Below are 144,179 nucleotides of genomic sequence, written 5' to 3'. Positions count from 1 at the left end.
TTTCAAAATTCATAACAATTACAATTTTATTTCACAAGATCAGAGTGTCCCATAAAAACGCCTGAGAGAGAGTGCACGCCGCGCCATCAAGCCTTGCCCTTGCCCCTAGGCTCGGATGTACCTGAAAAAAATTCACAAACTGTAAGCTAATGCTTAGTGAGTTCACCAGAGCATACCCCACACACACACTCCATATAACACATATCATATTAGCTATAAAAGCTACATATATCACATAAGCCATGCATACAAACATATAAGGATGCGATGGGCTCCCCCGCATGGTCTTATACCAAGGTGCTATGGGCTCCCCCATGGTCTTTATCCGACAAGCCATGGGCTCCCCACATGGTCTTTCATTCGACTGCCATGGGCTCCCCCCATGGTCTTTAACTATCAAGCCATGGGCTCCCCCACATGGTCTTATCCAAGTGTCATGGGCTCCCCATGGTCTTCCCTGCAAGTACCATATAATCACTAGTATACCACTTAGCATAAAGGTAACTATCATACCATATATCTCTACTACAATTAGTGTACCACATATCACAAAATGGGCCGACCTTGGTGCCTTAGACCCATTGGTATGGCGAGGAGACTCACCTCTCGAATGCTGAACTGACAAGCTAAGATCAGATATATCCCACGCACTGCTCGAACTCAACTGCCTATAATCAACATGTGATTAACTTGTCACAATCCCGAAATACCATAAATAACCTCAAAGTCAACCCTGGTCAACCCTTGTCGAAGTCAAGGTCAACAGTCCATGTTGACCTCAACTCGTCGAGTGCATCCTAGCAACTCGTTGAGTTCCTCTCGATTCCATTCCACTGAATCCCATGTCAACTCGCCGAGTCACCTAAGTGACTCGTCGAGTTCATCAAATGTCCAGAAAACTAAAAGTTCATGCTGTCCCAAAACCCCAATCCTTCACTGCACTCATTCATAATCTCGGAAACGGGTAAACCCTACCCGACTCGTCGAGTCGACTAAGGGACTCGACGAGTTCCTTCAGTCCTTTTTGTGTTCAGTCCTTTCTAGTGGGATCTAAGATCCCAAACTTCAGATCCAAACTCCCCTAGTGTAGTTACCACGTAAAGTTGCAAACTTTACGTGCATGCAAGGCCTCACAAGGCTAAAACATCAAAACTAAGCTTCCCTTCAAGGTTTTAGTGCATGGAAAGGCCTAAGTTGGATAAAGTGAGCAACTTTCTAACTCTAAGGACTTAGAGGAGTCCAGGTCTGAAGTTGCAGCTCCAGATCTTACCCCACACCCCAAAAGGCTTCACCAATATACTTGAAATGGCCCTAAAACCCAAGAAAAGGGGATCTAATGCTAGAAAGATCAAGGTAACAACTTGTTACCTTCAAATGGATGTCCAAACGTTGTAGATGCTGGATCTACAGTCTCCTTCTCGCTCCAACCTTCTCAATCTTCAAACTCCTTCAAATAAGTGCACCAAAAACTCTCTCTTAATCTCTCAATCTCAAGGAAGCTGCAAAGAACGGCTAGAATTTCTTTTCTGGGTAATGAAGTGGTAAAGGAGGCCACAAGAGGCGGATTAAGTCCATTAAATAGGGTGCAAACCTTAAAAATTAGGGTTTTCCTTTACAACGCCTATTCGTCGAGTCGAGGCCTTCTGACTCGTCGAGTAGGATTTAAAATCCGCGTCCTCATAAAGATCTCTACTCGATGAGTTGGAGCTCCCCAACTCTCCGAGTCCATGCACAAAACCCTAAAAAAATAAATAAAATTAAATTATACCTGAAACAGGTGTTACAAAGTCGCTGAATTAACAGGGGACCAGGGGTAAGGCCCCTAAGAGCGGGGTCTAAGGGGAGGCAGCCCCTGGCGAGGCCCAAGGTTGTTGGTTGAGAAAACTGTATATTGTTTTTAGGAGATTTGGAATTAAAGAGCAGTTTATGAGTAGACTAGATATGCCACTAAAAAAAACAGTTTTTGTCAGTTTGCAAACAATGGTTAATACTCATTTTTGTTCTAAAAATCTGGTACATTCTCAACAACATAACTTCATATTCTCTTTGTTCGAAATCTCATAATTTATCTAATTGAATGTTCGATCTATACCATTGAAATACTACAATTTGATAGTGTTTTCACGGCTTTATGAGAATCCAAGCAAACCTTTACCCCTGATTTCTCTCTCTCTCTCTCTCTCTCTCTCTCTCTCTCTCTCTCCCTCTCTTTCTCATAGCATTATGATCATTCTTATTTTAATTCATTTTTTTATAAATACTACCTTAAATATTCATATTTACCACACCTCAAAATATTTATTCTATCTTTCTACAATACTACTTCCATCTCTATAGAATACAAAAACATATCTTCTTCAAACACTCTCACCATTAATTTTTATTGATTTTTTTTAGAATAATAATTTTTTTTCGGGAACAAACTATTCTGGATTTTGGAGTGAAATATCAATTTTTTATGTTTTTCAATTGTGAATTTAACGTGGTAAATCCAATCTTAATGGCATTGGAGTATATAATTTTATTGTTTTTTTAGTTTATATATATATATATATATATATATATATATATATATATATATATATATATATATATATATATATATATATATATAAGTGTGTATGTGTGTGTGCGTGAGAGAGGGAAGGTTTAAATGAGAACAATTATGAAATCAGGAACGCGAGAACAAATCTAGGTCACATATTTCAAATATGCCGCTTAAGCACTCCAATGTACCGGGACGACGGAACCGATAGTATTCATATATAAATAAATATATTAATATATGAATATAGACAAAATTGTAAAAATGGTCCCTGTGTTTGGCAAAATTATGTGGTTTTGTTCCAAAAAGTTTTGGTGGTGCACCAATGGTCCAAAATTGAATCTTTCTATTGGTTTTGGTCCTTATACACTTAAAAAGACGGTTATACCCCTCACATTTGTTTTTTTATTTTTTTATTCATTTTAATAATTTTAAGTAATTAAAAATGTCTCTCTCTCTCTCTCTCTCTCTCTCTCTCTCTCTCTCTCTCTTCACTTTTAACCTGCAATCAAATGAAAAAAGAAAACCCATATCATACATGATCATTGTCTTCCCCTGTTAATCAAATAAACACATCGACAAAATTTTATCGATTAGTATAAAGAAAGTATGTTGAGTCAAAATTATGGTTTATACTTTGCTTTTCTAGGCAACTGTATTTTCTGTAATGTTTTATGAGTTTATGGTCAGGTTTACGGCCAGGGAGGTGTTTACGGCCGTAAACAGGTTTACGGCCGTAAACCCATTTATGGCCCATATTCCCCAAGTATATATATATAGGTGTTAGGTGGTTGAGGAGGAATTGATGAACACAAAAGAAGTGTACGGAATAGAGAGAAGAGAGGAGTTTTAGTGTGTGTAAGTGTGTGAATCTTGTGCAAGGGAACTTCATTCTAATCAATACATTCAAGATTCATCATCTTCTTCTTCTTCTCCTTCTCTTCTATTTGATCTGACATCATCCAATTGATTGGGATTCCGCACCATCAATTGGATCTGATTGATACACAAGTTTTTGATTTGACTTCATTCTAATCAAAACGAGTTTTTGATCGAGTTTTGGAGCAAAAAGAGGTGAAAAATGCTGTTTTCCACGTAATCTGCGAAGCGTTTACGGTCAGCCGGAGTTTACGGTCAGGGTTTACGGTCGGCGGCGGCGACGACGTTTACGGCTAGGGTTTCCCGGAGTTTACGGCCGACCGGAGTTTACAGCCGGTGTTTGCGGCCCGGCGGTTTACGGCCGGAGTTTACGGTCCTCGGTTTGCGGCCAGCGCCTCGCACTTCACACGCCTTCTCGTTCAGCAGCCTTGGTCTCGCGCCTCGCACCTCGCCCTCGCACGTTCAGCAAGCTTCACAGCAGGAATCCTCGCATCGCACATCAAAAGTAAGAAACGAATTGGGGGTGCCGAGGATCGAACCCGGGTCTCCTCCCAACTCAAGCAGCGACTCTTCCAACTCATCTAGGCTGCTAGTTGATACTCCAATTCCGATTTTAATTAAAAAACACACCTTTTCGAACCCAGTTTCGCAACATTGTCATTTTTAGCCCAAAATTCAATTTCTTTCATTTTTAAATTACATTTTCAACCAAAAAATTTAGTTTTTAAATTTTGACTTTTTTACTTAAAATTTTGACTTTGACTTTAAACTTTGACTTTTTCGTTTAACCTTCAAATTTTCAAATTTAGCTTTTCGGTTTGACTTTTAAGTTTGACTCTTTAAATTTGACTTTTAAGGTTGACTTTTGAGTTTTTAGTCAAAGCATTTAAAAAAAAAAACAAAAACAAAAAAATTAGTTCCGAATCCATTCCGGTAAATGAAGTTTCATGTACTCCAGCTTGTGAAACTACGATTAAATTTCTTCAGGAACAAATTGATTTATTAAAAAGAGAAGTTGAGGACCGGAGATATGAAGGATATCAACTTAGAAAAGGACAAAAACCCCTAAAGGCCCAGTTAGAAACAAAAATAAAGGACTTTAGGAAACTTCAGGAAGACTACAGTATCAAATGTGTACATTATGATTATATCAAGAGACAGAATGCTGAGTTAATTACTGAGCTTGATACATTAAAAAGGCAATTTGAAACTGAAAATTTTGATTTTAAAAAGTTTGATGTATCAAGCGAGGTAGTTGCCAACATGATTGACCATTGCCTGCAGTTTAAACATAACCAGCAAAAGGGTTTAGGATACGATAAAGTGCCTCCTCCTTTCAATCATAATTATCAGTATCACCCTGTGTCTAAAGAGGAGATTGCCAACGAACCATTCATGGTTTATGGCAAACCAGCTGGTTTTGTTTCAGGAGGCATTATTAATGTTGAAAATACTAATGTTTCTACTTCCCATGCAGATCAATCCTTAAATCAATCAAAGCAAGAAGCTGTAGGATATGTTTCTGAAAATAAAAATGTTTCTGAACCTGCTGTTTCTGTTTCAAATGATAACTCTTTTGTTTCCGATGTTAAAATCAATGATACATCTTGTGATGCTTCTGCTCCGGATCATGTTGAGTTAAATTTTTTTGACATATTTGATGATTTGTTTGAAAATACTGATGTTCCTGTTTCTAGCACATCTACTTCATGTGCAGGTAAAGTAGCAGAGGATGAGAACAAGGAGAACATCATTGAACAAACCAACATCTCCTTGAATTCTGAATCTGTTGCTTCGAACTCAGCTGCTTCTGATCAACCTGCTGTTGAGAAATACAGGCCACCAAAACAAGCAAAACAGAGTGCCTGTTGCAAGTGTGCTTGTGGGAACAATCAGCGACAAGGCAAAGATACGCCACCAGGGGCAGGAAGAAACAACTTCACAGTGAAGAAAAAGACATGTTTTCACTGTGGAACACTTGGACACATTTCCAGAAATTGTCCTAATCGCGCATATGTTCCCTACTATGCACAAGGCTGGCAGAACGCGCCAAGAGGGAGATACTCCAAAAGAAACCCCTCAAGGTCACGTTCAGACAATGGTGACTGGAACGCGCAGAAGGCCAAGAATCAAACCCACAAGGCCAAGAATCCGAATCCCAAGGGCAAGAAGGGAATACCGGCCAAGAAGCCAAATCCAAGAGATGCTCCCGTGAAGCCAAAATCAAAGTCATCTCAACGGGCGACATCAAGATCAAAAGCAAGTACTGAGCCACCCATCAGATCGAAAAAGAAATGGGTTAAACCCAACTACAAATGGGTTCGAAAGGCTCACTCTCCCAAATCTTCTAACGATTCTAATATTTCTTCATCTTCTGTTTGTGATAAACAGGATATGTCATGGGAGAGAGTACCGTGCAAGGATGAAAAAGGTCAACCCAGTTTCAAAATGGACTGTGTTCCACAGACCAACTAATCCCGCTCCGTGTCGGAGCAGCTATGGAGGCATATCATCAGACTTCCGTTTGTTGGTAGTGGCTGTTCCAAGCACATGATAGGGGACATCTCTCAACTGTACAACATTCATAATTTTGTTTGGGAGTATGTGTCCTTTGCGGGAAGGAAAGAAAGGAAGGGATCACTCATGGGGTTAGTGCTTAACGATGTGAATAATTTTTGGATCTGTTATGAGATTACGCGTACTGTTCTTAGACCTTCTGGATGCAAATTCAATCGGTGAATTACGGTTTTCGTTTTGCTCTCTATACCCCTGAGTTTATCTTAAACTGATTCTTTTCAAAGACAATTTTTCATTTACTTATAGTTTTTCGTTAGTAGGCATTATTTGGGAAGTGATATAATCATGTGATAACAGGCAATCTGAATCTGCGTAACGGACTGAATCTGAATTGTCTAGGCTCTGTGTTCGATGCGCTGGTAGGCACGAGAGATTAAAATGGACTTGACTAGGCATTAATGAACTTAAGGAATCTAGAGACTTGAAAAATCTTGACCTAGATAGATCCATTTAGCCTGACAATACGACACTCAGATAGGTTGAGCAGGGAGATATACATGATAATCCACCGGTCACATTAAAGTAATCCGTATCTAGAACTGTGGTTTAACTCTCCCTCGATGTACGGACTTTGTCCTTAATTCCGGTATTGATGGGACGACTGGGGAATTCCGATAAAGTAGGTCTGTAGGAAATTATTTTCTTGGTTTCTTTCTGTTAGTCATATGTTGCCTCCTCTGCGTGATTGAAATACATCCGACCTGGACTGCAACATATGCAACTCTATTTCTATGCATCTTCTATCTATGCAATTCTTCCTGCCTGTTAGCCATTTGCTGTCTCCTTTGCGTGATTAACCATCCGACATGGTACACAGCATATGCACCATTCTACTTCTCAATCCCTCTAAATCTGGTTAGTCATATGTTTCACCCTCTGCGAGATTGGAAGAGATCCGACCTGGGTGTATAGCATATGCATTCTAAATCTGACTTCTCTCATAATAATTGTTTGCTCACCTAAAGTAGGGAGTACTTTGGAAGTTCCTGATTATTGGGGTATGTCAGGAAGCGGGAAACATGTTCTAGTACATTTAAAATTGAACAATCACTAGGTTGTCTGTAGATCTCGCTGCTCAATTTAGGTGGACAACAATATCTTTGGTCGTCGTCAGTTGAATGGTCCTTAAGGAATATTATCTCGGAATATAGGATCACATTGTCTTGTCACTTATAGTATGTCCTAATTTTGTCACAATCTTTCGTGTTTAAGTGGACCACAATACCGGCGATTGACCAGATCTATTCATGAAGGTGAAGGTACTGATAAACAAGTTCAGGCTGTCTCACAACTTTGATCCCAAATATTTTTTGTTTTTGTTAAATTTGTTCATAGTTTTCCTCTATGCACAAATTTAGGGGGAGAATTAAAAAACAAATTTTAAAAAAAATTAAAATTAAAAAAAAAATTCAAAAATCAAACAAAAATCAGAAAATTCAAAATCCAAAAATATTGTTATTTCTGTCTTATTTTTTTCAGAAAATATGAAAAACCCAAAAATATTGTGTGCTAAATTTTCTTTTAGTTTTGTTTTGTCTTGAAAAGTGAATTCAGGTGAAGATGAAACTCATGGAGTTTGTGTCGAAGATTTTCTGAGCCAAGGCTTCATCCGTGATCATCGAAGAATTCTCATTCGAAGGAGCAAGAAATGAAGATTATTCTTTCGAAATTCAATCTTTCAACCCCAGAAGCAAGGTGAAGCTGAAATTGAAGATTATTTGACGGATTTTATTGAAGCCTCCTCAATCAGTCTGCTGCTATCTATGAACCTGCTGAAGTGATCTAGAAGATTTGTTCTCTCTGATGTTCTCTCTGAAGATTCTCAAGCTGAAAGTGCTATCTTTCAAGAATCAGTACAAGATGCCTCCTCACCCAATGTGCGTTCAATGTTAAATTCTGCAGAAAATCCCAACTGCTCAAGATGAAGCCATTCATTGAAGATTCATCAAGTTCATCTTGAAGTCGTGAAGAATTTGAAGATTAATGCTGAAGCCAAGCTCTCGATGAAGATTAACAAGAAAAGCCAACTACTTTTTAGGGGGAGATTGTTGGGTCAATTAAGAAAAGAAAGCTATAAACCAAGGGGGAGATTGTTCGGTCAAAATTATGGTTTATACTTTGCTTTTCTAGGCAACTGTATTTTCTGTAATGTTTTATGAGTTTTTGGTCAGGTTTACGGCCAGGGAGGTGTTTACGGCCGTAAACCCATTTATGGCCCATATTCCCCAAGTATATATATAGGTGTTAGGTGGTTGAGGAGGAATTGATGAACACAAAAGAAGTGTACGGAATAGAGAGAATAGAGGAGTTTTAGTGTGTGTAAGTGTGTGAATCTTGTGTAAGGGAACTTCATTCTAATCAATACATTCAAGATTCATCATCTTCTTCTTCTCCTTCTCTTCTATTTGATCTGACATCATCCAATTGATTGGGATTCCGCACCATCAATTGGATCTGATTGATACACAAGCAGATTAGGGACTTACACCTTCAGGTACCTTACACACATCCAATACCTTAGAAAAAAACCTAGATCAAAGAACAAAAAAAAAATCCAAATCAGAGAAGATCATCTTCTGGATTTACGATTTGCACCAAGAGGGGTAAGATCATATACATCTGGGAAAAATCGTCTGAACCTCATCAAGGAGCATAAGTTCTAGAGTTCAGATGTAAAGAAAACTATGAAATCGGACTTGTATATCACCAAAACCCAGAATCTGACAGAAACCAGTTAGTGTTTTTCTTTCTAAAACTCTCGCAGTTGACAAGCCTTTAAAGATCTTATATGAGGTTTGATTTCTGCTCTATCTAGTTGGCTGGAAAATTATTCATATCTCTGTACTTTTGATGAAACATTTCAGGTTCTTTTCAACTCCTTCTAAATCGATTACCCCTATCCTATCAAGCATGTATCAAACAAAACAAGATATGCCCTCGCAAAGAAAAACATGTATGATATTGAAATCTGATTCACACTTCGTGTGGTGGGATAACTAATGTGGTTTTTCAAACCCTACCTCCGATGGAGGCTTCGACATACGACAACGACGATGATGATAGAGGACAGCAATGGTGAGTGGTGTAGTAGTGGTTTGTCGTGTAACATAGTAGATCGGAGCAAACGTGTAAGGGATATGAAGGTTTTGTGTTCATTCCTAGAATTAAATAAAAGACAAATGGAAAGGGAGAAAAGAAAGAAGACGAAGAAAAATAGACGAGGACAATCATAGGGGCAATTTCTGGGTTCTTGATTTTTGTTACATTTATCTTCTTAATTTTGTATGTATGTGTGTGTTAAAAAAGACGAAGTTATAGAACCCGAATGAAGATTTAGTCAAGATGTGTGTGTGTGTGTGTGAGGGAGAGAGAGAGAGAGAGAGAGAAATTTGTGGATTTTGTTTTTGATTTTTTAAGTAAAAGAACAATTAAAAAAACTAAAAAAGAATTACATAAGGGCATATTCGTCATTTCAGGTTGGGTATGGAACAAAACCACACAAAAATGACACCCATGGGGATCAAAACCTCACAAGGTATCCGAAATTGGACAATCAATGCACCACCAAAAATTTTGGACCAAAACCACATTATTTTTTCAACCACAGGGACCATTTTTGAAACCTTGTCATGAATATATATATATATATATATATATATATATATATATATATATATATATATATATATGTCTGTGGCTATTCACCAGTGATTATACATATATGGCAGAGGAGGTTGATGGCGAAGGTGGCGGTGGCGTTGGTGGTAGTCATGGCGGTGGTGGTGTCAGTGTGTGGCAGAGATGTTGGTGACGATGATGTGTATTCACATATTAATAAGTATGTATATATATATATATATATATATATATATATATATATATATATATATATATATATATATATATATATATATATATATATAGTTAAAGGTTCAAATGAGAACCACTAAAAATTAATAACCGTAAGAACCCCATTTTATAAACAGATCTACACACACTACATACATTCTTACATGGTTATTTTCTCTCTCATCTCAAATTTGAAGAACAAACAAACATTACCACTAGTTAGCCACCAACCACCACCCTTGACTGCAACTGCCTCCTACCGCCGGCGAACCACCGTCATCAGATCCACAAGTTCCGGTTGGTTACAGATCTACAATTTCAGCTTCAGATCTACGATTTTCCTCTTCAGATTTACAATTTCAGCTTGAGATCTATGATTTCTCTCTTCAGATCTACAATTTTCGTCTTCGGATCTACTATTTTCAACTTCATATCTTCGATTTTCTGCTCCGGATTATGAGCTCCGGCGAGCGATGATAACCACCACCTTCCTCCATCACTGTCGATCGCCATTTGGCTTCAGATCTGAAGTCAAGAAGTTGTTTCCTCTTCACTTTCTCTCTCTAAAACACAAAACATATCAGATCTGGTGCAATTTGGTTAGATCTGATAGTCGACCTTATCACTACCGACCACCACCTAACATCAACTATTGTGCTTCGTTGGAACACCAAAATACGTCACACTCTGCTCTGAAGTCTAGATCTAGTTCGTCTCCAGATCTTCGACATCCAGATCTGATGGAATACAAGAAAACTTCTCTGATTTGCTTCGCCAGAATAATAGATCTGATGGAAATCACCGCCAACAGATCTGACATCCAGATCTGATGTTACCATCGTCATGTGACTTCACCTCTACAACAACCGACATCGCACCACCATTGTTGCTGCCTACCATCAGTGATCATGGATCTGAAGCAAGGGAACAATCTCAAATCTGGATATAAGATGCATTGAAGGTGTTTGATGAAATGCTTCACCAAAAACAAGGTATGTTTTTAAACATTGAATAATATGAATAAGTTTCTGAACTAGTTTCTTAAGCTGTGAATAAGCGTTTTTTTATAATTATTAAGTTGTTAATGCATGGATTTTAAACATATCTGATTGTTTCAGTTAGAAAAAAGTTTAAGGTATGAATGCATGATTTTTTATAAGTATTAAGTTGTGAATACATGATTTTTTGTAAACATTAATTTGTGAATGTATGATTTTTTTTCATAAGTTTTAGTTGTGATTAAATGAATTTTTATAAGTTTTAAGCAATATATGTATGAATTTTTAAAAGTTTTAATGTGAATTTAAACATGTTTTTATTATGTTAGTATTTTCTCAAATAATGTGAATTTAGGTTGTGAATTGTGATGAGTGTGTGAACTATAATCTAATATAACCTCCAAGCTCCAAACATCATCAGGTGTAATTTTTAACATGTGAATATATTTTATTAAACTGTGAATTTGTGTATTAAATTGTGAATTAAATGTATTAAGTTGTAAAGTGAGTATATTAAGCTGTTAATTTTTTACAGATTTTACTTTTGCTTCTAAAATATAAGATAAAAGAAGCATTATATATAGATTTTATTTTCTCTAATTTTGAAAACATGTAAAATATAAATTGTGAATATTATATAAATTAAATTTTGAAAGAAAAACTAGCCCACATATCTGAAGGTATAAATATAACAACTAAGTACAAAATATGGATGTGAATATATAGTTTTTGTGTATTAAACTGTGAATTTAATATATTAAGTTGTAATTTTGTGTATTGACTGTATTAATGGGGTGTTTGTGATTGATTTTCAAGGTGAAAAGTTCTTTTTGCAAAAGAACTTTTTGATTTTAACTTTTAAGGGAGTAAAAGTAAAAAATCAGTTTTAAAAAGTGTTTGCCAAATATTTTTTTGACTTTTGAAAGTAATTTACCTTGTAAGAAGGCAAAAGTCACAAAAAGTCATGTTTTCTTGTCTTTTGGGAAACCAGCAATTCCTTCTTGCCAAAAAGTTATTTCCAAAAGTTCTTTTGCAAATACCAAACATCTTTTAGAAATTTTGATTTTTTGGAAAAGCCAATAGTCAAAAAGTCACCTTTTAAGCAATCCCAAACACCCCTCAATCTGTGAATTGATTGTATTAAATCGTGATTTTTTTTATGAATTTTATGTTAAAATATAAATATTTGTATTAATTTTCTTGGGAGTATTTTTTGTGAAGTAAATATGTAAGAATGTATTAGTTTTTTATAATTGTTGCATTAAACTCTAAATTAGTGAATTAATATGTTTATTAAACTGTGAATGTAGTATTAAGCTAACAATGTATGATTTTATATACAGTTTTGGTTTGAAAGGAATGATGGTTACGACGTTGACATAGATGGATGGTGCTGATATGTGGTAGTTGGTGGTGGTGGTAGAATTTGGGTTTGACTTTCCTAAATTAGTGATATTATGATTGTATTAAATTGTGAATTTTGTATACTAAAATATGAATGGATTGTATTAAATTTTGTATTTTGTATAATTTTTGTGTTAAAATATGAATCGATGTATGAATTAAAATATTAGACTGCAAAAATTACAATTTTGCCCTTTTCGTACCAAACATACAAAAAAAATCCGGATTTTAACATGTTTAATAAGTATTGTGTACATATTTACTTATAAAATGGGGTTTGTAACAATGTAAATTTTCAAAACCAATTTTTCATTTTTAAATCATATTTTCAATCATCAAAACAATATCAAACAACTGTGTCCAATGTTATCATAACAAACAAATCCCAGAATCTCAAAACATAATCTCTATGAGTGTGTACGGATCATGCCGGCGCCTTCCCGCGATCCTCGCTAGTACCTGAAACACATAACACAGCAACTGTAAGAATAAATGCTTAGTGAGTTCTCCAAAATACCATATACAACACATACGCCTTTCTAGGTCATAACTCTGTAGGATATTCCGATCCAAGTGTCTCAGGGGACTTCCGTCCCGAATTCCGGTATATGTAACGCCCGGGTTTCGGGGCTAAGCATTTTTAGACGATGTAATAGTCTAGGTCAACTATTGTAACTCTTTTGATGTAATAAAAATGAAATATTTGAGTATTTTGTGAATTTATGTGCTTATTATTTAATTATAAATGTATAATTAATAAAGAATAAAAATAAGCGTCAAAATTAAAATATGAGATAAGCCCGATATCTTTACATAAAGTTGTAGTGGTCAAAACAAGGATTCCGGAGATATAAAGAACGCCGAAATCCGAGTTATAACGAAGAAGTTATGACCCGACGAAGTTTCACGACGGAACCGGCACGATACCGGGAAGCGTGAATAGTGAATTTATGATAAAGCGAGTTTTTAGCCGACACGACCTAAACGAAAATCGAAGAGCTCTTTAATTGTGGCGTAACAATAAAAAGACAGACGAAAACGGACGTCGGATGAAGAAGTTATGAATTTTTAACGGACCAATCATGTTCCGGCCTGTTAAAAATATAACTTTTAAAATAAATTCAAAATTAGCCAACGAAGTCTAAACGAAAGTTGTAGATTACGTTCCCGCCTTCGCGTGGATATAAATAACGTCAAAAATGGAGCTCGTATGCGAGAGTTATGATTTTTCTAAGTCGGGAGGCCGATACGCGATATTAGGTGACGTGGCACCACCAGAAATTGGACATGTGGCACCACCAGAAATTGGACACATGGCACCACAGAAATTGGACATGTGACACCACCAGAATTTGGACAAGTGGCACCACCAGAAGGCCACCACATGCCCCAACTCACTATAAATAGAAGTGCCGGGTTCTCTCATTTCTTACACCTTTCCTCTTCCACTTTCTCTCTCTAAACTCTCTCTCTAAGCTCCCTTGAGCCCCTAAAGTCTAGGTAAACCCCATAGCACCCAAAGGAAGTCCCGAGGCTCCCGGAGTCCCGAGAAAAGAACCTTTCGGCTCGGAAACGCTGCTCCAGCGAAGCCCGGTTTTGAGAAAAAAAAATCCGCTGTAAGTAAGGTACGCCTACGAAATTTTTAATATAACTTTTAAATAATTATAGTAATGTTATTAGGTCCTTAAAATAATTATTTGGGCTATTATTATTTATATATTGAGTGTTATTTAACGCTTGTATAATAATAATAATAGCCAGACTATTAATTAGTCGCGGTTAACGTTAAAACTAAACGCTAGTGGTATTAATACTAGGTTTTGATCAAGGAAAAATTGTTTTGAGATAACGGAGTGCTGTTCGAGTACCGAGTCACCACCTAATCAGGTGAGTGCATAGTTACTTTCATCTTACACATAGATATGAAGTATTTTATATTAATTACGTGTTATGTGTGCATATTATCTGAATACTTGCTGCCTATAGTGATGAAAGATTTTTATACATGTTTTAAATAATTTAAACTGTATATGTATTTTATATCTACAAAAAAAAATGTTGGGGTAAAACATGGGTAGATGTAATAAGACGATGTGTGATAAAATGATGAGAGGCCTCGATGTTGTTGTTGTTGATTCTGTCATCTAGCGGAGTATGGATGACGACCACAGACTCTTCTAGACAGTCCAGTGGAAAGCTAGCAGGCTCGCAACCTGTAGGTGTTTGTGAACGATGTGTTCACCGGTGTACTCCATCCCCCTCATGGTTGCCTTTAGGACATTTATTGCTGAGGAAACCCCTTGGCAGTAGTGTCCATCCCGATGTTGATCCTTAGGCTAGGTCCCTTATGATAGGTGTTTTAGGGACGTAATGTGAGGATAACGGGAACGGGTAATCGGGTTATTGTTGATTGATGAAATTAATAAACTTATTTATTGTGGGTTGAAAACTCTATGTGCTCACCAGGCTCCCAAGCCTGACCTACTCAGTTTCTTGTATTACAGGTAGTGGCGCACGAGCATAGATATGATGTTTGGGATGAGAGATTATGAATAAATGTAGTAAGGCTATATTGTACTGTTTATGCTTTTGATCTGTATCGAACATGACATCCCGATGTTTTTAATGAAATACATTTCTACGGAAATGCTTTGATAAGTCTTTATCATAATTTTATTTTGGGAACAAATTCCGCAACACTTTTATTTAAAATGTTACTCTGATTTTTAAACAAAGCATAAACAAAATCGGTCTTTTCTGGCCGTGAAAATGGGGATGTCACAGTTGGTATCAGAGCATTAGTTTAAGCGAACTAGGAATTTGTAGGATTTCTATACTTAAACTTAGAATTCTAAGCAATGATTGTGAGGTGTGAGCACTAGCTTATTTTAGGAATTGTGCCTAAAATGCTTTTATGTGCTAAATGATTTATGCCTTATATGCTGTTATTTGTTCGGATCTATGGTCTGTTGCCGACCGGATCTGGAAACCTTATGTGTTTAGGATTCTAAACGTACAACTACGATATTAGAACTAACATGTAAACGTTTCGGAGAGATAAGGATGATTTAAACGTCTATCCTGAATAAAGATCTAAATTCACCTTATTCGGTGTATAGATCAAAATGGCAAGAACCCGCAGTGGAGCTGGAAACGCAAACGAAAACAGGAATCGACCACCTGTAATTGAGCAAATACCTGTTGTAGCTGCAGCACCTGAGCCAGTAACGATGGCTGGTGTACAATTGATGATTCAGGCGATGTTGGATAATCAGATGGAAGAAACTAGACGTCTGCTTCAACAAAATCGTGAAGAACTTTCAATCCAAGTTGAAGAGCCCGAAGTGAATGGAGGGCCATCGGAAGGTGGAAACTTCAGTGGTACCGTTGGTCAAGACAACCCACAAATTGTTAGACAAGGCAATCGTAATGGAGGAAATGATGGAAGAGGATGTAAATACAAGGATTTTATGGCTTCTAAGCCACCGTGTCTATCCGGAAGCCCGACGCCGGTGCAAATTATGGATTGGATCTCCGAAATGGAGACAATGTTTGAAAGTTGCGAATGCAGCAACAGGCAGAAGACCGCTCTTGCGATCCCGTTGTTGAAATCTGGCGTGTTGAGTTGGTGGAAGCTGTTAGCTGATTCTATGCCCAAGGGAGAAGCGAGTAAAATGTCTTGGAAAGATTTTGTGGAACAACTGAAACTGCAATACTGCTCAGAGCAGGACCTACTGGAAATCAATAACGAGTTTCAGAATTTGAAGAAGGGAAAGATGAGCGTTGCTGAATACGCTGCAAGTTTCACGGAGAAAATGAAGCTTATCCCATACCTAGTTCCAACAGAACTCTCAAAGGTCAATAAGTTTGCCCTTGGACTACCAGCGGACTATGGTCCAATGGTTAAGCAAGCAACCACGTTGAAAGCCGCCATCTGGGCTGCCAGAAATGTTGAGACCCAGATCAGGGAGAAAGGTCTGGAAAGGTCAGAGGTTGGTGAGAAGAGGAAGTTTGACGGACCCTCTGGGTCCAGCAAAAAGGGTAAATTCTCAAAGTCTAGTTCGAAAGGAGGTGGAGGAGGCGAAGTGAAGTGGTGTGACAAGTGCAAGAAGAAGCACTCTGGGAAGTGCGACGGAGGGGTCACTTGTTTCAAATGTGGGAAGCCTGGGCACTATGCCAATGAATGCACATTCACTAAGAAGGTCTGTTATGAGTGCAACGAGGAAGGGCACATTTCGAGGGACTGCCCGAAGAAGAAGGAAGCAGGAAGACCCAACATTCCACCAAAGCCGAAGGCTAGAGCCTTCCAGATGACACTGGAAGCTGCTAAGGAAGAAGCTGATGTCGCTTCAGGTACCTTTCTCATAAACAAATTGCATGCCCAAATTTTATTTGATTCTGGAGCCAACTACTCCTTTATTTCGCATGAATTTGGTAGAAAGCTAGCTTTGCCTGTCGATAGACTAGATAATGCCTTATTAGTCGAAGTTGCTAGTGGCAAGTTTGTACCTGTTAGCCATCGTATGAAAAACATCTTAATTGATTTGAACGGGAATAAGTTTCACGAGGAATTATTGCCTATCGAACTTAACGGTTTCGACATCGTGTTGGGAATGGATTGGCTTAGCACCAATGATGCGGAAATACTGTGCAAAAAGAAGATCGTAAAAGTAAACCCGCCTGGGAAAGAGTCGTTTATGGTGTATGGGGACAAACGCAGGGTAAATTCTGGAATCATTTCTCTAATGAAAGCCAGAAAATGTTTGACCAAGGGATGTACATCATATTTATCATTCGTGATCGATGCTAAGAAGGAAAAGAAGGTGATACAGAGCATTCCTGTCGTGTGTGATTATCCGGAAGTATTTCCCGAAGATCTTCCCGGATTACCGCCTGATCGACAAGTAGAATTCCGTATTGACTTGTTACCAGGAACGACACCAATAGAAAAAGCACCTTACCGATTAGCACCGACGGAGATGAAGGAGCTGATGATGCAACTTCAGGAGTTATTGGACAAAGGTTTCATTAGACCTAGTTCATCACCCTGGGGAGCTCCGGTGTTATTCGTGAAAAAGAAAGATGGAAGTATGAGAATGTGTATTGATTACAGAGAGCTGAACAAGGCAACAAAAAAGAATAGATATCCGTTGCCAAGGATTGATGACCTGTTCGATCAACTGCAAGGTTCAATTTATTTTTCAAAGATCGACCTAAGGTCAGGATATCATCAGCTGAAGGTAAGAGAGCAAGATATAGAGAAGACTGCATTCAGAACACGATATGGACACTACGAGTTTTTGGTTATGTCGTTTGGACTAACCAATGCTCCAGCAGCATTCATGGATTTAATGAACAGGGTTTGTAATCCGTTTCTTGATAAATATGTGATAGTGTTCATAGATGACATTCTGATTTACTCAAAAAGCCAAGAAGAGCATGGTAGACACTTGCGGGAAGTGTTAGAAGTCTTGAAGAAGGAGAAGCTGTATGCTAAATTCTCCAAATGTGATTTTTGGATTCGAGAAGTCCAATTCTTGGGTCACGTGGTCAACCAAGAAGGGATAATGGTCGATCCAGCAAAGATTGAAGCGGTAATGAAGTGGGAACAACCAAAAAGTCCCACGGAGATCCGAAGCTTTTTGGGATTAGCCGGATATTACCGAAGGTTTATCCAAGGATTTTCTTCAATCGCTAGTCCATTAACAGCGTTAACCCACAAAGGAGTTACCTATGCTTGGAGTGATAAGCATAAAGAAGCATTCGAGAAGCTAAAGAAGAAACTATGCGAGGCACCGATACTTTCTCTACCCAATGGAGTTGAAGACTTCGCTGTTTCTAGCGATGCGTCTGGTGTTGGGTTGGGTTGTGTTTTGACCCAAAGAGAAAAGGTGATCGCATATGCGTCTCGACAGTTGAAGGAACATGAAAAGAACTACCCGACTCATGACTTGGAGTTGGCGGCGGTAGTTTTCGCTCTAAAAATATGGAGGAATTACCTCTATGGCACGAAGTGCAAACTTTTCACCGATCATAAGAGTCTCCAATATCTCTTTAATCAGAAAGAATTGAACATGAGGCAACGACGCTGGCTAGAATTACTCAAGGACTATGATTGTGAGATACTTTACCACCCCGGTAAAGCAAACGTTGTCGCTGATGCTCTCAGTCGAAAAGTCAACCTTGAAAGAAAAAGGCCAAGAGCGTTGAGAATAGAAGTTGTCTCGACCATTGTGGAAAGTATCAGGGAAGCTCAAGAAGAAGCTTCAGAGAAGAGTGACCGAAAAGAAGAACGTTTGGGAAAAACATTAGTGTTCGGTACAAACAGTCAAGGACTAAAGGTATTCCAAGATCGGATTTGGGTACCTAAGACTGGAGGAATAAGAGATCTTCTGATGGAAGAAGCTCACAAGACCATGTACTCGATTCATCCCGGTAGCACTAAAATGTATAGGGACCTAAAACCCTACTACTGGTGGCCGACGATGAAGCTCGACGTTGCGAAATATGTGATCGAGTGTGTAACTTGTGCAAGAGTTAAGGCACAACATCAGAAACCATATGGGAGTTTAGAACCCTTACCTGTACCCATGGGTAAATGGGAAGACATCACCATGGATTTTGTGACTAAACTACCCAGGACGAAGAACGGTCACGACATGATTTGGGTGGTCGTGGATCGTTTCACAAAGAGTGCACACTTCATAGCTGCCAAGGAAAGGTGGTCTATGGATAAGCTTGCAAATGCTTACGTGAAGGAAATTGTGAGACTTCACGGTGTTCCTCTAACAATTATATCGGATCGTGATAGTCGTTTCACGTCAAGGTTTTGGAGAAGTCTACAAGAGGAATTGGGTACGAAGTTATGTCTGAGTACAGCTTACCATCCGCAGACTGATGGTCAGAGTGAAAGAACGATTCAAACGCTTGAAGATATGTTGAGAGCATGTACCCTTGAGTTCCAAGGTAACTGGGATGAGCACTTACCTTTGGTAGAATTTTCCTACAACAACAATTTCCACTCGAGCATCAAGATGGCACCTTATCAAGCTTTGTACGGACAAAAGTGTCGTACGCCTTCTTGTTGGCTTGAGGCTGGAGAAAAGCAGTTTATGGGCCCCGAGATAATCCATGAGACTGCTGAGAAACTGAAGGTGATAAAGGAAAGGATGTTAGCAGCTCAGGATCGTCAGAAGAGCTATGCTGACAAGAAAAGACGACCTATGACCTTCGAAGTTGGGGATTCCGTTTTGCTTAAAGTCTCACCGTGGAAAGGACTTATACGATTCGGGAAACGAGGAAAGCTGAGTCCAAGGTTTATTGGACCGTTCAAAGTTCTTCAGAAGATTGGGAACCAAGCTTACAAGCTGGAATTGCCCGAAGAACTCGATGGTATTCATAACACCTTCCATGTATGTTATCTGAGGAAATTCACGGGAGAAGTTCCCAACATAATTCCGATCTCAGAGTTAAGAATGGATGAGAATAAGAGGCTAATCGAAGAGCCCGAGGCAATTGTTGACCGTAAGACTAAGAAGTTACGACGCAAGATGGTCGACTTAGTGCTAGTCCGATGGAAACATTCGAATGGGCCGAATCTCACTTGGGAAACAGAGGATGACATGATGAGTCGCTATCCGCATCTGTTTGCTGACGCATGATTCCGGGACGGAATCATCCTAAGAGGGAGAGAATTGTAACGCCCGGGTTTCGGGGCTAAGCATTTTTAGACGATGTAATAGTCTAGGTCAACTATTGTAACTCTTTTGATGTAATAAAAATGAAATATTTGAGTATTTTGAGAATTTATGTGCTTATTATTTAATTATAAATGTATGATTAATAAAGAATAAAAATAAGCATCAAAATTAAAATATGAGATAAGCCCGATATCTTTACATAAAGTTTTAGTGGTCAAAACAAGGATTCCGGAGATATAAAGAACGCCGAAATCCGAGTTATAACGAAGAAGTTATGACCCGACGAAGTTTCACGACGGAACCGGCACGATACCGGGAAGCGTGAATAGTGAATTTATGATAAAGCGAGTTTTTAGCCAACACGACCTAAACGAGAATCGAAGAGCTCTTTAATTGTGGCGTAACAATAAAAAGACAGACGAAAACGGACGTCGGATGAAGAAGTTATGAATTTTTAACGGACCAATCCTGTCCCGGCCTGTTAAAAATATAACTTTTAAAATAAATTCAAAATTAGCCAACGGAGTCTAAACGAAAGTTGTAGATTACGTTCCCGCCTTCGCGTGGATATAAATAACGTCAAAAACGGAGCTCGTATGCGAGAGTTATGATTTTTCTAAGTCGGGAGGCCGATACGCGATATTAGGTGATGTGGCACCACCAGAAATTGGACATGTGGCACCACCAGAAATTGGACACATGGCACCACCAGAAATTGGACATGTGACACCACCAGAATTTGTACAAGTGGCACCACCAGAAGGCCACCACATGCCCCAACTCACTATAAATAGAAGTGCCGGGTTCTCTCATTTCTTACACCTTTCCTCTTCCACTTTCTCTCTCTAAACTCTCTCTCTAAGCTCTCTTGAGCCCCTAAAGTCTAGGTAAACCCCATAGCACCCAAAGGAAGTCCCGAGGCTCCCGGAGTCCCGAGAAAAGAACCTTTCGGCTCGGAAACGCTGCTCCAGCGAAACCCGATTTTGAGAAAAAAAAATCCGCTGTAAGTAAGGTACGCCTACGAAATTTTTAATATAACTTTTAAATAATTATAGTAATGTTATTAGGTCCTTAAAATAATTATTTGGGCTATTATTATTTATATATTGAGTGTTATTTAACGCTTGTATAATAATAATAATAGCCAGACTATTAATTAGTCGCGGTTAACGTTAAAACTAAACGCTAGTGGTATTAATACTAGGTTTTGATCAAGGAAAAATTGTTTTGAGATAACGGAGTGCTGTTCGAGTACCGAGTCACCACCTAATCAGGTGAGTGCATAGTTACTTTCATCTTACACATAGATATGAAGTATTTTATATTAATTACGTGCTATGTGTGCATATTATCTGAATACTTGCTGCCTATACTGATGAAAGATTTTTATACATGTTTTAAATAATTTAAACTGTATATGTATTTTATATCTACAAAAAAAAATGTTGGGGTAAAACATGGGTAGATGTAATAAGACGATGTGTGATAAAATGATGAGAGGCCTCGATGTTGTTGTTGTTGATTCTGTCATCTAGCGGAGTATGGATGACGACCACAGACTCTTCTAGACAGTCCAGTGGAACGCTAGCAGGCTCGCAACCTGTAGGTGTTTGTGAACGATGTGTTCACCGGTGTACTCCATCCCCCTCATGGTTGCCTTTAGGACATTTATTGCTGAGGAAACCCCTTGGCAGTAGTGTCCATCCCGATGTTGATCCTTAGGCTAGGTCCCTTATGATAGGTGTTTTAGGGACGTAATGTGAGGATACCGGGAACGGGTAATCGGGTTATTGTTGATTGATGAAATTAATAAACTTATTTATTGTGGGTTGAAAACCATATGTGCTCACCAGGCTCCCAAGCCTGACCCACTTAGTTTCTTGTATTACAGGTAGTGGCGCACGAGCATAGATATGATGTTTGGGATGAGAGATTATGAATAAATGTAGTAAGGCTATATTGTACTGTTTATGCTTTTGATCTGTATCGAACATGACATCCCGATGTTTTTAATGAAATACATTTCTACGGAACTGCTTTGATAAGTCTTTATCATAATTTTATTTTGGGAACAAATTCCGCAACACTTTTATTTAAAATGTTACTCTGATTTTTAAACAAAGCATAAACAAAATCGGTCTTTTCTGGCCGTGAAAATGAGGATGTCACAGTAGACCTTCCGGTCCTACCCGTATCGACCTTCCGGTCCGTAACCTCCTGACCTTCCGGTCCATGTCATACATAACATACATAACACATACATATCACATAACAGCATATAGCACATACATCTCATAGCATACAAGACCTTCCGGTCACACATAGGTACCACTCTAGGTACAGTATAGTGAGAAGACTCACCTCGACTATCTCGGATAATCTCGCACACGTATACTGATCTAGCCTCCGCCTAAACACATAAACAATTATCTCGAATCAATAACGGCTTTACATGCTAGACTAGTCTCTTCCATATCCTCTAAGAAGGCTAAAAGACCATTTTACCCTTCAATGGTCCACAAGTCCAATTGTTGACCAAACCCTAAGAGTCAACAAAAGTCAACGGTCAAACTTTGACCAGACTCGCCGAGTGCACTCGTGTGACTCGGCGAGTCCATGCATGTCCTCTTCGCCCCTGGTCCTCACTCGACTCGCTGAGTCAACCCTACACTCAACGGGTCAATACCGGTCGCGAATCACAGGGCAACCCGACTCGACTCGTCGAGTCCCTTATGGGCTCGGCGAGTTCCTCCCATGACAACACTCATCTGACCTCTTGAGGTCAGATCTGCTTCTCTAATCTATAGATCTGACTTCCCCATGACCAATAAACACGTAAAGGTTGAATCTTGCTACACATATAATGCTCCCAAGGCTTATTTCGGTGAAATCCCTTCTAACATGGCAACCTATGTCCATTTCCTCCATAGAACCACAAAAAGCAGCATGGTTCAGGCTCTCTGGACCTCAAAAGGTCCAGATCTAGAGTTTAGCACTCAATGGGACACTATACACAACTAAAAAAGCCATAAAAGGGTATAGAAAACCCTAAATTGAATGCCCTTAAGCAAAACAGAAGGATGGGATCAAATAGCTACCTCAAGCTTGAAGATCCAAGCCGAAAACCCACTGAAATGCAATCCTCTTGACCTCCCCTTGCTGGAAACACTTTCTCCTTTGCAAAATCACACCAAAAATGATCAAAAGGCTCAAACTCTCTCACAACTCGCTCACAATTGCTAGGGTATCTCTCTCTGGACTGGTAGCCGCAAATGGACGCCATAAAGGCCTTTAAATAGGGCTCAGGCCCTGAGATTTAGGGTTTCACTTTACAGCGCGGACTCGCCGAGTCCACGCATCGACTCGTCGAGTCCCTTATTAATCCAGACAAGAATTCGCGATCCTACTCGGGGAGTCTGAGAGCCTACTCGCCGAGTCCCTCCTTGAAACTCAAGATAAATACTTAAAATAAGATACCTGGGAATCCGGATGTTACAATTCTCCCCCACTAGAATCAGACTTTACCCCCGAAGTCTCTTTCTACAAACAGCTCTGGATGAAGCTTCCGCATCTCCGCCTCCGGCTCCCAAGTCAGCTCGGACCCCTTTCGATGCTGCCACTGAACCAGGACCAGTGGCACTTCCTTGTTTCTCAAAACCTTGATCTTCCGATCCACCACCGCGACTGGCCTCTCAACATAATTCAGGCTCGCATCCACCTGAATATCCTCCACTGGTACCACCGCCGACTCGTCGGCTATAAACTTTCTCAACTGGGACACGTGGAAGGTATCATGTATCTGACTCAACTCCGCACGTAGCTCCAACCGGTATGCTACCCTGCCCACCCTCGCAGTCACCCTGAACGGCCCAATATACCGGGGCCCCAGCTTGCCCCACTTCCTAAATCGAATTACTCCTTTCCAAGGAGACACTTTCAGGAGCACGAAGTCTCCGACCTGAAACTCGAGCTCGGATCGTCGCCTATCCGCGTAACTCTTCTGGCGACTCTGAGCTGTTAACAACCTCTGCCTGACCTGCTGTATCTGCTCTGACGTCTGAAGCACTATCTCAGTGTTGCCCATCACTCGCTGTCCTACCACTCCCCAACAGATGGGAGTCCGACACCTCCTCCCACACAACAACTCGAAGGGAGGCATACCAATGCTCGAATGGTGACTGTTGTTATAGGAAAATTCAGCCAACGGCAAATACGTGTCCCAACTTTCTCCGAAGTCCAACACACATGCCCGAAGCATGTCCTCGAGCGTCTGAATCATCCGCTCGCTCTGTCCGTCCATCTGTGGGTGGTATGCGGTACTGAAATGCAGCTTCGTACCCAACTCCTCATGGAATTTCTTCCAGAACCTGGAAGTGAAACGCACATCTCGATCCGACACGATCGAGATCGGCACTCCATGCCACGATACCACCTCCCTCACATACAACTCTGCCAGCCTCTCAGCAGAAGAGCTCTCACTGATAGCAAGAAAATGCGCGCTCTTCGTTAGCCGGTCGACGATCACCCAAATTGCATCGACACCCCTCGCGGTCCTCGGCAATTTGGTGATGAAATCCATAGACGCCGGTGCTCGGAAATTTGGTGATGAAATCCAAATTGCATCGACACCCCTCTCTGTTCCCACTTTCATTGGGGAACCTCAAGTGGCTGCAACTTGCCATGCGGACGCTGGTGCTCGGCCTTAACCCTGCGACAGGTCAAGCACCTCTCAACAAACCATGCTACATCCCTTTTCATACAAGGCCACCAATAATCTTTCTTCAGGTCCAAATACATCTTAGTGGCCCCGGGATGGATCGAGAATCTCGATCTATGCGCCTCCTCCATCAAGGTGGTGCGCACCCCGCCTGCATACGACACCCAAATCCGACCCTGAAAGGTCATAAGCCCGCGGGTATCGGTAACGAATTCAGGTACCTGCCCAATCACCCGCTCTCTCTTGCGGTTCTCCGGTCTCACAGCCTCTGCGTAGGCCTCCCGAATGGTGTCCAACATCGGAGTCATCACTGTCAACCGCATACAAATGTCTCGAATCGGGGCACTCTCCACCCTACGGCTCAGGGCATCAGCTACAACATTAGCTTTGCCCGGGTGGTACAGGATCTCACAATCGTAATCCTTTACCACGTCCAACCATCTCCTCTGGCGCATATTCAGATTGGGCTGATCCATCAAATACTTCAAGCTCTTGTGGTCCTTGTATATGGTACACCGAACCCCATACAAATAGTGACGCCAGATCTTGAGGGCGAACACCACTGCCCCCAGCTCCAGATCGTGGGTGGGATACCTCGTCTCATGAGGCTTCAGCTGCCTCGATGCATATGCTATCACATGCCCCCTCTGCATAAGTACTGCACCCAACCCTGATATCGATGCGTCACAATATACCACAAAATCCTCCATCCCTTCCGGGAGGGCTAACACAGGGGCTTCGTATAATCTCTGCCGAAGTGTCTCAAACGAGGTCTGCAGCTCCGGACCCCATGAAAAAGCAACACCCTTCCGGGTCAACCTGGTGAGAGGCACGACGATCTTGGAGAAATCCCTGATAAATCTCCGATAATAGCCGGCCAATCCTAGAAAACTCCTGATCTCGGTGGGTGATCTCGGCACCTCCCATCTCATAACTGCCTCAATCTTGGCCGGATCGACCAATATCCCATTCTGGTTAACGAGGTGCCCCAAGAACTGGACCTCTCGTAACCAGAAATCACACTTGGAGAATTTGGCGAAAAGCCTCTCCGACCTCAATACCCCGAGAATCTCTCTCAGATGCTCCTCGTGCTGCTCTCTAGATCTCGAATACACCAAAATATCATCAATGAACATGATCACCGACCGATCCAGCAACGGTCTGCACACCCTGTTCATGAGATCCATGAACGCTGCCGGTGCATTGGTGAGTCCAAAAGGCATCACCACGAACTCGTAATGCCCATAACGAGTTCTGAATGCCGTCTTGTGGATATATTCATCCCGCACTCTCATCTGATGATATCCCGACCTCAAGTCTATCTTGGAGAACCAAGACGCTCCCTGCAACTGATCGAACATGTCATCGATCCTTGGTAAAGGATAACGGTTCTTGACCGTCAACTTGTTCAACTCCCGGTAATCAATACACATCCGGTGTGAACCATCCTTTTTCTTGACAAAAAGGATCGGCGCTCCCCAAGGGGAACTACTCGGTCTAATAAACCCCTTCCCCAGCAGCTCCTGAAGCTGCAAGGATAATTCCTGCATCTCCGGCGGCGCAAGGCGATAAGGCGCCCTGGCGATAGGCGCTGGCCCCGGAACGAAATCGATACGGAACTCTACCTGCCTCTCGGGAGGCACACCCGGCAGCTCCTCGGGAAAAACATCCGGGAACTCACGCACTATCAGCACATCATCAACAGAACTAGGCCTCTCCGCTGCTACTCGTGTGTCCATCACGTAGGCCACAAACCCACTACAGCCCTGCTGTAGACTCTGCCTCGCTCTAGCAGCCGAACAGAATGCTGACCCTGAACGGGTACCCTCGCCGTACACCGTAAGAACTCCCCCACTAGGTTCTCGTATCGTCACCAACTGTCGCTCGCAGTCTATAACAGCCCCAAAACGGCTTAACCAATCCATGCCCACTATGACACACACATCCCCCATCGCAATTGGGACCAGATCTATCGGGAACTCAACACCGAAGATCTCGAGTGCACAACCTCGAATCACATCCGTAGCATACAAAGCTCGTTCGTCAGCTATGGAAACCCGTAGCGGTCGACTTAATGCCTCCCGCTGGATACTGATGTGCTGACTAAACGCTAAAGACACAAATGACCGACTCACACCCGAGTCGAATAACACCAAAGCAGGTACATAACTTACAAGAAAAGTACCTACACATATCATAATATAAGCACAAGATCTCATAACTCAACATAAATAAATGAAAGAATACATACCATCCACGACATCGGGCGCTGCGCGGACCTCCTCCGCTGTCAACTGGAAGGCTCTCCCGCGAGCCTTCGGTGCCTCGGCCTTCATCGGCCGAACCTCAGTAGCTCGCACGGCGGCAGGGGCCGATCCCTGCTGTGCTCCTTGTGCTGTCCCCCGCAGCTGCGGACACTCGGCCTTCCGGTGGCCCGTCTGGTTGCAATGAAAGCAAACCATGAATCCCTTGGGGCAATCCTTGGCTATATGCCCCTCCTTGCCACATTTGTAGCAAGCACCCGATCGACAAACCCCATCATGTCCCTTGCCGCACTTCCCACAAAGTGCGGCCCTTCAGACCTCCAGATCTCGAATCGGCGGGCTTTGCCCGCTTGGCTGCCGGCTGAGACTGCGCCGACCGTCGATCCATCCCCTGAGACTCGGCCTCCTCCCTGGCTTGAGTCTCCAACTCAATCTCCCTCTTCCGAGAATTTTCCTGAAGCTCATCAAATTTCCGGTAAGTCGAGTTCGATACGAACTCCCGAATATCCCTCCTCAAAATGCCCAAATACCGGCTCATGCGTGCCTGCTCGGTAGACACCTGCTCGGGGCAGAACATCGCCCTCTCATGAAACTTCCTAGTAACCACAGTAACAGAATCAGTACCCTGCTTGAGGGTCAAGAACTCCTGAACCAACCGTTCCCTCTCCACTGGGGGAACATACTCGTCTCTGAACATGGTGGTGAACCTCTCCCAGGCCACCTCTGAAATCTCTGCAAGAGTGAAGCTCGCCGTCACGAACTTCCACCAGTCCTTCGCTCCCAAGCGAAGCTGGTTCAACGCGAACCGTACCCTCAGATGCTCCGGACATGAACACGTGTAGAAGCATCCCTCGATATCAGAAATCCATCTCATCGCAGCGATTGGATCCTGCGTCCCATCAAACTCTGGTGGCTTCGTGTTGCTGAACTCCCGAAACAACAACGAGTCACCTCCCTGTGGCCTGGCAGCAGCCACAGCTATAGTAGCTGCAGCAGCCGCAGCCTCAGTCACTGCTGCGTACCGCTCATCAAAAGTCTCAATCAATGTGGTCTTGATAGACCCAAACATCTCCGGAATCACGGCTCGAATCGCTGCTGCCACCTCATCGTGGATCATCTGACGAAGCTCCTCGTCACTCCCGCCGCTCAGCCCAGGTCTGTGACGTGTCCTAACCATGATGTCTCTAAAATACAACATAATAATATCAGAGACTCGCTCGAGCATACTCGCACTCGATAACTCGACCCTACTTGTTCCTTAGTACCCAAAGGATTCTTACTTAGAGTGCGCACTGCTCCGGTGTCTTCAGTAGTACGGGCCCTATACTACCGTCCACACCGCATCAGTATTCACCCTAAGTCCTCCTCCCTGGATCCCAGATCACAAGCACCCTACATCTCGCTGGCATAGGCTACCCTTCGGTAGACCTCTCATAAGCTCCTCACTGCTACCTACTCACTCTCAAGCATCACATAGCAACATAAATCTTCCTAGGCTAAGGCATCACAAATCAGGCCATTCTAGTCCTAATATGAATACTTAGCCTACTCTAGCATGCATATCATAACATATCTCATAACACATAATATAAGGGTATTTTGGGAAATCACCGTTCGGGCGCTGGCTGATCGTACACACTGCTCCTTTCTACTTTTCTCAAAATCTTTTACTCTGTCAGAAAAATTGTTCCTTTTTATGAAAAACTTTCTGAAATCCTCAGTTTGAGTTCAGATACGACCGAAGGTGCATCCGAATCCCTCAAACCAAGGCTCTGATACCAACTTGTAACAACGTAAATTTTCAAAACCAATTTTTCATTTTTAAATCATATTTTCAATCATCAAAACAATATCAAACAACTGTGTCTAATGTTATCATAACAAACAAATCCCAGAATCTCAAAACATAATCTCTATGAGTGTGTACGGATCATGCCGGCGCCTTCCCGCGATCCTCGCTAGTACCTGAAACACATAACACAGCAACTGTAAGCATAAATGCTTAGTGAGTTCCCCAAAATACCATATACAACACATACGCCTTTCCAGGTCATAACTCTGTAGGATCTTCCGATCCAAGTGTCTCAGGGGACTTCCGTCCCGAATTCTGGTAGACCTTCCGGTCCTACCTGTATCGACCTTCCGGTCCGTAACCTCCTGACCTTCCAGTCCATGTCATACATAACATACATAACACATACATATCACATAACAGCATATAGCACATACATCTCATAACATACAAGACCTTCCGGTCACACATAGGTACCACTCTAGGTACAGTATAGTGAGAAGACTCACCTCGACTATCTCGGATAATCTCGCACACGTATACTGATCTAGCCTCCGCCTAAACACATAAACAATTATCTCGAATCAATAACGGCTTTACATGCTAGACTAGTGTCTTCCATATCCTCTAAGAAGGCTAAAAGACCATTTTACCCTTCAATGGTCCACAAGTCCAATTGTTGACCAAACCCTAAGAGTCAACAAAAGTCAACGGTCAAACTTTGACCAGACTCGCCGAGTGCACTCGTGTGACTCGGCGAGTCCATGCATGTCCTCTTCGCCCCTGGTCCTCACTCGACTCGCTGAGTCAACCCTACACTCAACGGGTCATCACCGGTCGCGAATCACGGGGCAACCCGACTCGACTCGTCGAGTCCCTTATGGGCTCGGCGAGTTCCTCCCATGACAACACTCATCTGACCTCTTGAGGTCAGATCTGCTTCTCTAATCTATAGATCTGACTTCCCCATGACCAATAAACACGTAAAGGTCGAATCTTGCTACACATACAATGCTCCCAAGGCTTATTTCAGTGAAATCCCTTCTAACATGGCAACCTATGTCCATTTCCTCCATAGAACCACAAAAAGCAGCATGGTTCAGGCTCTCTGGACCTCAAAAGGTCCAGATCTAGAGTTTAGCACTCAATGGGACACTATACACAACTAAACAAGCCATAAAAGGGTATAGAAAACCCTAAATTCAATGCCCTTAAGCAAAACAGAAGGATAGGATCAAATAGCTACCTCAAGCTTGAAGATCCAAGCCGAAAACCCACTGAAATGCAATCCTCTTGACCTCCCCTTGCTGGAAACACTTTCTGCTTTGCAAAATCACACCAAAAATGATCAAAAGGCTCAAACTCTCTCACAACTCGCTCACAATCGCTAGGGTATCTCTCTCTGGACTGGTAGCCGCAAATGGAGGCCATAAAGGCCTTTAAATAGGGCGCAGGCCCTGAGATTTAGGGTTTCACTTTACAGCGCGGACTCGCCGAGTCCACGCATCGACTCGTCGAGTCCCTCATTAATCCAGACAAGAATTCACGATCCTACTCGGCGCGTCTGAGCGCCTACTCGCCCAGTCCCTCCTTGAAACTCAAGATAAATACTTAAAATAAGATACCTGAGAATCCGGATGTTACAGGGTTCTTACGTTTCTTCATTTGAACCACTCCATATATATATATATATATATATATATATATATATATATATATATAGAGAGAGAGAGAGAGAGAGAGGACAGTTCAAGTGAGGACACAGTTTAAAGTGAGAACATGAGGACAAATTTCAGCCATTAGATTTTTTTATTTAAGGGTCAAGATTAATTAACTGTGTCTAATATGTATTCTAGCATTATTTTGGTATGGAAACATATTCAACAGTACTTTATACGTGTATCATTGTAATTATATAACAACAATTAATAATAAAAAGGTAAGTCTATCAATATCAAACGATTAACGATAAACCCTCATGGAATAATCTCCCCAAATCGTTTCCATTCCGGTTCAAACAACCGTCACAGAATCTTCAACAAAAATTCCAAGAAATTAGGTTAAGCGTTTGATATTATAAATTTGAAGCAAAACGAGGTGGACGATATCACATAGCTTACGAAAGAGTCCAAGAATGATTGAATCAGGTAGGAAATCAAAGTTTACTAACACGGCTGACAATGTTATCGATCTTGATGAAGTCGACGTGTTGTACATTAACTCAAGTAACATAAAGATTTCATTTTTTTATGTACATTTGTATTTAGAGTTTTTTCAATCAGGGTTTTTAAGAAATTAGGGTTTGTTTGTTATTTGTTGGTAAATCTGAAGTTGTTGATTGACAAGTATTTGAGAGTGAATGCAAGAGTATATTCGATTCTATGTACGAAGGTGTGGTATATTTTTCAATTTTTTATTGTAAAGTGAAAAGTTCTTGACTATGAATGAATTTGTGCGTATTAAGGTCTAGTATATGAGTCAAAAATTTTGTGTGGAACGGCAACATATTCAGAAATGACTTAATAAGTATGTGCTAGAGTTGTTAAGTAACATCTATTTTGATTGTCTAATGCAAGAGAATAAGAAGGATGTGAACACTTGAGTATTGTAACATTGAAATTGTTGATATTTCTTATGCAATAAAGAATATGTATTTATCTCTGATTTTATAAAATCATTTGTATGATAAATCGTCAACATAGAATACGTAAATGAGTACACGATTGATGATTGATCATTTCATAAATGTTTGTTAATAGTGACATTAACTGTACCATAATTATAGGAGGTTACCATTGAAAGAGTCATTAAATTTGATTAACCAATCCAAAAATGTCATTATTAATGTAAAATCATATAATTTTTTTATTTAATTAATTATATGTATATTGGTTGGCTGAAATTTGTCCTCATGTTCTCACTTTAAAAAAAGTTTTCACATAACTTAATTCTCTCTCTCTCTCTCTCTCTCTCTATATATATATATATATATATATATATATATATATATATATATATATATGAATAAGTATGTGTCTATTTTCAAGTGATTAATTTTTTTTGAAACTGCAAACGATTTAGCGGAAGCCTCACCACAATATTTCAAGTGAATATTCATATATGAATACGGCGGTTGGTGGTGGCAGGGGTAGCGGTGGTTGTGGCAGTGGTGGCGAGAGTGGTAAACGTGAGAATATACTTACCTTATATATATATATATATATATATATATATATATATATATATATATATATATATATATATGAATACGTATATGGCTATTCTCAAGTGATTGTTCATATATGAATATGGCGGTTGGAGGCGAAGGTGCTGACGGTGGCAAGGGTAGAGGTGGTTGTGGTTGTGGTGGTGGTGGTGGTGGGGGGGGGGGGGAGTAAATGCGAAAATATGTTTACTTTTATATTCACATATGAATATTACATTCATTCTTTGCACTTGTACGCGGGAGGGTTTTTCGTCAAAGTGAAATATGTGACACTGATTTGTTCTCACATTCTCAATTTCATAGTTGTTCTCATTTGAACCTAAGTCTCTCTCTCTCTCTCTCTCTCTCTCTCTCTCTCTCTCTCTCTCTCTCTCTCTCTCTCTCTCTCTCTCTCTCTCTCTCTCTCTCTATATATATATATATATATATATATATATATATATATATATATATATATATATATATATATATATATATATATATATATATATATATATATATATATATATATCAGGAACCATTTTAAATCATGAAACCAAAGTATCAATCTTAGATATTAGAAGAAAATGATCAAATGCCAAAGAAGAAAAGATGCACCTTAAGAGGTTGGACGCATATGCACCAGATCATAGCAAAAAAAACCCATTTTTTTATAACTCCTCTTTTATCGAAAACCAACCGAATGTACCAAAATTCATATTTTTTTATCTTCTTTTCGTAGACATCTATATTGATATACAAAAAATTAATTTTTTTTCCAAAAACACTCATTTCGGTTTGTTAGTTTTTTTATAATATTTAGGCGATTTTTTATCGAAAAAAATGAAATAAATAGACTAAAATTCATAATTTTTGATACTCTTTAAATATACATTCATATATATATATATATATATATATATATATATATATATATATATATATATATATATATATATATATATTGCTGGTCAGATTCACACTGTGAATCTAAACTATGTATAATTTTATTATTAGCATTCACAATATGAATTGAGTTACTATTTCAATACTTTGATCATTCATAAATTAATTTAATGAAATTTACATGTGAATCAAAGTATATTTCCTTGTAACTTGATAATATTTTAACATTTTGATTACTCGTAAATTGGTTTTGTAAAATTCATTAGTGAATTCATTCACATTGTGAATATGAACTCTCTATATATAATTCAATTTTCATGATTTATAATGTAAATCTGACTTAATATTATTTACACCGTGAATCTAAACTTAATATAATTTATTTTTTTGCAATTGCAACGTTAATCTGAGCTAAATTTTAAAAAAAGAAAAAAGATTTTTATGCATCAACGTGAATATCTATTTAATGATTACACAAAATTATGATTTTTGATATATGTATTTTGTTTTTCCGATAAAAATAAATATAAATATTAGAAAAATAACAAAACTAAGTGAGTTTTTTTTTTTTTTTTTGAAAAGTAGTTTTGTAAAATTTGCAAGTGAATTTATTCACACTAGGAATCTGAACTATATATGTAATTCAGTTTTTAGCATTTATAATGTAAATCTAACTTACTATTATTCACAATGTGAATCCGAGCTAAATTTTCGATTTTATGTTTTTACATTCATATTAATGTCTATTTAAAGAGTACCAAAAATTATGAATTTTGATATATCTATTTTATTTTTTTCAACAAAAAATAAGCCTAAATATTAAAAAAAACTAACAAACGAAGTGAGTTTTCTTTGAAAAAAAAATCGGTTATTTTATATCAATATGGATGTCTATGGAAAGAGGTTAAAAAATTATGAATTTTAATATGCTCGGTTTTTTCGATAAAAGAATGATTATAAAAAATATAAAAAAGAACTAAAAAAAGAAGTGAGTTTTTTACGGTTTCTCTAGAAGCGAAGATGAGTACTGCGTATATGTCAAAGCTAATGAGAGTATAGTGACTTTCCTGGTTTTGTATGTTGAAGACATACTCCTTATAGTAAACAACGTTCCAACCTTGCAAGAAGTCAAGTATTGGCTTGGGAAGTGTTCCGTTATGAAAGATCTAGGGGAAGCAACCTGTATTTTAGGAATAAGTGTTCATCGTGATAGAAAAAATTGTCTTATTGGACTTAGCCAGAGTACATATTTGCATAAAATACTGAAGCGTTTCAGTATGGAGAATTCAAAAAAAAAAGAGAGAATTGCCTATTCATAGTACTATCAAGTTCAGTAAGACTCAAAGTTCGAGTACTGATGAAGACATAACTGGCATGAGTTGAGTCCCATATGCTTCGGCTGTAGGGTCGATCATGTACGCAATGAAATGCACTCGCCCTAATGTGTCTTATGCGTTGAGCATGGTTAGTCGATTTCAAGGATATCCTGGCAGAGCCCATTGAATTGCGGTGAAGAATATTCTTAAGTATATGCGAAGAACAAAAGACATGTTCCTAGTTCTTGGTGGCAGTGATACGTTATGAGTGACTGGTTACAGTGACGCCGACTTTCAAAAAGTCCGAGACAACTTTTTTTTCGCAATCTGACCGGGTGTTCTTATTAAATAGGGGAGCGGTTACTTGAAAAAGTTCCAAGCAAAAACGGTGGTTGATTCCACCTGTGGCTCTAAGTATATTGCAGCGAGTGAAGCAGCGAATGAAGCAACTTGGCTAAAGAACTTTATTGGAGATCTTGGATTCGTGCCAACTATTTAGGAACCAATGAAAATGTTATGTGATAATGAAGGCGCAGTTGCTTTGACAAAAGGACCAAAGGATCATGGAAGATCCAAACATATCGACAAAAAGTACCATTATATTTGACATCGGGTAGAATAAGGACACCTTCTGGTGAATAAAGTATCGTTAGAAGATAATGTTGCAGATCCTATCAAAAAACCTTTGAGCAGAGTCAAACACCACTTGCATGCTAGGAGCATTGGCCTAATAAATGACATTAGTGTTAATAGTTAGGTGATATTTTGAAACGTATGACAAAATAAATGTAGCTGTTTTGGTGAAATAATAATAGAGAAATATTTATGAGTATCGTATTGCCTTATTAAATTATTTATTATTGTGTTTCGTTTTGCATGTTAATACTTCCCTGAGTAATTTTAGTATTATTCAAAATTCCACAGTCGCTCATACTTTTGGAATTAAGTAATGAATCAAGATTTTCATGAATTGATTGTAATTGTCAATTGAGGTTAAGACATTGCAATTGAAATTGCTACGATGTTCATGAGTACTTTGAAAATAGAGATTTTAAGTATTGGATAAACTCATGCTTAGAGATTACTTCATGGATCTAGTCACGAGTAATTCTAAGACAACAATATCTACTATTCTTAAGTAGATATATATATAGTTCATTGTATACGAATCAGTTGTGCATTGGTTTACCCAAACACATCTCATAACTGGGTGTTATAAAGAGTAATTCCATGTATGATTTGGTTAGTAAAAATGTATGACTATATAGTCAAAGTAATTCGTTCCTTTTTACCTTAAAGGAAAAACGATATCTTTGGAACCCTCGATGATTTGATGTTAACTATATACAATGATGAGCCCAACCAAGACTAACTGAACTGTTTAATTGGAGTCCAATTAAGTCTTTACAAATCCGGAGATCGAGAAACAAAATCTTAGACAATGAGATTGATTCTGATCCATGTCTCGTTTCCATATGATATCTTGTAGAACGAAAGAATAGTTGATCACTTATCTTAGGGCCAATGGCTGATATGAATCAGAGTTTGGCAGTGGCTTTGGAAAGCACACTTTGTTGTTTACTTCAAGGTCTATACTCGCAATTGTAGTTTCAGGCATATCCAAGTGGGAGACTGTTGATTTAGGTGTCTAAACCAATAACTAAATTGGTATATTCTTGAAATAAAAGCAAAGTCATTTTTGGGTTGCCCTCAAAAGTAGCAACTAAGAAGAATTACATTTAGAGAGAAAGAATAATTTATTAATATATTATATGATTAATATATTAATTAGAAATATTAATTATTAATTTAGAATTAATCAAAAATTAATTGGAATTAATTTTAGGGATTAATTAAATTAATTGGAAGTGCAGGGACTAAAGGCGTGTTTGGCACGAAGCGTTTAGGTGCGTTTGGGAGCTTCTAGCTTCTAGCGTTTGACAAAATGTTCCATTTTAAACAAAAAGCCTTGTTTGTCATTACAAGCTTTTAGCATTTATTTTAAACAAAATGCTCCAAATCTAAAAGCTATCTCATGTAGCTTTTAACAAAATGCCACCAGCTACCTGCTACTCGCTACCAGCTACTAGCTTCCCGCTACCCCCTATGAGCTAGTTTTTCCAAACACTCCCTAAAGGTGATATTATTCAAAATTTGAGCATCGAAGAGATTCTAGAACCTCGCTAATAGGGACGGTTTTATAGAGTTTCCTAAGGCTTCTTGGAAGCCTTGAAGAATAAGTAAAGGATTTGGATAATTGCCTTTTTGAGATATTATTATTATATTCACTTGAGTGTTATCCAATGATTCCTTATCACCTATAAATAGGATCTTAAGGGCCATTATTTTTGTCCATGCTTTCTAACCTCCTCATAACCGAAAATTTTCTATTCCATCCTCTTTCCTCTTGTGTTCTTATTGCTAAGGTTTGGGTACAAGCCATTAGAGGCATCGTCTCTTTGGTGGTAGTCTTTCCAAGATTCATAACTTCAAGGATTGGTTTTATTTGTTTGTTATAACAAATTACAGGTATGTATTCTAAACCATGTAATTTTCGATTTACACTAGGGTTAGGAAAGTTTAGTTGTTCAAAGTATGTTGCTATTAAGTGTATGACATAGATCTTTATAGGATGCATGTACCCTATTAATTATTAACTGTTTTCTGCATTTTACATAGTTTTCATCTATAAAACCCATCAGGAAGTTCTTCATAACATAACTCCAATAAGTGTAATTCTTTCCATCCAATCGAGTACTGAGTGACTGAAAGGAATCATCCTTTCCAGTCATGTTTGCAACAGGTAGATAACCACAACAAGAACAGCAACAACTAAATACAAGTAAATAGATACGAAGAACAACAACAAACCAGCAGAAGAAACAAATTGAATCAAACAGAAAGCAAACGACATAAATCAAACCATCAGAAATCGATCTGCGCCATAGATGACTTCTATAAAACCTTCTAATATATCAAACCTCCACTCTGATACAATGACAATTGAGCCATATTCTTATTGAAAGAGAGAATTTACAAGTGTTCTAGATAGAAAAGCATAAGAGCTAAAAAAATAAAGGGGAGAATAAATACTAGCTAAGACAAAAGCCTAATGGGTTAAAGGCTAAAGAGCCCAAAAACATGTAAGCTAACAACATGTATGCTAACATTGGTTTGATCTTTGAAGCCCTGGATGCGCTTCTTGCATGGAGGATGAGCTCCATGGTTGGTCGAAGGCACTTCTGGTTGTATAAAGCTACTCGCTTGGTGCAAAGGTGCTCTATTGTTTCGAAAATCCTTCACAGAAAACCCAAAAACATCAAATTAATAGTAACATGGTTGTATTTAGTAAATTCTATGGCATAAATTAAGTTTTTAATGATGTGAGGTATAACAAGGACATTGTTAAGATATAAAGTTCGGTGTGGTGTGTTTATTTAGTTCTGACCGATGTAAGTAACGGGTATATAGGAACCATTTTTAAAAAGAAAAAAAATTATATTGATTTTATTGATAAACATTATTAGTATACCTGTTGAATCTATATGCCGAAGAATCATTATTGAGTGGCATTTCTAATAATATATGATCTTATAGGCTCACACTTTTATCAAGTTGGCACATTTTGTATATTTATTATTAATATGACTATTAAAAAATAATATCAATTCTTGTATTTTAATTAGAGAATAATTATTGTTTTGTGAAAATAATAATTATAAGAGAGTATAACTAGTTATTATTTCATATGGTATGAAATAATAAGTCATGTACAACCTTTTGGACTAGTTGAATTCTTTTGTCTTTTACCTAAAGACAAAGTTTATTTTTTATAAACTTGGAATTTATAAAAATTAAAGAACTCTCCTCTTTTCAAGAGGTATGGCCGAAAATATTAAACAAAGAATGAGGTTGCTAGTCAACCTCCATGCTTTGTCTCCCATGCTTCTAAAGGCTAACATTACTTTAGAGTATTTTAATGTAAATCCCTTACCTTTGCATGGGTATATAAGAGAGTGTTTTGCATGTGTTTTTGACTAGTTTTTCTAGTGAACTCTCTCCATTCTCCATGTGTCCGAAACTCATCTCATCTCTCCTCTCTCTCTCTCTCTCTCTCTCTCTCTCTCTTTTGAAGTTAGTTTGATGGTTTAAGAGCTTCCTTGAGTTGTCTCCTTTTGTGCTTATTTAAGTTAAGCACTTAAAGGCTTAAGACATTCAAGAATACCAGAAGGAACTATCATTCCACATGCCTTACTCTTGATGGTGGATACACATAGAGAAATCATATTTTTTTGATTTTTGATATCTTCATCAACACCCCAAAACCAAGTGGGTTCAAAGGATTCAAAGGTTGTCATTCTAAAAACTCTTTCGTAGTTATATTGCATTCTAACCTCTATAAATGGACCCATGATGGTTTGGTTTTGTTATAAGCTAAAAATAAACTTGTTATTGTTAAAGACTTCCGTTGCTAGTTTTTGTGAAAAAAAAACAAACTTATATTTTGTATCACAACCCATCAATACCTATGTCGGAGGCTAGGTGAGGCGTCGCTCCAGTGTCCATATACCAACTGACATCAAATAGGTCAATTGACATTGCATTGAAGGCTTGAGAAAGGTTAGTGGCTTGGTCATTAGAGGCAGGAGGGAACCATTCCCAATGTTAAGAGAGTAAAGATAAGTCATTATGGAAGGCTTAAAGTTGTTATAGGTACTCAATCTTTGGTTGCCAAGTTGGCGCAACACGTTTGCATGCATGTGCACGGGGAATCGTAGATGCCTTCTGAGACGAGGGGCCATGCTTTTCATCGGGTTGTTAAATGGCCGATGGTGGCTATGAGTCGGGGGAAAAGGCTATGGCGGTGGAATATTTCATCTGTAAGATTTCCATGGAAAACCACTTGACATCCAAAGGAAGCCATGGAGGTTGTTTTCGTTGAGCACCTATTTTCTAAGGGTCCAATTTGAAGATTGTTAGTCGAGCGATTGTTGTATCCACCATTATGAGAATTGTTGATGGGGGGCTATTAGTGAATCTTGAGAAGATGTGCTAAGACTACGGATGAAGAAAAGTGGTCATGATTAGCCGAAAGTGGCATTTACACATGAGTCATGTGTTGTTCATCTAATAAAAGCATGGAATGAGCTTGCAAGAAAGTGGGGAATGGGTTACGATATCGAATCACAGTGGCGATGTTATCAAATTTTCCAAGGAGATCGTTAATTAAATAGGTAACAAGATTTCATTCAGGAACCGGAACATCAATGTTACCGAGAAGGCCGTATAATAGATTTATTTTCTTACAATAGTGAGTGATTGACCTATCTCCAAGAACCATGGTACATAGCTCGTTGTCTAACTATATATCATGAGCTTTTTTGTTTTCACTAAACAATTCTTCAAGGATAATCCACACAGATCAAGACGTAACCCCTTTTTACTATCATGTTGAGAAGAGATTGTGTTATGGTGTCATATATCCATAATGTTACAGTAAGTATAACTTGAACCATTCTACATATTTCGGTCCAATAGGATTTGATGAGCCATTGAGATGTGTGACAACACCATACATGAGCCATTTAGATGTCTAACAATGTCATGCATGCTCATTTAAAATAGGTATAAATACATGTACAATACATTGGACTATACTAAATGGGCTAAATACAAGACATTCAACATATGGGCCTAACATATACAAAATAAATGTACAACAATGTAATGCGCCAATTGTATTCGTTCAAGTGCAAGTGTGTTGGTGGTTAATTTATCTTGTTAATGACTACAAGTCTACAACCCTATTGGTATATACAGGGTTCTGAAGATCAAGATCTTACTTAAGATAGTTTTACGTTTTGCGAGATCGTAATCGTAAGATCGGATTGAGATCAAAGGATCCTACCAAAATGTACTCGCATTTAAATTTTCTCACAATATATTGGTTGGAAGTATACATTATAACTTGATGTTGATTACGACGTCGATAGTGGAATCAACTTTAATTTCTTAACTATGAACCATAATTTGTGTTGCTACAAACCGTAAAAATTAAAACATCTTAATTAGAAAAAAAATCATTTTCATCATGTACAACTAAAGACATAAGATCTCTTTCAAAAAAAACTAAAGATATAAGATCACAAAGGGATTTGTTCACAAGATATTGGGTGGGAAGTATACATTATAATTTGATGTTGATTAACATGTCTATAGTGGAATCAACTTTAATTTCTTAACTATGAACCATAATTTGTGTTTCTACAAACCATAAAAATTAAGAAGAAACATCTTAATTACAAAAAAAACATTTTCATCATGTACAACTAAAGACATAAGATCACAAAAAGGGATTATTATGAGTGTGTTCCACCTAATTCGAGATGACTTTATGAAATGGTGATGTTCTACAGGACTTCTTGCAACTTGTGATGCTCGATTTCAACTTGAATAGACGAATATTTGAGACTCGGCTATATAATAAAACTACGGAGATGAAATTGGGATAATAGTGTTATCGAGATCGTTTTCATTTGTAGAATCTTATAATCGTAAGATCGTAAGATCAAGATTGGAATTTTGACAACTGTTCATTGACCTAAATTTTGACACAACGAGGCTAAAATAAGACCATGTTTGAAGGATAACATCTCATTTACCCTGAAATGGATCCGCAACCTCTTCAAAATGAAACTCTCACATTGTATATAGTTTTATATTGAAATGATGGTTAACTGTGTGCTTGTCTTTGAAATTTCTTGTAACGTCCCAAAAATCAGAGTAAAATTTTTCATTTTTAAAACACAAATCCATACGCCCAAAAGTTACAAAAACATTTTTTACAAATCATAATAAGTCAAAACATCGAATCAAAATATCAGTCAACATAAACTGCGAGATGATGTGTACAATCACGTCTTCGCCTTTCCCCGCTCATCAGAAATACCTGAAACATTGAAATCCAAACTGTAAGCCAAAGCTTAGTGAGCTTCCCAAAATACCCCATAATACAAACAATTACAGATACAAAACAAGCATGCATATTGGGTTTGTTGGTCCCTGACCTCAACCCAACCATATCGAGTTTGTTGGTTTAGAACATAGAGCAGTAACACCTCAACCCAACCATCCAGGGTTAGTTGGCACATGGCCTCAACCCACCCATCCAGGTGTGTTGGCACGTGGCCTCAACCTAGGGGTGAGAAAAAACCGAACTGCAAATAAAAAAACCAAAAACACCGCATAAACCGAAACCGAAAGAAAAACCAAAGGTGCGGTTTTTATTTTTCCGAAAAAACGAAAATTTCGGTGCAGTGCGGTTTTTAGTTTTGTAAAAACCGCAAAAAACCGAACAGCACCGCAAATATGTATATATATATATATATATATATATATATATATATATATTATAATTAAAAAAAACATATATATGTATTAGTCTTTAAAAAAAATAAATTTAATAAAATACAGTATATAGTAGTATTTTTCTTAAGGAATTACTTAAAACTACAATTTGGTTCAAAAACATATATATTTGTGTCCCACATTGGTGAACAATGTAAAGTAGATGATAGAGGGACAATGATATAAAAAGATGGGGAAATGCGTCAAACACACACACACACACATATATATATATATATATATATATATATATATATATATATATATATATATATATATATATATATATATATATATATATAATGACAAAGCTATAGCATGTGAGTTGTGATCTCAGACTCATCAGCAAGCAAGTTCTCGCAAAGACCAAGTATATTGGGTGAAAATTCAAATTCATATTTTGTTTTTACTTTATTTAAGATTTAAGAGAATAAAAATCCTTCTTTTTTCTTTTCATTAGTCAACCAACTCTTAAAAATCATAGGAGTTTTTTTCTTTTAGAAAACTATAATGACAAAGCTATAGCATGTGAGTTGCGATCTCAGACTCATCAACAAGCAAATGACTTATTTGTTAGTTCAAAGTTTTAAATGTTTTTATTTTAGAAAAATGGTTAATGGGATTAACTGTTCTAATTTTTTTTTAACCGTGTGGTTTTTAGCCGAACTCTTTGAGTTTGGCTGGTTAAAAGCCTAATGGTTTTTCCACCTTGTTGAACCTGTGGCTTGACCGGTTCCTGTTTTAACCTGTTGAGCTGGTTAATTTGGTTTTCATAACATGGGGTTGAACTATAGAAAAAGAATTCAACCTAATTTACATGGTTAATAACCGAACCGCAAACGCATGAAAGCCGAACCGCATAAAAAACCGAAAAAACGCACCGTTAAAAAACCGCACCATTTGGTTTTATGGTTGGAAAAAACCGCATTTGTAGTTTGCGGTTTGGTTTTAGCAAAAAACCGCACCAAACCGCACCATGCTCAGCCCTACCTCAACCTCACCATACCGGGTATGTTGACTTCCAGTCTCAACCCAACCATATTGGGTTTATTGGCACGCAGCCTCAACCCAACCACCCATATGTCGACATATACACCACAAATCACACATATAACTATCATAGCAATCCTACATCCTAGGATACATAACATAATAAATGGGCCGACTTGGTGTCTTAGACCCATTGGCATAGTGATAGAACACACCTCTTAGTCTGAACAAATAGCTGAATAGGTCTCTGCTTTGAATCTCAGCTCTACCCGTCACTTATTCATCAAATAGTGACCATTCTCAAATACCACTCAATACCGAAAATAACCTTAGGTTCAACTTCGTCAAAGTCAACAGACAAAGTCAAATGCAGTTGGTCTCCACGTCGTGGCTACTAGATGACAATATAGTTGAGTCTTAGCCCAGCTGCCACGCGGTGGGGACATTGGTCATGCCGTGGGCACTGGGCACCCAACCAACTTAGAGGATTAAGTCGATTTCCTTGATCTTAAGAACTTCAAACCCATATCTGGTCCATACTAAGGTCCAAGTGGATAAAGTTTCTAACTTTACCCCTTTAGACTCTTTAAGGGATATAGATCCCTATTTCTAGACCAAAAAGGGTAAGAACAAAGCTTGGCTTAAACTATTAAGAACTTTCTCTTGAAGACAACTAGATCCCCATTTTCCAGAACATTGCAAGCATCAAAATACAACATAAAAATCCTTACTTTCTATACATGCATGTCCAATGCATGTCTTGGACTCTATTAGGACAATATGAGGGTTTTTGGCCAAATCGTCCATGCATGATGCTAAAACTCAATGTTAATTCAGATCCAAAGCATCTAAGGTCTAAAATGACCTGGAGGTTCATAAAGTTGAAAACTTTATGAGATCTCACCACCCAATAATCAAGGACATGAAGATAAAGGTATAGAAACCTATATCTATGCACTTTAAACAAAAAAGCTTGGAATTTGAAGACTTATAAGAGTCCAAAAGATGCACAAGAAGATAGTGAGAAGAGTTGCTTGCTGAATCCATGCCTAGAAGTCACCTCCTTCTTCTTAAATCCACAAAAATCAACACAAAAGGCTCAGAGAGCAAAAATGGAGGTTAGGGCTTGCTTAGAGGCTGAGAGGGTGTGATGGAGGATGATGGTGAGCAACCCTAGCCCTCACATTCCCTTAAATATGGTGCAAACCCCAGAAATTAGGTTTCTCATTAAACAGCTTCCACGCCGTGCCCATAGGCTGCCACGCCGTGGCGGCCATTTAAAACCCGCGATACAATGACCATTGCCACGTCGCGGGATTCCTTCACCACGACGTGATACTGCTCAAAACTCAAAAATATAATAAAATAATAATACCTGCAAGAATTTGAATGTTACAATTCTCCCCCACTTGAATCAGACTTTGTCCTCGAAGTCCGCTGGTGCAAACAACTCTGGGTAATGCTGATGGGTTTTCAGCATTCTAACACTCCTATGGTGTACATGCAACCCTAGAAACCTTGGATCTATGTTTGACTAAGATACATGCAAATAATTATTTTTCCAAGGTTCTTATCCTAACTAGCATGACATGGGATACTTGAATCAAATAAAACTAGTAGAATTACTTACCTTGTAGTAGTAGTTGATTGCTTGGAGTTTGAGAGCCTAGCACCAATAATGTGGATGCCTCAAATGGAAGTCACAAATCACCACAAACTTGGAAACTTGAGAGAATAGTCACAAACTTCTTGAAATTGGCCCTCTTGGTTTACAGACATCAACTAGTACAATTTCAAGAACCAAAGCCTCCTTTATATAGTGTGGTGGATTAGGGTTACATCCATGTAAACCCTAATACCCATGTCTTTTCATTTCCATGAGATCCATGGGTTAAAGCTCCATGGAGTATCCATGGACTTTCCATGCAAGCCTAGCCCATTCCAAATAAGCATTAGCCCACACTATATAAATACAAGAGCCCATATTTAATTAGTCATACTTTTGATCTCTAAATTAATTCTAAATTAATTATAGATCAATACTAATTAAATAATATGATTTTATATTAATATATTAGGACTTATAATATATTAATAAATCATAACTTATACTATTCTCAAACGATTATCCATAAATTGTTCGGGTGAAGTGCAACCCAAATGGACCATGCCGGGTCGGGTCAAGTACATACCAAATATAGTTATGGACTTAGACATTATATCCAACAGTCTCCCACTTCGATAAGTCTAATAACTATAGTTGCAAGTATGACTTCAGGAACCGATCAGCAATCGTAGCTCTTTAAACTCTGTTGAACTATGAAGCGCCATTTTAGATAAGTGATCATATAATCCTCTGTTCTAGATATCAGTCAGACAAATACATGGAACATGGTCTTGCTTATTGTCTAGCATTTGTTTCCCGATTTCCGATTTGTTTGACATAGAACTTAACTGAACACATCAATTTAGTTCTGACCGGGCCCGGTACATAGGTCAAAACAAAATCATCGAGGGGCCCATATATCGCTTCTAATCCTAGAAGGAACAGATAAACTTCGACTCATATGTTTGCTCTACTACTTGTTGAATTACACACAAAAGCACGGTTTATAACATCGAGTTACCAATGCGTTTTCGTGCAATCAATGCATAACCAACTCATAGGCAACAAATCATATCTCTAGGTTTGAAGACTTATATGATATGACCGTCTCACGATCACTCGAGATAAATTCTATGAAGTGATACAAGTGAGCGTGGGTTGAATCTAATACTCAGAACTTATGAGCACTCATGAGTGCTGTAGCCCCGCTTTGTCTAACATCTTAGACCTCTACAAGCCAACCCATGACAGTCTAGATTCATATCTACTTCCAACATATGACCGACTGTGGAGAGTTTGAATAATATGATATAAACCATAAGATAATTATTGTGGAAGTCAAAACATGCAAAAAAAATAATAGTAAACGATTGACAAGAGATAGCAACACTTTACTCATAAATAACAGCTTTTATTTATCATCAAATGTCAATTACATTTTACAAATTTCAAGATTATCTAACTACTAAAACTAATATCATCCTTCAGCCCTATGCTCCGAGCATGCTGGAGATGCTTAGCCCGAGCCAGTCCCTTCGTGAGGGGATCTGCTGGGTTCTCATCCGATGATACCCTCTTTGCCACGAGGATTCCATCTTCTATTCGATGTCTGATGAAGTGATATTTTCTGTCAATGTGTCTGGATCTCCCATGATCTCTTTGTTCCTTGGCTAAGGCAACCACATTATTGCTGTCACAGAAAATCTCCATTGGCTCCTTTATAGCTGGTACAACTCCAAGGTCTCCGATGAAGTTCTTTAGCCATATAGCCTCCTTTGCTGCCTTGCTTGCTGCTATATACTCTGATTCACAAGTGGAATCAGCCACTGTCTCCTGCTTGGAACTTTCCAAGTAATTGCCCCTCCGTTTAGAGTAAAGACCCAGCCCGACTGAGAGCGGAAATTATCCCTGTCAGTCTGAAAGCTAGCATCACTGTACCCTACAACTCTCAAGTCCTCACTGCCACCGAGGGTAAGGACCCAGTCCTTAGTCCTTCGTAGGTACTTGAGGATATTCTTTACCGCAGTCCAGTGTGCCTTGCCAGGGTTCCCCTGAAACCTGCTAACCATGCTCAAAGCAAAGGCTACATCAGGTCGAGTACACGTCATAGCATACATGATCGATCCTACAGTTGAAGCATAAGGTATTCGACTCATTTCAGCTATCTCAGCCTCAGTACTAGGGCTTTGTGTCTTACTCAATCTGGCGTTACTCTGGATGGGTAACTCTCCTTTCTTGGAGTTATGCATGTTGAACCTTTTCAACACTTTGTCCACATAGGTGCTTTCACTAAGTCCAGTAAGTCTTTTACTCCTATTTCTCAAAATCCTTATCCCTAGGATATAGGCAGCTTCTCCAAGGTCCTTCATAGCGAAACACTTCCCAAGCCAGGACTTTACTTCCTGCAGGGTTGGGATGTCATTTCCTATGAGTAGTATGTCATCCACATACAGTACCAAAAAGCTGACTATACTCCCACTAGCCTTAATATAGACAAAAGATTCATCTTCACTCCTTGAAAAGCCAAATTCTTTGACTTTCTCATCAAAGCAAAGATTCCATCTGCGAGGTGCCTGTTTTAATCCATAAATGGATTTCTCGAGCTTACACACTCTACTGGGGTACTCTGTACTGATAAAACCCTCTGGCTGAACCATGTAAACATCTTCAGCCAACTTTCCATTAAGGAAAGCGGTTTTGACATCCATTTGCCATATTTCATAATCATGAAATGCAACAATGGCTAACAGAACCCTAATAGACTTAATCTTGGCCACTGGTGAAAAGGTCTCATCATAATGAACTCCCGGAGTTTGAGAATAACCCTTTTACAACCAGTCGTGTCTTATAAGTGTGTACATTACCATCCATGTCGTTCTTCTTCTTGAAGATCCATTTGCACCCAACTATCTTACGATCAGGTACATTGTCAACCAAGTTCCAAACTTGATTGTCATACATGGACTGTATCTCGCTATCCATAGCCTCTTTCCATTTAGCAGCCTCAGGGCCTGCCATGGCTTCCGTGTAGCTGTTAGGCTCATCCAGATTTACCAGTGTGTTATCACTGATAAGTGTCTCACCTTCTGCAGTAATATGAAAACCATAATAATGCTCAGGTGCATTCCTAACTCTGGTTGAACGCCTCAGAGGTATAGATTCTTCAGTCGGCTCAACAGGAGTTTCCTCCTCAGGTTGAGGGCTAGGGTTTGAGGTTCCTTCACCACTTGACTCTTGAATTTCCTCAAGGTCAATTTGCCTCCCACTGTCTCCTTGGCTCATGAATTCTCTCTCTCTCTCAAGAATCATCTTCTTGCTACAAAGACCACATTATCACTGGGTCTGTAGAAGATATAACCAAAGGATTTCTGTGGGTAGCCGATGAAAATACACCTTTCGCTTCGGGGTTCGAGCTTATCGTGAGTCTCGCGTCTCACGAAAGCCTCGCAACCCCAAATCTTGATGTGGTCTAGATTGGGAACTTTTCCAGTCCACACCTCGTGAGGTGTTTTGGCGACCTTCTTTGTAGGGACTAGATTAAGGATATGGGCGGCAGTCTCTAAGGCATACCCCCAAAATGAGATTGGTAGCGAAGCTCGAATCATCATGGAACGAACCATGTCCAACAAGGTCCGATTGTGCCTCTCAGCTACACCATTCAACTGTGGTGTCCTAGGAGGTGTCAATTGTGAGACAATCCCACATTCCTTAAGATAGTCAAGGAACTCAGTACTAAGATACTCACCACCACGATCGGATCGAAGCATCTTAATGTTCCTGCCCAACTGATTCTCCACTTCTTGCTTAAACTCTTTGAATTTCTCAAAGGTTTCTGACTTATGCTTGATTAGGTTGACATATCCATATCTACTAAAATCATCAGTAAAAGTCACATAGAACCGATTAGCATCTCTTGTGGCGGTTCTGAAGGGTCCACACACATCCGTGTGTATGAGGTCCAACAAACCTTCACCCCTAGCACAAGTGCCAGTAAAAGGTGACTTTGTCATTTTACCAAGCAAACAAGATTCACAACTATCATTTGACTTTAGGTCAAATGACTCCAAGACTCCATCCTTTTGGAGTTGGCCTATGCGTTTCTTGCTTACATGTCCAAGACGACAATGCCATAAGGATGCTTTATCTAAGCTAGTGGAAGAGTTAATACACAATACATTATTTCCTAGATTATCTACAACAAATACAGCTTCATACACGCCATCACAAGGTAATTCTTTAAAATAAAGAACATTATTAAAGAAAGCATCAATACTACCATTATTATTATCAAAATAAAAGGTAAAACCTTGTTTATACAATGCATGAAAGGAAATAACATTTCTTGCCATTTCTGGCGAATAATAACATTTATTCAAATCTAATGTAAACCCACTATTTAGCACTAAGGAATAAACTCCTATCTTGGTGACAGGTGAAGCTTTCCTGTTTCCCATGATCAAGTTTATCTTTCCCTGCTCCACATTCTCACTTCTTTTTAGTCCCTGCAAATCACAACATATGTGAATACCACAACCTGTATCAAGGACCCAAGACTTAGAATGAGGTGAGTTATTAGACAATATAGTGTATATACCTGCATGGTTGGGTTTTACTTTCCCATCCTTCAAATCTTGCTGGTACTTTGGGCAGTTTCGCTTCCAGTGTGACTTTTCATGGCAATAGAAGCATTCAGCCTCATTAGGGTTAGCAGAAGGAGTGACAAAACCTTTCTTGGTTTTGCTTGAAGAGGAGCCTTCAAGGGTCTTACCCTTGGTACCCTTAGAAGGGTTCTTTCTCTTCTTCCCTTTGCCATGCCCGATTGCCAAGACATTGGCCGCAGTTGGAGTAGGAGTAGGAGTAGTAACAAACGACTTACCCTTTAGACCACTTTCGGCGGTCTTCAAGAGTCCTTGAAGTTTGCTGAGGGTGACTTCTTCCTTGTTCATGTGATATGTCATGCGGAATTGATCATAACACGATGGCAAGGAGTGCAAAATGATGTCTATTGCTAACTCCTCAGGGAAGTTCACAATCAGCTTCAGTAAACGGTCCACATACCTTTGCATTTTCTGCATGTGGCCCGTGATGGGTTCACCATCCTTCATTCGGGTTGTTATCATGAAGGAGATTATTTCATATCGCTCTTGACGAGCACTTTGATGGTAGCGGTCCATCAAGTCTTGGTGCATCTCAAAAGGATAATAGTCCTCATAGGACTTTTGGAGCTCGGCTGTCATGGTGGCCATCATGATGCATGCCACTTTTGTAGCATCTCTTTCATGTACCTCATATTCAACAAGCTCTTCAGGAGTAGCAGTTGGCGCGGGTACCTTCAGCTCCTTGTCGAGAACATATTCTTTGTTCTCATACCGAGTGACCATCCTGATGTTTCTGATCCAATCTGTAAAGTTGGACCCATCAAAGATGACTCTCCCACAAAGATTCATGAGAGAGAAGGAGCTAATAGGGTTTGAGCCAGAAGCATTGTTATTGGAAGACATCTGAAAAGAAGAGTGAATAGAATAGATTAGATATAGAGATAGTCCTTAACAAAACACCCAAATGTAATATTAAGGCTAGGACCCAACACAATATTTTATAACTTAGAAGAGGGATGCCGTAATCTAAGCTATAAGATATTTGAAGGTAGGTGAATGACGATTCACCAATTTCCACCATGAAAAACAAAATATTTAATTAGGTTTTAATTGGTTTATAAACTCCTAGATTCTTTGAGATTCATTGAACTTTCTTCAATGGCATGTTTCAATCTCGAGTGTGCCCTTCAAGTTTTGTGACTAGGATGCCGAGGATCACAAAACAAGGTGTGAAGTAACCATGCAAATTACTTGGTACCCTTAATGTATTACCCCTCAATCGATGTGTCGGTTAACCACACACGCTTCATCGATACTATGATAAACATTAAGTCACCCTTTACCTACCTTGTTAAGTTCAAGTTAGTGTGCCGGTTAACCACACACGCTCCACTAACGACTTAAATAAAGTGTAAAGTGTAATTTCATGGATTAGCACCTTATTCACATTTTCCTAAAATAACTAAGATTGGGAATTCAATAAAGTTTAGTTACTTTAGTATTATCATTATACTTTTAATGAGAATTTATAAGTCCTTGTCCTACCCGTTCGGCTAACGACCCTCCACCGATCAAGGAAGCGGTGGGTGAGAGTGGACACCCATTAAGTTGCCATTTTATAGGCAACAACCTTATACCCCCCTTATAGAGCGGCTTCGTGAATAAGGCGTACTAGCTGTAAGACGACTTGATCTTATACATATATAAATATTATTAAACTTATAATATTATAAAGTATAAGGGTTGAATTTTAACTTTTAAAATTCTAGGGGTTGGAACTAAAGTTTTTAATATGACTTTACATGTTCCAAAACCTGAGGGCAAGTTTTGTAAACTTTCAAAACATTTCATTTCTCATAACTTATGAGTTAATGGTTATTAAAAATGAAGACTCTTCATTTTTTGTAACCTATGTGTTCTTTTAATGGTTATTTATAAATGTGACTTTTGGTTATCCATAACTTAAGAACTAGTTATGGACTCCATTAAAACACATAAAGATCAAGAATTAATCTAATCAATTATTAGCACATAATTTCTATGATCTTCTAAACTCATATGTTTATGAATGTTCATATCAAAAATTTCAAGAATTGTAAGTACATATACAAAACTTGAAATTTTGATACGAGCTTTTGAACAAAACTTCGATTTTCAAGGTTTTTTTTTTTTTTTGCATCAAGTATCAAATAAACAAACCAGACTCTGATACCATTGATGGGTTTTCAGCTTCTAACACTACTATGATGTACATGCAACCCTAGAAACCTTGGATCTATGTTTGACTAAGATACATGAAAATAATTATTTTTCCAAGGTTCTTATCCTAACTAGCATGGCATGGGATACTTGAATCAAATAAAACTAGTAGAATTACTTACCTTGTAGTAGTAGTTGATTGCTTCGAGTTTGAGATCCTAGCACCAATAATGTGGATGCCTCAAATGGAAGTCACAAATCACCACAAACTTGGAAACTTGAGAGAATAGTCACAAACTTCTTGAAATCGGCCCTCTTGGTTTACACACATCAACTAGTGCAATTTCAAGAACCAAAGCCTCCTTTATATAGTGTGGTGGATTAGGGTTACATCCATGTAAACCCTAATACCCATGTCTTTTCATTTCCATGAGATCCATGGGTTAAAGCTCCATGAAGTATCCATGGACTTTCCATGCAAGCCTAGCCCATTCCAAATAAGCATTAGCCCACACTATATAAATACAAGAGCCCATATTTAATTAGTCATACTTTTGATCTCTAAATTAATTCTAAATTAATTATAGATCAATACTAATTAAATAATATGATTTTATATTAATATATTAGGACTTATAATATATTAATAAATCATAACTTATACTATTCTCAAACGATTATCCATAAATTGTTCGGGTGAAGTGCAACCCAAATGGACCATGCCGGGTCGGGTCAAGTACATACCAAATATAGTTATGGACTTAGACACTATATCCAACAAATGCTTCCTCATCTCTGCCTCGGATTCCCAGGTCCACTCGGAATCCTTCTGATGCCGCCACTGGACCTTGACCAAAGTCACCACCTTGTTGCGCAAGGCCTTCGTCTTCCGATATAAAATCGCCATTTTTCTCTCAATGTAATTCAGACGATCATCAATTTTAACATCATCCAAAGGAATGACCGCTGAATCATCAGCCACACACTTTCGCAGTTGCGAAACATGGAAGGTGTTGTGAATCTGACTGAGCTCCTCAGGAAAATCCAACCGGTAATCCACCTTGCCCACCATGGCAATCACACTAAATGGTCCAATGAATCGAGGTCCCAACTTGCCCTGCTTCCTGATGTGTATCACACCTTTAGCAAAACCATGTCCCTAACCTGGAACTCCAGCTCAGATCGTCGTCAGTGTGCATAGCTCTTCTATCGGCTCTGAGCTGTGTGCAGTCTCTGTCTGACTTGTTGAATCATCTCTGAGGTTTGGAGCACTACTTCAGTGCTCCCCATGATTCTCTGTCCTACCTCACCCGAACATATCGAGTTGCGACACCTCCTCCCATAGAGAAGCTCGAAGGGAGGTGCATCAATACTGGAGTGGTAACTGTTGGTGTATGAGAAATCCGCCAAAGGAAGGTAGGTATCCCAGCTAGCACAAAAATCAATGACACAAGCCCTCAGCAAATCCTATAATGTATGAATCGTATGCTAACTCTGGTCATCGGTCTGAGGGTGATAAGCAATGCTGAAGTGCAATCTTGTACCCAACTCCTCATGAAACCTCTTCCAAAACCTGGAAGTAAGGCGAACATCCCTGTCTGATATGATGGAAACCGACACCTCATGACGAGATATCACCTCTCGAACGTATGTATCTGCCAACTTCTCTGCCAAAGCACTCTCCCGAATAACAAGGAAATAGGTACTCTTGGTCAACCTGTCGACAATCACCCAAATAATATCAAAGCCGCGAGGAGTCCGAGGTAATATCGTGATGAAATTCATAGAAATCTGCTCCCATTTCCAAACGGGAATCTCCAAGGGCTGTAGCTTGTCGTGAGGCATCTGATGCTCGGCCTTGACTTTCCTGTAAGTCAAGCACCTCTTTACGCATCTTGTAATATCCTTCTTCATGCTGGGCCACCAATAGCTAAGTCTCAAGTCCTGGTACATCTTGGTCGCGCCAGGATGTATAGATAGCCGACACTTGTGTGCCTCATCCATCAAAATCTGCCTCACGCCTCCAGTACCCGGAATTCATACCCCACCACACTATGTCCACAATCCTCTGCTATCCCTGAAAAAGGTAGCAAACTGACCCTTTCTTCTCTTTCTTCCGGTTCTCCTCCATGATTCCCTCCGTACGTGCCTCTTTAACCATCTCCAAGATTGGGAAGGTAATCGTCACCGTCAAACACAACCCTCCATTGGGTGCACTCACCAACCTACGACTCAGTGCGTCGGCCACCACATTGGCCTTACCTGAGTGGTACAAGATCTCACAGTCATACTCCTTGACCACGTCAAGACACCTCCTCTGCCTCATATATAGGTTCGGCTGGTCCATAAGGTATCTCAAACTCTTGTGGTCCGTATAGATGGTGCAACAGACCCCGTATAGATAATGTCTCCGGATCTTGAGGGCGAAAACTGTTGGGTTTTGAGCATTCTAACACTCCTATGGTGTACATGCAACCCTAGATGCTTTGGATCTATGTTTTCTGTAATATACATACAAACTTTCAAATTCCAAAGCATCATCCTAACTAGCATACAATGGAGTATAAAGAACATGAAATACAAGTTAGATGACATACCTTTTAGTGTAGTTCGAAACCTTGGACCTTTAAGAACTTAGTGCCCCAAGTGTTGCACCTCAAATGGAATCACACAACACCACTAACAATGGAGGAACTTGAGAAGAGATTCCTTGCACACACAAAATTCGGCTAGCCCTCTTGCAACTCAATTAGGTGCCAATTTTGGTAGCTATGAGGCTTCTTATATAATGTGACACAACTAGGGTTACACCATGTAAACCCTAATGTGAATGACTTTCCACATTCCTTAGGCTCCATGGGTTTTAACCTCCATGGAGTATCCATGGGTCACCTCATGGGTTTAGCCCAACATAAAGAACTATGGATCATAAGCCCACTTTATAAGAATGAATGATTTACACAATCAATCCTCATATTTTTAATTAGTCTCTTTTGATCACAAAATTGATTCCAAATTAATTCTTGATCAATACTAATTAAATAATATGATTTCATACTAATATATTAGAACTTATAATATATTAATAAACGATAAATAACCTCTTCTCAATTATCCATCCTTCAGATTGTTCTCGTGCCATGCAACCCAAATAGACCATGCTACTCTCGGGTCAAGTACATACCAATTATAGTTATGGACTTAGACATTAATCCAACAGTCTCCCACTTGGATAAGTCTAATAACTATTATTACAAGTACGACTCCACACCCGACTAGCAATCGTAGCTCTTAAAAGCCGTTGTCGAACTCTGACCTAGCCAATGGCGCGTCCATTAGATAAGGGATCATATATTCCTACATTCTAGATATCATATGGACTAAGACATGGATTATAATCATTCTCTCAGTCCATCTGTTGTTTCCCGATTTCCGATTTATGACGTCTGACTAATTGAACAAATCAAATCAGTCCAAGCTTGGCCAAGCACTTCGGGTGTCATCACTAAATCATCGAGGGGCCAACAGATATCACTTTTATCCACATGGGGTAAAAGGAACGGATAAACTTCAACCCAAATGCTTGCTTGTACTTACTCATCAAATTGCACACAACGATACGTTTTATAACACCAAGTTACTGGTGCGTTTACGTATGTCAATGTGCAACCGACTTGTAACTACAACTCACATGTCTCCGTTTCAAGAATATAAGATATTATTGTCTCACAATCACTCGTGATAAAATCCATGAAGTGATTCAGATGAGCGTGGATTGAATCCAATACTCGAATCTTATTCCAGGAGTACTCATGAACATTGTATCCAACTTGTGCTATGACTAAAACACCTCTACAGACCCATTCATGACAGTCTTGCCTCAATACCTACTTCCAAAGTATGATCGACTGTGGATGGTTTGAATAACCTAGTTATTCGGGAAATCAAAACATGCAAAGTGAAACACAAAAATAATACTAAACCTATATGGCCCCAAAACTTTTGAGTGCCATACTGATTACTCATTTTTCATTGTATAATGTTTCGATTTATCAACTTAATACTTGAATTAAAACAATAGTTATGCCATGCTCCAAGCATGCACACTATGTTTGTCTATGATCCTGACTTTGTGAAATAGATCAATTGAAAAACATTTCAATGATGCTCATTTCACAATTCCAAATCTTTATTGCAAGTGTAAGAATTCCAAATTCTTTTCACTACTAAACTATCATGTAATGCATCCTTTGTAATGTCATGGTACCAAAAGTCACATAGACTTGACCAACGATATTACAAAATTTTCCACTGGAGATTGTTGACAAAGCAATTCCAAGGAAGTGAAGTCTCAAATTCAAAGTACATTCCTTTGACCATCCTTCTTGCATTAAGTTTCCTAATCTTACACAGATTCAAAGAATAACTTCCACTTATGGAAACATTTCCATATTCCCATTTTGACTATCACTTCTGAACAAGAGTTGCCTCTTTTCAGAATATGTCAATATGGTCCATCCATTTTATACTTCCAACTACAAGCGACCAATCCTTGGCGAACCTTAGATTGTCCTTAATAGTTGTTAACCACTTTAGTCATATCTAGTTCTAGTTCTTTTTCCCTCTTAATGCCCTAGGCATTTGGAAAATTTAGAACCTGAGAATATTATAGCATATGCAATCGATCCTATACCCGAAGCATATAGGATGCGATTCATAATGTCTAACATAAAGACATGATACTTGATCAGCCTTTTGCTATAATATTTCTATTTGCCATGTTCTCATAATTCGAATTATGAAGAGGGATGCCGTAATCATAATCAAATTTTGAGAACGCAATTAACATTTCCATATATAGAATTTCCTTATGTTGAACCATTCCAACATAACATTCATATATATATACATATATATATATATATATATATATATGTATATATGACTAAATTTGATTAAAAACTCAATCTAATCTTTTTAGATTTTGAAATGAAGTATAAATTCCTCTCCCTTAATTATAGCAAAACAACTTTCCAAACCCTGCAACTTACGAATTCAAACTTTTGTTTTCTATAATTTACATTGCTAACTTGCAACATTCATCATATAATTGATTATGCTCCCACTAGCATAATACTCATTACTTTTACTAGCATAACATTTATGCTCCCACTAGCTTTGACATGTACCCAGAAATCAGCTGGACTTCTAGAAATCAATACTTATTGACTTTCATTAGCAAAGTTCAGATTTATGATACGAGATGCTTTGATAAGACTTTATCTAGGCTTCTCAAATTCATACACTTTTCCTTAGACAGCTCACATGTGTGTCTAAACAATTTTAGAACTTACAACCATAAGTCTGAAATGTTTAGAGCTTTTCCATTTCTCACAATTCGAACTATGAAGAGGGATGTCGTAATCATAATCAAATTTGAGAATGCAAATATCACAACTGCTATCTTCTTAAAATCTACTTAGTGGAAGCGTTTCCTCACCATCATTTTCATGAATCAAAGAGAAACCTTATGACACTTAGATTTTATGGTGTATGTGTTCCTATCCATGTGAATTTGCATAACCATAATCATAAGACAAGGTTAGCGACAAATCCGAACTCATATGGATTGAACTTGTTCAATCTTAATTTCTTGCCACCTGGCAGCAAAAGGGCCTACCATTGCTTCCAGGTTGTTATGCTAACATTTGAGAACTCATAGAACTCACATGCATAGTCAACTCTAACTGGAATGGGGACTGAAGCAAGAATATGTCAACACGATAGGTTACAAACCTCAAGTCGTGTGCTAGTGTTTAATAATAGGATTACTCTTGATTAGTTCTTGAAACTTTCAAGATCTTTAAGACTCCCACTAACCTCTTGACATATAAGATTCACTTTGTCAAGGAACATTACTTGACAAACAAATATTCAAGAGTTAGTGCGGATTCTAATCAAGACTAACACTTCACATAATTGGTCTTACTTGGTCTTTGTTTTATCCAAAACATCATAACTTACCAATTTCAAATGTACAAGAGTAGAAAACATTTTACTCTACATTTGATGAGTGTTATAAACCTTCTTAATTTAGTGTCACTCAAGGCATAAGCTTGGAGTATGACTCTAAGACTTGTTTTGGAACGAAGTATGACTCATCTTCTAGATTTAACCATTTCAACAATTCACGATTCTTCTTCTTAGCCTTAGAAATGCACTAAGATGACCTTAGAGGATGTTCAGAATTATACTTAAACTTGTTAGCATAACCATATTTACTAAACTTTAGTAAATCATGACGAATAGTCTTATCATTCTTTGTGGTGGACCTGACCAGCGCACACCCAGTGTACCCGATCCCCTAGTCCTTCACTTGACTCACATATTCATGTGAACAAGGAATCAATCTTAATTTCCCAAAGACAAAAATTCTCATTCATCATATAATACAAGTTGTATGATTCCAAGTTCCTATTTAATTAAAACTTGGGTGATGAGAATCTTTCCTTATTTGGTAAATTATGACACTACCACAAACGAAAGAATCAAATTCATATTCTAATATTACAATCAATGGAAACATATAAGCAACAAATTTTCACAAATGCCATTGTAAGGAAATTTTAAAAATAAGATAATTTTCAAAAATTTTCTTTATTTATAAAAATTGTGGAAAACTTTATCCTTGCAATGCAAATACAAGTGAAAATATGTTGTTATCTATTCCTAAGCAATTTATCATAACTCTAAAGTAGCAGCTCACAAGCCTGATCATCGAACCATGCAATCGAAATCCATCTCTTCGCTATCAGACTCAGTATACTCTTCCTTTAAGCTTCCTTTCATTTCTTCGATTCTTCAAAACATCAAAATGTAATTACAATACATCATGTATTAAGAATCTCCAAATAGGAACTTAATAGAGTTAGACATTGGATTTTACCTGAAGTAGAGTGAAAAGTTTTGACTTTACCATCCTTGTGATCTTTAAGGTAAATATGGTAGCTTTGCAACCAATGCCCCTTCTCTTGGCAATAGAAACATATGGAATTTTTGGGAATGGTACACGGGACTATCTCAGACTTAGCCTTTCTCTTTACCACTTGGTCAAATGACTTGACCATGGCCGATCCCTTTCCATTGGGAAGAGAAAGCTTTTCTGGACTTGAAATGTTCCCATTGTCAATGTCCATGGAAGTTTGGTGAGTAGATCTTCCAGTCAAATTTGCTTTACTAGTGCGCCAAATCATTGTTGATTCAGCAGCAACAAGCAAATATGTTAGATCAATAAGGGTCATATTGTGATCTCCCATATAGTAGTCCTTAAGGGAACCCGCTATATGACGTAGGAAGTGATTAAAGAACCTAGTCAACCGCCAACTTCCTTGAGACTTCGACACCCAACTCTCCCGGCTTGTCAATATGTAACTTCATCTCCAAGACGTGAGTACATACATACTTTCCTTCTTGCCAATAGGGCTTTGAGTGACCTTGAACTTGTGGGTTAGGGATAATAATTGGAGGAGGTGAAGGAAGTGAAGTTCCACTATAGCAAAAAGAAGGGATTAATCTTTCACCTTGATTGCCTTGTGGAAAATCATCTTTATAAGAAAAGTTTTTTTCAAAATATCCAGGAAGACCATAGTTGTCTGAACTAGACATTTATGAGGGAGAAATTCAAGTTTAGTTGATCTTAGTCCTTAATATAACACCCAAATGAAATATTAAGGCTAGGACCCAACACAATATTTTACAATTCGGAAGAGGGATGTCATAATCCGAATGCAAAATATTTGAAGGTAGGTAAATGACGATTTACCAATTTCCACCACGAAAAAACGAAAAATAATTTTAGGTTTTAAGTGAACTGAAACTCCTAGATCCTTTGAGATTCATTAAACTTTTCAATGACATGTTTAAATCTCGATTGTTGTGACAACCGTCAAATTCTGGTCAAGTCAAAGTCGAACTAAGTCAACAAGTCAAACCAGTCAACTCGGTCAACCCTTGTATATTAGGGTTTACGTTATGTAACTACTGAACAATTCGCTAATTTAATGAGAAAACATCAATTGAAAAATTTGCGTGTTGGAATTTCCGTAGCCTTAACAGTGCTAAACAATGAACCAAAGCGATAAAACACTACTACACACTCATCGGGAGTGTGTGCGACACTAAAACATGGCTTAACGGGATTTACGAACCTTGCGTTGCGAAGCCAAACACTCAAAAAGGTCACAAAAGAAATCTTTTCAAATCTCTTTCGCTCTGACTCTTCCAAAACTCTCTAAGGAAGAGAAATCTCTCCAAGAATGAGAAATCTCTCCCAAATCTCTCTTTGTATGAGAAATCTCTCCAAGAATGCGAAATATCTCCCAAATATCTCTTTGTATGAGAAATCTCTCCAAGAATGCGAAATCTCTCCCAAATCTCTCTCTGTATGAGAAATCTCTCCAAGAATGCAAAATCTCTCCCAAATCTCTCTCTGTATGAGAAATCTCTCCAAGAATGCGAAATCTCTCCCAAATCTCTCTTTGTATGAGAAATCTCTCCAAGAATGCGAAATCTCTCCCAAATCTCTCCCTGTATGAGAAATCTCTCCAAGTATGTCAAATCTCTCCCAAATCTCTCTCAAAACCTCTCTTGATCTTTTTGTAATCAATTGGGGCATCCCGACACTTGATTTGGTGAAAAACCATGCGAAACGGGAAGATTCCTTGGAAAATAGCCTTTTAGGGCCGGAGTCCCTCTATAGGGATCAAACCCACCTTGAACCGGAGTCTCCTTGAGGATCCGCGGTCATCTAGCCGCAGCCAGCAGCCGCAGTCACCGACCGCAGCCAGCAGCCGCAGCCACCGACCGCAGCGGCATGGAGCCCGCATCCGGTGTTCGCCTCCGGTTCTAGCTACCCGGACCGCAACTTCCCTTTCCGCTTCGAACCCGCATCCGCGACCAAGCCCCACTTCAGATCCATGGCTCCTAAGGCCGAAGTCACCCTCCTCACTTCGGATTTGGCATTTTCCACCCGGTTTTCAACTAGTTTGGCGTTTTAAGCCCGTTTTTAATTATTTTAATGCGGGATTTTCTCTAGAAATCATATTTTAACATATAAGACCCTAAATATTCATAATTTAACCATCTTTTTATGGAAATCTTTATTTAAGAATAAAATCTAGTGGGTGAATAACTGAGGTGGAGTGTTGACTTTTCTTTAGTTTATGACACAAGCTACCACCCCCATACCCACTCCATGACCAACCATTGTCCTCCCCACCATCCCTAGTCACTTCATAGTACTTTCCCACTCATTTTCAGCCATTATCACGTTTTGGAGCTGGAACAACTCCCTCTTTGTCTCCTCATTCTCACTCACTTCCCTTATTTACACCAAAGATCAAACCCACTTTTCTCTCAAATTCTCTCACACAAATTTGAGATTTCCAAGGCATTTTCCAGCTTTTCTCCTTTATTTGGTAAGTATCATCACCCTCCTTATGGTTATTACATTTCCTTTTACTCAAATCATTGATTCCTTACACAAACTCCATCATTTGGGTGTTAGATTCTCGAATCTTCAAGCAATCCTTCAAGTGTTCTTGAGTTGAACACTTCTCTCCTTCAACCTCCATCCACTGAAATCACACAAGGTGAATTCACACCCCTACATTTTCCTGTTTTCTTATGTTTTAAGGGGGGGGGGGGGGGAATACAAGTTAAAACACCAAGAATACAACTAAATTCTTCTAACAGCTTTCATCAGAAAAGTTGGACATCAATCACGGACAGTTTGGACAACCTAAACATTTTAGTTTTCAAAACTGTACAAGTTGCAAGTAGTTCAAGTTCTTAGCTTTAAAATGGCTACTTGCACATCTCCATAAGATTTTTCTACAATTTATGGTGATTTTTACAAAACTGCCTATCATTTCAAGAACCAACCCGGACCAGTCTGTGATTATGGACGTTTTCACCTAAGTTGGAGGTCACTAAAAAATCGTGAGAAAATTTATGAACAAACTATACTCATTTTCCAAACTCTCAGAATTTACGGATTCTGATTTGGACCTTTGATTATTTTTCTACAAATTTTCTAAGAACAGTAATAGAAATTGTTTACAACAGAAAAATGCTATCAATTTCATTACACTTTGTAACATGTTGAGCAAGGTGTATATCTTTATGTGATTATATGTTATTGCATTATATGACATTTTGTCTTAGTATAAGGACATACAACAGTTAATAAATGGATTTCGCTAGATAAAGCATAGAAATAACAAATTGTTATAATCAAAGTACATCCATTACATACAAACATTTGGATAAACTATGTTAAGTATTGTTTACATACATTACTACTACTACCCTTGTTTTGATAAACTATAATAGGTATAGTTTATGATACATTACATAATGCATACATTTAAAAAGGGTATATTTATACAGAAAAAGGTTTTACACTCACGCACACTACACGTAAACTTGTTAACTTAAATTGTGAGACATTCCTCTCAGTACTCCTAGAGTACAGGTTAAAATTCCTGGTAGTTATAATCAGAGTCTCTTGTAGGGAGAACGTGATAGTTGTGTATAGATCTATATTGGGTTTGACACCCCACACCTTGCTGCTAGCTACAGTGGGACCTGCAGGTCTACGGGTGACAAGTGTCATAACAGTTTTCGACGCCTGAGAAACGTCGTGGCAGGTTCATTCAGTCATAGTATGGTTATAGCGACTTACATAGGGAGTTAACAACACATAAAGTTTACGGGGATTTTTATAAATCAAAAGGGGTTTTATGTCGATTTAAAATCACTTTTATTATCAATAAGTACGGATATTACTGTACACTTTCAGTCTTGGTATTTAAGACTACACATCATCCATTACGGGATTTTTCTCAACTTAAAAAGGGTTTTATGCCGATTTAAAACCACTTTTATATCTTTAAGTATGACAAATACTTGTTTATTCTCGGTCCTGGTATTTAGGACCACATAACTTTCATAAGTAAAATATTGGATTTTTTTCTTGGTAACATACAACTCATTACAAAGATCAGTTTTCAAACTCTTACTATCAAAAGCTTATGAACTCACCAACTTAATCGTTGACACTTTTTAAAAACTACTTGTATTCTCAGGAATTCAGTGAAACAGGAAATCAACAGCATTTTGAGGATGGGACGTTAAATCGTCAAACAGTTCGTTTTGTCATCATAATGTAATTGATTTGAAACATGTAAACATATACTTTGGTGTAACTCTTTCAGTTATATTTATGATGGTTGTATTTACTTTGAGCACTATTATACTCGTTGTTGTGATACTATACATGAAGTCCTCCACCCCCGGACGTTTCCGCCATCCTTGGTTTGGGGGTGTGACAGATTGGTATCAGAGCATTGTTTATAGTGAACTAAGTATATCGAACCACATAAGATATACAAACTATAAATGCATTGGGACTAAGGTCTCTGATTTAACATTTTCAAATAACTATACTTTTAGAAATAAAAAGTTTCTTATTAAAAGTATACATGCATGCATTCATACTAAAATCAGTGTCACAATGACAAGAACAAAAGTATTACGATTGTTGAATATCACAAGTAAGCTTGGGGATGTATGGTCAGTCCTGGGAATGGCATAGCCTGATCAACTATGCTGGTCTGAGGAGTGATTAGCATATGCCCAAGAATGGTTGTGATGTGGCAACAAGTCTAAAAACTTACCAACACTACCACAATGAAATACCATAGGGGTATTTGGTGCTATTATAATTACTTATCTGAGAACTAAATAGATTTTTATCAATAGGTCAATAATCGCTTAGTGGATACATTAAAATTATATGTATCCAGGACGTCATAGACTTAGAATCTGTGGATCGTTGCTTTACTTCCTGTTCCTCGTTGGGTTGTGGACTTAGAGTTAGGGTCGCTTATTCAAAGGTCTATCCTATCCCGAATACATATAACTAGTATGCACTAAACAAGTATTGAAGTATCTGATAAAGATCATCTTATAATTATCTAATTAGCACGTCTACTTAGTTATTTCTTATATTCCCTTTTCTCGCGTAAATATCATGGTTGGATTCCATCCCCACGACGACCCGTACTACCCTAACCACGGCAATGTTGGATGGCTCGGAGAGGAGCCAGATAATGATCACCCAATCCCTGTGGATGGTCACCAAGCTGAAGGATTTGCTGATGGTTCTGACTCCGAACCTGAAGTGGAGAACCTACCCCCGATGGCTCTTATTCCGAATCCTAACCCTCGTCTGGCTTTTCAAGGCCCGACGCCTCCTTGGGTAGAGTACTTGGAAACCTGGAGCGAAGAGCAACACCAACCTATGCCATTTAATGGAGACCGAAGCTTCTACAACATAAGCGAAGGAAGCTCAGCAGACAGAATTCTTCCAATTCTGGTCCGTAGAGTTGCCCGAAACAAGATTCAGGGCAGAACAGCTCTCCATCGTATCGCAGAGGTTGATGCAAATGCAAGAATGCATACAATCCGCACCAATCGCCTTGAGCGCACTCGTGAAAGATCTGAGAGAGACCATGAAACCCTGCTGCAAGCACTGGCTGAAACACGAGCCGAAGTCATAGAACTCCGAGTACGCCGGAGGGTGTACGAAAGGCACATGCTTGATATGGAGCGGCAACTGGCTGAACTGAGGGTTCACCAGAGGGATGACCGCCGCCAGTAGTAGATGCCTTACTTTCTTTCCCTGTTAAAAAGGAATCGTTTTTCCTATATATGTCCTATGTGGCATTTTCTATGAATCTTGTACTATAGGTACTTTTAGTTAGGCCTTCAGGCGGCCAAAACTTTCCTACTTCGGATGTGATGTAAAACCCTCTACAAGGTCAATTTTCCCAAGCCTGTTACGTCTTAAACATCAATGACATTGTCAGTCGGCTAAATTCTGTGTCACTCTTTGTTCATATACTTCCATCATACTATCATAGGAGTCTATCTGAAACCCACTCTAGTCAAGTTATTGGACTAAGGTAATTTAGCTCCGGGATCATTCCCAATTCTCTTTTAAAGGTTGGATCATGTTATTCACCAACCAGAGGAACCCCGGTTTGAACGACAAACGTCATGATACCATTCTACGAACTTACTTCTACTCCGTAATAGGACTGCATCATAGGGATGTAGGTCAAACCTTCGAGAACATACTTCTACTCTATAGGTGAACGGTCGAAATACTTCTAGGTTCAATGATAGCCTTTACTAGGAATTCTAGTTCATTAAGAAGGATTAGTTAGAAAACTCACGACGTATAGCCATTCTAAAAACTCATTATCGTCTCACCTTTAAACATTTTGGTGGAAAGGTGCTTTCTTCGTAGACCTATAGGGTGCGATCATACGAGCACTAATACACCGGATCCCATCAAAACTCCTCAGCTAAGTGTGTTTGGGCAAACATGATCCCTAGATGAGTAAAGCCTAACGCCAGTATGAAACCTACTTTTACCCACTACCATAACTCCATCTCAGGAACGTTAGCAGAAACACTAAGAATAGTACAGCAATGTGCAAAAATTTATATATGTGAATATAAATCGTAAGAATGCACTTGAGATAATTATCCCCACTCACGAAGTCGTTTTTCATCATGTAACAGAGCTATGTCTTCACCAAGAGGCAACCAACCAACTAGCAAGACGCCAACCCTGCAGATAGACTCTGCTACTTTTCAAGCTGCAGTCACGGCAGCCGTGGCAGCCGTCATGGCGCAGCTCAATGCTAACCACGCCAGGAGGCACGGAGATGGTGTCAGAAATACTAACCGCATTAACAATCAAGAACACCAGCGGGCGTCTACCAACGAACATGCCTCAGGCCACAAACCTACGAACAAGAAGCAAAAGTTTTGGAACAAAAAGGAGCGCAACCAATCACAAAGACTCGCTAAAAGACAACAACCCATGGCCACCCCTACAATTACAACAGCAGTCGCGACACACGCCTCGGCACTAGCCACAAGGTCTGTCACCCAAACACCGGCCAGACCATATGAGGGATCACTTCCAAGGTGTAACCACTGTGGCTACCCTCACACAGGAGCTTGCCGGATTTTACACTGTAACAACTGCAACAGGAAAGGACATACCGTCCGTTTCTGCAAGGCCCCGACTCAGCACATCACTTCAACCACCAATACCAAGGTAAGTCCAGTGTGCTTCCTATGTGGCGAAACAGGACACTTCAAGAGAGACTGTCCAACAGAGAGGAATGACGGGGGAGCCGGAGGAGTCTGACAGACGAACCAGCAACGGTAACAAAGAATCTTACTAGGACTTTTGTAATGTTCCCGACGACAAAACGTTTAAGTACCATATGTTTGTAATGAATTTGGTATGCTTGCTAAAATCACCATCATTCTAAAAGTAGTTAAAATACTCTCTCGTTCAAATCAAACCAAAGACACTCATATATGACCTTAGGATCATTACCTGTAAGCTGTGATGACATTGTACATACATCGGGGTTAATTATAATCAAAATACTAAAGACTTGAAACAAATAATTCCATCCTGACTCATGTTTCATGTCTAGTAGTGGGATTAGGGTGGAGCCACCCACTCGACGATTTCACCAATATCAAATTTCATACGACATGCATATACCGCTCGATCATAGAGTGACCTGTCAGAAATCATGATATAAAGTATCTAAGGCGTTCGTAGTAACAGACTCATAAACTGTTTAAAACTAGTGCAACTAGAGTCTGATCTTTTGCGAGACCCCGTCAGTAAAGGGACCCTCGTGCTGCGTATACTTGTCTTTTGTAGTATACCTAGTTCGCAGAAATAGTCTTGTAGTAAATCTATGGTACTGTAACTCTGTTAAAAGTTGCACAGTTGTGTTTTGTCTGTAACACCTTTATGATCGAATAGTGCCTTTATTTCCAAGTGACTCCGATTTTTATCATACGTCTGGAGTCCATCCGATCCTCACAATACCAGTTTCGTGCGTAAATCTCTTCCTCCGAAATCATCTTTCTAGCGAAGCCGTCATTCCAGAACTCCGAAGTACTCATGCGTAGAGTACCTCAGGGTTCTTATCCTTTCCGAAGAAACCTCAACAAACCTCCCCGAAGTACCACTCGGGCGGTACGTCAAGTTCAATCTAATATGAACTTCAGGATGGAGACTGTCCAAGACTACGAGTAACCGCATCGTCATACGAACAAACTTAGAACCCGGTACGACTCCAGTAACCAGATCGCCCTACAGTCTAACACCCTACCGAGCTGCAAGAACTGTCAGGTCAAACCTAACGAACTACTCAACAATGGAATTGAAGGACCAAGCTTCTCACCATGGAGAGCTCCGGTCTGGTTCTTCAAGAAGAAAGGCAAATTGTTCGTAGGTCCCTCGACTTCAGAGGCCCCGACAATATCTCCAGTAGAAATCATTACTATCTGCCTCGCATAGACGAATAGGCCGACCAACTGCAAGGAACGAGGTACCCTTCAGGAATGGACCTGAGATCCGAATATCATCAGTTGCGAGTATTGGAGAAGGATGTCTGAGGACAATCTTCCAAACTCGACGCGGACGCTGCGAGTCCGTAGTAATACCCCTCGGATAGGACCAACCCGCCCGCAGTATTCATGAACTTAATGAATAGGGTACGCCATTCTTACTAGGATCATTTCGTCATTGTCCTTATAAATGACTTGCTTATCTACCCTCGTAGTAAGAAGGAAACCAAAGAGAGCAGCTACAACAAATCGTGGAAACAATACGATCAGAGAAGCCTTACCCGAAGTTCTCTATATACGAGTTTTGGAATTGAAGAGTCAAATTCCTAAGACACACTATTAGTGATGTGGGAATTCTTGAGGACCCTTTCAATTAATCAAAACCGTTGAGAATTTGTCAGCACCAAAGGCGTCGACGGGAATTCGCCAAAATTCTAGGTCTCGCTGACCTACCGTCTTAGTTCCTTTAGAACTTCCCGCAAATTACGGAACCCCTTACGACTTTGACCCTGAAGGGAGCAACCCTTGACTGGGAAGAGAAGCAAGAGGGAGAAACCTTTAGAACTCCAGAGTGAGAGACCAAATTCCTCTGGAAGTCTCATTCTGGGAAGGCTTAGTACGGTTCAGAAAGCGTGGAAAGCTAAAACCCAAGATAATTAGGCCCTTCGAGATTCTTGCCAGAATCAGCCATGTAACTCGCAACTTCAATCTACCCCGCGAGCTTAGTAAAGTACATTCTACCCGCCACGTCTCGAACTTGCAGAAGTATCTATCCGACGAGGCTCTTGTAATCTCCCTCGACGAGATCAAGTTCCACAAGAGCCTCACCTTCGTGGAAGAACCGGTCGAGATCATGGATCGGGAAATCAAAAGAACAAAACAAAGTCGTATTCCCATTGTGAAGGTTCGTTGGAATGCAAAACGAGGACCCGAGTCCACCTGGGAACGCGAGGATCAAATGAAACAAAAATACCCGCATCTTTTCCCAAACTCTTGAAGTCCCAGTCATAATGCAAATTTCGGGACGAAATTCCTTCTAACGGGGTGATGATGTGACAACTGTCAAATTCTGGTCAAGTCAAAGTCGAACTAAGTCAACAAGTCAAACCAGTCAACTCAGTCAACCCTTGTATATTAGGGTTTACGTTATGTAACTACTGAACAATTCGCTAATTTAATGAGAAAACATCAATTGGAAAGTTCGCGTGTTGGAATTTCCGTAGCCTTAACAGTGCTAAACAATGAACCAAAGCGATAAAACACTACTGCACACTCATCGGGAGTGTGTGCGACACTAAAACATGGCTTAACGGGATTTACGAACCTTGCGTTGCGAAGCCAAACACTCAAAAAGGTCACAAAAGAAATCTTTTCAAATCTCTTTCGCTCTGACTCTTCCAAAACTCTCTAAGTAAGAGAAATCTCTCCAAGAATGAGAAATCTCTCCCAAATCTCTCTTTGTATGAGAAATCTCTCCAAGAATGCGAAATCTCTCCCAAATCCCTCTTTGTATGAGAAATCTCTCCAAGAATGCGAAATCTCTCCCAAATCTCTCTCTGTATGAGAAATCTCTCCAAGAATGCGAAATCTCTCCCAAATCTCTCTCTGTATGAGAAATCTCTCCAAGAATGCGAAATCTCTCCCAAATCTCTCTTTGTATGAGAAATCTCTCCAAGAATGCGAAATCTCTCTCAAATCTCTCCCTGTATGAGAAATCTCTCCAAGTATGTCAAATCTCTCCCAAATCTCTCTCAAAACCTCTCTTGATCTTTTTGTAATCAATTGGGGCATCCCGACACTTGATTTGGTGAAAAACCATGCGAAACGGGAAGATTCCTTGGAAAATAGCCTTTTAGGGCCGGAGTCCCTCTATAGGGATCAAACCCACCTTGAACCGGAGTCTCCTTGAGGATCCGCGGTCATCTAGCCGCAGCCAGCAGCCGCAGTCACCGACCGCAGCCAGCAGCCGCAGCCACCGACCGCAGCGGCATGGAGCCCGCATCCGGTGTTCGCCTCCGGTTCTAGCTACCCGGACCGCAACTTCCCTTTCCGCTTCGAACCCGCATCCGCGACCAAGCCCCACTTCAGATCCATGGCTCCTAAGGCCGAAGTCACCCTCCTGACTTCGGATTTGGCATTTTCCACCCGGTTTTCGACTAGTTTGGCGTTTTAAGCCCGTTTTTAATTATTTTAACGCGGGATTTTCTCCAGAAATCATATTTTAACATATAAGACCCTAAATATTCATAATTTAACCATATTTTTATGGAAATCTTTATTTAAGAATAAAATCTAGTGGGTGAATAACTGAGGTGGAGTGTTGACTTTTCTTTAGTTTATGACACAAGCTACCACCCCCATACCCACTCCATGACCAACCATTGTCCTCCCCACCATCCCTAGTCACTTCATAGTCCTTTCCCACTCATTTTCAGCCATTATTACGTTTTGGAGCTGGAACAACTCCCTCTCTGTCTCCTCATCCTCACTCACTTCCCTCATTTACACCAAAGATCAAACCCACTTTTCTCTCAAATTCTCTCACACAAATTCGAGATTTCCAAGGCATTTTCCAGCTTTTCTCCTTCATTTGGTAAGTATCATCACCCTCCTTATGGTTATTACATTTCCTTTTACTCAAATCATTGATTCCTTACACAAACTCCATCATTTGGGTGTTAGATTCTCGAATCTTCAAGCAATCCTTCAAGTGTTCTTGAGTTGAACACTTCTCTCCTTCAACCTCCATCCACTGAAATCACACAAGGTGAGTTCATACCCCTACATTTTCATGTTTTCTTATGTTTTAAGGAGGGGGGGGGGGGAATACAAGTTAAAACACCAAGAATACAACTAAATTCATCTAACAGCTTTCATCAGAAAAGTTGGACATCAATCACGGACAGTTTTGGACAACCTAAACATTTTAGTTTTCAAAACTGTACAAGGTGCAAGTAGTTCAAGTTCTTAGCTTTAAAATGGCTACTTGCACATCTCCATAAGATTTTTCTACAATTTATGGTGATTTTTACAAAACTGCCTATCATTTCAAGAACCAACCCGGACCAGTCTGTGATTATGGACGTTTTCACCTAAGTTGGAGGTCACTAAAAAATCGTGAGAAAATTTATGAACAAACTATACTCATTTTCCAAACTCTCAGAATTTACGGATTCTGATTTGGACCTTTGATTATTTTTCTACAAATTTTCTAAGAACAGTAATAGAAATTGTTTACAACAGAAAAATGCTATCAATTTCATTACACTTTGTAACATGTTGAGCAAGGTGTATATCTTTATGTGATTATATGTTATTGCATTATATGACATTTTGTCTTAGTATAAGGACATACAACAGTTAATAAATGGATTTCGCTAGATAAAGCATAGATATAACAAATTGTTATAATCAAAGTACATCCATTACATACAAACATTTGGATAAACTATGTTAAGTATTGTTTACATACATTACTACTACTACCCTTGTTTTGATAAACTATAATAGGTATAGTTTATGATACATTACATAATGCATACATTTAAAAAGGGTACATTTATACAGAAAAAGGTTTTACACTCACGCACACTACACGTAAACTTGTTAACTTAAATTGTGAGACATTCCTCTCAGTACTCCTAGAGTACAGGTTAAAATTCCTGGTAGTTATAATCAGAGTCTCTTGTAGGGAGAACGTGATAGTTGTGTATAGATCTATATTGGATTTGACACCCCACACCTTGCTGCTAGCTACAGTGGGACCTGCAGGTCTACGGGTGACAAATGTCATAACAGTTTTCGACGCCTGAGAAACGTCGTGGCAGGTTCATTCAGTCATAGTATGGTTATAGCGACTTACATAGGGAGTTAACAACACATAAAGTTTACGGGGATTTTTATAAATCAAAAGGGGTTTTATGTCGATTTAAAATCACTTTTATTATCAATAAGTACGGATATTACTGTACACTTTCAGTCTTGGTATTTAAGACTACACATCATCCATTACAGGATTTTTCTCAACTTAAAAAGGGTTTTATGCCGATTTAAAACCACTTTTATATCTTTAAGTATGACAAATACTTGTTTATTCTCGGTCCTGGTATTTAGGACCACATAACTTTCATAAGTAAAAGATTGAATTTTTTTCTTGGTAACATACAACTCATTACAAAGATCAGTTTTCAAACTCTTACTATCAAAAGCTTATGAACTCACCAACTTAATCGTTGACACTTTTTCAAAACTACTTGTATTCTCAGGAATTCAGTGAAACAGGAAATCAACAGCATTTTGAGGATGGGACGTTAAATCGTCAAACAGTTCGTTTTGTCATCATAATTTAATTGATTTGAAACATGTAAACATATACTTTGGTGTAACTCTTTCAGTTATATTTATGATGGTTGTATTTACTTTGAGCACTATTATACTCGTTGTTGTGATACTATACATGAAGTCCTCCACCTCCGGACGTTTCCGCCATCCTTGGTTTGGGGGTGTGACAATTGTGCCCTTCAAGTTTGTGACTGGGATGCCGAGGATCACAAACAAGGTGTATATAACCATGCAAATTAGCTTGGTACACCCAATGTTACAACCACCTAATCAATGTGCCGGTTAACCATACACGCTCCATTGATCTATGATTAACATCAAGCTACCCTTTGCTACGCACTGTTAGTCCCAAATTAGTGTGCCGGTTAACCACACACGCTCCACTAACGACTTAACAAGGTGCAAAGTGAAATTTCATGGGTTAGCACCAAATTCACATTTTCCTAAGTAACTAAGATTGGGAATTTATAAGTGTTTAGTTACTTAGTATTTCATTATACTTTTAATGAGAATTATTGTCTTGTCAAACCCGTTCGGCTAACGACCCTCCGCTAGTCAAGGAAGTGGTGGGTGAGAGTGGACACCCATTAAACTGTCATTTTATAGGCAGTAACCTTATACACCCCTTATAGTCCGACTTCGTGAATGAGGCCTACTAATGGTAAGACTGACTTTCTTCTTATACATATATATAAATATTAAAACTATAATAGTATAATAGTATAAGGGTTGAATTTTAAACTTTTAAAATTCTAGGGTTTGGAACTAAATGTTTCAAAGTAAGACTTTGCATTTACAAATTCCAAAACTTGAGGGCAAGTTTTGAAACTTGTCAAAACTTTTCAAATCCATAACTTATGAGTTTAATATAGGTTTTATGAAAAGACTTTTGACATTCCATAACTCGAGGACAAGTTATGGAGTTCATAATGTTGGATTTGGTGTCTAAGCCCATAACTATAACTAGTATGTACTTGACCCGATTGTAGCATGGTCCTTTTATGTTGCCTTCACCAGTGCAATTTGATAGGATGAATTTTGAGAATAAGGTTATTTATGGTTTATTGATATATAATAAGTATAATATATTAATACGGAATTATTTAATTAGTATTGATCAAGAATTAATTTATTAATTTTGTGATCAAAAGAGACTAATTAAATATATGGGGACTGATTATGTAAATCAATCATTCTTATATCATGGGCTAAACTAATCCATGGATAGTCCATGGAGGTTAAACCCATGGAGCATGAGAATGTGGAAAGTCATGGGTTATTAGGGCTTAACAAGTGTAACCCTAGCATGTCCAACACTATAAATAGAACCCTCCATAAACCAAAATCGGTTGCACCATCTCATTGAGCAAAATAGATTATTCTCTAAAATCATCCTCTTGCATATTGGTGTTTGTGAACCATTAGAGGCATCACACTTGAGGTGCTCAAGCTTTCAAGGGTCAAAAACTACAAGTCCTTCAAAAGGTATGTCATCTATCTAGATGTTTTATTCAATTAGCAATTTGTATGCTAGTTAGGACAATGCTTTGGAAAAATTGAAAATATGCATGTATAATAGAGAAAACATAGATCCAAAGCATTTAGGGTTGCATGTGCACCATAGGAGTGTTATAGTGCTCAAAACCCAACAGTGGTATCAGAGCCTAGGATTGTTTTCCATTATATTTTATGCTTACTAGTTTTCAAAGCTAAAAAAGTCGAATTTTTTGCCCTGACTGGTGAACTCGCCGAGTACATGAACAGACTCGACGAGTCCACTCAGTAACAGAGCAACTCGCCGAGTCCAGTTCATGTACTCGACGAGTTGAACGCTCTGTGTGCAGAAATTTGAGTTTCTTGGCCTGGTTTGGATTTGAAACACTACCACAAACTGTTTTGGATCATTGGAAATATTTTTTTTGGTATGGTAGTGCTTGTACTCATCCAACCACAAGATAATTGTCAAAGTTTTAAAATAAATGTTGTTTTTATATGATAAACAAAATTAATTTTAAATTGTTGATTGAAATTGTCTTGCATATGAGTTTAGTTAGATCAAGAATTATGTGATAATTTAGTTGTTAGAAAAGATGATCTAAATGCATTTTAATGACCTACATAGCTTGTCCTCAAGTTATGGAAAATGAAAGGTCTCTTACATTAAAATCAATTAAACTCATAGGTTATGAATGTGAAGAGTTTTGATAAGTTTCAAAACTTGCCCTCAAGTTTTGGAATTTTCAAAGTTTCATTAAATGAAACTTTAATTCCAAACCCTAGAGTTTTAAAAGTTAAAATTCAACCCTTATACTTTATAATATTATAAGTTTAATAATATATATATATATATATATATATATATATATATATATAAGATAAAGTCGGTCTTACCGTTATTAGGTCTCATTCACGAAGCCGGTCTATAAGGAGGGTATAAGGTTACTGCCTATAAAATGGTAGTTTAATGGGTGCCCACTCTCACCCACCGCTTCCTTGACTGGTGGAGGGTCGTTATCCGAACGGGTAGGATAGGACATTAATTCTCCCTCATTAAAAGTATAATGATAAAAATATAAAGTAACTAAACTTTTAATAAAATTACCAATCTTAGTTGCTTTAGGAAAAACTGAAATGGTGCTAATCCATGAAATTACACTTTGCACCTTGTTAATTCGTTAGTGGAGCGTGTGTGGTTAACCGGCACACTAATCTGGTACTGACAATGTGTGGCAAAGGGTAATTTGGTGTTAATCATAGATCAATGGAGCGTGTGTGGTTATCTGGCACATTGATTAGGTGATTTGTAACATTGGGTGTACCAAGCTAATTTGCATGGTTATTCACTCCTTGTTTGTGATGCTCAGCATCCCAGTCACAAACTTGAAGGGCACAATCGAGATTGAAACATTCCATTCAAAAGGTTCAATGAATCTCAAAGATCTAGGAATTTCAAATCCAATTAAAACTTAATAATCTATTTTGTTTTTCATGGTGGAAATTGGTAAATCGTCATTTACCTACCTTCAAATATATTACAATTGGATCACGGCATCCCTCTTCGTAATTGTAGAATATTGTGTTGGATCCTAGCCTTAATATTTCATATTGGGTGTAATATTAAGGATTATCATCTAATCAAAACTTTGTTCTTCTTCCTTTTCAGATGTCTATCCCAAACAATGCTTCCAACCCAATCCCTTCAGGCTCTTTCTCCCTAATGAATCTGTATGGGAGGGTCATTTTCGATGGCTCGAATTTCAATGACTGGATTCAAAACATCAGGATGGCTATTCGCTATGAGGACAAAGAATATGTACTTGATAAAGAGCTTAAGGAGATTGATGTCACCACTGCTACTCCTGAACAAATCGTTGAACACACTACTTATGAGAGGGATGCGACAAAGGTGTCGTGTCTAGTGATTGCAACCATGACTGCTGAGCTGCAGAAGTCCTATGAGGACTACTATCCTTATGAAATGTATCATGATTTGATGGAAATATACCATCAAAGTGCTCGGCAGGAGAGGTATGAGATCATTTCCTCCATGATCACAACCAAAATGAAGGATGGTGAACCGATCACGACCCACTTGAAGAAAATGCAGAGATCCATGGACCGTTAAATTAAATGTTAATTTTGATGAAGAGTTGGCCATATATATTATTCTACACTATTTACCTTCTTGTTATGATCAGTTTCGTATGACTTATCATATGAACAAGGAGGAGGTCACTCTTTGCAAGATTCAAGGCCTTCTAAGGACTGTAGAAAGCAACCTGAAAGGCAAAACGGTTATGTCTACTTCTACTACTACTTCCACCCCTGTTCTGGCAATCGGACATGGAAAGGGAAAGAAGAGGAAGGCTCCCTACAAGAGCCGCAAGGGAAAGTCTCTTGATGGATCCTCTTCAAGTGGGACCAAAGCTGGTTTTGTTAATCCCTCTTCCAATCCAAAGGAAGCAGAATGCTTCCATTGTCATAATAAAGGGAACTAGAAACAAAGCTGCCCCAAGTACTTTCAAGACATTAGGGATGGGAAGATCAAACCCTCATTTGCAGGTATTTACACTATTCAGTCTAATAACTCATCACATGCTAATTCTTGGGTCCTTGATACAGGTTGTGGTATTCATATTTGTTCTGATTTGCAGGGACTAAAAAGAAGTAGGGACGTGGAGCACGGGAAGATAAACTTAATCATGGGAAATAGGAAAGTGTCGCTTGTGACCAAGATTGGAGTTTATTCTTTATTGATTAGTAATGGTTTAAATTGATATTTGAATAATTGTTGTTACTCGGCCGATATGGCGAGAAATGTTATTTCCTTTCACAGTTTGTATAAACAAGATTTTACCTTTTCTTTCAATAATGAAAATGGTGGTATTTATGCTTATTGTAATGGTTTATTTTATTTTGAAGCATTACCTTGTAATGGTATATATGAAACTGTGATGATTGTAGATAACTTAGGAAATAATATGTTGAATATTGATTCTTCCAAGGAATTGGACAGAGGATGCTTGTGGCATTGTCGTCTTGGACATGTCAACAAGAAGCGCATAGCCCAACTCCAACAGGATGGAGTTTTGGAATCATTCGACTTAAAGTCGGATGACACTTGCGAATCTTGTTTACTTGGAAAGATGACCAAGTCACCCTTCACTGGTACTTGTGAAAGGGGTGAAGGTCTGTTGGATCTCATACACACTGATGTGTGTGGACCATTCAGAACTGCCACAAGGGATGCTAACCGCTTCTATGTGACTTTTACTGATGATTATAGTAGATATGGATATATGTACTTAATCAAGCATAAGTCAAAAACCTTTGAAAAGTTCAAAGAGTTTAAGCAAGAAGTGGAGAATCAATTGGGCAGGAAGATAAATATGTTGCGATCCGATCGTGGAGGAGAGTATCTTAGTATTGAGTTCCTTGACTATCTTAAGGAATGTGGAATTGTTTCACAATTGACGCCACCTAGGACACCACAACTTAATGGTGTGGCTGAGAGGCGCAATAGAACCTTGCTAGACATGATTCGTTCCATGATGAGTCGAGCTTCATTACCTATCTCATTCTGGGGGTATGCCTTAGAGACTGTCGCCCATATCCTTAATCTAGTCCCTACCAAAAAGGTTTCGAAAACACCTCACGAAATGTGGACAGGGAAAGTTCCCACTTTAGACCACATCAAAGTTTGGGGCTGTGAGGCTTTTGTGAGAAAAGAAACTCACAACAAGCTCGAACCTCGGAGTGAGCAATGTATTTTCATCGGCTACCCACATAAATCCTTTGGATATCTCTTCTATATACCGAGTGACAATGTTGTCTTCGTTGCGAGGAGGGGAGTCTTTCGCGAGAGAGAACTCATAGGCCAAGGAAACAGTGGGAGGAAAATTGACCTTGAAGAGCTTCCAGAGTCAAGCGGTGAAGGAACCTCAAACACTAGCAATCAACCTGAGGAGGAAACTCCAGTTGATCCGATTGACGAGTCCTTACCTTTGAGGCGTTCCAGTAGAGTTAAAAATACACCTGAGTTTTATGGTTTCCATATTACTACTGAAGGTGATACATTTATCAGTGATAGCACACCGGTAAATTTGGATGAGCCTAACAACTACAATGAAGCCATGGTAGGCCCCGAGTCTGCAAAATGGAAAGAGGCTATGGACAGCGAGATTCAGTCCATATATGACAATCATGTTTGGAACATGGTTGATAATGTACCGGGTCGTAAGACAGTCGGGTGAAAATGGATCTTCAAGAAGAAGACCGACATGGATGGGAAAGTACACACATATAAGGCACGACTGGTTACGAAGGGATTTACTCAAACTCCAGGAGTTGACTATGATGAGACCTTCTCACCAGTAGCGAAGATTAAATATATAAGGGTTATGTTGGCCATAGCTGCATTTCATGATTATGAAATATGGCAAATGAATGTCAAGACCGCTTTCCTTAATGGAAAGTTGGCTGAAGATGTTTACATGAGTCAGCCAGAGGGTTTTGTCAATGCAAAGTACCCTAATAGAGTATGTAAGTGTGAGAAATCCATATATGGACTGAAACAAGCATCTCGTAGATGGGATCTTTGTTTTGATGAGAAAGTCAAAGAGTTTGGATATTTCGAGAAGCGAGGACGAGTCATGTGTATATGTCAAAGCTAGTGGGAGTATAGTGAGCTTTCTGGTATTGTATGTAGATGACATACTGCTCATAGGAAACGACATCCCAACCTTGCAGGAGGTTAAGTCCTGGCTTGGGAAGTGTTTCGCTATGAAGGACCTCGGAGAAGCTGCTTATATTCTAGGGATAAGGATATTGAGACACAGAAATAAAGAACTAATAGGACTTAGTCAAAGTACCTACTTGGACAAGGTGTTGAAACGTTTCAGCATGGAGAACTCCAAGAAAGATGACTTACCTATCCAAAGCAATGCCAAACTGAGTAAGACTCAAAGTCTGAGTACAGAGGCTGAGATAGCAGAAATGAGTCATATACCATATGCTTCCGCAGTTGGTTCGATCATGTATGCTATGACTTGTACTCGGCCTGATGTGGCCTTTGCTTTGAGCATGGTCAGCAGATATCAAGGGAATCCTGGTAATGCTCATTGGACTGCAGTTAAAAACATTCTTAAATACCTGCGGAGGACTAAGGATTGGATCCTTACCCTCGGTGGGAGTGATGACTTGAGAGTGATAGGGTATAGCGATGCCAGCTTTCAATCCGACAGAGATAATTTCCGCTCTCAGTCGGGCTGGCTGTTTACCCTGAATGGAGGAGCAGAGACATGGATCAGTTCCAAGTAAGAGACTGTAGCTGATTCAACATGCGAATCAGAGTACATAGCAGAAAGCGAAGCATCGAAGGAGGCGATATGGTTGAAAAACTTCATCGGAGACCTTGGAGTCGTTCCATCCATAAAGAAGCCTACGGAAATTTTCTGCGATAATGAAGGTGCGGTTGCCTTAACCAAGGAACTGAGAGATCATGGTAGATCCAGACATATCGACAGAAAATACCACTTCATAAGACATCAGGTAGAAGAAGGGCACCTCGTGGTAAAGGGGATATCGTCAGAGGACAACCCAACAAATCCTCTTACAAAGGGACTGACTAGGGTTAAGCACTTGCAGCATGCGAGGAGCATTGAGCTAAAGGACGATATTAGTTTTAGAAATTAGATAAATCGAAACTTGTAATAGCTAAATTGTAATTGACATTTGATGATTAAATAAAAGGAGTTTTATTTATAAGTAAAGTTACTGTCTTGTGTCAATTATTTACTATTGTTTCACTTTGCATGTTTTGACTTCCAGAATAATAAAAATTATGATTATTATTACTATTCAAACTATCCACAGTCGATCATACGTTGGAAGTAAGTATGAAATAAGATTGTCATGAGTTGACTTGTAGATTGTATAAGGAGTTAGGCATAGCAACAGTTTGCTACACCATTCATGAGTGCTCCTGAAATAAGATTTGAGTATTGGATTCAACCCGCGCTCACCTGAATTACTTCATGGAATTTATCACTAGAAATTGTGAGACGATAATATCATATAATATTAAAAACAAGATATATGAGTTGTTGACTACGAGTTGGTTGTGCATTGATGGCACGAAAACACATCAGTAACTTGATGTTATAAAACGTGTCGTTGTGCATGATTTGATGAGAAGTTAGTACAAGCATATAATGTCGAAGTTTATCTGTTCCTTTTATCCTAAGAGGATTAAAAGCGATATCTTGGGCCCCTCGATGATTCTGCTTTGACTTATGTGTCGGGCCCGGTCAGAACTAAATTGATGTGTTCAGTTATGTTCTATGTCAGACGAATCAGTAATCGGGAAACAAATTGCAGGACAATAAGTATGACTATGTTCCATGTGTTTGTCCGCATATATATCTTGAGAACAGAGGAGTATATGATCACTTATCTAAAGGACGAGTCACTGACTAGGTCAGAGTTCAACAACGGGTTTTGAAAGCTTACGATTGCTAAGTCAAATCCTGAAGTACATTAGCAGTAATAGTTATTAGACTTATCCAAGTGGGAGACTGTTGGATTTGGTGTCTAAGTTCATAACTATAACTGGTATGTACTTGACCCGATTATAGCATGGTCCATTTGGGTTGCCTTCACCAGTGCAATTTGATAGGATGAATTTTGAGAATAAGGTTATTTATGGTTTATTGATATATTATAAGTATAATATATTAATGCATAATTATTTAATTAGTATTGATCAAGAATTAATTTATTAATTTTGTGATCAAAAGAGACTAATTAAATATATGGGGATTGATTATGTAAATCAATCATTCTTATAGTGTGGGCTAATGATCCATGATCATGGGCTAAACTAATCCATGGAGGTTAAACCCATGGAGCATGAGAATGTGGAAAATCATGGGTTATTAGGGTTTACTAAGTGTAACCCTAGCATGTCCAACACTATAAATAGAACCCTCCATAGACCAAAATCGGTTGCACCATCTCATTGAGCTAAATAGATTATTATCTAAAATCATCCTCTTGCATATTGGTGTTTGTGAACCATTAGAGGCATCACACTTGAGGTGCTCAATCTTTCACTGGTCAAAAACTACAAGTCCTTGAAAAGGTATGTCATCTATCTAGATGTTTTATTCAATTAGCAATTTGTATGCTAGTTAGGACAATGCTTTGGAAAAATTGAAAATATGCATGTATAATTGAGAAAACATAGATACAAAGCATTTAGGGTTGCATGTGCACCATATGAGTGTTATAGTGATCAAAACCCAACACATAAAACCATTTATGGGAAAAAGACTCTTCAAGTTCATAACCTATGATTTTAATGATCTCTTTAAAAGGAAAACTTTTCATTTTCCATAATTTGAGGACAAGTTATGGAATTTATCAAAACCATTTAGATCAAAAAATTCTAACAAGAAAATCAAAAGGTTTGTCTATGATCTAAATTAAACTCATATGGACACGACAATTCATATCAAACAAATATCATGTAATTAGCCTAACCATATAAACTAATACAAAACATGAAACTTTGACAATTATCTTTTAAATTGGATAAGCATGATCATTACCACATCAAAAATAGGTTTATAAGTTCAAAATCAGTTTAGGGTAATGATCCTAGTCCAATTCCAGCCTTAAAACTCGAAATTCTGCATCCAGGAGCAACAACTCGTCGAGTGCATGAACTAACTCAGCGAGTTGGTCAGATTATAGGGTGGACTCGACGAGTCCTCTGTTCAGACAGTAGAAAATCGATTTTTTCAAGCTTTGAAAGCAAGTAGCATCAAGTATATTGGAAAACAACCCTAGGCTTTGATATCACTATTGAGTTTTGAGCATTCTAACACTCCTATGGTGTACATGCAACCCTAGATGCTTTAGATCTATTTTTTCTCTAATATACATACAAACTTTCAAATTCCAAAGCATCATCCTAACTAGCATACAATGGAGTATAAACAACATGAAATACAAGTTAGATGACATACCTTTTAGTGTAGTTCGAAACCTTGGACCTTTAAGAACTTAGTGCCCCAAGTGTTGCACCTCAAATGGAATCACACAACACCACCAACAATGGAGGAACTTGAGAAGAGATTCCTTGCACACACAAAATGCAGCTAGCCCTCTTGCAACTCACTTAGGTGCCAATTTTGGTAGCTATGAGGCTTCTTATATAGTGTGACACAACTAGGGTTGCACCATATAAACCCTAATGTGCATGACTTTCCACATTCCTTAGGCTCCATCGGTTTTAACCTCCATGGAGTATCCATGGGTCACCTCATGGGTTTAGCCCAACATAAAGAACTATGGATCATAAGCCCACTTTATAAGAATGTGTAACATCCGAATTTTTAGAGGTATTATGGTGTAGGTTAATCTTGTGATTAAAAGAGAGACTCGACGAGTTGAGGGTCCAACTCGCCGAGTCGAGTCGTGTTTCTCCCGTGGATTTAATGAATGGACTCGACGAGTCTGAGGAGAGGGACTCGCCGAGTAAGCGCTGATTAGAGAAACCCTAATTTCCTGGGTTTGGGACCTATTTAAAGGCACTTATAGCCTCATTTGCGGCCACCCTTTCCCTGGAAGCAAACCCTAAAGGTCATTTGAGCTAGAAAGTGAGAGAGAAGCTATCTTGGGATTTTTAGTGCATCATTTGAGAAGAAGAGAAGGAGATCAAGCAAGGATCAAGAGGGGGAAAGTTGGATCCAGTGATAGATCGTCCAGAGCTTCTGAGGAAGGTAAAAGTCTGCACCTTTCTCATTATTTTGGTTAGATCTCATGTGTTTGGAGTTCTAGGGCTTTTACCACCTTTGGTTTGGGACTTTGAGTAAAATGGATTAGCTAGAAGCCTAGTCCTCAGATCTGGACCTTGTAAGGTCCCTAGAGTCCAAAGGTCCCAACTTTATTCATCCAAATGAGGGTTGTTGTGCTTAACACCTTAAGAAGGGTTTGTTTTGGCATTTTGAGGCATTTATGCCATGTAAGAACGTAAAGGTCGAGACTTTATGTGTCTCTGGTGTATTAAAGGGCCAGATCTAGGGTTTGGAATGAGAGATCTGACTTTGGATGTCTGGATGAGGAATCAGACCGAGGGGACTCGTCGAGTCCATGAGTTGACTCGACGAGTCAGTGAGGGTTTGTCCCGATGAGCTTGAGCATGCGATAGCTCGACGAGTTGGGGGTCAACTCGACGAGCTGAGTTGGACTGTCATGAGATTTCTGAGGAAAGTAAGTGGACTCGACGAGTCGCAAGGGTGCACTCGGCGAGTCGGGTCAGACATGGACTGTTGACTCGAGTTTGACTTCTGTTGACTCTGGGGTTTGGTCAACATGAGTAATGGAGACCATGGAGGGGTAAAATGGTCTTTTACCCAATTCAAGAGTTAGAGAAAGAAGAATAGCCCTCATTTATTGGGGTCGTGTGAAGAGTATTGATTAGAGATATTCATCTTTTGTGCTAGGCGGAGGCTAGTTCGAGTTTCGGGTGCGAGGGTATTTACTTGCTGCTTGTCAGGTGAGTCTTCTCACTATACTTTACCTTGAGTGGTAAGTAGAGTTATGTGACAGAGTATCTTGTATGCTATACATGTGATGTGTTGCACTGCATTATTTCTATGTGATTTATGCTGTGTGTATTCCAGAGTTTACAGAGTTAGGACCGGAAGGTCCACAGAGTTAGGACCAGAGGGTCCACAGAGTTAGGGCCAGAGGGCCCACAGAGTTATATCCTCGAGTGGCTACTATGTGTTATATGTGGTATTTTGGGGAACTCACTAAGCTGCGTGCTTACCGTGTTATGTGTTATGTGTTTCAGGTTGTTCTCAGGAATCGCGGGAAGACACATGTTTGATTGTACACACCAGAGAAAGAGTTATGTTTTGAGGATCCTGGATTTTTAATGGAGTTGTGTTTTGTAATTTGAATAAACGAGATTTCCATACAATATGTTATGAAAAGTATGCGATTTTAAAATGAAAAATCTGTTTGAAAAATTACGGTGTTACAAGTTGGTATCATAGCCAGGTTTCGATCCTGGGACCTATGGGCTATGGAACGTTGGTTGAAGAGTCGAGGATGAGGAATATGTTAGTTCATTATTTTCAGACTGGGAGTCAGGGTTACGAATGGACAGTTCAGATGTCCGGTAGTAGGATGGTGCGAGATTCTAAATGACTAGAGGTAGTCATGATGAGAAGTTTTTGAGGATTTCATCGGAGATTCGGAGTATTTGGAATTGCTTGACCTCCATCAGGGAGATCATCAAGCATTGCGTATCACCTTCCAAGAGTAGGTGCGATGTTATTGGTAAAAACAGTCTGTGGGTTAGATTGTTGGCGAACCAATTGGCGATGGTTCGAGCCCTGAGTGGGGGAGAACCGGGTACTTTTGAGGAGATCAGAGAATTGTTCAAGAGCGGTTAGAGAACTGGATAGAGAGGCCTGCGGTGCGAATTCCTGAGACCAGGGTTATTGGTGGTCAAGGAGAGGTACAGATTGAGATAGTGCATGTGGTACGTGTTTGAGAAAGGGTGAGTGTCTCCACGGTAAGTGGCCGTTGGTCGGAAACCTTGTGGTGGTTAGGAATCCTTCAAGGTTAAAATGGTGAATTCTAGGTGGTTGGCTTGCGAGGTTAGTTCGGCGGTTGAGAATTTCTGGTTCAGAGTATGGGCTATTATATGCAGTATGGGAAGGGAAGAAGTTGATTGGGCAACCAACTTCAGGGTCGTTATGAGTATTCTTGCATGAGTTTTGAGCATTAGAGGAGGAAGTTTCGGATTGTCATCTTCGTGTTCTGAGTCGTTGGCAATTTCTCCGTGTTTTAATTTGGAAGATGGAGTATTCCGGGGTTACAAGTGACACAAGGGAAAGATCGGTTGCGAGATTTCGAGGAAGCAATGCGATATCTGAGTATGATGCCATGAGTATGAGATCAGTGGTAGAGTCAAGACACTGCGAGGCGTTGTAATGGTATTACGGGGTATCCGAGTTTAATGTCCTAAATCTCGTATTATTTTGAGCTTTGAGTTTGAGAGGACGAGTGGTGAATCAAGTGTCTATGGTTCCGGTGGGGGCCCTTCAGCTAATTGACATCAAATGGATTTACTTGAGAAGGTGAATTGCATCGAGGAAAAGAGGTTTTGTTGTGACGGTGATTGTCCGAAGTAGTGATGCTTAGCTTGGATGGGTGTGTGTGTATCTATCTATGCTGGGCCGTAGAGCATGAGTTAATGATCGCAGTGTGGTGTCAACCTGAGGATGAGATTGTGAAGTGGTAAGAGTAAATGTGGTAAGACTACAGGGAGCTGCAGTTTCAATGAGTCAGTGCAGAGAGGTTGTGGTGATGCTACGGGGAGCCGTAGTACTCACTATTCAGTGAGGGGTGTGGTGATGCTACGGGGAGCCGTAGTACTCACTATTCAGCGAGAGGTTGTGGTGATGCTACGGGGAGCCGTAGTACTCACTATTCAGTGAGAGGTCGTTGTGATACTACGTGGAGCTGTAGTACCCACTAGTCAGCGAGAGAATGTTGTGATGAAGTTTTCTCTGATCAGAGCTTGACGCAGAAGAGTTTTAGGCTTGGGTAGCCCTAATATTTGACTTGTGGAAGCCTGGGGTCGAACCAGGGGCGAGACTGGGGTCTCCATGTTTGTCGGAAGTCGTGATACTCCGAATGGAGTAGTGGTTTTCATGGCCAAGGGGAGTGAATCAGTGAGGTACGCATGGGTTGCGGGTCATGAGTCATGAGTTGAGTGGTTTATTGGGACGAGTGGTTCCAATTCTGGATCGGACCAGACTCTCGATATTAAGTTTGACTCTAGTGGTGCATTGAGTAGGTGAAATGAGACTCCGGATTCTGAGATGAGTTCCATTTTGAGGAATATTGTTTGTCATCAGATGTTTTGGACCGGAGTGGGTCAGTTCGTTGGTGCGGGAGGTACCGCGAGGTGCTCGTATCTAGGGAGTAGTGTTCGACGGGGGTCGAGGGTGAAACAATTTTGTAGGATTGTGGAATCCGTTGGGGTAAAGAGAACTTCGTGACTTGGGTGTCACTGGGCTGAGATAGTTGTTATGAGAAGGAAGTCAGTTAGACATTTCGGGATATGTTATGGGTGACCTTTGGAGGTTCAACTGTGGAGTCAGAAGTTGACCTAGTGCTTAGTATTAAAAAGGGGTATGAGGAACGAAGCTGGGACTTGTGATTGTGATGTCTGAGGACACTTCTGAGCGAGCCTGGTTATTCTCTTGTGTCTGAAGGGCAGAGTGTTGAGGATTCTTTGTTCGGATGGGTTCTGATAGCAGTTTAGTGTATGATCCCTGGTGGGGTGTGGACCCTTCCGTTTCTTGGGCGTGATTTGGATCATTAGCATGTTGATATGAGTGAGCGGTAGCCGATTGTTGGATTTGGTCTTGTGAGAATCAGAGGATCAGTGAGTTATCAGGGTTTGATATTCGAGGAGCGAATATCATGGTGATCGCTTGAGTAGGCGGTCTGGCGGCGGGTCAGGCCACTAGAGCTTCCGGATAGTGGGGAGGAGTATATTAGCGACAGAAGAGTTGGTTCAGTTCTGGTCTTGGGAGTTTTGTGTGGTTTCAGGTGTCCATAGAGGAAGATATCGGGGTAGTATTAGATCCTTTCGGTGGTGCCTTTTGGATTGATGATTTCATTATGTGAGTGGTTAAGGAGTGATTTCGAGGGCGAAATCTAATTCAAGTGGGGGAGAATTGTAACATCCGGATTTTTAGAGGTATTATGGTGTAGGTTAATATTGTGATTAAAGGAGAGACTCGACGAGTTGAGGGTCCAACTCGCCGAGTCGAGTCGGGTTTCTCCCGTGGATTTAATGAATGCACTCGACGAGTCCGAGGAGAGGGACTCACCGAGTAGGCGCTGATTAGAGAAACCCTAATTTCCGGGGTTTGGGACCTATTTAAAGGCACTTATAGCCTCATTTGCGGCCACCCTTTCCCTGGAAGCAAACCCTAAAGGTCATTTGATCTAGAAAGTGAGAGAGAAGCTATCTTGGGATTTTTAGTGCATCATTTGAGAAGAAGAGAAGGAGATCAAGCAAGGATCAAGAGGGGGAAAGTTGGATCCAGTGACAGATCGTCCATAGCTTCTGAGGAAGGTAAAAGTCTGCACCTTTCTCATTATTTTGGTTAGATCTCATGTGTTTGGAGTTCTAGGGCTTTTACCACCTTTGGTTTGGGACTTTGAGTAAAATGGATTAGCTAGAAGCCTAGTCCTCAGATCTGGACCTTGTGAGGTCCCTAGAGTCCAAAGGTCCCAACTTTATTCATCCAAATGAGGGTTGTTGTGCTTAACACCTTAAGAAGGGTTTGTTTTGGCATTTTGAGGCATTTATGCCATGTATGAACATAAAGGTCAAGACTTTATGTGTCTCTGGTGTATTAAAGGGCTAGATCTAGGGTTTGGAATGAGAGATCTGACTTTGGACGTCTGAATGAGGAATCAGACCGAGGGGACTCGTCGAGTCCATGAGTTGACTCGACGAGTCAGTGAGGGTTTGTCCCGATAAGCTTGAGCATGCGATAGCTCGACGAGTTGGGGGTCAACTCGACGAGCTGAGCTGGACTGTCACGAGATTTCTGAGGAAAGTAAGTGGACTCGACGAGTCGCAAGGGTGCACTCGGCGAGTCGGGTCAAACATGGACTGTTGACTCGAGTTTGACTTCTGTTGACTTTGGGGTTTGGTCAACATGAGTAATGGAGACCATGGAGGGGTAAAATGGTCTTTTACCCAATTCAAGAGTTAGAGAAAGAAGAATAGCCCTCATTTATTGGGGTCGTGTGAAGAGTATTGATTAGAGATATTCATCTTTTGTGCTAGGCGGAGGCTAGTTCGAATTTCGGGTGCGAGGGTATTTACTTGCTGCTTGTCAGGTGAGTCTTCTCACTATACTTTACCTTGAGTGGTAATTAGAGTTGTGTGACAGAGTATCTTGTATGCTATGTATGTGATGTGTTGCACTGCATTATTTCTATGTGATTTATGCTGTGTGTATTCCAGAGTTTACAGAGTTAGGACCGGAAGGTCCATAGAGTTAGGACCAGAGGGTCCACAGAGTGAGGGCCAGAGGGCCCACAGAGTTATAGCCTCGAGTGGCTACTATGTGTTATATGTGGTATTTTGGGGAACTCACTAAGCTTCGTGCTTACCGTGTTATGTGTTATGTGTTATGTGTTTCAGGTTGTTCTCAGGAATCGCGGGAAGGCATCGGTTTGATTGTACACACCAGAGAAAGAGTTATGTTTTGAGGATCCTGGATTTTTAATGGAGTTGTGTTTTTTAATTTGAATAAACGAGATTTCCATACAATATGTTATGAAAAGTATGCGATTTTAAAATGAAAAATATTTTTGAAAAATTACGGTGTTACAGAATGAATGATTTACACAATCAATCCTCATATATTTAATTAGTCTCTTTTGATCACAAAATTAATTCCAAATTAATTATTGATCAATACTAATTATATGATACGATTTCATATTAATATATTAGAACTTATAATATATTAATAAACTATAAATAACCTTTTCTCAATTATCCATCCTTCAGTTTGTTCCGGTGCCATGCAACCCAAATGGACCATGCTACTCTCGGGTCAAGTACATATCGATTATAGTTATGGACTTAGACATTAATCCAACAAAAAGCATAGCCCCCAACTCCAAATCATGAGTAGGGTAGTTAGCCTTATGACGCTTCAACTGTTGTGACACATAAGCAATCACTCTACCCTGTTGCATGAGTATCGCACCCAACCCATTGATGGAAGCATTACAATGCACCACCATATCCTCCACGCCCTCTGGAAGGGTCAACACTGGGGCCTCACATAGTTTCTGCCGTAAAGTCTCAAATGCCTCCTGCTGCTCAAGCCCCTAAACAAAATCCACACCCTTCTTAATTAGACGGGTGAGAGGAACAACAATCTTGGAGAAATCCTAGATGAATTTCCGATAATGCCCAGCCAAACATAGAAACTCCTGATCTCTGAGGGAGTCATCGGAACCTTCCACTGCATAACTGCCTCAATCTTGGCTGGATCGACCAATATCCCATTCTGGTTGACGAGGTGACCCAAGAACTGAACCTCACGCAACCAGAATTTGCATTTGGAGAACTTGACATATAGCCTCTCCCTCCCCAGTACCCCTAGGAGCTCCCGCAAGTGCTTCTCATGCTGCTATTTGGTCTTGGAGTAGACTAATATATCATCGATGAACACAATAACAGACTGATTGAGCATCGGTTGACACACCTTGTTCATCAAATCTATGAATGATGCTTGTGCGTTGGTGAGCCCAAATGACATCACCATAAACTCATAATGGCCATAACGAGTGCGGAAAGTTGTCTTCTCCTCATCCTCCTCCCTAACTCTCATTTGATGGTACCCTGACCTCAAATAAATCTTGGAGAACCAAGATGCACCCTGCAACTGATAAAAAACGTCATCAATCCTCGGGAGTGGGTAACGATTTTTCACTGTCAACTTGCTCAACTCCCGGTAATCTATGCACATCGGATGGGTACCATCCTTCTTTTTCACAAACAGAATCGGTGCTCCCCAAGGCGAAGTGCTTGATCGAATGAAATGCTTGCCCAACAGCTCCTAAAGCTGAGAGGACAGCTCCTGCATCTCTGGTGGTGCAGGCGATAACGTGCCTTGGCGGTTGGGGGCTGAACCGGGGATCAGATCGATCCAAAACTCCACCTGCCTCTCTGGTGGTATACCAGGAAAATCCTCCGTGAAATCCCGAACTATCGGGACATCTGACACTGAACGACTCGGCTCCATACGAGTATCTACCACATATGCTAGGTAGCTTGGGCATCTATGTTGGATAAACCTACGGGCTCTCGCCGCTGAGCAAAATGTTGAACCAACCATGGTACCCTCACCATAAATGGTCAACTTTCCTCCACTTGGGGTACGAATCACCATCAGTTGTCTCTCACAATCAATATGAGCCCCAAACCGGCTCAACCAATCCATCCCAACAATAATGCTGACATCCTCCATGGGAATTGGGTATGACACCCCAAAAATCTCCAAAGTACAATCACGGAAAACACTCGAAATCGGGACTCTATCCTTGCCGGCAACATAAATCCATATAGGATGCTCCAATGCATCAAGAGGAATGCCAAAATTCCTACTAAAAGTCGAGGATACAAATGACCGAGTTGCACCCGAGTCAAATAACACTGATGCAAGCAAGGAGTTCACAAGAAAAGTACCTAACATAAATATGAATCATATGTTGGATAAGGTGTCTAAGTCCATAACTATTTTTGGTATGTACTTGACCCGACCCGGCATGGTCCATTTGGGTTGCATGGCATCATGCATTTGGATAGACTAAATGAGAGAAATAACACTTGTGGTTTATTAATATATTATAAGTTCTAATATATTAATAGTATTATTTAATTAGTAATGATCAAGAATTAATCTAGGATTAATTAAGTGATCAAAAGATAACTAATTAAATATATGGGTAGATTATGTAAATCTTCCATATCTTATATAGTGGGCTAAGAGGCTCCATGGATTATCAAGTTGGGTTCCACCCATAGGATGCTCCATGGGAGTTACAAACCCATGGGTCATGGAAATGAAGAGTCATGACACATTAGGGTTTACATGGTGTAACCCTAGATGTGTCAACACTATATAAGAAACCCATTCTCCACCAAAATTGGCTACACATAAGAAACAAGAGGGCTAGGCCGAGTTTAGAAGTGTTTATTCTCTCTAAAGTCATTCCAAAAGCATTTGGTGTTGTGTGAAGCATTTGAGGCATCACACTTGGGGTGCTAGGCTCACAAGGTTTCAAGGATCATAAGCAACAACAAGGTAAGTTATTCTATCTTTCATGCAAGTTAAAATTTGTTCCCCATGTATGCTAGATAGGAATATAACCTTGGAATTCAACTTTGCATGATAATTAGACAAACATAGATCCAAGGTTATTAGGGTTGCATGTACACTTAGGAAGTGTTAGAATGCTCAAAACCCATCAGTGGTGTCAGAGCCTAGGTTTGTTTGTTGTTTTTTTTTGTGTGCAAACAGCTTGAAAAAAAAATTTCGTTAAATTACAAGTTTTTTTTAAGTGTAATTTTTGATTCTTGAAAGTGTTCATATTCATGTTCTTGAACTTATGAAGATTAGATGATCATAGGAATTGTTTGTAACCTTCATGGTAGTTTAATTCATGATCATAATGTGTTTTAATGGAGTCCATAACTTGTCCTCAAGTTATGGAAAACCAAAAGTCTCACTTTTATTAAAGCCATTAAAAGAACACAAGAGTTATAAAAATGAAGAGTCTTCATTATTATTACTCAATTAATTCATAAGTTATAAGAAATGAAAAGTTTTGGAAGTTTACAAAACTTGCCCTCGAGTTTTGGAACATGTAAAGTCTTGATTAAAACTTTAGCTCCAACCCTTAGAATTTTAAAAGTTAAAATTCAACCCTTATACTTTATAATATTATAAGTTACTAATATATATATGTATAACAACAAGTCGTCTTACCGCTAGTACGCCTCATTCACGAAGCCGGTCTATAAGGGGGATATAAGGTTGTTGTCTATAAAATGGCAACTTAATGGGTGTCCACTCTCACCCACCGCTTCCTTGATCGGTGGAGGGTCGTTAGCCGAACGGGTAAGACAAGGACTTATAAATTCTCATTAAAAGTATGATGAATATTATAAAGTAACTAAATGCTTTTATTAAATTCCCAATCTTTGTTACTTTAGGAAAATGTGAATAAGGTGCTAATCCATGAAATTACACTTTACACTTTGTTTAAGTCGTTGGTGGAGCATGTGTGGTTAACCGGCACACTAACTTGGACTTAACAAGGTAGGTAAAGGGCGACTTAAGGTTTGCCATAGCATCGGTGGAGCGTGTGTGGTTTACCGGCACATCGATTGAGTGATAAACCTTGAGGGTACCAAGTGATTTGCATGGTTACTTCACACCTCGTTTTGTGATCCTCGGTATCCCAGTCACAAAACTTGGAGGGCACACTCGAGATTGAAACATGCCTTTGAAAAGTTCATTGAATCTAAAAAGAATCTAGGAATTTCTAAGAACCAATTAAAAACCTAATATTTATATTTCGTTTTTCATGGTGGAAATTGGTGAATCGTCATTCACATACCTTTCAAATATGTTATAGCTTGGATTACGGCATACCTCTTCTAAGTTATAATATATTGTGATTGGATCCTAGCCTTAATATTACATTTGGGTGTTTTATTAAGGACTCTCTTAATATCTAAACTAATCTTGTTCTCTTCTTTCAGATGTCTTCAAACAATGTTGCTTCTGGCTCTAATCCTAATGGCTCCTTTACCCTTATGAACTTGTGTGGGAAAGTCACTTTTGATGGATCCAACTTCAATGAATGGATCAGAAACATCAGGATGATTACCCTCTATGAGGACAAAGAATATGTCCTTAACAAGGAGCTTAAGGAGATTGATGAGACCACTGCAACTCCCCAGGAGATCGCTGACTTCCGGACACATGAAAGGGATGCTACAAAAGTGGCATGCATCATGTTGGCCACCATGACAGCGGAACTCCAAAAGTCCTATGAGGACTTCTACCCTTTTGAAATGCACCAAGATCTGATGGAAAGATACCATCAAAGTGCACGACAAGAGTGGTATGAAATCATATGCTCTATCATAACAACCATGATGAAGGACGGGGAATCCGTCACGAGCCACATGCAGAAAATGCAAAGGTATGTGGATCGGTTGCTGAAGCTTAATGTGAACTTCCCTGAGGAGCTTGCAATAGATATCATTTTGCACTCCTTACCATCGTGTTATGATCAATTCCGCATGACATATCACATGAATAAGGAAGAGGTCACACTCAGCAAACTTCAGGGACTCCTCAAGACCGCAGAAACAGGTCTTAAGGGTAAGTCGGTTGTTAATACTCCTACTCCAAACTCCGCCCCGGTTTTGGCAATCGGGAAAGGTAGAGGGAAGAAGAGGAAGAGCTCTTCGAAGGGTACCAAGGCTAGGACCCTTGATGGCTCTTCTTCAAGTGGAACCAAGAAAGGTTTTGTCACTCCTTCTTCTGACCCTAAAGAGGCTGAATGTTACTATTGCCATGAAAAGTCACATTGGAAGCGAAACTGCCCAAAGTACCAGCAAGATGTGAAGGATGGGAAAGTTAAACCCAACCATGCAGGTATTTACACTATCTTATCTAATAACTCACCCCATTCTAACTCTTGGGTCCTTGATACCGGTTGTGGTATTCATATCTGTTCTGTTATGCAGGGACTAAGAAGAAGTGAGAATGTGGAGCATGGAAGAATAAACTTAATCATGGGGAATAGGAAAGCTTTACCTGTCACCAAGATTGGAGTTTATACTTTATCGCTAAGTAGTGGGTTTAGTTTAGATTTGAATAAATGTTGTTATTCGCCAGAAATGGCAAGAAATATTATTTCCTTTCATGCATTGTATAAACAAGGTTTCACCTTTTCATTTGATAATGAAGTTGGTTCGATTAATGCTTTCTTTAATAATGTTCTTTATTTTAAAGCATTACCTTGTGATGGTGTGTATGAAACTGAATCTGTGGTTGATAACTTAGGAAATAATGTATTGTGTATTGATTCTGTTAATGATAATAACTTGGATAAAGCATCATTATGGCATTGTCGTCTTGGACATATAAGCAAGAAACGCATAGGCCAACTCCAAAAGGATGGAGTATTGGAGTCATTTGACCTAAAGTCAGATGATAGTTGCGAATCATGCTTACTTGGAAAAATGACAAAGTCACCCTTCACAGGTTCTTGTGAGAGGGGTGAAGGTTTGTTGGATCTTATACACACGGATGTGTGTGGGCCCTTCAAACATGCCACAAGGGATGCTAATCGTTATTATTTGACTTTTACTGATGATTACAGTAGATATGGATATGTCTACTTAATCAAGCATAAGTCAGAGACTTTTGAGAGGTTTAAAGAGTTTAAACAGGAAGTCGAGAATCAATTGGGCAGGAACATTAAGATGCTTCGATCCGATCGAGGTGGTGAGTATCTTAGTTCAGAGTTCCTCGACTATCTTAGGGAATGTGGGATTGTCTCACAATTGACACCTCCCAGGACACCGCAGTTGAATAGTGTAGCTGAGAGGCGTAATCGAACCTTGTTGGATATGGTTCGTTCCATGATGAGTCGAGCTTCGCTACCAATCTCATTTTGGGGGTATGCCTTAGAGACTGCCGCCCATATCCTTAATCTAGTTCCCACAAAGAAAGTTTCCAAAACTCCTCATGAGATGTGGACTGGTAAAGTACCCAAACTAGACCACATTAAGATTTGGGGTTGCGAGGCTTTCGTGAGACGCGAGACTCATGATAAGCTCGAACCTCGAAGTGAGAGGTGTATTTTCATCGGCTACCCACAGAAATCCTTTGCTTACCTCTTCTACAGACCTAGTGAGTATGCGGTCTTTGTAGCTAGGAGGGCTTTCTTTCGAGAGAGAGAGAGTTCATAAGCCAAGGAGACAGTGGGAGGCAAGTTGACCTTGAAGAAATTCAAGAGTCAAGTGGTGAAGGAACTTCAAACCCTAGCACTCAACTTGAGGAGGAAACTCCTGTTGAGCCAATTGACAAGTCTGTACCTCTGAGGCGTTCCACAAGGGTTAGGAATGCACCTGAGCATTACTATGGATTCCATATTACTGCGGAAGGTGATACACTTATCAGTGATGAGACACTGATAGGTCTGGATGAACCTAACAGTTACGCGGAAGCCATGGCAGGCCCTGAGTCAGCCAAGTGGAAAGAGGCAATGGACAGCGAGATACAGTCCATGTATGACAATCAAGTTTGGAACTTGGTTGAGAATGTACCAGGTCGTAAGACTATAGGGTGCAAATGGATCTTCAAGAAGAAGACCGACATGGATGGTAATGTACACACTTATAAGGCACGACTGGTTGCAAAGGGTTTCTCACAAACTCTGGGAGTTGATTATGATGAAACCTTTTCTCCAGTGGCCAAGATTAAGTCTATTAGGGTTCTGTTAGCCATAGCTGCATTTCATGACTATGAAATATGGCAAATGGATGTCAAAACCGCTTTCCTTAATGGAAAGTTGGCTGAGGATGTTTACATGAGTCAGCCAGAGGGTTTTTTCAACACAAAGTACCCTAATAGAGTGTATAAGCTTGAGAAATCCATTTATGGGTTAAAGCAAGCACCTCGCAGATGGAATCTTTGCTTTGATGAGAAAGTCAAAGAATTTGGCTTTTCTAGGAGTGAAGATGAATCTTGTGTATATGTCAAGGCTAGTGGGAGTATAGTTAGCTTTTTGGTATTGTATGTGGATGACATACTACTCATAGGAAATGACATCCCAACTCTGCAGGAAGTTAAGTCCTGGCTTGGGAAGTGTTTCTCTATGAAGGACCTAGGAGAAGCTGCCTATATTCTAGGGATAAGGATCTTGAGAGACCGGAGTAAAAGACTAATTGGACTTAGTCAGAGTACTTACTTGGATAAGGTGTTGAAGAGATTCGGCATGCAGGACTCCAAGAAAGGAGAGTTACCCATCCAGAGTAATTCCAGATTGAGTAAGACACAAAGCCCTAGTACTGAGGCTGAGATAGCAGAAATGAGTCGAATACCTTATGCTTCGGCTGTAGGATCGATCATGTATGCTATGACGTGTACTCGACCTGATGTAGCCTTTGCTTTGAGCATGGTTAGCAGGTATCAGGGGAACCCTGGCAAGGCACACTGGACTGCGGTAAAGAATATCCTCAAGTACCTACGGAGGACTAAGGACTGGGTCCTTACCCTCGGTGGGAGTGAAGACTTGAGAGTTGTAGGGTATAGTGATGCTAGCTTTCAGACTGATAGGGATAATTTCCGCTCTCAGTCAGGCTGGGTCTTTACGTTAAACGGAGGAGGAATTTCTTGGAAGAGTTCCAAGCAAGAGACAGTGGCTGATTCAACTTGCGAATCAGAGTATATAGCAGCTAGTGAGGCAGCAAAGGAGGCGATATGGCTGAAGAACTTCATTGGAGACCTTGGAGTTGTACCAGCTATTAAAGAGCCAATGGAAATTTTCTGTGATAGTGAAAGTGCAGTTGCCTTAGCCAAGGAACCAAGGGATCACGGGAGATCCAGACACATCGACAGAAAATACCATTTCATCAGACATCGAATAGAAGAAGGACTCCTCGTGGCAAAGAGGGTATCATCGGATGAGAATCCAGCAGATCCCCTCACGAAGGGACTGACTCGGGTTAAGCATCTCCAGCATGCTCGGAGCATAGGGCTGAAGGATGATATTAGATTTAGTAGTTAGATAACCTTGAAATTTGTAAAGTGTAATTGACATTAGATGATGAATAAAAGGTGTTTTATTTATGAGTAAAGTGTTGCTATCTCTTGTCGATCGTTTACTATATTTCTTTTGCATGTTTTGACTTCCAGAATAATTATGTTTGGTATATCATATTATTCGAACCTCCACAGTCGGTCATATGTCGAAAGTAGTTATGAATCAAGACTGTCATGATTGGTTGCAGAGGTCTAAGTTGTTGGACATGGCTACAACACTCATGAGTGCTCATAAGTTCTGAGCATTGGACTCAACCCACGCTCACTGGAATCACTTCATGGAATTTATCTCGAGTGATCGTGAGACGGTAATATCATATAAGTCTTCAAACCTAGATATATGATTTGTTACTTATGAGTTGGTTATGCATTGATTGTACGAAACGCATTGGTAACTCGATGTTATAAAACGTGCTCTTGTGTATAATTCAATGAGTAGTAGAACAAACATATGAGTCGAAGTTTATCTGTTCCTTCTTGGATTAGAAGCTGATATCTGGGCCCCTTGATGATTTTGTTTTGACCTATGTACCGGGCCCGGTCAGAACTAAGTTGATGTGTTCAATTGAGTTCTATGTCAAACAAATCGGAAATCGGGAAACAAACTGCTGGACACAAAGTAAGACACTATTCCATGTATTTGTCTGGCTGATATCTAGAACAGAGGATTATATGATCACTTATCTGAAATGGTGTATCATCATCTTCTCAGTTCCGAGAAACCTTGAAAAGAGCTACGATTGTTGATCGGTTCCTGAAGTCATACTTGCAGTTATAGTTATTAGACTTATCCAAGTGGGAGACTGTTGGATAAGGTGTCTAAGTCCATAACTATTTCTGGTATGTACTTGACCCGACCCGGCATGGTCCATTTGGGTTGCATGGCATCATGCATTTGGATAGACTAAATGAGAGAAATAACACTTGTGGTTTATTAATATATTATAAGTTCTAATATATTAATAGTATTATTTAATTAGTATTGATCAAGAATTAATCTAGGATTAATTAAGAGATCAAAAGATAACTAATTAAATATATGGGTAGATTATGTAAATCTTCCATATCTTATATAGTGGGCTAAGAGGCTCCATGGATTATCAAGTTGGGTTCCACCCATAGGATGCTCCATGGGAGTTACAAACCCATGGGTCATGGAAATGAAGAGTCATGACACATTAGGGTTTACATGGTGTAACCCTAGATGTGTCAACACTATATAAGAAACCCATTCTCCACCAAAATTGGCTACACATAAGAAACAAGAGGGCTAGGCCGATTTTAGAAGTGTGTATTCTCTCTAAAGTCATTCCAAAAGCATTTGGTGTTGTGTGAAGCATTTGAGGCATCACACTTGGGGTGCTAGGCTCACAAGGTTTCAAGGATCATAAGCAACAACAAGGTAAGTTATTCTATCTTTCATGCAAGTTAAAATTTGTTCCCCATGTATGCTAGATAGGAATATAACCTTGGAATTCAACTTTGCATGATAATTAGACAAACATAGATCCAAGGTTATTAGGGTTGCATGTACACTTAGGAAGTGTTAGAATGCTCAAAACCCATCATCATAAGTATAACGTAAAATAATCAAACAGAAACATATATAGATACATACCAGCAACGACGCCCGGCGCTGCTTTGGCCTTCTTAGTCGTCATCTGAAAAGCATGTCCTCTAGCTCTCAAGGCATCATCCCTCCCTTATCGATCGTATGTGATCTGAAGATTAGTCGGGGATGGTACCTGTACAGGCCTAGCATCAAGCGAAGGGAATTGGGCCTTCACATGGCTCACCTGATCACAATGGTAACAAATATGTGCACCTAGTGAGAGGGTCTATTGTTGAGGTTGTCGACAATCCCTTGCAAAATGACCCTGCTTGCCATAATTGTGGCACCCTATTGCTGATTAGCAGGCTCCCTCATGTGTATTCCCACACCTACCAAAGGTGTGGCCTCTCTACCCTCCATGGTGTGAATCAACGGGCTTGGCCCGTTTCGTCGCTGACTGCGACTGGACTGGAGCCTTGTGCTGCTCCCTAACCTGAGTCTCGATCTCAATCTTTCTCCTCCGAGCAGCTGAGTGCAGCTCAGAAAGAGTTTGGTACTGCTGAGTAGACACAAACTCTCGTATCTTAGCCTTGATCATGCTCAGATATTGCGACATCTGAACCTGATTGGAAGATGCATACTCAGGGCAGAAAAGTGCCCTCTCAGTGAACTTCTTGGTGATCTATGTCACCGACTCCTTCGTCAGTCTAAGTGACAGATAATCCTGGGCCAAACGCTCTCTCTCCACCAAAGGCACATACTATGCACGAAACATCTTAGTAAACTAACCCCAAATCACTACGGCCATCTCCGAAGGTGAGTAAGAACCAGTCACAAGCTTCCACCAGTCCTTCGCCCCCAAGCGTTGAAGGTTTAGGGCGCACCTGACCTTCTGGTCCTCCAGACAAGAACACGTGAAGAAACAACCCTCTGGACAAGAAGGTTTAACCCCATCAAAATCTTGAGGCTTCGTGTTATTGAAGCTCCGATACTGGAACGATCCTCCTACCCTAGCTGTAGCGACAACTGCAGTGGTTGCGGCAGCAATAACCTGCATCACTACGACATAACACTCGTCAAAGAGCTCAATCATAGCGGTCTTCACCGACCCAAACATCTCAAACAGCTGCAACTACCTTTGCAAAGATCAACTCATGAATCTCCTCATCCAGAACAACCAACCTCACTGGCTCACCACCTCCCGAACCACCAGCTCTGGATCCCAAACCTCTAGTGACCACCATGCTAAAAAATAAACATAAATTCATCAGATCACCACATAGAGTAACTATCTACAACTCACATATCTCAACCTCGGGTCTTGTGGTCTCCCTGACACGCGTACGGGTCTTGTGCTTTCAATAGTATGGGCCATACTACCTTCCACACCTACCCATATTTGTATCAGTAATAGTTATAAAACCCTTGGCCACTAGGCCCTCTATACTTGGTGCACACGCACCCTCAAACACAATCCTGAAGAGTGACCATAACTCCTAGTTCTACAAGGACTTCAAAAAATCCCGCTCACGACCCACGAAACCTCCACTAACATTGCAGTCACCTCGCATATGCCAACCATACATAGCGCCAGATCCGATAGACAGTCGAATAAGTGATTCTACCCTAAGCCCACAACCAAACAAGGAACATGAAGTAATGCTAAATCAAGAATTCTAAGGCTATAAGATCCTAACTATGTACAATTATAGCACATATACTCAGCTAATAGCAGCACAAATGTCGGTTCCAAATAAACAATACAAATAAACCTCTTAGGCTATAAGGCATCATGTATCAGGCAATTATATCATGTGATTCCTGAGGATCCTTAGCCTAAATTCTTGCATGTAGTTCTATCTCATACATAACATGTGTGGGCATTCTGGGAAACTTTCTTGAGCTCCGGCTGATTGTACACTTCGCATCCCTCTTGTGTTTATTTGGAAAAAAATTTGAATTTTTTTTGCAGATCCTTTGTTTGAGTCTGGAATCACACGAATGCTCATCCAATTCATTCAAACCAAGGCTCTGATATCAACTTGTAATGTCCCAAAGAATCAGAGTAAAATTTTTCATTTTTAAAACACAAATCCATACGCCCAAAAGTTACCAAAACATTGTTTACAAATCATAATAAGTCAAAACATCAAATCAAAGAATCAGTCAACATAAACTGCGAGATGATGTGTACAGTCACGCCTTCTCCTTTTCCCGTTCATCAGAAGTACCTGAAACATTGAAATCCAAACTGTAAGCCAAAGCTTAGTGAGCTTCCCAAAATACCCTATAATACAAACAATTACAGAAACAAAACAAGCTTGCATACAGGGTTTGTTGGTCCTTGACCTCAACCCAACCATATCGGGTTTGTTTGTTAACAGCACCGAGCAGTAACACCTCAACCCAACCATCCAGGGTTTGTTGGAACGTGGCCTCAACCTACTCATCCAGGTTTGTTGGTACGTGGCCTCAATCTCACCATACCAGATATGTTGACTTCTAGTCTCAACCCTACCATACCGGGTGTATTGGAGCGCAGCCTCAACCCAACCACCCATATGTCAACATATACACCACAAATCACACATATAACTATCATATCAATCCTACATCCTAGGATACATAACAAAATAAATGGGTCGGCCTTGGTGCCTTAGACCCATTGGCATAGTGAGAGAACACACCTCTCAGTCTGAACAAATAGTTGAATAGTTCTCTGCTCCGAATCTCAGCTCTACCTATCACCTATTCATCAAATAGTGACCATTCTCAAATACCACTCAAAATACCCAAAATACCCTTAGGTCAAACTTGGTGAAAGTCAACGGTCAAATTCAAATACAGTTGGTCGCCACGCCGTGGCTACTAGGTGACAATACAATCGAGTCTTAGCCCAGCCGCCACGCCATGGGGACCTTGGCCATGCGGTGGGCACTGGACTCCGAAACAACTTAAAGGATTAAGTCGATTTCCTTGATCTTAAGAGCTCTAAAGCTCAGATCTGGTCCATACTAAGGTCCAAGTGGATAAAGTTTCTAACTTTACCCCTCTAGACTCTTTAAGGGATAGAGAACCCTATTTCTAGAGCAAAAAGGGTAAGAACAAATCTTGACTTAACCCATTAAGCACTTTCACTTGAATACAAATAGATCCCCATTTTCCAGAACGTTTCAAGCATCAAAATACAACATAAAATCCTTACTTTCTAGACATGCATGTCCAATGCATGTCTTGGACTTTATTAGGTCAAAATGAGGGTTTTTGGCCAAATCTTCCATGCATGATGCTAAAACTCAATGTTATTCCAGATCCAAAGCATCTAAGGTCCAAAATGACCTGAAGATTCATAAAGTTGCAAACTTTATGAGATCTCACCACCCAATAACCAAGGACATGAAGATTAAGGTATAAAAACCTAGATTTATGCACTTTAAACGAAAAGCTTGGAACTTGGGGACTTACAAGAGTCCAAAAGATGCACAAGAAGATGGTGATCAGAGTTGTTTGCTGAATCCATGCCTAGAAGTCACCTCTTTCTTCTTAAATCCTCAAAAATCAACACAAAATGCTTAGAGAGCAAAAATGGAGGTTAGGGTTTGCTTGGAGGTTGAGAGAGTGTGATAGAGGCTGAGTGTGAGCAAGCTTAGCCCTCACATTCCCTTAAATATGGCGCCAACCCCAGAAATTAGGGTTTCTCAGTAAACAGCTGCCATGTCGTGGCCATAGGCTGTCACGCCGTGGCGGCCATTTAAAACCCGCGATACAACTTCCATTGTCACGTCGCGGGATTTCTTTACTACGACGTGGCACTGCCAAAACTCAAAAATATAATAAATAATAATACCTCCAAGAATCCGAATGTTACCTTTATGAGATTGTAAAATATCCATTTATGCAATCAATATTTTTAATGATTTATTGTTATGGTTTTTGTTGGAGATCTTGTGTTACTAATATTATTTAAGTGTAATGAGATTAATTTGTTGATCAATGTTACTTTGATAAACATTAAACAAGTTTGGGTGGAGCAGAGTGCACATTTGTTTAAGTTTGTCTTAGTTGAAAATATACTACTATTTAGGGGATAAACCCATGAACTGACGGGGGCCGGGGAACAGTGCCCTGGGAGCAGGGTCCAACGGGAAAACCCCCTGGCTGGGATCGAGCTGCCAGGTCAACAAGAATTTTTTTTTATTTGGATTATGTTGCTTTATAAAAAATGCATCAAAAATCCATTTTTAGAAAATGAATCCAGTTTTGTGATCCATATTCTAAGCCCGTTTTTAAGTTGATTTATGATTGTTTATATGATAGGTTCTGGACAAGACGTTATATTATGTAAGTGTTATGTAGCAGTTTTAAGACAGGAAGTTGGTTTCCTGTTATATGATCAGATTCAAAATCAGTTTGATACACACTTTTTCATAACATCTTCTGCATTCTCTCTTCTAGAAAACAACGAGTTTTATCTGATTAGAGATTTTCAAGTGTACCCTCAAAATGCTTTAATCTGAAGGTGTTTCACAACTCTCGTTGATTCAAGCAATTCAATATCCCGTTTTTCTAATAGTTTTTGTTGGACAGGTTTTGTAGAAACTACCCCACTTTCCAAGTATATTTGTGAGATTGTTTTATTTTATTGTTATGACCTTGTCCTTATTACTGAAAACTTACAACCGTGATAGTAAAATATAAGAAAATAAATAAGGAACCATGGCATATAAACTTTATACGGGTTCTTATTTATTTATTTTTTATTATTTTATTTTTTTAGAACGGTTTATACGGGTTCTTATTTAAAAAACAAGAGAAACGACTTTATTAAAAAACTGATCTATATATTAACCTTACTCCCCCTTGATAAGATTAAGATTGAGATTAAGAGATCTCGTTAGTAACCTCGTCCGGGTCATTCATACAAATATGTTAAAAATAATACAACATTCCTAGGAAACAAAGTTAATGTTATTTGTTGTTCATTTAAACAAATTGTCTCAATGAGGGACATGTCTCTATATGAGAGTTAAGTCACGACGGCAAGATCTATTCCTAAATCCTAATAGCCGATTTCTACATGCATCTCAAACAAGATCCTACAAAACAACAATAACATTACCCTTGTCCCAACGGGGTAAAAGGGAGATAGGATGGGTTTCGTAGAAGACTTCCAGCAAAATAATAATAAATTAATAAATAATTATCATGTCCACGCTTAAATGATCTATGCATAAGATCCCTTAAAGATCCATGTATGTAAAAACGTCAGGTAATGATGAAGAAAACAATAGTGTACTAATAAATAGTGACAAATGCAAGACAAAAGTTAGGGGTGGCATACATGATTTTAGGATGGCATGCCAAAAATTTTATATTAAATCGGAAAATTTCCCAAAAAATTTACACTGTGGTATAAAATTTGAGGGTTGCATCAGGAACCCCTAAATCCGCAAGGAAATAAATCTTAAGGCTATCCACAAAACTAGTTGGTAATAATAAAAGCTATCACACTTTTCTCAATTTACCCATGGCACCAAGTTAGCAAAGAATGACTATGGTCATGAGATTGAATAAGACTTGAGGTCGAGTCTCTTCATGGGAGAGTTGACGTAGGGTGTGGCCCTAAAAACATCGAATGAGATCGATAACAGATAAAACATGCTCACCAACACACTCATGGGGCGAATAGGAAGCGATCAATCCTCCGGTCAAAGCTGCAAGTATGTGTGTGTAAAACATTTAAATCCGACTTTATGAATTGTGATTCTTGAATTATTTTTTAGGTAATGTGGTATCAGATTTTTTGTGTACTAGTTTCACATGATCGAACAAAAATAAAAAACTGTCGGGGTCAAACACATACCTTTTGAATGCCATGTTATCACCTATATCATATTCGTCGGTGGTGTTATTCGTCGGTGGTGTTATCATATGTGAGCATAACTTTTTTTTAGTTAAATCAAATGCTTAGATTATTGAATATGTAATTAATAAAATAAAGAAACTTTTGACATAAAAAAATTGTAATTAATTTTAAAATTTTGTCACCGCTTGTTTGAATTGAATCCCTTTGAGGTTTCTCTTCTGAGCATAAAAAACACCAAGTATCTTCGTTATTAAGTTATCATGGTTTCAGATAAAATCTTTAGCAAATTTTAAACTTACATGTATATATATGTTGATATTTAATGTGAGCTTTTAAAATATTTTAAAAGTTATCTTATCTGTTAGGTTTAAAAAAATGGTACGAAGTTTCCATTAATTTAAATATCATCGTACAACGAGTGAGATGACAAACAGGCAACAACCTGCACCGTTAAGCCTTTTTGTATTTTAAAGCTAATTCTTTTGAAAACTATATCCATAGATCTAGGGATATAACATTGCTATGCATGATCCGTTGTATTCTATTAAGAAGCCCCATCGCATCCGACGCGAGGAAACCAAATGTATCAAATACAAATGGTATGAATACATGTTGATTTTCCATGCACGATTTTCCATGTTCGGTGCCTTTGTTTGTAGCAGCTTTTAAAGCAGCTTGCCCCGCCGTGAAACCCCCAGCCCTCAAGCCTACGAGAGGGGATACCCCTGTAAGGTCAGTCAAGAAATTCACATGTGTCTCTTTCTTGACGGAAACCCCAGCACCAGGGCCGGCCCTTGCCAAGTTCAAAAGGTGCTGAAGAACAGGGCCCAAAAAATCGGAGGGCCACAATTTTTATAGCTTTTATGTTAACCTAGGTTGGGTTGGCCCAAAAAAAATAAAATTAGGTTAATTTATCACCTCCTGCGCATCTGTAACCAGGCAAGAAGGAGCGGGAAAAAAGAGAAAATTTCGGGAAAAGAAATACGCTTCGATTTCTGCAAAGCTATGAACAATATTCTTCTTTCTTTTTTGCTTACACATGGGGCAGGAATTAAAAGTGCAACTGTATTATTTGCTTAAATCTGCAAAGCTATGCACGATCTTCTTCTTTCATATTCTTCACGAAATTCTGATTTGTGAAACAAATTTCAAAATACAAACGATCCTACAATCTTTCTCAAAAATCAGAAAACTCATTCTTCATCTCTCTCTGCTCGAAAATCAGATTTCGTGTTGTGGACTTGTGGTTTAGAAATAAGAAGGAGAAGGACAAAAGATATGGATTAAGGTATTTCTAATTACTTGACTTGTGGACTTTCGTGTCATGTTCTTCACTCCTCTCTTCATGCGTGCTTTCTTTTTCTTCTGCTTGATTTTTTTTTATTTCTAATTTCTGAAAGAACAAGAACATTGAGCACATCAGTTTTGAAAATCAGAGGGAAATGCACTCAGGAAGTCGAATTTTGAGTTTTGAAGGTACAAGCAAATCAAGTTCTATTTTTTTCGTTTCTAGTAAGTTTCTGATAAGTTTTGAATGAGCACAACAGTTTCTGTTTCGTTTCTGCTTAAGTTTTAAGATGTAAATCAGTTTCCGTTTCGTTTCTGTCTTTCTATTCAAGTTTTGATTTGATATCAAGTTTGTTTTTTTATATAGTTTTGATACTCTTTCTTGCTTATTTAAAGTGACGAAAATCATAATGTACCCTTTATTCGTTTCCGATCTATTTTTGATGTGTTTCTGATTTGCTATCTGATAAATTTCTGATATGTTGTTGATAAATTTCTAATTTGCTATCTAATAAGTTTTTGTTGTTTTCTTTACAGTTTTCATACCTTTGTTGCTTGAGTTTCAACATATAGAACCAAAATTTCAAGAAGAAATATTAGGAGGAGGGCTCTTTTCAAGTAGAAAGCCAATTTCTTTTTGTGTATTATTTTGAATGTAATTTTAGTTTTATGTATATGCAATGGAAAATTAAAGTTTATAATTTTTTCCTTAAATTTTAGGATCCTTCAAATTTTAAGGCCTATTTTTTGTTAAATCGCACGGGGCCTCCAGAATCTCGGGGCCGGCCCTGCCCAGCACGCTTAAATATGTCAAACAAAACATCCCTAACCATATCTTGTCTGTATTTGAACCTCGAGAGTTCTTTACAGTGAACTGCATGCTCTAAAAAAAATCAAACAAGATAAAAATTAAGTTCATTATGAATTACGGACACAACAATTTTATTTTATACAAAGCCACGTAATCCAAAAGTTAATTAGTAACACCCTTTTGGGTTTATGGTTACCGACTTACTGGTCACAAATTCCCGGTCACTTTGACGCAACATCATATCTATCACTGATGCTAATTCAACCAAAATCTGCTATTATCTATGTCACATTGTGTTTTCTTTAGCTGAATCCTATTATAGCTCAAACATGTAATGGTGCTCGTATTTCTCTTATATTATTTTGTATATTTTGTTTTTTTTAATATTAAATCTAATCTATTTAATTTCATCTTATATTAGACAAGATTTGATCTCTCAATCTCAAATGAGGACAATATTTATATAAGTTTTCAAAACTAAAAGTTTTTAATTTTTTTAGTTTTAAGTTATTTTAGAACTACTTTTTCCAAACAATTCTATACAAATAAAATTCGTACATTCCAGCTATCAACTATTAGTGGTGAATTTATGATTTTAACTCACAGATGTTTAATTTAATTGAGGTGACAAAATTAATCGGTCGGAAAAGGCAAGTGACAAGATGATAGAAAAAAGGATAGAGGCGACGGAGAAGGATAGAACTATAGAGGGATCTGGAGAGAGGCATACATTGAACTAGAACTAAGCTTCAATTCTGATTGATTCTAGCCGGAAAAATCTATCTTCTTGTGAAGCGAAAGTGGAGAAGCAGGTGGTGTGTGTATATGTCGAAGATGGATAGAAAGCAGCAACGGTATTAGGGATATTAATTTTATGATTTTTGTTTTTTCTACTTCTTGTTGGTTCTATCACCTCCATTTTTTAATAATTTGATAACTTAAAGGACTAAACATTTAATATATATTTTGATATGAGTTTTTGACACTGGAGCACAACAAAGTTTAACGAATTTACACATTTAGTCACTCATGTATTTTTTATGCACAATAGATCTCTAAAGTATCAATTTACCTGTTAAATAGGGAAACATCCAAGATAATTCCGGTTTCACCGGTCATGCTTAGTCCATGTGGCTTTTTTCTATTTTTTACAAAATAAAAAATCCAAACTTTATCTACCACGCTTTTTTTTCCATTTCCTCCCTCTCTCTCTCTCTCAATGTAGAAACCTCAGGCATATCTCTTTTTCCCTCAACTGTATTCTACCACGTTCCATGGCAAAAGTCGTGCCATCGTCACTCACCGCCACTCATCGACGTGAAACCTCTTTACTATAAAAGCCATAAAAGAAGATGAGAAGACTGTATATGAATTCTTAACTGTAGCCGCCTTCTCCAAATCCATCCAACTTTTTGTTAATTAAATCATCATTCCTAGCTACTCCTAGACCCAATTACCGTTTTTTTAATTTAATTTACCTGCACCATCTTGTTGTTGAACAAATTGAGAAAAACATTATCTAATAAGACGGGCCTGTACTCATCTTTGCCTTTGGATACTAGTAGGTCTATTGTCTTTTTTATCTGACCAAGAAGACACTGCTAAGTAGAGCTTATAATCTGTAAATGCAAAACAAATCCATAAAAACCATAATACAATTAGAAATCACACGTAAACTCCTGATCCTATTTCACCAGCAGATAAACAAGCAGATACACAGAGTAACCCATGATTAGCGGTGCTCTGTAATTATGGCTTCCAAAACCTTCACTCTATCCGGTCGATTCACTTTTAAACTCTCCCAAACCCTAAAATAGGCATCCACATCTCACCCCACTGTCTCCTCATTCGCTGTTGACACATCTAATCCACCCTCTCTTTGTCAGATGGCTTCCAAGCTAAGCTCACCGTCGATTACATTGGCCTTTTTCACCTTTACAGTGAGCCCATAAACGCTATCTGTGTTGAAGTAGGGTGCGATTACTTAGAGTTTTCAGGTGCGCCGGAGTTCATGGAGAGGATGGAAGTCGTTTAACATGAGAAGGCAGTGGAGAAAGATAGTTTAGTGATCTAGACTTGTGGTTTGATTCGATTCATGCATAAACATAGTTGATGTTCAACTCCAGGCAGTAGGCGAAGGCGACAATTCCTAATTAGGTGAAGCCTAACTCTTGAATTGGAAGAACGAAAGCTAAAGGGTCTTGAATGCAAAAGGGCTTAGTCAATGTTTGTTGTTTGACTGATACAAAATTTACGTGGACCTAAAAGATATAAAGAAATTTAATTTATAATGTCACGTCATAAAATTAACCGGGTCTACCAGTATCAGGTTAAATAATAGTGTAATCGATAGGTAAAATTTAACTTTAATTGTCTATTGTGCACAAAAAATACATGAGTGACTAAATGTGTAAATTCGTCAAACTTTGTTGTGCTACAGTGCTAAAAACCCTTTTGATATCTATAAAAAAATCTTTTGTTAGTTAACCATCTCATGATCATATAAATGTATGTTGAGTTGGTTTAATTTAAAAATTCCAAATAGAAATCAAATATCTTCCTATTTTTTCTTCGTATCAATCTTACTAATCATAAAGATAAAAACAATTGTTAAAATTGGATGAGAAGATTAAGAAAAAGATTTAGTGGATTCAACATGTCATGATTTTATATGAATAAGAAGATAATTAAAAACAATAAATAGAAGAATATTTAATTTTTCGATACATTAAGGTTGAGTTTGGTACAAAGAAATTGAATTTAATTATGAAATAGAAATGCAGAGAAAGAGAATTAAATAGGAGAAAGAGAAATAATTTCACTCTTTGATACAATTGAGAATTCACGAAGAGATTTAGCCGGGAATCAATTCTCTTGTTTGGTTTTATTAAACAATAGAATGGAAATAATTTTTTTAAGTACGTTTATCGCTTTCAATCAATGTTCTTTTACAATAACAATAATTACGATTTACATATTAATTTGTAAATATATATTTTTAATTATTTTTGTCTAATTTTTTATTTTTTTCAATTATATTTTACCAATTATTTTTTATAGTTGTTAATTAGCATTTATATCTTAATTAAATTTTATAAAAATATCCTTTACTTGGAACATGAAAAAAACTAGCAGCGATGATTGAAGTAAAAAATAAGAAACAATGTCTATTATCTATTAAAATTTTGTCCAATCAAGATTTAATTCAACTCTAATTTAATTCATTGTTACAATTAAACAATTGTAAAAAAGGGATAAATAACTTTTAATAAAACCATTTTTCCATTGGGCTCTTGAAGGGGGAGTAAGAAACCAGTGGTGAGCGAGACCTTTTTATTTTTCATTTCTCCGCCCATTTTACCAATTCTCCGTGTTGTTTAATTTCCTTTTTTCTCGGCATTTCTCCTTATTTTATAGAGAATTCGAAGGGTGGAAAAGGAATTCAATTTTTTCCATTTTCTCATATTTCTAACATTAAACAAACAAGAGAAATGGAATCAATTCCATTTCTCTCATTCTAATTCTCTTTACCAAACATGCCCTAACATCTATCAAATAATTACAAGGTGTCCATCTAAAAAAAGTGTTTATATAAATATATCTAAATTAATCCCGTTAAGGACAATATGGCACCGACTACAAAACTTGTAGAGATCAACTACCGGGTATTTTGTAAACATTCCTTAAAACTTGTTTTCTGAAACATTTTTTTGATGATTCGGTAAAAACTATTCATTTGTCAAATATGAATAAAAAAACTCGACAAGCTATTAAGTTAAAATTAACATAATATATCATTTCAAGGTGACGCACGTTAAAACCATATATGATTGAAACTCAAATGTATTAAAAAACATTGTTACGACTGACGAGAAGGGAATCTTTACCGGTCAAAAGTATGAGAGGATTTCTTAGAATTTGATTTGGATTTAATATTGTTTAAACAATAAAAGGATTTTTACTAATAATTAAAATAATATAATTCAGGATTAAGGTGTCACGTGCTCACGTGCCATGCCCAGTGAGTCGGTGTACTATAATTCATATAAAATTCTAGCGCACGAGTTGCGGGGAGACTTGCGGTTCCTATGGTTTTATAAAACCATGACCCACGCGCGTCTTTTCCACACGCGTCTTGCTTTCTGCTGTAACTTTTGTTCAAGGGAGGTGATTCTTAGCTGTGTTTTTATTTAAAGTAAAGGTGTTCGATTTTAAATAATGACGAAGATATAAAAGTCAAAATACATTTATTTTGTGGATGAATAAAAACCATAAGTACAAATATCATCTCTTTTGTTGGAAGCTAGATAATACTAGTGTGGAAAGATACGAGCACTTGCAATGCGTAAGACTATGAGGCATATTTTCTTAGGAATGTCAATCATATCGTGTTTGGGTTATCAGGTCGCAGATTGATTGGTAAAATCCAACAATCCGAACACAACCCACGTAATTATACAGGTCACGGGCTGGCATGTTTGAACATTAATCCAAACACGACCTGTCAACCCGTTTATTTATACGGAGTGACTCCCCAACCACTTACCTAGGAAATATTCACCACTTCATAACCGCAAAATAATTTCATCGCCTATTAATACTTGTAATTTTAAAATAATTAAGTGATAAAGAGAGATAGAAAGAGAAAAAGAAAGAATGAAAAAGAATAGCTGGTTGTAGCTCGGTTGTAACTCATTGCCCCATCATATTTCATAGTTTCACATCATCATAATCCAACGTATCATAAAAGAAGGTGGTGTTCACATGTTATAACATATGACACATCAACATAACACATGAAATGCGAGATGCATACCGTATAGCCTAATATACTGTATAATCCAACATATCATAGAAAAGGATGGTGTTCAAATATTATAACATATCCACCTCTAACATAACACATGATATATGTGAGATGCATACCGTATAGCCTGATTCTTTTCTGCTTTGAATGACCTAGGAATTGGATGCAACCCCCACAGTCATCTTTTATAAATAAATTTCGGATATTTTGGCCATCACATCACGAAATTTGTAGGATGTGGTGTGTCACGTGTTCATCACTAAAACCTTGTTAATTATTATTGTGCGGTTTGATATTGTTGTTTTATTTAAGTAATTTTCTTTAAAGATAAATGATAATAAATAATAATATTTCTTTAATCAGAGCCACAGATATTTGGGATTGAGTTTGAGAGATATTTATTGATTTATTAGTTTTTCTAAAAATCAATAAAAAAATTGTTTGAAAAATAAGAAAAATGCTTTTGAAAACAATTTTTAATACTCTCTAAAATGAGTTTTTAAAAGTCATGTACTTTTGATTTTTAAAAAGTGTTTGTGACTTTTTTCTTCTAAAATGATTATAAGGTAATCAGATTTTTTTTAAAAAAAAAATGAGGTTTATGCACCGCAATCCAAATAGTATTTTAAAAACTATCTTTATCGACACATAAGCTAAAAAATATTTTTATAAAAAAAAAATGAGTTCATTAAGCAAAAAGCACCCCTAATATAGATATTGCATTTTGTTTTTATAGAGAAAATGGTCACTTATATATTTTTAAAATATGTAAAATTCAAGTAATTTTAACCGATAAATCACCAATTCAGTAGAGGTTGAAAAAGAGCGAATTCATGTGCAAAATGTTCAAACCTAATTCGTTATTTAGCATTTTACAGTAGAGATCCCATATCATAATACATCCTCCAAAATGTACGACCTACCAAAATGGGTTTGTGAAATGGACTCTCCGAAATTTTTTGTTTATAAAAAACCCATTAAAATTTATAACCCCTTTCACATAATTCAGGTTTTTATAAATTTTCACCTAACATTGATATTATAAAATTTTGCTAAATTCAAATTTTTATTTTTTATTATACAAAAACCGACTAAATTTATAAATTCCCTCACGTCGTTCTATAAATTCCCATCTAACAATGTTATCACTTTTCTACTTGACGTTTGTACTAAATGCTACACCTAACATCTTATGCAACTACTATATGAAGATGTTAAACAGTATCATTGTAACATCTCAAAAATCAATGCAAAATTTTGATTTTTCCAAAACCATTCAAAATCATAAGTACAAAACATAGTTTCTAAAAATGTCAAAAACGCAAATCAGAGCATCCCAGGAACAAATCTCATAAAATCTAAAGGATATGCACGATCAATCCTTTGTTTTCTTCCGCTCATCTGAAGTATCTGAAAACATAAAACTTCAACCATAAGCATAAGTTCAGTGAGTTCCCCCAAAGTATCACACACAACCAAATAAATATACATAATGCATGTTGGGTCCACAGCCTCCCGGTTAGATTACCCTGACCCACAACCTCCCGGTTGGGTTGCCCTACATATAAAATATTGGGTCCACAATGTAACGCCTTAAAAATCACAACCAATTTAAACTTTTAAAACAACACATTTACTATTAAAAGTGTTTACAAAACCATTGTTTCCAAAATATTATTTAAAATCAGAGTTTCCCAAGATCAACAACATAAAACCAGGATGTGTACGGTCACACCTTCGCCTTCCCATGATCCCTGGAAGTACCTGAACCATAACCCAAAAACTGTAAACCAACGCTTAGTGAGTTTCCCAAAAGTACCACCACATAAACATAACAAACAACAACATGCATAACCGAGCCTTCAACCTGACTGGACCGCCTTGTAGGGCCTACAACCTATCTGGACCGCTCCCGAGCCTTCGACATCACTGGACCGCCTCGTAGGGCCTACATTCTATCCGGACCGCTCGTCGGGCCTTCGACCTGACTGGATCGCCTCGTAGGACCTACAGTCTATCCGGACCGCCGTGGATATCTTGGTCTTCAGCACAAAGCAGGATCGCCTCAACCCAACCACACATAACATGCCGACATATACATAACAGATAAACATATGACCAGTTAACAGAAAAACAGGCAGATCTAGAGATCACTACCGCATGCTAACATCCTATATACCAGGATACAAATCTAACAGATCACTACAGCATAACAACATACGGTAAACCAGAATATCAATCCAATGAGCCGGCCTTGGTGCCTTCGACCCGCAAGCACAGTGAGGAAAAATCACCTCTCAATCCGTTAGAATGGTCCCAACAAAGAACATCTAGTCTTTAAGTATCAAAGGGACCCAAAAAGTGCATCTTTTCAACTTAATCCATTAAGTCCAAGTCTCTAACCTTCAGATCTGAATCAAAATGATGTTTACATGGACAAAGTTTCCAACTTTATCCATAACAAGGTCACAGACTTTCAAGATCTAAACTTTATGAACTTAAAGTGACCAAAAGCTCATAAACACCCAAAACTAGCTAGATCTAACAATTTCATCATTAAGATTCAAACTTTATACCTTTAGAAGAAAGATCAAGGTGAACAAAGTCTGGATCTACAAACTCCAATGCAACCAACACTTCTTCAATGAGTTCCTTCTTCTCCAAGGTGCACCAAGAACACTCCAAAGCACTTAAAAACACCATCTTTTTGCTCACAATGCTCAATCTAGGGTTAGGGTTTCAAGAGATGTAACGTCCCAAAAATCATGACATAAAAAAATTGTTTTTAGATTAATAAATCGTTAATACATATCTTTCTCATAAACCAAGGTAACCAAGATTTAACAAAACATCAACAAATCAGAGTAATTCATAGAATGTGGAAACATGTGGTGTGTGCTCTGCAATCATCCCGAGCTCTACCTTTGAAAACCTGAGTACCTGAAACATAAACTGAAAACTGTAAGCACAAAGCTTAGTGAGTTCCCCAAAATACCAAACAACATACAACCATAGATTATCATGCAACATACATATAGTTGCCATGGGCTCCCCCATTGTCTTTATCTAGTATGCCATGGGCTCCCCCCATGGTCTTTACTTGTAATGTCATGGGCTCCCCTCATGGTCTGATATCCATTTGCCACAGGCTCCCCTCAGGGTATTCCATGCAAGTATCACAGGGACAACTAGCATACCATATAACACGTAATGGGTCGGAATTGGTGCCTTTGACCCATGGACAAGGTTGTAAAAAGCTCTCGACGGTAGCTCGACGGTCGATTGGTGTTAATGGATTAATCGGTCTTGACGGGGATTAATCGTGGATTAATCGGGGACCATAAATTATTAATAAAATATTAAAATTAATCAAATATTAATATATCTTAAGAAAAACAAGTACTTCAAAATTAGAAAATAAGAAATTTTGTAATTTTAAAATTTGAAAATACGAAAGCAACACTGCCGAATATAGCTGCCATGGATATAGTGAGAAGAGTCACCTTGCACTGGCGAATCAAACAGAAAATCCCTGACCGCTGGCTGACAGATCCCCGAACTATCGAAGTCAAAACAACACCCAATCAACAATTGGGTTCCAATCCATAACCATAAATCCATTACTAGGGTAAATGACCAATTTACCCCTCTCATACTTTTGGACCAAGACTTAGGCCCAAATCTAATAGTCCACCAGGCCCAAATACCATAACTACCCAAGGCCCAATCTATGGCCCAATTTTCCAAATTAGGCCCAAATCCATAGTGGGCCTCCACAAATAAATATCAACCCAAAACCTGATGGCCCAACAGGGCCCAAAACAACAAAGCCCTAATGATGGCCCAAACCAAAGCCCAAAAATCGAAATCCCACTCTGCTGAGTACGCGGGGCGTACTCAGCTTATACGCTAAGCATACTGGCTTAAGAGCTTATACGTTGCGCGTACATGCTTGTACGCCCAACGTACTCCTCCTGTTTGACAAACTCTCAACTCTAACTCTTAATCCATTAAGCCAATACGTCCAAAACCTCAGAATAGCTAAATATAACTGACCTGATCCATAAAGTCGAATGCTTTAAGCCTTTACATGGCTTAATGAAGCCCAATCACCAAAGATGAACTCTAAAAGGTCAAAATCACTCCAAAAATTTCTTAAAACTTCTTAATACCTTAGGACCTCAGTCCAAACTTCAAGATCTGATTTCAAGGGACTTCTTAAGTCATAAAGTTTCCAACTTTATGACTTAGCATAACTCAATGGGACACAAATCAAAACCCTAAGTCTCAAACTTCAACAAATGACTACCAAATCATGCATGGAAGGTTAACACCCATCAAGATCCAAACTTTATGACTCCATAACCCCAACAAAGGCCAAATATGAAGCTCAAAGGTTCTGGAGTAACTTCTACTCACAAGAACCACCTCAAAGGGACCAAAATCATAACAAAGTACCACTTAGCTAGATCTACATGAAAAAGTTGTCAAGGTTGAGACTTTATACCTCCAGAAGTCAGATCTAGGTGCACAAAGCCTGGATCTAAAAGCTCCAAGTCAAGCAATGGCTCTTCAAGAAGTTCCTTCTTCCTCCTCAAGCACCAAGAACACACATAAACCACTTTGATGCTCAAGAATCACTCAAATAGGGGGCTAACAGTCGATTTCCAGGGTTTATAGGGGTGGAGGCTGAAGATATTAGGGTTAGGTTATGAGATAATGAGCTTTAATAGGGTCCAAGACCCTAAAATGGGGTTTGGGTCTGATTGGAGTACGTCCAGCGTACTCCGTAGAGCATCCGCGACCATCCTGGTTAGTACGCCCATTGTACGCCAAGGTACGCCCCACGTACTTCCCTTTTCACTAGTACGCCCGCATACCCTTTGTGTACGCCCCGCGTACCCGGCTAAACCCTAAAACCACCAAACTTCCGAAGGCCATAACTTTTTCGCTATAAGTCTGTTTCCGATGATCCTTATATCCACGAAAAGTTAACGAGAAGCTCTACACTTCTATCAACTCATACTTGCCTTACCATATCCCAAACAAACATCTATTTTCCATAGAAGCCCGAGCTGACAAATTACCGAAATACCCTTTGACTCCAAAACACAAACCGAATACCCGGATCATCCAATTTACATCATCCACCTCCAAATGGGCCCAAAACTCAACTCTTCAAGGATCCTAAGCCTGCTATTACCCAATCCTTTATCACCACCCTAAAATGGAAACGATCTGAAACAGGGCGTTACAACTCTCCCCCACTTAAATTAGATTTCGTTCTAGAAATCATTCCTTACCAATGCCGGCAAGCCAAACAACCTGAGCAACATGGCCACAACCCTCAAGCATACCACAGTCTTCCCAAGGTAACCCAAACTAACCCTCGCAGGGCTCTCCAACCTGCAGATGAACAATCCCTTCACCATCCGATAATAATCCCTTTCGAATTAACCACTACTACTCAATCTAAAATCTGAAGTCTCGAGATGGTCTGACTCCTTGAGAGACCGCCCATACTGAACCATTGCTGAATCCATCCCACTTAATTTTCCAACTGACTACTCAACTTCTGATACTTGAGATTCCCATTAGAAAACATAATCACATACCAATTATCCATGTAGAACACTTATACTTGATAGCGGCTCAGATAATCCTTCGAGTAGGAGACTCATCCCTGCAACGGTTAGACTCAGACGAGAGTTGCGCAACAAGATAAAATCATCTACTATGAGATTATCCAATCCCAACTGCAAATGACCTAACTGTTGGATTTGGTGTCTAAGCCCATAACTATTACTGGTATGTACTTAACCCGATTGTAGCATGGTCCCTTTTTGGGTTGCCTTCACCAGTGCAATTTGATAGGAAAGATTTTTGAGAATAAGGTTATTAATATATTACATGTAACGACGTAAATTTTTAAACAATTTTTCATTTTTCAAACATAATAAGCTTCATATAATATTCTCAAAATCTCATGTATCAAATGTCATCACAATAAAACATATCCCAGAATCTCAACACATAATCCTCTGCCAGTGTGTACAAATCATGCCGACGCCTTCCCGCGATCCTCGCTGGTACCTGAAACACATATCACATAACACGGTAAGCATAAATTCTTAGTGAGTTCCTCAAAATACCACATACAACACATAAGCCACTCGAGGCTATAACTCAGTATGACCCTCCAGTCAATGTGTCTCAACGGGACCCTCCAGTCCTGTAGCTCGTTGGACCCTCCAGTCCGGTCTAGCTCGTTGGACCCCCTGGTCCGGTCTAAATCGTAGGACCCTCCGGTCCGGTCTATATAACACATAGCATAGATATATCACAATGCACATAAACTCAAACATACACATGAAACATAAGACCCTCCGGTCTGCACATAGTTACCACTCTAGGTAATGTATAGTGAGAAGACTCACCTCGGGTAATCTCGGAAAGTCTCGAACTCGAATCATTGATCTAGCCTCCGCCTAATCACATAAAGTAATTATCTCTAAATAATACGACTCTCAAAGACTAGACTAGTCCCTCCCTATATTCTCTCAGAAGGGAAAAAGACCATTTTACCCCTCCAATAGCCCCATGTCCAACTGTTTACCAAACCCTAAAATTCAACCCCAGTCAACGGTCCAACTTTGACCAGACTCGTCGAGTGCACTCGGGTGACTCGGCTAGTCCATGCGTGTCCTCTGAATCCTCCTAAGGCATCACTCGACTCGTCAAGTTAACCTTTCTCTCGACGGGTTACCACTGATCACGAATCATGGTGCAACACAATCCGACTTGTCGAGTCCTCTCATGGACTCGGCGAGTTTCTTCCATGAGAATGCTCAAACGACCTTCTGAGGTTAGATCTGTTTCTCTAATTCATAGATCTGACCTTCTAACACCCAGAAGTCACGTAAAGGTCTGAACTTTACGTTCATGCATCGCACATATGGCTCTATTTGATGAAATAGCTCTAAAAATGGAGTCCTAGGCTCACTCGCTGCCCTAGCTCTCCCCAACAGATGGGAGTTCGACACCTCCTCCCATAAAGAAGCTCAAAGGGAGGCATACCAATACTCGAATGATGGCTGTTGTTGTAAGAAAACTCAGCCAAAGGTAGGTATGTGTCCCAACTTCCACCGAAGCCCATAACACATGCTCGAAGCATGTCCTCGAGTGTCTGTATCATTCCCTCACTCTGGCCATCCGTCTGTGGGTGGTAGGCAGTACTGAAGTGCAATCTCGTACCCAACTCCTCATGGAACTTCTTCCAAAACCTGGAAGTGAAACGTACATCTCGATCTGACACAATCGAGATCGGCACTCCATGCCGCGACACCACCTCTCTCACATATATTTCTGCCAGCCTCTCTGCAGAAGAGCTCTCACTGATAGCAAGGAAGTGAGCGCTCTTCGTCAGCCGGTCCACAATCACCCAAATTGCATCAACACCCCTCGCGGTCCTCGGAAATTTGGTGATAAAATCCATAGAAATCTGTTCCCACTTCCACTGGGGAACCTCTAATGGCTGCAACTTGCCATGCGGACGCTGGTGCTCGGCCTTAACCCGACGACAGGTCAAGCACCTCTCTACGACCCATGCAACATCCCTCTTCATACAGGGCCACCAATAGTCTCTCTTAAGGTCCAAATACATCTTAGTGACCCCGTGATGGATCGAAAATGTCGATCTATGCGCCTCCTCCAACAGAGTGCTACGCGCCCCGCCCGTATACGGCACCCAAATCTGACCACGAAAGGTCATGAGCCCTCGGTTATCCGTCACAAACTCGGACACCTGTCCAATCACCCGCTCCCTTTTGCGGTTCTCCGGTCTCACAGCCTCTGCCTGGGCCTCTCGAATAGTATCCAACACCGGAGTCATCACCGTCATCCTCATAAATATGTCTCGAATCGGGGCACTCTCCGCCCTACGGCTCAGAGCATCGGCTACCACGTTAGCCTTGCCCGGGTGGTACAGGATCTCATAGTCATAATCCTTTACCACATCCAACCATCTCCTCTGGCGCATATTCAGGTTGGGCTGATCCATCAGATACTTCAAACTCTTGTGGTCTGTGTATATGGTACATCGAACCCCATACAAATAATAGCGCCATATCTTGAGGGCGAACACCACTGCCCCTAACTCCAAATCGTGGGTGGGATACCTCGTCTCATGAGGCTTCAGCTGCCTCGATGCGTATGCTATCACGTGCCCTCTCTGCATAAGCACCACACCCAACCCCGATATAGACGCATCACAATACACCACGAAATCCTCCATTCCCTCCGGGAGGGCTAACACCGGGGCTTCGCATAATCTCTGGCGAAGAGTCTCAAACGAGGTCTGCTGCTCGGGTGTAACATCCAAAAATTTTACGCCAAATTTAAACTTTTTCAATCATAAATAAAACCAGATAGTATTTGTTTACAAAATGTTTTCAATCATTATTCATCAGAGTGTCCCAATAACCAGATCATAAGGATGAGGAGCAGTACGGTCACGCCTTCGCCTTGCCATGATCTCCTGAAGTACCTGAAACAATAAACTGAAAACTGTAAGCCCGAGGGCTTAGTGAGCTACCCTCAAAATACCAATACCACACCGATAGTACCATATCTGTAACAGACAATCAACAACATGCATACTAGGCCATCGGCCTGACTGGACCGCCCTGCAGGGCCTACAATCTATCTGAATCTGTCCCGAGCCTTCGGCATAACTGGACCGCCACGTGGGCCTACAGTTTCCCCGGACCGCTCATAGGGTATGTTGGCCTTCAGCACAAAGCAGGACCACCTCAACCCAAGCAACAAGCAAATAACCATGTGCGCATAACTAACATATACTGGCATATACAAACATCAGACATATCTATCTCACTGATCACCAATCATAACAATCTCTCATAACTAGAGCACCGACCTAGCAGGTCACTAACATATCAATCCCTACGGATCATAAGAGCATAACATACTATCTATCCTGATTCCGATCTAATATGTCATAACCACATGTAGCATACCATAACAATAACAACTAAAGGGCCGACCTTGGTGCCTTAGACCCTATTGATATAGTGAGGATAACTTACCTTGCAGATGTAGACTCGGTAGATAAACTTCAACCCTCGGATCACTGCCACAAACTCCACCACTTATTACCATAGTATAACCATACTGTAAGTTCTCAACCTCTCAAGGTACCCCATCAGTCAACTAGTCAACCTCTGGTCAAAGTCAAGGTCATCAGTCAAGGTCAACAGTCCATGTTGACCCTAACTTGCCGAGTACCCTTAGCTAGTTGCCGAGTTCCTTGAAATACCTGACCACTCGCCGAGTTCTAAGGCTCGCTATTGGAACTCTAAGGCCACTCGTCGAGTTTTCCTTCTTGCGACTCGACGGTTACACACACATACATAAATTGGGGAAACCTCAACCGACTCGCCGAGTTGTTCATACAACTCGTCGAGTCTACGACAATCTTCATCGGACTCGCCGAGTTGTTCATCCAACTCGTCGGGTCCAGGCTCATCTTCATGTGACTCGCCGATTCAACCTTGCGACTCGCCGAGTTCCTTCAGTCCTTAAGCCATACAGACTCTTTTAAGTCATGTAGTGGCTCCAAATTACGGATCCAAGCTTCTGAGGCATGCTTTTCACGTAAAGTTGCAAACTTTACGTGCATGCTGTAAGTCCCTAATCTGCTTGTGTATCAATCAGATCCGTTTGATGGTGCGGAATCCCAATCAAACGGATGATGTCAGATCAAATAGAAGAGAAGGAGAAGAAGAAGATGATGAATCTTGTATGTATTGATATGAATGAAGATCACCCTATATATATATATATGCTCTGATACCAATTGTAAGGTCCTGAAACGGATCTTACCAGTGATCAAACAGCAAACACAATCAGTTAACAATAAAGAACAAGTAGAAACAAGAATGATAACAAGCTTGCACACGCTTTCTATTAGAATAACGTCTGGTACAACTTGTGGTAATAACAACCGTGAACTCTGTGGCATCAACTTTAATAACAGAAACATAAGGTTGTTCATTGGAAACAGAAACATCAGGTTTAGGCTCAGTTTTGTTATCAGAAACAGATCCTTCAACTTTGTGCTTTGACTGATCTAAGGATTGATCTGCAGGGGAAGTAGAAACGTTAGTATTTTCAACATTAATAAATCCTCCTGAAACAAAACCAGATGGCTTGACATAAACCATAAATGGTTCGTTGGCAATCTCATCCTTGGATAGGGGTTGATATTGATATGTATGATTATAAGGAGGAGGTACACTATCATATCCTAAGCCCTTTTATTGGTTTCGTTTGAACTGCATGCAGTGATCAATCATGTTGGCAACTACCTCGCTTGATCCATCAAATTTTCTAAAATCAAAATTTGCAGTTTCAAATTGTCTTTTCAATGTATCAAGCTCGGTAATTAACTCATCATTTTGTCTCTTAACATAATCATAAAGCTCACATTTTTCACTGTATTCTGTCTGAATTCTTTTAAAATCTTTTATTTTTGTCTCTAACTGGGCCTTAAGGGGTTTCTGTCCTTTCCTGAGCTGATAGCCCTCATATCTAAGGTCCTCTACTTCTCTACGCAATAATTTAATTTCATCATGAAGAAGTTTAACATATTCATTGCATGCTTGAGAACAAGACGGTAGATTTACCTCATTTTTCCTGGGCTCAGAAGAAGTAGACACCATCATAGCAAACTGCAGCTCCATCATTTTTGCTTCGGGATCAGCTGCAACATTCTTCAAGGAAGCATCATCAATCTGAGCTAGGTGAGCATTTTCTGGCCCTGACATATTCAAAGCCTGAATCTGGTCCTCCCAGTCAAAAGATTGAGCGACCATAGCAGTCTCATCATTAACTGCAGTACCTGCACGGTTGTTTCCCACTGCAACTATCGTCCTGTTGTTGTTCAATCGACGATCTGTCTTTGGACACTCACGAGCAAAATGACCCGGCTCGTGGCAGTTGAAACAGCGCAACATGCCCTTGTTGAAACCCACCTTCTTGTATGCATTCATGCCCCAGTTGCTCTTCCCTGTCTTCTTAGCAAACTGCTTGGCCCTGAAAACAGCCATAGCAATCTGCCATGTGATGTCCATCTCTTCCACGTCCTCGGGATGAATCTGATCCAGGTCAGCAAATGATAGCTGAGGTGGAAGCTCTCCAGCTACAAAAGCATTGTAGCAGTTAACCAGCCCAGTAGCTAGAGCCAGATTTTCATCAGTATCCCTTGTGTTTGAAGAAGATGCTACAACTGGCACATTTGGATGGGGAACAGCTTGTGGAGTGACAAATGACTGATTTTGTGAATGAGGGATGGATGATGCAGCAGCAAGAATCTGAATCTGAGGTTGTTGAGCAGCAAAAGCTTGACCTGAGGAAGACATGATTGATGAGAGAGAATTGTTGGATGAGATTCCAAGATTTGCAGTAGAGTACGAGTTCACATGGTTTATCTCTCTCTGCTTGTCATCAATATCACAAGCTTTGATGATCGCCATGATTTCAGCAAGAGTGAGGCGATTTAAATCCTTGGTCTTCTTGATCACAGTAACATTCATGTCCCATGATCTAGGAAGAGCATTCAGAAGTTTCTTGTTAATCTCTGACTTGGTCAGAAAAATCCCAGATATGCTCATGTTAGTGGTGAGAGTTGTGAACCGTTGCAGCTGAGCCTCAAGAGTCTCTCCTGGAATGTAGTTGAACATATTGAACTTTTGTCTCAACATGTCCTGGCGACTCGCTTTCATATCTTCATTGCCCTCATATACCTCAATTAGGGCTTCCCACAAATCCTTAGCTGAAGTGTATTCTCTAAAACCTTGAGCAATATCAGGAGATAATGCCATGGTTAAAGTGGCTAAACCCCTTTCCTGCTCTTTAACTTTCTCAAACTCCTCATCAGTGTAGTTCTCAACAGCCTTGTCAATTACCTGTCCTCCAACTGTAACAGTGATTCTGACAGGTCCTCTAAGAATGCTTCTCCAGATTTTGAAATCCTTCATTTTAATATATTTTTCAATCCTGTACTTCCACTCAGGAAAACCATCTGCAGATATTAACCTTGGAATACGCGTAGTAGTGCCCATGACAGTATCAAGTTCGTGAAAATGATTTTGACTTTGAGATTCCATTAATATTAAATTAATATCAAACAGAAATTAAAAAAAAATAAATTAAGTTTCCGGTCAAATACAAGTTCACAGTCAAAGGCGAGTTTGCAGCCGTAAACTATGTTCACGGTCAAAAGAGAGTTTGCGGCCGTAAACTCTGTTCACGGTCCGGAGTTTACGGTCGTAAGGTGTTTCCGGTTTAAGTTCACGGTCCAAGAATCTAAGTTTCCGGTTTATGAACAATCCTTATTCACGGCCCAAGAACCAAGTTCACGGTTCAAGAACTGATGGGAGTTTGCGGCCGTAATCTAAGTTTACGGCCGTAAGCTAAGGCCGTAATCTCCCAGAAACTTGAGAAAAACGCAGTTTTTGAATGAAGCTTGAAACCCTTTCTCAGAAAACACCAACTTCAGTCGCAAACAAATAAGAACACGGTCACAAATCGATTGTAGAGTGCTTTTGATGCTGGTTTTGCTCTGATAGCAATTGTAAGTCCCTAATCTGCTTGTGTATCAATCAGATCCGTTTGATGGTGCGGAATCCCAATCAAACGGATGATGTCAGATCAAATAGAAGAGAAGGAGAAGAAGAAGATGATGAATCTTGTATGTATTGATATGAATGAAGATCCGGATACAAGATTCACACACACTAACACACACTCTCTTTTCTCTCTCTCTAGAACACCTTCAAATGCACACACTTAAGCTCCTCTAGTCTATGTGTTCATCACTCACATGCACTCCTCACCCTATATATATATATGGACCTAAGGCCAAGCCCAAAATACAAATAATCCAATGCTCGGTCCAAGCTACAATTAATCCTATACTATTTTGGCCCAAATAATAAAAACAATAAATGCTTAGAAAAGCAAAGTATAAACCATATTTTTGACCCAACACATGCATAGCTAAAAAGGCTCTTAATGTCAAATCCAAGCTCACAATGGGGTTTCATACTCAAAGAGGCTTCATACATGACCAAACTCGGAGCTTTATGACTCTAGAACCCAAGAAGGGTCCAGATCTGAAGTTACAACTTCAGATCTAGCTCATATCCCACATTATCATCTCAACCAAACCATAAAAACCCTAAATCTCAACCAAAAGAGGTCTAGAAGGAAAATGAAGTAAAGGTGACGACTTGATACCTCCAAATGATGCTAACTGAGGTAGATTTCTGATTCCCACGCCTTCCTTGCTCCTAGTCTCTTGCCCTCCAAGCTCTTCCTTTCGAAAAACCTCCTTTCTAAAGCTTAAGACACACAAGAATGAAGCACCACACGAATTAGGGTTTTCTGAGCTCTCAATGGGTTGCAAAGAGGCTAAAGAAGGCTTATGCTTCTTTAAATAGGGTGCAAAACCCCGGGATTTAGGGTTTGATCTGCCAGCTCCTACTCGTCTAGTCCGTTCATGGACTCGGCGAGTAGGCCACTAAATACGCGTCCTAACCCGCTGCTACTCGACAAGTAGGACAACCAACTCGTTGAGTAGACCTTGAAATCAATTAAATTCTAATTTAAACAATACCTGAGAATCGGGGCGTTACAATTCTCCCACACTTGAACTAGACTTCGCCCTCGAAGTCTGCTGGAATAAACAATGCCGGTAATGCTCTCGCATATCCGCCTCCGGCTCCCATGTCCACTCGGATCCCCTCCAATGTTCCCACTGCACTTTCACCAAAGGTATTTCTTTGTTCTGCAAAATCTTCTTCTTCCTTTCCAAGATGGCCACAGGCCTCTCTACGTAATTCAGGCGCTCATCGACCTGAATATCATCTAGCGATACTACTGCCTCCTCATCCATAATACACTTTCGCAATTGCGAAACATGGAACGTGCTATGAATTCGGCTGAGCTCCTCCGATAGATCTAGCCTACAAGCCACTTTGCCAACCCTGGCAATGATCCTGAATGGCCCAATATAATGGGGACCCAATTTTTCCCTCTTCCTGAAGCGGATCACACCCTTCCAGGGCGAGACCTTCAGAAGTACCATGTCACCAACCTGAAACTCTAAATCCGATCGACGTCTATCAGCGTAACTCTTTTGTCGACTCTGAGCGGTCTGCAGCCGCTGTCTGATCTGTTGGATCCTTTCGGTAGTCTGCAAGACTACCTCCGTCCGACCCATCACTCTGTGTCCAACCTCACCCCAACAGACCGTGGTTCTACATCTCCGACCATACAACAGCTCAAAAGGCGAGGCGCCAATACTGGAATGATAGTTGTTGTAGGCAAACTCTGCAAGCGGTAGGTGGGAATCCCAACTCCCACCGAAGTCAATGACGCACACCCTCAACATATCTGCGAGGGTCTGAATGGTTCGCTCACTCTGTCCATCGGTCTGCGGATGGAACGTTGTACTAAAGTGTAGCCGCGTACCTAGTTCCTCATGGAACTTCTGCCAAAAACGGGAAGTAAACCTGACATCCCGATCGAAAACGGTGGAGACTGGAACCCCATGGCGAGAGACAATCTCGCTGACGTACATGTCGGCCAATTTCTCGGCCGACGAACTCTCCCGTATGGCCAAGAAATGGGCACTCTTGGTCAACCGATCCACGATGACCCATATAGCATCGAACCCCTTCGCCGTCCTCGGCAACTTCGTAATGAAATCCATCGTGATCTATTCCCATTTCCACATGGGAATCTCCAGAGGCTGTAGCTTACCATGCGGCCTCTGATGCTCGGCCTTGACCATCCTACAGGTCAGGCACCTCTCAACATACCAAGTGATCTCTTGCTTCATACCGGGCCACCAGTAACTCAAACTCAGATCGCGGTACATCTTGGTGGCCCCCGGGGGTATAGAAAAGTGAGACTTATGAGCCTCCTCCATCACTGTCTGCCGGACCCCTCCGGACATCGGAACCCAAACCCGACCGTGTCGGGTCAATAATACGCAGCTATCCTGAACAAACCGGGCGCTCTCGCCCTTAATCCGCTCCAACTTCCAGTTCTCTGGTCTCATGCCCTCAACCTGAGCATCCCTAATCAAGCTCACAAGCGGGGAATCCACCGCTATGCTCATACACCTTGCTGGGGTAGAAGACCCAGCTGACTTGCGGCTCAAAGCGTCCGCAACCACATTCGCTTTACCAGGATGGTAAAGGATCTCACAATCATAATCCTTGACTACATCCAGCCACCTGCGCTGCCTCATATTCAGGTTCGGATGATCCATGATGTGCCTCAAACTATTGTGACCCGTGTATATAGTGCATCGGACCCCATACAGATAATGCCTCCAAATCTTGAGAGCGAATACCACCGCTCCCAACTCAAGATCGTGCGTAGGGTATCTCGTCTCATGTGGCTTCAGCTGTCGCGATGCATAGGCTATCACTCGTCCCCTCTGCATGAGGACTGCCCCCAGTCCTGTGATGGATGCATCACAATATACTACAAAATCCTCAACTCCCTCGGGGAGCGTCAACACTGGCGCCTCACATAAACACCGTCGGAGGGTCTCAAACGCCCTCTGCTGCTCAGGGCCCCACCGGAAATCCACCCCCTTCCTTGTTAGACGAGTGAGGGGTACTGCAATCTTGGAGAAATCTCGGATGAATCTCTGGTAGTACCCTGCTAATCCCAAGAAACTCCTGATGTCTGAGGGAGATTTCAGAATCTCCCACTGCATAACCGCTTCGACTTTGGCCGGGTCGACCAAAATCCCCTCCTGGTTAACGAGATGTTCGAGGAACTGGACCTCTCGTAACCAAAACTCACACTTTGAGAACTTGGCATACAGCCGTTCTCGTCCCAGAACCTCCAGCAGCTCCCTGAGGTGCTCCTCGTGCTGCTCTCGGGTCTTGGGATATACCAAGATATCATCTATGAACACAATGACTGAGCGATCGAGCATCGGTCTGCAGACCCGATTCATTAAATCCATAAACACTGTCGGCGCGTTGGTGAGCCCAAACGGCATCACCACGAACTCGTAATGACCATAACGAGTCCGAAACGCGGTCTTCTCCACGTCTTCCTCCCTCACCCTGACCTGGTGATACCCGGATCTCAAATCGATCTTGGAAAACCAAGATGCACCCTGTAGCTGATCGAAAAGATCATCTATCGTTGGGAGTGGATAACGGTTCTTCACCGTTAACTTGTTCAACTCCCTATAGTCAATGCACATCCTGTGCGAACCGTCCTTCTTCCTGACGAAGAGGATCGATGCTCCCTAGGGTGAACTACTCGAGCGAATAAACTGCTTACCCAGCAGCTCTTGCAACTGAGATGCCAACTCTTGCATCTTTGGCGGTGCCAGACGGTACGATGCCTTAGCGATAGGGGCCGCACCCGACACTAGATCAATCCTGAACTCTACCTGCCTCTCCGGAGGCACTCCAGGTAACTCCTCTGGAAACACATCAGCAAACTCCCTAACCACTGGAACCTCTGAAACTGAAGTATGATCCTCAATCCGCGTATCTATCACATACGCTAAATAACCGGCACACCCGTGCTGAATGAACTGCCGAGTCCTAGCGGCTGAACAAAACCCTGCTCCCACTCTGGTGCCCTCGCCATACACTACCAGTTCTCCCCCACGTAGGGTTCGAACTACCACTCGCTGTCCCTCATAGTCGATCATGGCACCAAACCGGCTGAGCCAATCCATCCCTACGATCACACATACTTCCCCTATGGGAATAGGAATCAAATCTATCGGGAATGATACCCCAAAAATCTACAGCTCGCATCCCCGGTAGACCGAAGAAGCAGAAACCCCGTGCTCGTTGGCGATCGAAACTCGCAACGGACACTCAAGCTCATCTACCGACACACTTAACTCTCTACTGAAAGTCTGACATACAAACGACCGACTCGCCCCCGAGTCGAATAAAACCAAAGCAGTCAAAGAGTTTACTAAAAACGTACCTAAACACAGGTACCACCGATAAGCATAACATAGATACAATAAATGAAACAGAAATTACGAACATACCAGCAACCACATCCGGTGCTGCCTTGGCCTCCTCGGCCGTGAGCTGGAAGGCGCGCCCTTGAGCCTTCGGAGGCTCCACCTTTATTGGCCTCCCATCTCCAATCCTCAAAGTAGCCGGTGCGGATCCCTACGCCGGCTTGGCGGTGAGCTGCGGGCAGTTGGTCTTCACGTGACCAACCTGATGACAATGGTAACAAATCCTCATATCTGCTGGAGGGGCAGACTGGCGACAGTCGCTGGCATAGTGCTCCTCCTTTCCACATTTGTGGCAACCACTTCCTGCTCGACAAACCCCAGAATGACCCCTGCCACACTTTCCACAAGTGCGACTCTGCTGATCCCCGGTCCGAGTATCAGCGGTCTTGGACCGCTTAGGTGCCGGCTAAGACTGTGCCGGAACCTGACGCTGCTCCTTCAACTGCAGCTCTAACTCCAACTCACGCCGTCTCGCGGCTTCCTGAAGATCCAAAAGAGTCTCACAACGTTGCGTAGCAACAAACTGTCGAATATCAGTCCTGAGCATACTCAGATAACGAGTCATCTGAGATTGCTCTGAAGCAAACTCCGGGCAAAACATAGCCTTCTCCGTGAGCATACGAGTGATCTCCATCACTGACTCCCCATCCTGCCTCAATGTCAAAAACTCTTGAGCAAGCCGCTCCCGCTCAACGCGTGGAACGTAGTGGCTGCAGAACATATCCCGGAACTACTCCCAAGTAACGGCAACTCGCTGATCATCAGTGTACGACCCTGTCGTCAATCTCCACCAGTCCTTTGCCGCAAGTCTCAGCAGGTTCAGGGCACACCTGACCTTCTGGTCAGCAGGACATGAACACGTGAAGAAACAGCCCTCCACGTCAGATAACCTCCTCATGGCCCTGATCGCATCCTGTGTACCATCAAACGTCGGGGGCTTCGTGTTATCGAAGTCCCGGTACTAGAAAGCCCTGCTGGCTCCTCCTCCATCCCCTGCCGCGGTTACAGCCGATGTGGCTGCAACGGCATCTGTCTCTACTATACCTGCATATCGCTCATCAAAGTACTCAACCATCGCGGTCTTAATCAACCCAAACATCTCTGGCAGCTGCGCTCGTAACGCTGCAACAATCTCATCGTGCAGAATCTACCAGATCCTGGCATCCAACTCCTCTGTCCCTATCTGTACCACGGGCTCAGGTGCTACCAGCACCTCCGACCCTCCGTCTCCCGATCCTGATCCTGATCCGGATCCAGTAGTAAAACGTCTCGTCACCACCATACTGAAAATATAACCAAGATGTCAGATAAGCAACATATATCGGGAGACCAATTCCCACCAACCTAGGGGTTGTGACTTCCTTGCTAAGCGTATGGGTCCTGTGCTTTCAGTAGTACAGGCCCATAATACCTTCCGCACCTACCCATATTTGTCTCAAGTATCACCACAACACCCTAATACTATCATCAACATAATATGCGCTCAACCCTCACTCCTAGGGGAATATCGACTATCTCGCCACTGGTCTCACAGCTTCCACAACTCACACATCCATGAAACTTTCACCAACCCTGCAGCACTAGTGTATGCTAGCCACACATAACGCTAGACCCGACAGACTTTCGAATATCCAATCCTACACTAAGGTCGAATCAGACATTCTCGGGCTATAAGATCTTGGTTATACACAACCGTGATGTATACACTAAACACCTATAGTTATGATGTCAATTCCATATACAAGAAACCCTAGGCTAGGAGGTATCATATAATCAGGCAAGTCTATCATGCGATTCCTGAAGATTCCTAGCCTAACACTAGCATGCTGTTCTATCATATCAAAATATCAAATAACTGTATGGTATGTTGGGGTTTACTTACAGGCTCCGGCTGATCGTACCCTCTGCATCCTCCATCCTTTATTTTGAAAACCATTTAGAATTTATTCCGAAAATTCCCTTGATTTGAGACTGGGTTCACACGAGTGTTCCCCCAATTCACTCAAACCAAGGCTCTGATACCAACTTGTAACATCCAAAAATTTTACGCCAAATTTAAACTTTTTCAATCATAAATAAAACTAGATAGTATTTGTTTACAAAATGTTTTCAATCATTATTCATCAGAGTGTCCCAATAACCAGATCATAAGGATGAGGAGCGGTACGGTCACGCCTTCGCCTTGCCATGATCTCCTGAAGTACCTGAAACAATAAACTGAAAACTGTAAGCCTGAGGGCTTAGTGAGCTACCCCCAAAATACTAATACCACACCTATAATACCATATCAGTAACAGACAATCAACAACATGCATACTGGGCCATCAGCTTGACTGGACCGCCCTGCAGGGCCTACAGTCTATCTGAATCTGTCCCGAGCCTTCGGCATAATTGGACCGCCACGTGGGCCTATAGTCTCCCCGGACCGCTCATAGAGTATGTTGGCCTTCAGCACAAAGCAGGACCGCCTCAACCCAAGCAACAAGCAAATAACCATGTGCGCATAACTAACATATACTGGCATATACAAACATCAGACATATCTATCTCACTGATCACCAATCATAACAATCTCTCATAGCTAGAGCACCGACCTAGCAGGTCACTAACATATCAATCCCTACGGATCATAAGAGCATAACATACTGTCTATCCTGATTCCGATCTAACAGGTCATAACCACATGTAGCATACCATAACAATAATAACTAAAGGGCCAGCCTTGGTGCCTTAGACCCTATTGATATAGTGAGGATAACTCACCTTGCAGATGTCGACTCGGTAGATAAACTTCAACCCTCGGATCACTGCCACAAACTCCACCACTTATTACCATAGTATAACCATACTGTAAGTTCTCAACCTCTCAAGGTACCCCATCAGTCAACTAGTCAACCTCTGGTCAAAGTCAAGGTCATCAGTCAAGGTCAACAGTCCATGTTGACCCTAACTCGCCGAGTACCCTTAGCTACTCGCCGAGTTCCTTGAAATACCTGACCACTCGCCGAGTCACCAGAGTGACTCGTCGAGTTCTAAGGCTCGCTATTGGAACTCTAAGGCCACTCGTCGAGTTTTCCTTCTTGCGACTCGACGGTTACACACGCATACATAAATTGGGGAAACCTCAACCGACTCGCCGAGTTTTTCATACAACTCATCGAGTCTACGACAATCTTCATCGGACTCGCCGAGTTGTTCATCCAACTCATCGGGTCCAGGCTCATCTTCATGTGACTCGCCGAGTCAACCTTGCGATGCGTCGAGTTCCTTCAGTCCTTAAGCCATACAGACTCTTTTAAGTCATGCAGTGGCTCCAAATTATGGATCCAAGCTTCTAAGGCATGCTTTTCACGTAAAGTTGCAAACTTTACGTGCATGCATAGCTAAAAAGGCTCTTAATGTCAAATCCAAGCTCACAATGGGGTTTCATACTCAAAGAGGCTTCATACATGACCAAACTCGGAGCTTTATGACTCTAGAACCCAAGAAGGGTCCAGATCTGAAGTTAAAACTTCAGATCTAGCTCATATCCCACATTATCATCTCAACCAAACCATAAAAACCCTTAATCTCAACCAAAAGAGGTCTAGAAGGAAAATGAAGTAAAGGTGACGACTTGATACCTCCAAATGATGCTAACTGAGGTAGATTTCTGATTCTCACGCCTTCCTTGCTCCTAGTCTCTTGCCCTCCAAGCTCTTCCTTTCGAAAAACCTCCTTTCTAAAGCTTAAGACACACAAGAATGAAGCACCACACGAATTAGGGTTTTCTGAGCTCTCAATGGGCTGCAAAGAGGCTAAAGAAGGCTTATGCTTCTTTAAATAGGGTGCAAAACCCCGGGATATAGGGTTTGATCTGCCAGCTCCTACTCGTCGAGTCCCTTCATGGACTCGGCGAGTAGGCCACTAAATACACGTCCTAACCCGCTGCTACTCGACGAGTAGGACAACCAACTCGTCGAGTAGACCTTGAAATCAATTAAATTCTTATTTAAACAATACCTGAGAATCGGGGAGTTACATCGGGACCCCAAATAAAAGCAACACCCTTCTGGGTCAATCTGGTGAGGAGAACGACAATCCTGGAGAAGTCCCTGATAAATCTTTGATAGTAGCCGGCCAACCCCAGAAAACTCCTGATCTCGGTGGGGGATCTCGACACCTCCCAACTCATAACATCCTCAATCTTGGCCGGATCGACCAGTATCCCATTCTGATTAACGAGGTGCCCCAAGAACTGGACCTCTCGTAACAAGAAATCACACTTGGAGAATTTGGCATAAAGCCTCTCCGATCTCAAAAATCCAAGGACCTCCCCCAGATGCTCCTCATCCTGCTCTCTGGATCTCGAATACACTAGAATGTCATCGATGAACACAATCATCGATCGATCCAACATCGGCCTGCATACTCGGTTCATGAGATCCATGAACGTCGCTGGTGCATTGGTGAGCCCAAAAGGCATCACCACGACTCGTAATGAACATAACGAGTCCCGAACGCTGTCTTCTAGATATCCTCATCACGCACCCTCATTTGGTGATATCCAGACCTCAAGTCTATCTTGGAAAACAAAGACGCTCCCTGCAACTGATCGAACAGATCGTCGATCCTCGATAATGGATAACGGTTCTTGACCGTTAATTTGTTCAACTCCCGGTAATCAATGCACATCCGGTGTGAACCATCCTTTTTCTTTACAAAAAGGATCGGCGCTCCCCACGGCGAGCTACTCGGTCGGATGAATCCCTTCCCCAACAGCTCCTGAAGCTGCGAGGATACCTCCTGCATCTCCGGCGGCGCAAGGCGATAGGGTGCCTTGGCAATAGGCGCTGCCCCCAGAACCAAATCGATGCGGAACTCCACCTGCCTCTCGGGAGGCACACCCGACAACTCCTCGGGGAAAACATCAGGAAACTCTCGCACTATCGGTACCTCACCGACAGAACTCGGCCTCTCTACGGCAACTCGTGCATCCATCACATAGTCTACAAACCCTCTACAGCCCTGCTGTAGACTCTGTCTCGCTCTGGCAGCCGAACAAAATGCAGAACCAGATCGGGTACCCTCGCCATACACCGTAAGTACTCCCCCACTAGGGTCTCGTATGGTCACCAACTGTCGCTCGCAGTCTATAACAGCTCCAAATCGGCTCAACCAGTCCATGCCCACGATGACACAGACACCCCCCATTGAAATCGGTACCAGATCTATCGGGAACTCAACACCGAAAATCTCGAGTACACATCCTCGAATCACATCAGTAGCATAAACCGCTCGCTCGTCAGCTAACTCGTAGAGGTCGACTCAACACCTCTCGTCGGATACTGATGTGCTGGCTAAACGCTAATGACACGAAAGATCGACTCGCACCCGAGTCAAATAACACTAAAGCAGGTACAAAACTCACAAGAAAAGTACCTATGCATACCACAGAATAAGCACAATATCTCAAACTCGGTATAAGTAAATAGAAGAATACATACCAGCCACGACATCGGGCGCTGCGCGGACCTCCTCTGCTGTCAACTGAAAGGCTCTCCCGCGAGCCTTATGTGTCTCGGCCTTCGCTGGCCGGACCTCGGTAGCTCTAGCAGCAGGTGCAGATCCCTGTGGTGATCCCTGAAGTAGCTGTGGGCACTCGGCCTTCCGATGGCCAGTCTGGTTGCAGTGAAAGCAAACTGCAAACCCCTTGGGGCAATCCCTCGCGAAATGCCCCTCCTTACCACACTTGTAGCACACCCCCACTCTGCACACCCCCTCGTGGCTCTTTCCGCACTTCCCGCAAGTACGGACCTTCGGACCTCCAGATCTCGAATCAGCGGACTTTTCCCGCTTGGCTGCCGGCTGAGACTGTACCGACCGCCTATCCCTCCTCTAAGACTCGGCCTCCTCCCTGGCCTGAGTCTCTAGCTCAATCTCCCTCTTCCGGGCATTCGCCTGGAGCTCGTCAAATGTCCGGTATGTCGAGTTCGCCACGAACTCACGAATGTCCCTCCTCAGTATGCTCAGATATCGGCTCATACGTGCCTGCTCGGTAGACACGTGCTCAGGACAAAACAACGCCCTCTTATGAAACATCCGTGTAATCACATTCACGGACTCCGTCCCCTGCTTGAGGGACAAGAACTCCTACACCAACCATTCCCTCTCCACCGGGGGAACATACTCATCTCGGAACATGGTGGTGAACCTCTCCCAGGTCACCACTGTAATCTCTGCAGGAGTGACGTCTGCCGTCACAAACTTCCACTAGTCCTTCGCTCCCAAGCGAAGCTGGTTCAGCGCGAACCGTACCCTCAGATGCCCAGGGCAAGAAAATGTGTAGAAACACCCCTCAATGTCAGAGATCCATCTCATCGCGGCTATCGAATCCTGAGTCCCATCAAACTCTGGTGGCTTCGTGTTGCTGAACTCCCGGTAAAGCAACGAATCACCCCCCTGTGGCCTAGCAGCGGCAACGGCTGCGGTGGCCGCAACAACAGCAGCATTGGTAAGAGCAGCATACCGCTCGTCAAATGTCTCAATCAGCGTGGTCTTGATAGACCCAAACATCTCTGGTATCTCAGCACGAATGGCTGCTGCCACCTCATCATGAATCATCCTGCGAATCTCATCATCGCTAACACCGCTGCTCTTTGGAGTGTGGCGCGTACCCACCATAATGTCTCTGAAACATAACACAAAAGAAATCAGAGACTCGCTCGAGTATACTCGCACTCGATAACTCAACCCTACTCGTTCCTTAGTATCCTAAGGATTCTTAGTTGGACTACTCACTGATCTGGTGTTTCCAGTAGTACGGGCCCTATACTACCTTCCACACCGCATTAGTATTCACCCCAAGTCCTCCTCCTAGGATCCCAGATCAAAAGTACCCTATATCTCGCTGAACACATGCTACCTTCCAGTAGACCACTCATAAGCTCCTCGCTGCTACCTACTCACTCTCGAAGTAACTCATAGTAGCAGTAATCTCCTAGGCTAAGGCATCACAAATCAGGCCACTCTAGTCCTAGATATGAATACCTAGCCTACTCTAGCATGCATATCATATCACATAATATCTCATAACACATAATGTAAGGATATTTTGGGAAATCACCGTTCGGGCGCTGGCTGATCGTACACACTTCTCCGTTCTGATTTTCTCAAAAATCTTTTACTCTTTTAGAAAAATTGCTTCTTTTATGAAAATTTTTCTCAAATCCTCAGTTTGAGTTCAGATACGCCCGAAGGTGCATCCTAATCCCTCAAACCAAGGCTCTGATACCAACTTGTAACGACGTAAATTTTTAAACAATTTTTCATTTTTCAAACATAATAAAACTCATATAATATTCTCAAAATATCATGTATCAAATGTCATCACAATAAAACATATCCCAGAATCTCAACACATAATCCTCTGCCAGTATGTACAAATCATGTCGGCGCCTTCACGCGATCCTCGCTGGTACCTGAAACACATATCACATAACACGGTAAGCATAAATGCTTAGTAAGTTACCCAAAATACCACATACAACACATAAGCCACTCGAGGCTATAACTCGGTATGACCCTCCGGTCAATGTGTCTCAGCGGGACCCTCCAGTCCCGTAGCTCGTTGGACCCTCCAGTCCGGTCTAGCTCATCGGACCCCCTGGTCCGGTCTAAATCGTAGGACCCTCCGGTCCGGTCTATATAAAACATAGCATACATATATCACAATGCACATAAACTCAAACTTACACACGGCACATAAGACCCTCCGGTCTGCACATAGTTACCACTCTAGGTAATGTATAGTGAGAAGACTCACCTCGGGTAATCTCGGAAAGTCTCGAACTCGAATCACTGATCTAGCCTTCGCCTAATCACATAAAGTAATTATCTCTAATTAATACGGCTGTCAAAGACTAGACTAGTCCCTCCCTATATTCTCTCAGAAGGGAAAAAGACCATTTTACCCCTCCAATAGCCCCATGTCCAACTGTTGACCAAACCCTAAAAGTCAACCCCAGTCAACGGTCCAACTTTGACCAGACTCGTCGAGTGCACTCGGGTGACTCGGCGAGTCCATGCGTGTCCTCTGAATCCTCCTAAGGCCTCACTCGACTCGTCGAGTTAGCCTTTCTCTCAACGGGTTACAACTGATCACGAATCGTGGTGCAACACAATCCGACTTGTCGAGTCCTCTCATGGACTCGACGAGTTTCTTCCATGAGAATGCTCAAACGACCTTCTGAGGTTAGATCTGTTTCTCTAATTCATAGATCTGATCTTCTAACACCCAGAAGTCACGTAAAGGTCTGAACTTTACGTTCATGCATCGCACATATGGCTCTATTTGATGAAATAGCTCTAAAAATGGAGTCCTAGGCTCAATATTCTCATGTAACATCATAAAGCTTGGTTGTTGGGACACTCTGGACCTCTCAAGGTCCAGATCTAAAGTCTATTCCTCAATGGGACTTCACACGCTCCATATTCCAACTAAAGAAAGGGTAAAGAAACCCTAGATTCAAGAGATCTACTATATACACGAAAATAGGCATGGATTCATACCTCAACAGCAATCTTTGGGGAAGTAATGGTAGGTCTGAGCTCCTCAATCAGCCTAGCTTTAATCCCCTTTCTTCTTCTTGCAAGAATGCACTAAAGATGATGCAATTAGCTCCTTCCCTCACTCTCTAGGCTCTCTGGTTCGTTAGGGTTTCTCAAGTGGGTGTGTGGCCGCAATGAGGGCCATAAGGACCCTTAAATAGGGCACATGCCCGAAGATTTAGGGTTTCTGTCCACAGCGCTGACTCGTCGAGTTGACTCGCCGAAACGTCGAGTCCATTCATTAATCCTAGTCAGCAGTCGCGATCCTACTCGACGAGTTTAGGCGTCAACTCGTCGAGTCCCTCTCCTTGACTCAAAAATAAATACTCAATTTATGATACCTAGAAATCCGGATGTTACATTACAAGTATAATATATTAATATTATTTAATTAGTATTGATCAAAATTTAATTTAGAATTAATTTTGTGATCAAAAAGAGACTAATTAAATATATGGGGATTGATTATGTAAATCAGTGATTCTTGTAATGTGGGCTAATGATCCATGACTATATGGTTGGGCTAAACCAATAAGATAATCCATGGATAATCCATGGAGGTTAACCCATGGAGCATAAGAATGTGAAAAGTCATGGAACATTAGGGTTTACCAAGTGTAACCCTAGTGTTTGCCACATTATAAATAGTGACCCCATAAGCCAAAATCGGCTACACCCTCTTTGGAGTCAAGCATCTTATTCTCCTAAAACCTCCTCTTGCATTTTGGTGTTTGTGAACCAATAGAGGCATCACACTTGAGGTGCTCAAGCTTTCAAAGGCCAAGAACTCTACTCTACTCAAGAGGTAAGCATACAAACTATGTTTTATATTAAATAGCTTCAATTGTATGCTAGCTAGGGAGAATGCTTTGGAAAAAGAAAATGCATGTATAATTAGAGAAAACATAGATCCAAAGCATTTAGGGTTGCATGTGCACCGTAGGAGTGTTATAGTGCTAATAACCCAACAGTGGTATCAAAGCCTAGGATTGTTTTCTATTATATTTGATGCTTACTTGTTTTCAAAGTTGAAAAAATCGAGTTTTCCGCATACTGTCTGATGAACTCGCCGAGTCCACTGGGGAACTCGACGAGTCCATGCAGTAATGAGGCTACTCGACGAGTCCAGTTCATGGACTCGCCGAGTTGGCTGATCAGAGTGCAGAAATTCATGTTTTTGGCCAATATTGGATATGATCGTTACCCCAAACTGTTTTGAATCATAAAAATATGTTTTTTTAAGATATGGTAATGATCATGCTCATCCAAACTGAAAGATAATTATCAAAGTTTTAAAATAGTTGTTTTTTTATATGATAAACCAAATTGTTTTAGAATTGTTGATATAGAATTGCCTTGTATATGAGTTTAGTTAGATCAAGAATTATATGATAATTTAGTTGTTAGAAATATGATCTAATTGATGTTTAATGGCCTCCATAACTTGTCCTCAAGTTATGGAAAATGAAAGGTCTCATCATTAAAATCAAATTAAACTCATAGGTTATGAATATGAAGGGTTTTGACAAGTTTCAAAACTTTCCCTCAAGTTTTGGAATTTGCAAAGTCTCATTAAATAAAACTTTAATTCCAAACCCTAGAGTTTTAAAAGTTAAAATTCAACCCTTATACTTTATAATATTATAAGTTTAATAATATATATATATATATATATATATATATATATATATATATATATATATATATATATATATATATATATATATATATATATATAAGATAAAGTCGGTCTTGCCGTTAGTAGGCCTCATTCACGAAGCCGGTCTATAAGGGGGGTATAAGGTTACTGCCTATAAAATGGTAGTTTAATGGGTGTCCACTCTCACCCACCGCTTCCTTGACTGGTGGAGGGTCGTTAGCCGAACGGGTAGGATAGGACATTAATACTCCTTCATTAAAAAGTATAATGAGAAATATAAAGTAACTAAACTTTTATTAAATTCCCAATCTTAGTTACTTTAGGAAAAATGTGAAAGGGTGCTAATCCATGAAATTACACTTTGCACCTTGTTAAGTCGTTAGTGGAGCGTGTGTGGTTAACCGACACACTAATCTGGGACTGACAATGTGTGGTAAAGGGTAACTTGGTGTTAATCATAGATCAATGGAGCGTGTGTGGTTAACCGACACATTGATTAGGTGATTTGTAACATTGGGTGTACGAAGCTAATTTGCATGGTTATTCACTCCTTGTTTGTGATCCTCGGCATCGCATTCACAAACTTGAAGGGCACAATCGAGATTTAAACATGCCATTGAAAAGTTCAATGAATCTCAAAGATCTAGGAATTTCAAATCCAATTAAAACTTAATAATCTATTTTTTTTTTCATGGTGAAAATTGGTAAATCGTCATTTACCTACCTTCAAATATTTTACAATTGGATTACGGCATCCCTCTTCGCAATTGTAGAATATTGTGTTGGGTCCTAGCCTTAATATTTCATATTGGGTGTAATATTAAGGATTATCATCTAATCTAAACTTTGTTATTCTTCTTTACAGATGTCTATTCCAAACAATGCTTCCAACCCAATCCCTTCAGGCTCTTTCTCCCTAATGAATCTATGTAGGAGGGTCATTTTCGATGGCTCGAATTTCAATGACTGGATTCGAAACATCAGGATGGCTATTCGTTATGAGGACAAATAATATGCCCTTGATAAAGAGCTCAAAGAGATTGATGTCACCACTGCTACTCCTAAACAAATCGCTGAACACACTACTCATGAGAGGGATGCGACAAAGGTGTCGTGTCTTATGATTGCAACTATGACTGCAGAGCTGCAGAAGTCCTATGAGGACTTCTACCCCTATGAAATGTATCATGATTTGATGGAAAGTTACCATCAAAGTGCTCGGCAGGAAAGGTATGAAATCATTGCCTCCATGATCCAAACCAAAATGAAGGATGGTGAACCCATCACGGCCCTGGAGCATAAACCTCAGCGAGCCACTGGAGCATAAACCTCAGTATAATCAAGACCCTTGACTTGTCGAAACCCGCGAACCACTAATCTTGCTTTATTGCGCACTATAACACCAGAATCATCCTGCTTGTTTCGATAGACCCAGCGTGTGTCAAGAGACTTTTTGCCCTTTGGTAACTCAACCAATTTCCAAACCCCGAGCTTTTCAAATTGATTTAGCTCTTCATGCATAGCATCTACCCAGCTGGGCTCATTCAAAGCCATTTCAACATTCTTGGGCTCTATTTGAGAGATAAAGCAAGAATAGAGACATGTATTGACATCTCCACTCCGACTTCTGGTTTTAACTCCATCACCCAGCTGACCAATGATGTTTTCGATCAGATGATCACGTTGAATTCTTGAAGGTATGTCTTGGCTGATATCATTGAGCGAAACGGGAAGAGTGTGAATGTTGAAACCTCCATCATTTGCTGATTGATCCACATTAGATGAATCTGCTACAAACTCATTAGCAATTTCTTCAGGAAAGAGAAGTTCCATAAAAGTTGGAGTGACAGCGGAAGCATCTCTAGACATGAACTCTCTTTCAATAGGAGTAAGAGGTGTAGCATCAGCATCTGGAGTGTCATTTTGAACTGGATACTCTGGACTACCAAGTCGAACAGGTGACTCCCCCTCAGGTGGAGCAGATGACTTCCCCTCAAGAGGTGAAGAGGGTACCGTTGGAGGTCTGTAAACAACTTCTTCGTCTTCGTCTTCAGAAACAATCTTCGAACCAGAGGAGGACCCACTCGGCATCCGTTTCATTCTCCTCCAACCATCGCACGTCAAAGGATTCTATAATCTGCTTCGTCTTCTTATTGTAAACTCTATACGCGGTGCGTGCAGCATATCCTACGAAGTAACAATCATCGGCTTTGGCATTGAACTTGGGGTTGGACTCTAGGTGAAGAAGGGTGCAAGGGCAGCCAAATACACGGAAATGACTGACTGAGGGCTTATGACTATATAGAATCTCGTACGGTGTCTTCATCTGAGCTTTGTTGATTAAAACACGATTTTGAACGTAACAAGCAGTGTTAATCGCCTCAGCCCAAAAGAAAACAGGTAACTTGGAGTCACACAGCATCGTCCTTGCGGCGTCTTTCAATGTTCTATTTCTCCTCTCAGCAACACCATTTTGTTGAGGCGTGTGAGCAGAGCTGTATTGACGCACAATTCCCTTTTCCGCGCAAAAATGATCAAGAACTGCATTCTTGAATTCTGTTCCATTATCAGTATGAAGCGCCTTCACCCGATTGTTGGTTTGGTTCTCAATCATCACAATGAACCTCTTTATCAGATCAGCAACCCCAGCTTTGTTGGATAAGAAGAAGACCCAAGTAAAACGAGAGAAATCATCGATCACAACTAGACAGTACGAGCTTCTGTTGATGCTCAGGACGTTGACCGGACCAAATAAGTCCATATGTAATAATTGGAGCACCTGACTGATTGAGTTAACTTGTTTTGGCAGGTGTGGTTTTCTATGATGTTTGCCTTGGGCACATGACGCACACTTCTCAAAAGTAATAAAGTCTCTGACAGGTAAGCCTCAGACCATCTTATTCTTTGCAAGACGATTTAGGTTTTTAGCGTTAGCATGACCGAGTCTTCGGTGCCACAGCATTGCGTTCTGTAGTGAGACCTTCGAAAAGAGGCAAGTGACTTGTTCAGGAATGTTGCTGTTCATATCAATAATGTAAGCATTCCCATCCCGCTTAGATTTGACAAGAATCCACTCTTCCGGGATGACAATGCCTGGCTTGAGAATCATGCACTCCTTGTCGGTGAAATGGGTGGAATAACCTTTGTCACAAATATGGGAAACACTCAAAAGGCTGTGTTTTAACTCGGGAGCAAAGTTGACATTCTCAAAACTTAGCACTCCATTTGTAACGGTTCCTCTCTGAGTGATCTTGCCACCTTCTCCACCCGCAAAGGAAACATATCCCCCATTAAAAGATTGAATGTTGCTCAATTGGGAGATGTCTCCTGTCATATGCCGGGAGCAGCCGCTGTCGACGTACCATGGTTTGACGACATTCCTCCGCAACTCTCCCTGCAAAATGAGCGGGATCATTTAGATTTGGGAACCCAGGTCATCACTGTCCTGGGTTGCCTTTTCACTTTGTCTGATTGATCTTTCAAAGTTTTCAATTTTGAATCCTCATTTCTAATCCTTTTAGAGGATGCTGATGATTGATTGGAAGTTGATTTGGGCATCCAATGATATTTAGGTTTTCTAATAGTAACAGGTGGTTTTGAAATATGTTTCTTATCAGTTTGCATTGAGCATCTGGATGTTCTACCAGAAGTGGTTGAAGATCCAGAACTGCTCTTTGACGAAACCGATCTTGGCGGAGCCTTGTTCGGTTTTGGCAAACTGTTTGGAACTTTGTTCTGAAAAACCTTTTTATTCTTTTTAAAGACCTCCCTTTTTCTACTTCGATCATCCTTCCAATCATCATCCCGAGAACGAGTTCTTGAGGACTTTCTAATTAAAGACCTTCCTCTAGATTCGTTCTCTCCTCTTGGCGACATATAGTTCACAAAAACCCTATTTTGACAATTCCTAGCTATATGACCACCGATACCACAATTAAAACAAATTTGTTTATTATTACTGGAACTGGTACTGCATTTCTCAGATTTATTTTCTTTAATGACACTCTTACTCTTCTCACAAGAACATGTATGAGAAACAGGTTGTGAGATAAGTGAGGGTGCATCAGATGGTGTGACTTGTGGAATTGATGTGTTTTCATTAGAAGCATCACAAACATCAGGATCAGCAAATAATTCATCAAATATGTCAAAGAAATTTAATTCAGCAGAAGCAGATACGGAAGTATCACAAAAACCATTGTCATTTTAACATCTGAAACACAAGATTTTTCATGGGAAACAAAAACATCAGGTTCAGACTCAGTTTTATTATCATAAACAGATCCTTCAACTTCGTGCTTTGACTGATCTAAGGATTGATCTGCAGGGGAAGTAGAAACGTTAGTATTTTCAACATTAATAAATCCTCCTGAAACAAAGCCAGATGGCTTCCCATAAACAATGAATGGTTCGTTGGCAATCTCCTCTTTAGACAAGGGTTGATACTGATATCCTAAACCCTTTTGCTGGTTTCGTTTGAACTGCAGGCAATGGTCAATCATGTTGGCAATTACCTCGCTTGATACATCAAATCTTCTAAAATCAAGATTTGCAGTTTCAAATTGTCTCTTTAATGTATCAAGTTCAGTAATTAACTCATCATTCTGTCTCTTGATGTAATCATAATTTTCACATTTTTCACTGTAGTCCTGCTGAATTCTCTTAAAGTCCTTTATTTTTGTTTCTAATTGGGCCTTTAGGGGTTTTTGTCCTTTTCTAAGTTGGTAGCCCTCATATCTAAGATCCTATACTTCTCTACGCAATAATGCTATTTCGTCATGAAGAAGTTTAACATAATCAGTACATGCTTGAGAACAAGAAGGTAAACTTACCTCGCTTTTCTTGGGCTCGGTAGTAGAAGATACCATCAGTGCAAACTGCATCTCCATCATCTGCTATTCAGGATCAGCTGCATCATTCTTCAAGGGAGCATCATCATTGATTTGGGCTAGGTGAGCATTTTCAGGTTTTGAAATGTTCAGAGCCTGAATTTGGTCCTCCCAGTCAAATGACTGAGCAACAATAACAGTCTCACCATTGGCCACAGTACCTCCACGATTGTTTCCCACCGCAACCATCGTCCTATCATTGTTCAACCTTCGATCCGGTTTCGGGAACTCATGAGCAAAATGACCTGGCTCGTGACAGTTGAAACATCGCAGCTTTCCCTTGTTGAACCCTACCTTTTTTTCAGCATTCATCCCCCAGTTGTTCTTCCCTGTCTTTTTAGCAAACTGCTTCGCCCTGAATACTGCCATAGCAATTTGCCACGTAATATCCATCTCTTCCACATCTTCTGGATGAATCTGGTCCAGATCAGCAAATGACAACTGAGGTGGAAGCTCTCCAGCAACAAAAGCATTATAGCAGTTAACAAGTCCTGTGGCGAGAGCAAGATTTTCATCACTTTCCTTTGTGTTTGAGGAAGAGGCTACAACTGGCACATTGGAGGAGGGAACAGCTTGTGGAGTGACAAATGGCTGGCTTTGAGAATTAGGCATGGATGACGCAGTAGTAAAGGTTTGAATTTGAGGTTGTTGAATAGCAAATGCTTGACCTGAGGCAGAGATGATTGATGAAAGAGCATTGTTAGAGGAAATTTCGAGATTTGCAGTCGAATACGAGCTCACATGGTTAATCTCTCGCTGTTTATCATCAATATCACAAGCTTTGATGATCGCCATTGTTTCAACAAGAGTAAGGCGATTCTGATCCTTGGTTTTCTTAATAACAGCTATGTTCATGTCCCATGACTTTGGAAGAGCATTCAGTAGATTTTTATTTATCTCAGACTTGGTCAAGAAAATCCCAGATATGCTCATCTCAGTTGTGAGAGTTGTGAATCGCTGTAGCTGTGCGTCCAGGGTTTTTCCAGGAATGTAGTTAAACATATTGAATTTCGATCGCAACATATCCTGGCGGCTTTCCTTCATGTCTTCATTTCCTTCATACACCTCAATCAAGGCTTCCCACAAAGCTTTAGCTGAAGTATACTCTCTGAAACCTTGAGCTATATCAGGAGATAAGGCCATGGTGAGAGTGGCCAAAGCCCTTTCCTGTTCTTCGACTTTCTCAAATTCGTCATCTGTATAGTTCTCAACTGCTTTGTCAATCACTTGTCCTCCAACCGTCATAGTAATTTAAACAGGACCCTTGATGATGCTTCTCCAAACTTTGAAGTCTTTCATTTTAATGTACTTCTCAATCCGGTATTTCCATTCAGGAAAACCATCTGCAGACAGCAGTCTTGGAATATGTGTGGTTGTGCCCATGACAGTATCCAATTCATGAAGATGTGTTTGACTTTGAGAATCCATTGATGATTAAATTTTAAATCAGAAATTAAAACAGAAATAATGTCAAAAATGAGTTTCCGGTGGAGGTGTTTACGACCGTAAACCGAGTTTATGGTCGGATGTTTACGGTTAGAGTGTTTACGGTCTGAGCGTTTACGGTCTTGTGTTTACGGTTATTGAAGCTTAGTTTACGGTTATTGAAGATGCCTTGTTTACGGTCCAAGAACACAATTTACGGTTTATGAATGTTCTTGAGTTTATGGCTGTAAACTGGGTTTACGGTCGTAAGCTCTTGGCAGTAAACTCCCAGAAGTTCTTCGAAAATGCGATTTTGGAGTAGATTCAATCCCTTTAGCAACGAAAACACCAAACCCAATCTCGAACAGTGAATAGTATACGTTTAAACAGCCGAAAACTCGATTGAATGATGCTTTGACACCGGTTTTGCTCTGATACCAATTGTAAGGTCCTAAAACGGATCTTTACCAATGATCAAGCAATCAAACAATCACAAGTAATCAGAATATTAGTAGAAGAAGAAGAGAAATCAAGCTTGCACATGTTTATTGCTGAAAAACGTCTGGTACAACTCGATATTACTTGACCGTGAACTCTGTGGCATCAACAACCAACAATGAACTACAACACCTCTATATATAGGGGACTTGGGCCGGAAATAGGGTTTACGGCCGTAAACAGGCTTACGGCCGTAAACTCACTCCAGGGCCGTAAACTCACTAACAACCTACTAAACCACAATAAAGACTCAAAAGAACTATTACAATGAAAGCCTAGACCAAACCACTAACTGGACCCTTCACTTACAAACGGACTGACTTGGGTTAAGAACTTGCAGCATGCAAGGGGCATTGGGCTAACAGACAATATTAGTTTTAGTGGTTAGATAAATAGAAACTTGTAATAGCTTAAATGTAATTGACATTTGATGATTAAATAAAAGGAGTTTTATTTATAAGTAAAGTTACTGTCTTGTGCCAATTATTGACTATTGTTTCACTTTGCATGTTTTGACATCCAGAATGAGACTAATTAAATATATGGGGATTGATTATGTAAATCAGTGATTCTTGTAATGTGGGCTAATGATCCATGACTATATGGTTGGGCTAAACCAATAAGATAATCCATGGATAATCCATGGAGGTTATCCCATGGAGCATAAGAATGTGAAAAGTCATGGAACATTAGGGTTTACCAAGTGTAACCCTAGTGTTTGCCACATTATAAATAGTGACCCCATAAGCCAAAATCGGCTACACCCTCTTTGGAGTCAAGCATCTTATTCTCCTAAAACCTCCTCTTGCATTTTGGTGTTTGTGAACCAATAGAGGCATCACACTTGAGGTGCTCAAGCTTTCAAAGGCCAAGAACTCTACTCTACTCAAGAGGTAAG

The sequence above is a fragment of the Lactuca virosa genome, chromosome 9 (genome assembly GCF_052849685.1).
Source record: "Lactuca virosa cultivar CGN04683 chromosome 9, Lactuca_virosa_CGN04683_v6, whole genome shotgun sequence".
NCBI classification, from domain to species: Eukaryota; Viridiplantae; Streptophyta; class Magnoliopsida; order Asterales; family Asteraceae; genus Lactuca; species Lactuca virosa.
Note: the sequence above shows the minus strand (reverse complement) of the source record.